A 144,179-nucleotide genomic window follows, 5' to 3' on the forward strand; every position below is an offset into this window, starting at 1 on the left:
TGTCAGACCTGCCGGTGTTGCAGACAGTGCGGGACGGATATCTTAGCCTTCGCCTCATTGATCGCTCGCAGGCGTGTTCAGTTGGAGGTCAGCTTCTACACCCAGTGCCTCGGTGGGGAATCTCATGGAGTTTTTGCATATTGAGAAAGTCAAATACATGTTAATGGATGCAACGGGGGGGGGGGGGGGGGTTCTATAAAAGATGGTGGCTTTTATTGTGTTCTTTAAAGAGCTAGTCACCCACAGCTGTTTGGAAGGGGGAGGGGGAAGTGATGCTGCTGTGTTTGGTTGTTTAATTAAAATATTTTTTAAAAAATAAACGCCACATCATCCCAATTTGAAGCATACACATTTACCAATATGATCAACCTACCCACCAATGACCCAGTAACAATCACATACCTGCTACCCAGATCTGCCACGACCTTATCCGTTAAGAAGCAAATCCTCCTGTTAATTAAAATTGCCATTTCCCAGGCTCTACTGTTGAAGCCCGAATGAAATACCTGGCACACCCACTCCTTCCGGAGTTTGGTCCGGTCCATCACCCCAAAATGAGTCTCCTCCAAAAGCATCACATCTTCTCTTAAATTCTTCAGGTGAGAGAAAATTCCCAACCTCGTCACTGGACCCTCTGGCCCCCGCACATTTCCACCTGACCAACCTGATCACCACGCCCACGCCCCCTCCCCACCTCTACCCCACTTGGAGTCAGCCATCTACACCATAAAGAATCATCCTGCACCCACACCAAATATCTATGCCCAAGGCACACCCAAGATGGCTGCCAGCCCCACCCAAAAGGTGAGACAAAGAAAAAAAACCTTGTCACTGTCAGAGGAATAGCCCTCCACCCCTACATGAACCTGATCACCTCCCAGAGAACAATGCTCCCTCCTCTCCAACCCCATTCCCCCACCAAACAAAGCTAGGCTGATTGAATCACGTCTCAACAGGCTGCAGCCCCTCCGTCCACCGCACTCCATTTCGCTAACTATTTTTTTTAAATTAAATATTTTATTGAAAATTTTTGGTCAACCAACACAGTACATTGTGCATCCTTTACACAATATTATAACAACACAAATAACAATGACCTATTTTATAAACAAAAAATGAATAAATAATAAATAACAAAAATAAAAACTAGCCCTAATTGGCAACTGCCTTGTCACAAGTAACACTCTCCAAAAATATAATTTAACAGTCCAATATATAATTATCTGTAGCAATGACCTATACATACTATACAGTATATATTAACAACCGAGAGTCCTTCTGGTTCCTCCTCCTCCCCCCCCCCCACCCCACCCCTCCCCCCTCCGATCCTGGGCTGCTGCTGCTGCCTTCTTTTTCCCATTCCGTCTATCTTTCTGCGAGGTATTCGACGAACGGTTGCCACCGCCTGGTGAACCCTTGAGCCGACCCCCTTAGGACGAACTTAATCCGCTCTAGCTTTATAAACCCCGCCATGTCATTTATCCAGGTCTCCACCCCCGGGGGCTTGGCTTCCTTCCACATTAGCAATATCCTGCGCCGGGCTACTAGGGACGCAAAGGCCAAAGCATCGGCCTCTCTCGCCTCCTGCACTCCCGGCTCTTGTGCAACCCCAAATATAGCCAACCCCCAGCTTGGTTCGACCCGGACTCCTACTACTTTCGAAAGCACCTTTGTCACCCCCATCCAAAACCCCTGTAGTGCCGGGCATGACCAAAACATATGGGTATGATTCGCTGGGCTTCTCGAGCACCTCGCACACCTATCCTTCACCCCAAAAAATTTACTGAGCCGTGCTCCAGTCATATGTGCCCTGTGTAATACCTTAAACTGAATCAGGCTTAGCCTGGCACACGAGGACGACGTGTTTACCCTGCTTAGGGCATCTGCCCACAGCCCCTCCTCGATCTCCTCCCCCAGCTCTTCTTCCCATTTCCCTTTTAGTTCATCTACCATAGTCTCCCCTTCGTCCCTCATTTCCCTATATATATCTGACACCTTACCATCCCCCACCCATGTCTTTGAGATCACTCTGTCCTGCACCTCTTGTGTCGGGAGCTGCGGGAATTCCCTCACCTGTTGCCTCGCAAAAGCCCTCAGTTGCATATACCTGAATGCATTCCCTTGAGGCAACCCATATTTCTCGGTCAGCGCTCCCAGACTCGCGAACTTCCCATCCACAAACAGATCTTTCAGTTGCGTTATTCCTGCTCTTTGCCACATTCCATATCCCCCATCCATTCCCCCCGGGGCAAACCTATGGTTGTTTCTTATCGGGGACCCCCCCAAGGCTCCAGTCTTTCCCCTATGCCGTCTCCACTGTCCCCAAATCTTCAGTGTAGCCACCACCACCGGGCTTGTGGTGTAGTTCCTCGGTGAGAACGGCAATGGGGCTGTCACCATAGCCTGTAGGCTAGTCCCCCTACAGGACGCCCTCTCTAATCTCTTGCACGCCGCTCCCTCCTCCTCTCCCATCCACTTACTCGCCATTGAAATATTAGCGGCCCAATAATACTCACTTAGGCTCGGTAGTGCCAGCCCCCCCCTATCCCTGCTACGCTGTAAGAATCCCTTCCTCACTCTCGGGGTCTTCCCGGCCCACACAAAACCCATGATGCTCTTTTCAATCCTTTTTTTAAAAAAAAGCCTTCGTGATCACCACCGGGAGGCACTGAAACACAAAGAGGAATCTCAGGAGGACCACCATCTTAACCGCCTGCACCCTCCCTGCCATTGACAGGGATACCATATCCCATCTCTTGAAATCCTCCTCCATCTGTTCCACCAACCGCGTTAAATTTAACCTATGCAATGTGCCCCAATTCTTAGCTATCTGGATCCCCAGGTAACGAAAGTCCCTTGTTACCTTCCTCAACGGTAGGTCCTCTATTTCTCTACTCTGCTCCCCTGGATGCACCACAAACAACTCACTTTTCCCCATGTTCAATTTATACCCTGAAAAATCCCCAAACTCCCCAAGTATCCGCATTATTTCTGGCATCCCCTCCGCCAGGTCCGCCACGTATAGTAGCAAATCGTCCGCATACAAAGATACCCGGTGTTCTTCTCCTCCCCTAAGTACTCCCCTCCACTTCTTGGAACCCCTCAACGCTATCGCCAGGGGCTCAATCGCCAGTGCAAACAATAATGGGGACAGAGGGCATCCCTGCCTTGTCCCTCTATGGAGCCGAAAATATGCAGATCCCCGTCCATTCGTGACCACGCTCGCCACTGGGGCCCTATACAACAGCTGCACCCATCTAACATACCCCTCTCCAAAACCAAATCTCCTCAACACCTCCCACAAATAATCCCACTCCACTCTATCAAATGCTTTCTCGGCATCCATCGCCACTACTATCTCCGTTTCTCCCTCTGGTGGGGCCATCATCATTACCCCTAACAACCTCCGTATATTCGTGTTCAGCTGTCTCCCCTTCACAAATCCAGTTTGGTCCTCGTGGACCACCCCCGGGACACATTCCTCTATTCTCATTGCCATTACCTTGGCCAGGACCTTGGCATCTACATTTAGGAGGGAAATAGGTCTATAGGACCCGCATTGTAGCGGGTCCTTTTCCTTCTTTAAGAGAAGCGATATCGTTGCTTCAGACATAGTCGGGGGCAGTTGTCCCCTTTCCTTTGCCTCATTAAAGGTCCTCGTCAGTACCGGGGCGAGCAAGTCCACATATTTTCTATAGAATTCGACTGGGAATCCATCCGGTCCCGGGGCTTTTCCCGCCTGCATGCTCCTAATTCCTTTCACCACTTCTTCTACCTCGATCTGTGCTCCCAGTCCCACCCTTTCCTGCTCTTCCACCTTGGGAAATTCCAGCTGATCCAAGAAGCCCATCATTCTCTCCCTCCCATCCGGGGGTTGAGCTTCATATAATTTTTTATAAAATGTCTTGAACACTCCATTCACTCTCTCCGCTCCCCGCTCCATCTCTCCTTCCTCATCCCTCACTCCCCCTATTTCCCTCGCTGCTCCCCTTTTCCTCAATTGGTGTGCCAGCAACCTGCTCGCCTTCTCCCCATATTCGTACTGTACACCCTGTGCCTTCCTCCATTGTGCCTCTGCAGTGCCTGTAGTCAGCAAGTCAAATTCTACATGTAGCCTTTGCCTTTCCCTGTAAAGTCCCTCCTCCGGTGCTTCCGCATATTGTCTGTCCACCCTCAAAAGTTCTTGCAGCAACCGCTCCCGTTCCTTACTCTCCTGCTTCCCTTTATGTGCCCTTATTGATATCAGCTCCCCTCTAACCACCGCCTTCAACGCCTCCCAGACCACTCCCACCTGGACCTCCCCATTATCATTGAGTTCCAAGTACTTTTCAATGCACCCCCTCACCCTTAGACACACCCCCTCATCTGCCATTAGTCCCATGTCCATTCTCCAGGGTGGGCGCCCTCCTGTTTCCTCCCCTATCTCCAAGTCCACCCAGTGTGGAGCGTGATCCGAAATGGCTATAGCCGTATACTCCGTTCCCCTCACCTTCGGGATCAATGTCCTACCCAGCACAGAAAAGTCTATTCGCGAGTAGACTTTATGGACATAGGAGAAAAACGAGAACTCCTTACTCCTAGGTCTGCTAAATCTCCACGGGTCTACACCTCCCATCTGCTCCATAAAATCTTTAAGTACCTTGGCTGCTGCCGGCCTCCTTCCAGTCCTGGACTTCGACCTATCCAGCCCTGGTTCCAACACCGTATTAAAATCTCCCCCCATTATCAGCTTTCCCATCTCTAGGTCCGGAATGCGTCCTAGCATCCGCCTCATAAAATTGGCATCATCCCAGTTCGGGGCATATACGTTTACCAAAACCACCGTCTCCCCCTGTAGTTTGCCACTCACCATCACGTATCTGCCCCCGTTATCCGCCACTATAGTCTTTGCCTCGAACATTACCCGCTTCCCCACTAATATAGCCACCCCCCTGTTTTTCGCATCTAGCCCCGAATGGAACACCTGCCCCACCCATCCTTTGCGTAGCCTAACCTGGTCTATCAGTTTCAGGTGCGTTTCCTGTAACATAAGAAACTTAAGGCAGATGTGGTTAAGGTGTGCGAGTACCCGTGCCCTCTTTATCGGCCCGTTCAGCCCTCTCACGTTCCACGTGATCAGCCGAGTTGGGGGGCTTCCTACCCCCGCCCCCCCCCCCCCCCTTGTCGATTAGCCATCACCTTTTTCCAGCTCCTCACCCGGTTCCCACGCAGCTGTATCTCCCCCAGGCGGTGCCCCCCCGCCCATCCTCTCCCATACCAGCTCCCCCCTCTCCCCAGCAGCAGCAACCCAGTAATTCCCCCCCCCCCCACCCCCCCCCCCACCCCCGCTAGATCCCCCGCTAGCGTAATTACTCCCCACATGTTGCTCCCAGAAGTCAGCAAACTCTGGCTGACCTCGGCTTCCCCCTGTGACCTCGGCTCGCACCGTGCGACGCCCCCTCCTTCCTGCTTCTCTATTCCCGCCATAATTATCATAGCGCGGGAACCAAGCCCGCGCTTCTCCCTTGGCCCCGCCCCCAATGGCCAACGCCCCAACTCCTCCACCTCCCCCCATCACCACCTGTGGGAGAGAGAAAAGTTACCACATCGCAGGATTAGTACATAAAACCAGTCTTTACCCCCCACATTCGCCCCACCACTTTGTTTGAACGTTCTTTTTAATAACCCGCTCATTCCAGTTTTTCTTCCACAATAGAAGTCCACGCTTCATCCGCCGTCTCAAAGTAGTGGTGCCTCCCTCGATATGTGACCCACAGTCTTGCCGGTTGCAGCATTCCAAATTTTATCTTCTTTTTATGAAGCACCGCCTTGGCCCGATTAAAGCTCGCCCTCCTTCTCGCCACCTCCGCACTCCAGTCTTGATAAACGCGGATCACCGCGTTCTCCCATTTACTGCTCCGAGTTTTCTTCGCCCATCTAAGGACCATTTCTCTATCCTTAAAACGGAGGAATCTCACCACTATGGCTCTGGGAATTTCTCCTGCTCTCAGTCCTCGCGCCATCACTCGGTATGCTCCCTCCACCTCCAACGGACCCGCCGGGGCCTCCGCTCCCATTAACGAGTGCAGCATCGTGCTCACATATGCCCCGACGTCCGCTCCCTCCACACCTTCAGGAAGACCAAGAATCCTCAGGTTGTTCCTCCTTGCGTTGTTTTCCAGTGCCTCCAACCTTTCCACACATCGTTTCTGATGTGCCTCCTGCGTCTCCGTCTTCACCACCAGGCCCTGTATATCGTCCTCATTCTCGGCTGCCTTTGCCTTCACGACCCGAAGCTCCCGCTCCTGGGTCTTTTGTTCCTCCTTTAGCCCTTCGATCGCCTGTAGTATCGGGGCCAACAGCTCTTTCTTCATTTCCTTTTTGATCTCTTCCACACAGCATTTCAAGAACTCTTGTTGTTCAGGGCCCCATGTTAAACTGCCACCTTCCGACGCCATCTTGGTTTTTGCTTGCCTTCCTTGCCGCTGTTCTAAAGGATCCACTGCAATCTGGCCACTCTCTCCTCCTTTTTCCATCCGTATCCAGGGGGGATTCCCTTCTGGTTTACCGCACAGTGTTTTTAGCCGTCAAAATTGCCGTTGGGGCTCCTATCAAGAGCCCAAAAGTCCGTTTCACAGGGAGCTGCCGAAACGTGCGACTCAGCTGGTCATCGCCGCACCCGGAAGTCCCATTTCGCTAACTAAACCTTACTGCTAGTAAAAAAAAATTTTTTTAAATCCAACACCCCTGCAATACTCAAATTCCCACCCGGGACCTTGGGCTGGATTCTCCGCCGGCGGGATGCTCCGTTTTGCCAGCAGCCCGGGGTTTCCTGATGGCGTGGGGCTGCCCCACAATGGGAAACCCTATTGACCAGCCGGCGTAACGGAGCATCCGCCGGCGGGGTGAAACAGAAATGTGGTGCGGTGGGGCGGAGAATACAGCCCCATGTATTTCCAATAGTACTTGCCTTAACCACTACCCCCTACCCACATTCGTCCCCCATCTGCCCCACATAATGTATGCAAACCCTGAATAACAACAAATAGAGGATACAATCTCAAACAAACCCATCCCATCAACAACCGTAACAGTCCCCACAAAACCCCTTTAACTGAGTCCAAGGCTGATTTCTTGAATAATGGCCTCCGTCTCCTCCACCCTATCAAAACAATGATCTTTCGGCCCATAGGTAGCCCGCAACCTCGCTGGGTATACCACCCGAGCCTCACTCCATTTTGGAATAATGTTGCCTTCAGCTTATTAAAGGCCCATTGTGCATTTTCGTAAGGTCACCTCTCATTCTTCTAAACTCTAACAAGTATAGGCCCAACCTACTTATTCTTTCCTCATAAGCTAACCCCTTCATTCCAGATCTCAGTCAAGTAAACCTTCTCTGAACTGTCTCTAATGCAATTATATCCTTAAGAGACCAAAACTGTAAATATGGGCTGGAGCAGGAGGAAATATTTAGATACATGCAGGTTCGAGACTTTGCCAGAAAGGAGATACAGTGCTTCCCAGTAGGGCCGGCTTCCATATTGCTGGAGGAGGTGCTGACGACAGGGGGACTGGAGAAGGGGGTAGTATTGGCGGTTTACGGGGCTATTTTGGAGGAGGAGAAGGCACCACTAGAAGGGATCAAGGCAAAATGGGAGGAAGAGTTGGGAGAGGGTATGGAGGAGAAGTTCTGGTGTGAGGTGCTCCGGAGGGTGAACGCCTCCACCTCGTGTGCGAGGTTGGGTCATATACAGCTGAAGGCGGTGTATAGAGCACGCCTTACAAGACTGAGGCTGAGCCGGCTCTTTGAGGGGGTAGAAGATGTATGTGAGCGTTGCAGGGGGGGGGGCTCCGCAAACCACGTTCATATATTTTGGTCCTGTCCAAAGTTGGAGGATTACTGGAAGGAGGTGTTTAGAGTAATCTCCAAAGTGGTGCACGTGAAACTGGACCCGGGCCCTCGGGAGGCCATATTCGGGGTGTCGGACCAGCCGAGGTTGGAAACGGGCGTGGAGGCAGATGTTGTAGCCTTCACCTCGTTGATTGCCCGAAGGCGGATCCTGGTAGGGTGTAGATCAACCTCTCCACCCTGTGCACTGGCGTGGCAGGGGGACCTGCTGGAATTCTTGAAGCTTAAAAAGGTCAAATTTGAACTGAGGGGAAGGATGGAGGGATTCTACAATTCATGGGTGTTATTCATTATGCACATTTGAGAATTTGATCACATCGAACATTAGGGGGGTTGGGGGCTGGGAGGGTTGAGGGGAGGGGGGACTGTATGTGTTAATGGTGGCTATGGGTGATTCCTGATTCCCCTTTGTCATTTGTTTATGTTAACATGCGGGCATGATGTTTGGGGATTTGGTGGGAGGATGGATCATTGTTATTGATATGGGGATTGACATTGCATTCGTTACTGATTGTTGGTTATTGTTGGGTGTAAATTTGGGAGAAAATGTGAAAAAAGAGAATTAAAAGAATATTGAAAAAAAAGAGACCAAAACTGTACAAACTACTCCTAATTCCCCTTGCACCAACAAATGCCAACATTTCATTTGTCTTCCCAATCACTCGTTGCAACTGCGCACTAGTTTTTCGTGATTCATGTACCAGGACATCCAGATTCCTCTGGACTATAGAGTTCTGCAGTCTCTCTCCATTCAAATAATATATTACTTTTCCAATCTTCCTGCCAGTGGACAGTGCACATTTTCCCACATTATACTCCCATCAGCCAATTTCTTTGCCCATTTTCTTAACCTATCTAGTCCTTTTATAGACTCTTTACTTCCTCTTGACAACTTCCTTTCCTATCTTGGTGTCATCAACAAATTTAGTTACCATACCAAATCACTGATATGGATTGAACTGTAAATAGTTGAGGCCCCAACATTGATCCTATTGCAAACCTGTCCAATATTTTCAGTTTATGCTTAGTGGGCAAAGCCAATTAAAACCTGGCTAAGATTTTTTTTTTTTAAATGGAGATTTTTGTTAATAAATACAGAATACCCAATTATTTATTTCATTGAGTGTGGCCAATCCGTCTACCCTGCATTGTGGGGGTGAGACCCACGCACACACGAGGAGAATGTGCAAACTGCACACGACAGTGACCCGGGGGGATCGAAGCCGGGTCCTCAGCACATTAAGCAGCAGTGCTAATCACTGTGTCACCGTGCCGCCCTAAAACCTGGCTTTGATGACCAAATATTAGAAGAGTCAAACATCTGGCTCAATAATGTTTACATGTCGGTTATAAACAGAATTACTTGTCCCGGGGGTGGTGCACGAAGACCAGACAGGGTTCGTAAAAGGGAGACAACTGAATGTTAACGTGCGACGACTATTAGGGTTGATAATGATGCCCCCAGTGGAGGGGGAGGCAGAGATAGTGGCGGCAATGGACGCAGAGAAGGCATTTGATAGGGTGGAGTGGGAGTATTTATGGGAAGTGTTAAGGAGGTTTGGGTTTGGGAACGGGTTTATTCGCTGGGTTAGACTTCTTTATGGGGCACCAACGGCAAGCGTAGTTACAGGTCGACATAGATCGGAGTATTTCCGATTATATAGGGGAACAAGACAGGGATGCCCGCTGTCTCCATTGTCGTTCGCGTTGGCAATTGAACCTCTGGCCATGGCGTTGAGAGACTCCAGGAAATGGAGAGGGGTGATTAGAGGGGGAGAAGAACATCGAGTCTCGTTATACGCGGATGACCTATTGTTATACGTGTCGGACCCAGCGGGGGGGATGATCGAGGTTATGAGAATTTTGAGGAGGTTCGGGGAATTCTCGGGGTATAGGCTAAACATGGGGAAGAGTGAATTATTTGTGATACATCCAGGGGACCAGAGTAGAGAGATAGAAGGCTTACCGCTAAGGAAAGTGGAAAGAAACTTCCGATACCTGGGGATTCAGATCGCTAGGAGCTGGGGAACCTTGCACAGACTTAATTTGACACGGCTGGTAGAACAAATGGAGGAGAACTTCAAGAGGTGGGACATGCAGCCTTTATCGCTGGCGGACAGGGTGCAAGCAATTAAGATGATGGTCCTCCCGAGGTTCTTATTTGTATTTCAATGTCTCCCTATATTAATCACCAGGACCTTTTTTAATAAAATACATAGGAGCATCACGAGCTTTGTGTGGGCAGGGAAAGTTCCGAGAGTAAGGAGGGGGTTCCTTCAGCATAGTAGGGATAGAGGAGGACTGGCACTACCGAACTTGGGAGATTATTATTGGGCCGCCAATGTGGCAATGATATGTAGATGGATGATGGAGGGTGAGGGAGCGGCGTGGAAAAGACTGGAGAGAAAGTCCTGTAAAGGGACGTGTTTAGAGGCGCTGTTGACGGCACCGCTACCGCTCTCACCTAAAAAGTATACCACGAACCCGGTGGTGGCGGCAACACTGAGCATATGGGGACAGTGGAGGCGACAGAGAGGGGTGCGGGGAGCCCTGGTGGGGTCCCCAATCAGGAACAACCATAGGTTCGCCCCAGGAAGAATGGATGGAGGATTTCAGAGCTGGTACCAGTTGGGAATTAGGAAGGTAGGAGATTTATTTATAGATGGGACTTTTGCGAGCTTGGGAGCATTGGAGGAAAAGTATAAGTTACTCCGGGGAAATTTCTTGAGATATATGCAGGTGAGAGCGTTTACTAGACAACAGGTGAGGGAATTTCCGTTGCTCCCGACACAGGGGATACAGGACAGGGTGCTTTCAGGGGTGTGGGTCGGAGAGGGCAAGGTGTCAGAGATTTACAGAGAGATGAGGGAAGAGGGGGAGGAGTCGGTGGGAGAACTAAAGGGAAAGTGGGAAGAAGAATTAGGGGAGGAGATAGAAGAGGGTATGTGGGCTGATGCCCTAAGTAGGGTAAACTCCTCTTCCTCATGCGCCAGGCTTAGCCTGATTCAATTTAAGGTGCTACATAGAGCACACATAACGGGGGCAAGATTGAGCAGGTTCTTTGGAGTGGAGAACAGATGTGGGAGGTGTGGTGGGAGCCCGGCAAACCACGCACATATGTTTTGGGCGTGCCCGGCACTGGAAGGATATTGGAAGGGAGTGACGGGAGTGATCTCGCAGGTGGTGAATGCCCGGGTCAAACCAAGCTGGGGGTTAGCTCTATTTGGAGTTGCGGAAGAGCTGGGAGTGCAGGAGGCGAAAGAGGCCGATGTCGTGGCCTTTGCGTCCCTAGTAGCCCGGCGCAGGATCCTACTCATGTGGAAGGAGGCGAAACCCCCCGGACTGGAGGCCTGGGTAAATTATATGGCGGGGTTTATTAAACTGGAGCAGATAAAGTTTGCCCTGAGAGGATCGGCTCAAGGGTTCACCAGGCGGTGGCAGCCATTTCTCGACTACCTAAGGGAACGTTAGAGGGAAGACAGATGACCAGCAGCAGCAACCCAGGGGGAAGGGGGAGGGGGGGGGGGGGGGGGGGTTAGTTTAGTATAGGTCAATAGATAATGGGGTTTCGTTACTTGTGTATTGTTAAAAATTTCTATTTTGTTATCGTTCTTTTTGTTTTGTAAGAGGGAAAAATGTTGTTTAGAAAAATTTTTCAATAAAATATATATTTTTTTAAAATAAACAGAATTACTACTTCATGAAAATTCAAATAGCTCACAAACTAAGTTTAATCACAGTGATTGCACATTTCCAGCAAAACCCACGTGTTATGTTAATAAATGAACCATATGAAATGAATCTAATTAGTACACACTGCATCAAATGACTATGTTCAAGATTCACAAGGACCACGGGGAAACCTTCATTGATCTCTCCGTCGGACTGGTGGAGTACAAGCTCCCCAGGTAGGGGGTACGTTATGAGCAAAGATTAAAAGCAGGCCCAGATAAGGGCCTGGTGAGATAAGTCCTTCCAGTTAGGATTGCACTGAGACTGAGATACTGCATTATGTTGACCATTATAAATACTTGTAAATAAATCTATCTTATGTTTACGATCAATCTTGCTGCGTCATTATAGCAGATATCAGTCACATATAGAAAGTGGTATCATTAGCAATTTTTAATTTCAATCACCGAGTCAATTCTGCAAATCACATTCATGTTATCTTATGTTACCAAGCAGTTACTTACACCTTCTTTGTAGAGATGAAATGACAGGAAGGGTAATGGGAATATGTTCTATTTCTAGTCCATTTCTCGTTATATGATGTACTCTCCCTCGAAGTTGAACACTTTTTTCAATAAATCTATCAGGTATCTCTGCAGCACTAGTAAATTTGGTAAACTATAAAAAGAAAAATGGTCACAAGAATTTTTGTTTTTGATCCAACTATTATTTCATACTCAAGAAGTTACCCTGTGGAAACTTAAAACCATAACTTTACTTTGTATATACAAGGAAATTAATTGCAAAACCATAATAAGCAAGTGTAATTTTGTAAACTTATTAGATCTTCCATGATTTTGTTTAACATTACATCATACAGTGGAGTGCAATCATCTGATTTCAAATGTTTAAATGTGCAGCATTTTAGGGTCATGAAGGTCTAACCTGCATTAAGTAAAACAGATCCTGAGGTCACTCGAATCAATGCTTCTTTGGTGAGGAAACTTTGCAGATGAAATGCATTCATTGGTTAGGGATTAGGCTATAGATCAGAAAATGTCAAAACTTCAAGACTGTTTTACAGCTAGAGCAAAGTTATGTGTTGACTATGATAGCTGTTTGCTCCCCTTGTATTATTTTTTTAATGGATTAATAGTGCTTCACCTAGGGCAGCATGGTGGTGCAGTGGTTAGCACTGATGCCACACAGCGCCAAGGACCCGGGTTCAATCTTGGTCCCAGGTCACTGTCCATGTGGAGTTTGCGCATTCTCCCTGTGTCTGCGTGGGTCTCACCCCCACAACCCAAAAAGATGTGCAGGATAGGTGGATTGGCACCGCTAAATTGCCCCTTGATTGGAAAACAACATTTGGGTACTCTAAATTATAAAGAAAAATAGTGGTTCACCTATAATTTTGCTCCCATCAATTCAATTGATGTTGTTGATGGCAAAATTTTGGTACAGTTTAAGGCACAATGAATTAGTTAAGAGCTGCATTCAAGCAGACTTGTCATTTCAATGCTATAAATAAACATCAATTCTCTCAAACTGTAATTTATTTGTTCTTTGTTGATTGGAATGTGATCAGTTTCACAAAACAGCTAGCATGCTGCAAGTATTTTTTTGTTAAGGTGTAGATGAAAGTCACTGGAGTGACATATATGGACATACTGACAACATTTCTTTGCTGTATTAATAAAAAGTTTCTGTGATGCTGCTCAAAGGAATTGCTCTTTCAGAAGGGCAGGAACATAATGATGCAATGCACAATATATTAGGCTGAGTCTAGGCCCCCATATCTGAAAGCCACATATGGAATTGGTTTACAATTTGGAGTTCAGATTATAGATTAGAACACGGTTTTGTTTTTGATAAGGTTAATTAAAAATCTGCATTTTGATTCCAGTATAAATCATACAACAATCTCGGTCTGCTTTCATGAGGTTTCTCACTTTCTGGCATGATATTGGTTCCAGAAATGTATTTTATGTAATGAAAATGAAGTATTCAGTGTGGCACAGTGATGCAGTGGTTAGCACTGCTGCCATGGTAAATTGCCTCTTAATGGAAAAAAATGGGATACTCTAAATGTATTAAAAAAAGAAAAGGAAGGATTCATAAACATTGTCGATTTTCCTTTTACTCTCTTCTCCCAAGGGCTCATTGTTCGTGTTCGTCCTACAGAAACTCACTGGGGTGGCAATCATTTAGGAGTGCCAAGTTATACAATTACAGAAGATCATGACCCTGTCCTCACCCGTCACAGAAGGTACCAATCGGAAACACCTGGCTGGTCTCCCATATTCTATGCTCTAAACTGGTCATCAAAAACTCTGCATGCCTGTGTCTTAACTCGTTTCAAGCCCCATTCACCTTTCAACCTTGTGCTCATTGACCTACATTGGCTCTCAGCCAAGAATACCCCAATTGTAAAATTCTCAATATTCTAATCAAAGCCATTCATGACTATGTCTCTTCCTGTATCTATTGCCTCCTCCAGCCCTACAATCCTCCAAGATCTCTTTGCTCTTTCAATTCTGGTGTCTTGCAAATTCCTGATTTTAATTGTTCTGCTATTGGCAGCTGTGCTTTAACTGCTTGGACCATGAGCTCTGGAATTCCCTACCAAAACGTAAAATCATAGAATTGCTACAGTGCGTCGAACCTGCACCAACCCTCTGAAAGAGCACCCTACCTAGGCCCAAACCCCACATTATCCCCGTAACCCAACCTAGGGCCAATTTAGCATAGCCAATCCACTTAACCTGCACATCTTTAGACTGTTTGTGGAAACTGGAGCACCTGGAGGAATCCCACGCAGACACAGGGAGAAAGTACAAACTCCACACAGCCACACAAGGTTGGAATCGAACCCGGGTCTCTAGCGCTGTGAGGCAGCAGTGCCCCTGTGCCACGGTGCTTGGTAAAACCAATCCTGTAAATTAATAAAAACCCCAGCCTCAACAATTTATATTGTGCATTTATATTGTTTCTTTAAGATAATAAAATGTCTCCTAGTGCTTCATGGGAAAGTTAACAAAGAAAATTTAGCATTGAGACATGCAGGGAGATATTATTACAAATTGTCCAGATAAACGTACTATATAATTTGTTGAGGCTTTGGTTTTTATTCATTTACAGGATGTAGGTGTCGCTGATTAGGCCAACATTTATTGCCCATCCCTAGTTGCCCATCAGGTGGTGAGTTGCCTTCTTGAACCACTGCAGTCCTTGAGGTGTAGATACACCCACTGTGCTGTTAGGGAGGGAGTTCCAGCGTGTTGCCCCAGCGACAGTGAAGGGACGGCGATATATTCCAGGCCGGGTGGTGAGTGACTAGGAGAGGATCCTCCAGGTGATGGGGTTCCCAAATATCTGCTGCTCTTGTCCTCCTAGATGGTAGTGGTCGTGGGTTTGGGGAACCTTGGTGAGTTACAGCAGTGCATCTTGTAGATGGTACCACACGGCTGCCAATGTTTGTCAGTGGTGGAGGGTTGAAATGTTTGTAGAAGGAGGAGCAATCAAGCGGACTGATTTTCCTGGATGGCGTCAAGCTTATTGGAGCTGCACTCACCCAGGCAAGTAGTGAGTATTCCATTAAACTCCTGACTTGTGCCTTATGGAGGGTGGAAAGGCTTTGGGGGTTCAGGAGGTGAGTTACTCGCCGTAGGATTCCTAACCTTTGACCTGCTTTGGTAGCCACAGTATTAATATGGCTAGTCCAGATCTGTTTTTGATAAATGGTAACCCCCGGATGTTGATTGTGGGGGATTCAGCGATGGTAATAACATTGAATGTCAAGGGGCGGTGGTTAGATCCTCTCTTGTAGGAGATGATCATTGTCTGGCACTTGTCTGGTGCGAATGTAACTTGCCACTTGCTGCATTTGGACATGGTCTTGCTGCATTTGGACACAGACCGCTTCATTATTTGAGGAGTCGTAAATGGTGCTAAACATTGTGCAGTCATCCGCAAACATTGCCATTTCTGACCTTATGATGGAACGGAGGTCATTGATGAAGCAGCTGAAGATGGGCCTAGGACACTATGCTGAGGAACTCCTTCAGTGCCTGGAGCGGAGATGATTGACCTCCAACAACCATAACCATCCTCCTTTATGCCAGGAATGACTCCAACCAGCGGAGAGGTCCCCCCCCCCCCCCGCCCTCGATTCCCATTGATTCCAGTTTTGCGAGGGCTTCTTGATGCCATACTCGGTCAAATGCTGCCTTGATGTCAAAGGCAGTCACTCTCCTCTCACCTCTGGCATTCAGCTCTTTTGTCCACGTTTGTAATGAGGTCAGGAGCTCAGTGACCCTGGCAGATCCCAAAATGAGCGTCAGTGAGCAGATTATTGCTGAGTAAGTGCCACTTGATAGCACTGTTGATGACTCTTTCCATCACTTTTCTGATGATGGAGAGTAGACTGATATGGTGGTAACTGGTTGGGTTGGATTTAGAACATAGAACGATACAGCGCAGTACAGGCCCTTCGGCCCACGATGTTGCACCGACATGGGAAGTCAAAAAACAAAAGCCATCTAACTATATACACTATGCCATTATCATCCATATGCTTATCCAATAAACTTTTAAATGCCCTCAATGTTGGCGAGTTCACTACTGTTGCAGGTAGGGCATTCCACGGCCTCACCATTCTTTGCGTAAAGAACCTACCTCTGACCTCTGTCCTATATCTATTACCCCTCAGTTTAAGGCTACGTCCCCTCGTGCTAGCCATTTCCATCCGCGGGAGACAACTCTCACTGTCCACCCTATCTAACCCTCTGATCATTTTGTATGCCTCTATTAAGTCTCCTCTTAACCTTCTTCTCTCTAACGAAAACAACCTCAAGTCCATCAGCCTTTCCTCATAAGAGTTTCCCTCCATACCAGGCAACATCCTGGTAAATCTCCTCTGCACCCGTTCCAAAGCTTCCACGTCCTTCCTATAATGAGGTGACCAGAACTGTACGCAATACTCCAAATGCGGCTGTACCAGAGTTTTGTACAGCTGCAACATGACCTCATGACTCCGGAACTCAATCTCTCTACCAAAAAGGCCAACACACCATAGGCCTTCTTCACAACCCTATCAACCAGGGTGGCAACTTTCAGGGATCTATGTACATGGACACCGAGATCCCTCTGCTCATCCACACTTCCAAGAATTTTACCATTAGCCAAATATTCCGCATTCCTGTTATTCGTCCTGTTCTTGTGTACAGGACACAGCTGGGCAATTTTCCACATAGCCGGGTAGATGCCAGTGTTGTAGCTGTACTGGAACAGCTTGGAGGCAATTTCTGGAGCACAGGTCTTCAGTACTATTGCCGGGATATCAGGGCCCATTGCGTTTGCAATATCCAGTGCTTTCAGCCGTTTCTTTATATCACGTGGAGTGAATCGTATTGACTGAAGACTGCCATCCATGATGCTGGGGACCTCCTGAGGAGTCGGAAATAGATCATTCACTCGGCATTTCTGGCTGGAGATTGTTGCGAATGCCTCAGTCTTGTCTTTTGCATATATGTGCTGGCCTGCTCCATCTTTGAGAATGGGGATATTTGTGGAGCCTCCTACTCCAGTGAGTTGTTTAATTGTCCACCACCATTCGCGACTGGATGTGGCAGGACTAAAGAGTTTAGCTCTGATACGTTCATTGTGCAATCGCTTAGCTCTGTCTATAACTTGCTGCTTATGCTGTTTGGCACACATGTAGTCCGGTGTTGTAACTTCACCACATTGACATCTCATTTTCCGGTATAAGAACATAAGAACTCGGAGCAGGAGTAGGACATCTGGCCCTTCGAACCTGCTCCACCATTCAATGAGATCATGGCTGATCTTTTGTGGACTCAGCTCCACATTCCCGCCTGAACACTATGATGGGTATGCCTGATGTTGCTCCTGACATGCTCTCCTGCACTCTTCATTGAACCAGGGTTCATCCCCTGGCTTGGTTTTAATGGTAGAGTGGGGATATGCTGATCCATGAGGTTTCAGATTGTGGTTGAATACAATTCTGTTGCTGATGGCTCACAGCACCTCATGGATGCTCAGTCTTGAGTTGCTAGATCTGTTCAAAGTCTATCCCATTTAGCTCAGTGGTAGTGCCACACAACACATTGGAGGGTATCTTCAATGTGTCTCCACAAGGAGTGTTCAGTGGTCACTTCTACCGATACTGCCATGGACAGATGCATCTGCAGCAGGCAGATTGGTGAGGATGGGGTCAAGTATGTTTTTCTCTCTGGTTGGTTCCCTCACCACCTGCTGCAGTCCCAGTCTAGCAGCTACGTCCTTTAGGACCCGGCCAGCTAGGTCTGTGGTGGTACTACCAAGCCACTCTTGGTGATGGACATTGAAGTCCCCCACCCAGAGCATATTCTGCACCCTTGCCACCCTCAGTGCTCCCTCCAAGTGGTGTTCAACATGAAGGAGTACTGATTCATCAGCTGATGATGGCCGGTACGTGGTAATCAAAAGGTATCCTTGCCCATGTTTAACCTGACACCATGAGATTTCATGGGGTCCAGAGTTGATGTTCAGGACTCCCGGGACAACTCCCTCCCAACTGTATACCACTGTGCCGCCCCCTCTGCTGGCAGGAATGGTGATAGTAGTGTCTGGGACATTGTCTGTAAGGTATGATTCTGTGAGTATGACAATGTCAGGTTGTTGCTTAACTAATCTGTGAGAGTGGGCAGCATGTGGCGCAGTGGATAGCACCGGGACTGCGGCACGGAGGGCCCAGGTTCGAATCCCAGCCCTGGGTCACCGTCCGTGTGGAGTTTGCACATTCTCCCCATGTCTGCGTGGGTTTCACCCCCACAACCCAAAGATGTGCAGGTCAGGTGGATTGGCCATGCTAAATTGTCCCTTAATTGGAAAAAAAAATAATTGAACAAAGAACAAATTACAGCACAGGAACAGGCCCTTCGGCCCTCCCAGCCTGCGCCAATCCAGATCCTTTATCTAAACCTGTCTTCTATTTTCCAAGGATCTACTTCCCTCTGTTCCCCGCCCGTTCATATATTGGTCTAGATGCATCTTAAATGATGCTATCGTGCCCGCCTCTACCACCTCCGCTGGCAAGGCGTTCCAGGCATCCACCACCCTCTGCATAAGAAACCTTCCACGCACATCTCCCTTAAACTTTCCCCCTCTCACCTTGAAATCGTGACCCCTTGTAATTGACACCCCCACTCTTGGAAAAAGCTTGTTGCTATCCACCCTGTCCATACCTCTCATAATTTTGTAGACCTCAATCAGGTCCCCCCTCAACCTCTGTCTTTCCAACGAAAACAATCCTAATCTACTCAACCTTTCTTCATAGCTAGCATCCTCCATACCAGGCAACATCCTGGTGAACCTCCTCTGCACCTTCTCTAAAGTATCCACATCCTTCTGGTAATGTGGTGACCAGAACTGCCCGCAGTATTCCAAATGTGGCCTAACCAAAGTCCTATACAACTGTAACATGACCTGCCGACTCTTGTACTCAATACCCCGTCCGATGAAGGCAAGCATGCTGTATGCCTTCTTGACCACTATCGACCTGCGTTGCCACCTTCAGGGTACAATGGACCTGAACTCCCAGATCTCTCTGCACACCAATTTTCCCCAGGACTCTTCCATTGACCGTTAGTCCGCTCTTGAATTAGATCTTCCAAAATGCTTGGATTGAACTCCACCTGCCATTTCTCTGCCCAACTCTCCAATCTATCTATATTTTGCTGTATTCTCGGACAGTCATCCTCGCTATCTGCAACTCCACCAATCTTAGTATCATCTGCAAACTTGCTAATCAGACCACCTATACCTTAGTCCAGATCATTTATGTATATCACAAACAAGTGGTCCGAGCACAGATCCCTGTGGAACACCACTAGTCACCTTTCTCCATTTTGAGACACTCCCTTCCACCACTACTCTATGTCTCCTGTTGCCCAACCAGTTCTTTATCCATCTAGCTAGTACACCCTGAACCCCATACGACTTCACTTTTTCCATCAACCTGCCATGGGAAACTTTATCAAGAGCCTTACTGACGTCCATGTATATGACATCTACAGCCCTGCCCTCATCAATTAACTTTGTCACAATTGGGTACTCTAAATATATTTTAAAAAACTAATCTGTGAGACAGCTCTCCCAACTTTGGCACAAGCCCCCAGATGTTAATAAGGAGGACTTTGCAGGGTCGGGAGGGCTCAGTTTAGCGTTTTAGTTTCCAGTGCCTGGTTCGATTCTTTTTGTTTTTTTGTAGCGGTTGAATACAACTGAGTGGCTTGCTAGGCCAGTTAAGAGGGCATTTAAGAGTCAACCACATTGCTGTGGATTTGGAGTCACATGTAGGGTCAAGCCAGGTAAGGATGACAGATTTCCTTCCCTAAAAGACATTAATGAACCAGATGGGGTTTTACAACAATCAAGAATCGTTTCATGGTCATCATTAGACTTTTAATTGCCGATATTTTATTGAGGTTAAATTCCATAACCTGCCATGGTGGGATTCGAACCCGGGTTCCCAGATTATTATCCCGAGTCTCTGGATTACTAGTCCAGCAACAATACCGCTATGCCACCACCTCCCTTGCTGCATTTGGACATGGACTGCTTCATTATCTGTGGAGTTGCGAATGGTGAACAATTGTGCAGTCATCCACAAACATTCCCCACTTCTGACCTTATGATAGAAGGGAGGTCATTGATGAAGCAGCTGAAGCTTGGGCTTTGGACACTACCCTGAGCAACTCCTGCAGTGATGTCCTTGAGCTGAAATTACTTACTTCCAACCATCTTCCATTGTGCCAGGTATGACTATAACCAGCGGAGTTTTCCCCGATTCCGATTGACTCGTTTAGCTAGGGCTCTTTGATGCCATACTCGCACAAATGCTGCCTTGATGTCAAGGGCAGTCACTCTCACCTCACCTCTGGCATTCAGCTCTTTTGTCCATGTTTGAACCTAAGCTGTAATGAGGTTAGGATGTGAGAGACCCTGACGGAACCCAAAACTGAGCGTCCGTGAGCAGGTTATTGCTGAGTAAGTGCCGCTTGATAGCACTGTTGATGACTCCTTCCATCACTTTGCTGATGATGGAGAGTAGGACGGTAATTGGCTCAGTTGGATTTGTACTATTCTTGTGTATAGGATACAGCTGGGCAATTTTCCACATTGCAGTGTAGATGCCGGTAGTGTAGGTGTACTGGAACAGCTTAGCTAGGGGTGTGGCAAGTACTGCAGCACAAATCTTCCGTACTCTTGCCAGGATATTGTCAGGGGCTATAGCCTTTGCCGTAACCAATGCCTTCAGCTGTTTCTTAATATCACGTGGAGTGAATTATATTGGCCGAAGACTGACATTTGTGATGCTGGAGACCTCCGAATGAGACAGAGATGGATCATCCACTCGGCACTTCTGGCTGAAGCTTGCTGCAAAAGCCTCAGCCTTGTCTTTTGCACATATATGTTGGGCTCCTCTATCATTGAGGATGGGGATGTTTGTGGAGCCTCCTCCCCCAGTGAGTTGTTTAATTATCCACCACCATTCACAGCTGAAATGTGGCAGGACTACGGAGCTTAGATCTGATGTATTCATTGTGAAATTGCTTAGCTCTGTCTATAACTTGCTTCTTATGCTCTTTGGCACACAAGTAGTCCTGTGTTGTAGCTTCACCAGGTTGACACCTCATTTTTAGGTATGCCTGATGTTGCACCCGACATGTTCTCCTGCACTCTTCATTGACCTAGGGTTGATCCCCTGGCTTGGTGTTAACGGTAGAGTGGGGTTATGCCAGGTCATGAGGTTGCAGATTGTTGTTGAATACAATTCTGCTTCTGCTGATGGCCCACATGGATGCCCTGTCTAGAGTTGCTAGATCTGTTGGAAGTCTATCCCATTTAGCCTAGTGGTAGTGCCACACACTATGGAGGGTATCCTCAATTTGAAGACGAAGAAAGTATATAACATTTAGCAAGTCAGGAATGTTTGTTTCAGTCAGGGACTTGAAATATTAGAAGTTGATTTCTTAACGAGCTGTTGTAGCTGAACAATTACTAATCATAGGTGGAGAAATGTATGTATGTCTTCGCAGGTCCCAACTCACTCACGTCTGAATTCCGAATGGCTAACTGGGTAAGCAAAAAAGACACTTTGCCCGGTTTCATGGTGCAGGAGGGAAGTTGAGCGAGAGAGAAAAGATCCCTTGGAGAAATCGACGGCCACATCAAACTCAAGGGTCACTTACTAGTCTGATGCTTCTGGCAAACATCACAACGCCGACAACTGCCAGGCCCGTGCTGAGGTTCTGCAAAAAAAACAAACAAACGGTGCTCACTATGTTGTTTTATTGAACCGCGGCGTCTTCCCTTCAAAGCCCAAATGTCACCAGCCACCACGGCCGACAGTTCGGCCATTTTTCTCCTGTTAAAACATTGGAGCAGCGGGACTCCCTGACTGGAAAGTGAGAGAACCGCAACGGCCCCGTACCTGCACCGCGCGAATGTGTTCATCCGCAAACTGCCCCAGCTGGCTGAGGTACCCGCCCAGCACATTGCTGCCCTGCTCCGGCATCAGCGCAGCAAGGGATTCATAACATAACCGAAACCCCGCCCCGCCCGGCAACATTGGTGCATCAGTTAAAACATCCCCCACCTTGCTGTGCGCGCAGGGCCGGGGGCGCCTCTTACACATTGTTCACACACTTGGCTGCCCACATGAGGGATTACTCTGAAAAACAAACAAGGAAGTCAGCAGGAATACCATACCCATGGGAGATGTATGTCTTCTTCATTTTCTGGGCGTGGGCATAACTGGCATTGAGCTGTCCTCCAACCGGTGTTGACTCTGACAAAGAATCATCCAGACTCGAAACGTTTGCTCCGTTCTCTCTCCACAGACGCTGTCAGAACTGCTGAGACTGTCCATTATTTACTGTTTTTGTTTCAGATTCCAGCATCGGCAGTAATTTGCTTTTATCTTGAGTCTCTTGTCTTGAACCTACTCTAGTGAAGATAACTCCTCAATGCCATTAGGTAGGGAGTTTCGGGAGTTTTGACCCAGGCACAATGAAGAGATCATGATATGTGCCCAAGTCAGGAACAAATAGAATGGTTTTGTTCCATGACATGTTTGTCATTTAATCTCTCTCACCCTCTTCCTTTTCTCATGCCTTTTTTGTTCTCCCCCTCTCCCAACAGCATGTAACCCATCACATTTTTACCCTTTTAGTTCAGAAGAAGCCATATTTGACCTTCCTGTTGCTTGCCATTTCAACTCACCACCCTGCTCTCACGTCCACATGTCCATCCTTGGCCAGTGCAATGTTCCAGTGAAGCCCAGTGCAAATTGAGGGAACAGCACCTCATCTTGCGATTAGGCACGTTACAGTACAGCCTCCTGGACTTAAAATTGAGTTCAATAATCTTCAGACTGTAAACTCTCTCCTCCACTTTCACCCCATTTTTATTTCCATCCATTTATTTTCATTTCTTCCATTGATCTGTTTCCCTCACCATTGTTCAATCCGGTTGCCACACTACCAGAAAGATGTGGATGCTTTGGAGAGGGTACAGAAGAGGTTTACCAGGATGCTGCCTGGTCTGGCGGTATTAGCTATGAGGAGTGGTTGGATAAACTTGGTTTGTTTTCACTGGACCGATGGAGGTTGTGGGGCAACCTGATAGAGGTTTACAACATTAAGTGGATAATCAGATGCTTTTTCCCAGGGTGAAAAAGTCAATTACCATGGGACATAGGTTTGAGGTGCTAGGGGGAAAGTTTAGAGGAGATGTGCGAGGCACATATTTTACACAGAAGAGTGGTGAGTGCCTGGAACACTCTGCCGGTGAGGTAATGGAAGGAGATCTGATAGCGGCATTTAAGAGGCATCTTGAAAAATACATGAATAGGATGGGAATAGAGAGCTACGGACCACGGAAGTGGAGAAGGGTTTAGTTTAGACCGGCATCATGACGACTCAGACTTGGAGGGCTGAAGGGCTAGTTCCTGTGCAGTACTGTTCTTTGTTTTAAAAAAAAAAAATTTTAGAGTGCCCAATTCTTTTTTTCCAATTAAAGGGTAATTTAGCGTGGTTATTCCACCTAGCCTGCACATCTTGGGGTTGTGGGGGTGAGACCCATGCAAACACGGGGAGAATGTGCAAACTTCACACTGACAGTGACCCGGGGCCGGGATCAAACCAGGGTCCTCAGTGCCGTGAGGTAGCAGTGCTAACCACTGCACCACCATGCCACCCTCTGTTCTTTGTTCTTAATGAACAAAATATTGTCTGCATCCTCAACTACCTTTTCTTGCCATGCTATCTATTGAATAAGGTAACACCCTAATTTCTGACTAATTATTGGTGTTTCATAAATAATTGTAGGTATTGTGGTTATTGGGTCTCAGCGCCATGAGGTAGCAGTGCTAACTACTGCACCACCGTGCCACCTTGAAAGAAAGGACATTAACAGAAAAGCAGAATTCATTGTTCTTTCTGAGGGAATGCAGGCCTAAAGTGGACCTGACATGTCCTTACCTCAGTGCGAGGATGAGGGATTTACCTGCAGAATCTGCTTCTCCCAGTGAGCTGGTGGTGCACTTGTCCTCTCCACATCCTATTGCAATGGCGGTTGCCCCTTGAACACTTCCAATAGCCAACTACATCACAATGCCAGGGCCACCTTCAAGGGAATGCTGTCAGTATTGGCCCATTGTTGAAGGAGCCTGGATACAAATGGGTCACGCCACTCACACAATCACTCTCTCACTCCCACATAATTAGCGTGTTCCTACTGGGGAGTGGGGAGATTAAGGAAGGGAGTTGGGGAGGCGGGATGAGGTAGAGGGGGTTAGATGCTTGTATCCTGGTTCCCGCCGCCGATGGCTGGACTTTACAGTGTGCACCGCAAATTCCAGTCCTGCCCACATGATAGCTGTTCCTGCTCCCATGCTCTTGGATTTGAATGCCCAAACCTGATTGCCAACTGCCACTATGCTGCAACCGCCACTGTGCTCCCATCAGAACAATGGAAAGGGTCCCCCCGATTCTATTCTGAAGCTCCTCACTATGCAGAAGCCTGACCACATGCAGCATGGGTAATTTAATTGTGAACGTGCTAATGTCTCCATACTGTCTGTGCAGAACCAAGAACTGCAATGGATCAGAAAAGTCCTGCCCCCTCACTATCGTTGGGAATAGTGATTGATTGTTTAGTTGTGGGCGGGTTTGCAATATATTGCTGTACGTGATTGGCAGTGAGTGACATGAATCAGAGTATCTGCATTTTGGGGCCCACCTGCTTGGGCATGGTATGTTTCATTGTAAATCCACCATAGCAACAGTTTCTTCGTATCCAGTCTGTTTGGACCCCCCATGATCTTGAACACATCTGTCAAACCCCCTCTCAACCTTCTGCAAGGAGAATAGTTCCAGCTTTACCAGTTTATCCACATAATTGTAGTCTCTCATCCCTGGAACCATTCTTGCAAATATTTTCTGTGCCTTTCCAATGCCTCCACAGCCTTCCTAAAGTGTGATGCTAAATCAGCATGGTAACTTGGGGTGAGAATGCTGCCATGCACTTGTCTCTCATGTCTTACCCTATTCTGGAGCTCACTAACTTGCTACAGTGCATTGAGCTGACTGTATTTCTCAGGATGGTCTTGAGAGGCGTTGTAGCTGCCCCCCCATGTTAGTAGAGAATATTCAATTATATTACACACTTGCCACTTTGAGGTGCTGGAGATGCTTTGGGGAATCATAATAAGTGATTTACCGCAGAATATTTAGTTATTGGCCAGTTCTAATAACCATAGCATATATGTGACTAATTCAGTTAACTTTCTGGTCAATGTTGACTCCCCACCACAAGGATGGTGATGGAGAGGGATTTGGGAATGATAATGCCATGGAATGGCATCCAAGAGAAGTGTCTAGGGGGAACTTCCTGCAGCGTAATGCAGGGAGAAGACGCGCACAAGGTGGCTCCCACTAGAGTACTACCTTTATTGCCCCTATCTCTCAGTATAGGGTGTCTTTTCTTTTGAAAACCAACATAATTAATGGAATCCTGTATGATTGAAATGCCCAGAAAAGTCAGGGGAAGAATGTGGAAAGCAGAAGTTCATCGACAGAGTCGGAGGCTTCTCAGAGTTCGTTGGCAGATAAAATGGCGGAGGTAGCTTCTGTTGCTCCAGCCACGCCACCAACTGCCGAGGTGCTTTCTCGTACCTTGGCGAAGGAATTTGATAAACACTGGCGATTGTGTCAGAGGACCTCCAAAAATCAACGGAAGAGGCTTTCACTGTGGGCAGCCCTTAAGGTTGTCCTCAGGGGGGAAAGTATGCCCTATAAAGCGCACTTGGTGATAATCGCGAGGGCAGAGCAGCAGAGGCGGGTGGACTCCACTTTTGAGGTGGGCCACCAGTACTCACTTGCCCCTACCCTGGAGTTGTTGACAAGGAAAAAGCTGCAAACACAATTTGTGCTATTATCGACAGGCAGAGCCAGTTGCGAAGCTCGAGGGGCATGTTTGAGAATACGGCGAGAAGGCCAGTTGCTTTTTGGCTAGCCAGGTTAAGCAGTAGGCGGCTTCCAGTGGAATCATCCAAGTATGCAAATCGAGCATTAACCTGGTTTCTGCCCCTCCTCAGGTTAATGGGGCCTTTGAATCGCTCTATCAGGGTCTTTATAGATTGGAGCCTCTGGCAGAGGGATCGGGCATGACTGACTTTTTGGACAGTTTATCCAGCGGTGGAGGTGGAGAGGAGCGATGAGTTGGAATCCCCATCGAATCCAGACAAAATTACAAAATGCATTGGTTTGATTCAGACTGGCAAAGCCCTTGGCCCAGATGGCTTTCCCATTGAATTCTGTGAGAAGTTCACGGAGCCAGTTGATACCTTTAATTCTGGATTTGTTTAAGGATTCCTTATCCTGGGGTTCGTTATCCTCTACTCTCACACAGGCCTCTATCTCCTTGATTCTTAAGAAAGACAAAGACCCAACAGAGTGTGTGTTGTATTGACCTATCTCACTCTTGAACGCAGATGTTAAATTACTTGCCAATTACTGGCGCTGTGGCTGGAGCCCTTACTCCCAGAGGTAATCTTGGAGGATCAGACAGGCTTCGATAAGGGACCTCCTCGGTGCCAGAACCGGAGGTGATTGTTTCCCTGGATGCTGAAAAAGCATTTGATAGAGTGGAATGGGAGAATCTGTTTGAGATACTTGGGAGGTTTGGATTTGGACACAAATTTATTTCCTGGATTTAGAACATAAGAACTAGGAGCAGGAGTAGGCCATCTGGCCCCTCGAGCCTGCTCCACCATTCAGTGAGATCATGGCTGATCTTTTGTGGACTCAGCTCCACTTTCCGGCCCGAACACCATAACCCTTAATCCCTTTATTCTTCAAAAAACTATCTATCTTTATCTTAAAAACATTTAATGAAGGAGCCTCTACTGCTTCACTGGGCAAGGAATTTGACTATTGTGTAAGGCTCCCAGTGCTAGTATTCATATGAATGCCCTGAACTCTGCTTATTTCCCATTGAGTAGGGGCACATGACAGGAGTGTCCACTGTCTCCACTGCTGCTTGCTTTGGCAATAGAACTGCTCACTATAGCGCTGAGGTCCTCTATTAAGTGGAATGGGATAAATCGGGGAGGGATTGAGCATTGGGTGTCCCTTTACGCAGATAACCTACTTCTCTGTATTACGGACCTAGTACCCTCCATGGACGAGATAATGAAGCTGCTTAATATGTTTGGCTCCTTTTCTGATTAAAACTTGAACTTGGACAAGCGATAGTGTTTTCTGGTCAACCCTCCGGGGAGGAGAGCCCAACTGCGGACATTACCCTTTCGGTTATCTGGGGGTCCGAGTGGCCCACAATTGGGCCTTGTTTCATCAAGTAAATTACACTAATCTGGTTGACAGTTTCAATTCAGACTTGCAGAGGTGGGATGACCTCACCCTATCCTTGGCGGGTAGGGCTCAGACTATTAAAATTAATGTGCTCCTTAGATTTTTATATATTTTTCAATGTCTCCCCATTTTTCTCCCCAAGTCCTTTTTTGTTCAGTGAACAAATTAATGTCTTCCCTTATTTGGGTGGTTAAGACTCCAAATGTCTGTGGAGCTTTGCTCCAAAGAGACAGACGATCAGGGGGCTTGGCCCTATCCAATTTATTGTTTTACCATTGGGCAGCCAACATTCAGAAGATATTATTGTGGTTCAGCGATCCTGCTTCCATATCAGGACAAATGGAAGTGAGCTCCTGCACTGTTTCTAGCCCTCGTGCAATTGTTATGGCATTGTTGTCTTTCTCTCTGTTGATGTTTTTCCTGAATCAAGTGGTGGTCTCCATCCTGAGAATTTGGAAGCAGTTTAGGCAGCATTTCAAGTTCTATTCCCTGTCTTCGCTAGCCCCCATCTGCAACAACCATCTTTTTCTGTCTGATAGCGGACACCCTTGCCTCGTTCCCCTATGCAACCCGAAACTCCGTGAACTCATGATATTGGTCCGTACACTCGCCACCAGAGCCATGTTCAGCAGACGCACCCATGCCATAAACTTCGACCCAAACCTTCCCAGCACCTCAAACAGGCACCGCACTCCACCCGATCAAATGCCTTCTTCGCGTCAATTGACACCACTACCTCGGGTGCCCGTTCTCTCGACGGGGTTATGTTCGCATTCAATAATTGCCTTATATTAGTCGAATGTTGCTTGCTCTTCATGAAGCCCGTTTGGTCCTCTACCACCCCCAGACCACATCCTTCCATCGTTCCCGTCACTCACGTAGCCAATACATTCACGTCTGACGTCAACAGTAATATGGGCCTGTAGGACCTGCACTCTAGCAGGTCCTTCCCTTTCTTTGGAATCAGCGTAATCGTCACCTGTGTCAGTATCTCCGGCAGCTCCCCCTTCTCCAGCACCTCGCTAAATGCCCCCAGTAGATGTGGTGCCAGCTCTGCCGCAAACTCCTTATAAAAGTTCACTGGATAACCGTCCGGCCCCAAGTCCCTCCCTGACTTTAACCCTCTCATGCTTTCCATTACCTCTCTCAACCTTAAAGGTTACTCTAGTGCCTCCTCTCCTCTTCCAGCCGTGGGTATTATAACCCATCCAAAAACCGCCCCATATCCCCTTCCTCACCCCCGTGGATCACCCTGTCCAATTCCTCAAAATACCCCCTAAACACCTCATTTATCATCCCCCGCCCCGACACTACCTCCCCCTTCCCTGTCCATACACCCAGGATTTGTCTGGATGCGGCCTGTCCCCGTAGTTGATAGGCTAGCATGTGGCTCGCCTTCTCTCTATATTCATACTGCACCCCTCTCGCCCTCCGAAGCTGCCCCACAACTCTTTCCATTGTCAGCCTATCAAACTGCCCCTGTAACTTCTTTCTCTTCGCCAATACCTCTGTGGTGGGGATCCTTGAATAATCCCTGTCCACCTCGACTATCTCACCCAATAATCGATCATACTCCTGTCTCCTTTTCCTATCTCCGTGTGCCTTGAATGAGATAATCTCGCTCTGAACCACCGCCTTCAATGCCTCTCAGAATGTGGCCACCGACACCTCCCCATTTTGGTTCAACTCCAAGTAATCCTTAATCACCGGCCGCATCTTATCGCAGAACCCTCTGTCCTCTAACAGCCCCGAGTCCAGCCTCCATCCCGGCCTCTGCTCCCGCCCCAATGCTAAGTCGAACCTCCAGCCAGCGCGATGCGTGGTCCGAGATTACAATTCCCACGTACTCCGCTCCCACCAACACCTCACGGCTCACCACAAAAAAATCGATCCTGGAGTATACCTTGTACACGTGCAAGAAGAAGGAGTACTCCACGGGTCCACCATACCTCTCCTTTCCATTAACCCTCCCAGCTCCTTTGCCATCCACAGCCTTCCCATTGACCTGGGGCTCGATCTGTCCAACCTCGGCTCCAGCACACAGTTAAAGTCCCCTCCCACAATCAACTGATGTGTGGCCAAGTCCAGAATCGCTCCCAGCTGCCCCTTCATGAACCACGCATCATCCCAGTTCAGTGCACATACATTCACCAGCACCACCTGCTTCCCCTCCAACACCCCGCTCACTAACACGCATCTCCCACCCAGGTCCCACACTTCCTTGTCTCTTACAAACCCTGTCCTTTTATCAACAGAATGGGCACTCCTTGTCACTTTGAGTCAAACCCCGAGTGAAAGACCTGACCCACCCATACCTTTCTCAGCCTGACTTGATCCCTCACCTGGAGGTGCGTCTCTTGCAGAAGGACCACCCCCACCTTCAAGCTTCTCAGGTGCACAAAGACCGAGATCGCTTCACCAGCCCGTTCAGCCCCCACACGTTCCATGTTATGAGCCTTACCGGAGGCTTGTGCCTCCACTCCCCTCTACTATCACCCATCTTCCCCGACCGATTCTATTCCCTTTAGTTTCACCCTAAACCGGGCCCATTCAAGATGGGCCCTTCTCCGCCCAACTCTTGCGGCCATCTCCCCCACCTCACTTCCGTTCGCCAGCATTACGTGCCAGTTCCCGCCCGAAGGCTCCTCCTATCTACTCCCCCCCACCCTTTCCTCTTTGATCTGTGCAAGCGGATCCCTGTGGACCTCCCCTCCCCCACCCAAACAATGACACATCCAAAACCACAGGTTTCCTCGTCCAAAAAATAACCGCCAGGCCAGGCTGCAGGAGGAGTGGGGGGGGGGGGGGGGGGGGGCAGTTGCCCCCTTACAAACTTATTGCCCCTTAACAAATAGTCATCACAAAGAAATCCCCCACCCGAGAAGAATGAAAAATTCCCCCACCCTCTCCGCCACACTATCCGCATCTTCCGAAGTCCACTGTGGCAGCTCTTCCGTCTCCCATCAAAGTTCAGTTCTCCCCCAGTTAATGTTCTTTAATAGAGTCATTGGTCACCTCTGGGGTTTCAAAATAATACTCCCGGCCTTCAAAGGTCACCCACAGTTTCACCGGGTACCGCATCCCAAATCTGATTTGCCATTGATTGAGAGCCGCTATGGCCCTGTCAAACCCAGCACGCATTTTCGCCAGCTCCACTCCAATGTCTTGATATATTCGGACCTTGTTCCCTTCCCATTCACAGTTCCATTTCTCCCTGGCCCACCGCAGCATGTTTTCCTTCTCCACAAACTTGTGAAACCTTACAATCACCACCCGCGGCGGCTCCCCTGCTCTTGGCTTCTGCTTTAGAGACCTGTGCGATCAGTCCACCACAGGGGCCTTATCCAGAACCCCTCTGCCACCAGGTCCACCAGCATCCTCGAGTCGTATCCCGTATCACTCGTGCCTTCCACACCTTCAGGCAGGCTGACAATGCGTGGGTTCTGCCTTCTAGATCTGTTCTCCTGCTCCTCTTCCGTTGCTCTTAACAACTTGCAAATGTGACTTCCGGTTGCGGCTATGCGGAGCTAAGCCGCACGATTCGGCAGCTCCCGCTATCACGGACTTTCGGGCTCGTTAGAGGAGCCACAACGGAAATTTTTTCGAGACAACCCGTGGGGAAGGGAAGAGATAGGTCCCCCTTCAACTTTTATGGACCGGACCAGAAGTGAAACGGCCAAAAAAGCGGCATTGGAGCAGCGGGAGAAGCGAGGGAAGAAAAGCAAAATGGCGGCGGCCGGGGACAAAGCGGAGTGCGGGCCGGAGCTGCAGGAGTTCATAAAGCACTGCTTCGAGGAGCTGCGGAAGGAGATGCTGGCTCCTATGTTGTCGGCAATTGAAGGACTAGGGATGACCCAGATGGCCCACGAGGTAAAGATCCAGGAGGTACAGAAAAGAGTCAGTCAGAATGAGGACGAGCTCTTGGGCCTGGCGGTGAGAGTGGAGGAGCACGAAGGGCTACACAAGAGGTGGGCGGGAAGATTCAAAGACCTGGAGAACAGGTCGAGGAGAAAGAACCTGCGGATCCTGGGTCTCCCTGAAGGAGTGGAGGGGGCCGATGCCGGGGCATACGCGAGCACGATGCTCGGGGCGATGATGGGCGCGGAGGCCCCTTCGAGGCCGCTGGAGCTGGATGGGGCACACCGGGTGCTGGCGAGGAGGCCCAAGGCAAACGAGCCGCCAAGGGCGATGGTGGTGAGATTTCACCGGTTCACGGACAGAGAGAGGGCCCTGAAATGGGCCAAGAAGGAGCGGAGCAGCAAGTGGAACAATGCAGACATCCGAATATACCCGGACTGGAGCACGGAGGTTGCAAAGAGGAGAGCGGGTTTCAACCGGGCCAAGGCGGTGTTACACCGGAAAGGAGTGAGATTCAGAATGCTGCAGCCAGCGCGACTGCGGGTCACACACAAGGATCAACACTATTATTTCGAAACGCCTGAAGAGGCATGGACACAGAAGAGGTGGTCGGGGCGGGGGTCTCCCGGCTGGGGGACTGGAGGGTGAGGGCAGTGCGGACACGGGACTGGCCTAGAAAAGGAGATGGCTAGTCGGCGGGGGGGGGGGGGGGGGGGGGGGGTGTGAGAGCCCCTCCAATCCGGCTGATAACGTGGAACGTGAGGGGCCTGAACGGGCCGGTGAAGAGGGCCCGAGTGTTCGCGCACTGAAAGGGACTGAAGGCAGACGTGGTCATGCTCCAAGAGACACATCGGAAGGTGGCAGACCAGGTCAGGTTAAGAAAGGGATGGGTAGGACAGGTATTCCACTCGGGACTGGACGCGAAGAATAGAGGGGTGGCAATATTGGTGGGGAAGCGGGTGTCATTTGAGGCCAAGACTATCGTAGTGGATAATGGAGGGCGATATGTGATGGTGAGCGGTAAGTTGCAGTGGACGTGGGTGTTGTTGGTAAATGTATACGCCCCGAACTGAGATGATGCTGGATTCATGAAGCGCATGTTGGGGCGCATTCCGGACCTGGAGGTAGGAGGCCTGATAATGGGAGGGGACTTCAGTATGGTGTTGGACCCAGCACTGGACCGCTCCAGATCAAGGACTGGAAAGAGGCCGGCGGCGGCCAGGGTGCTTAGGGGGTTTATGGATCAGGTGGGGGGAGTGGACCCGTGGAGGTTTGCTAGGCCGCAGGCCAGGGAATTTTCTTTTTTCTCCCACGTGCACAAAGCCTACTCCTGGATAGATTTCTTTGTCCTGGGCAGGGCGCTCATCCCGAGGGTGGAGGGAACGGAGTATTTGGCCATAGCCGTTTCGGATCACGCCCCGCACTGGGTGGAACTGGAGCTGGGAGAGGAGAGGGACCAACGCCCGTTGTGGCGGCTGGATGTGGGACTGCTGGCAGATGAGGTGGTGTGTGGGAAGGTGAGGGGGTGGATCGAAAGGTACTTGGAGGCCAACGACAACGGGGAGGTGCGGGTGGGGGTGGTATGGGAGGCGTTGAAGGCGGTGATCAGGGGAGAGCTAATCTCCATCAGGGCTCATAGGGAGAAGACAGAAGGCATGGAAAGGGAGAGGTTAGTGGGGGAGATTTTAAGAGTGGACAGGAGATACGCAGAGGCCCCAGAGGAGAGATTACTTGGGGAAACACGACGTCTCCAGACGGAGTTTGATCTGTTGACCACAGGGAAGGCAGAGGCATAGTGGAAGAAGGCGCAGGGGCGACCTACGAGTATGGGGAAAAGGCGAGTCGGATGCTGGCACACCAGCTCCGTAAGAGGATGGCAGCGATGGAAATAGGGGGAGTCAAGGATGGAAGGGGAGCCACAGTGCGGAGTGCAACGAAAATAAACAAGGTATTCAAGGCCTTCTATGAGGAGCTGTACAGATCCCAGCCCCCAGCGGGGGAAGAGGGGATGAGACGATTCCTAGACCAACTGAGATTCCAGAGGGTGGAGGAGCAAGAGGTGGCTGGTTTGGGGGCACCAATTGGGTTGGAGGAGCTGAGCAAGGGTTTGGGGAGCATGCAGGCGGGGAAGGCCCCGGGACCGGACGGGTTCCCGGTGGAATTCTACAGGAAGTACGTAGACCTGTTGGCCCCGCTACTAGTGAGGACCTTTAATGAGGCAAGAGAGGAGGGGACCCTACCCCCGACAATGTCGGAGGCGACGCTTTCTTTGATCCTAAAGCGGGACAAGGACCCACTGCAATGTGGATCGTACAGGCCGATCTCGCTCCTCAATGTGGATGCTAAGTTGCTGGCAAAAGTGCTGGCTTCGAGGATCGAGGACTGTGTCCCGGGGGTGATCCACGAGGACCAGACGGGATTTGTAAAGGGCAGGAAACTAAACACCAATGTGCGGCGGCTCTTAAACGTGATAATGATGCCATCGGAGGAGGGAGAGGCGGAGATAGTGGCAGCTATGGACGCGGAGAAGGCCTTTGACCGAGTAGAGTGGGAGTACCTCTGGGAAGTGCTGCGTAGGTTTGGTTTCGGGGGAGGGTTTATCAGTTGGGTTAAGCTCCTTTACAGAGCCCCGGTGGCGAGTGTAGTGACGAACCGGCGGAGGTCGGAGTACTTTCGGCTGTACCGAGGGACGAGGCAGGGGTGCCCCCTGTCCCCCCTGTTGTTTGCATTGGCGATTGAACCCTTGGCCATGTCATTGAGGGAGTCTAGGAAATGGAGGGGGGTGGTCCGAAGAGCATCAGGTGTCGCTTTATGCGGATGACCTGTTGCTGTATGTGGCGGATCCAATGGAAGGGATGGTGGAGGTCATGCAGACTCTAAGGGAGTTTGGGGAGATTTCGGGCTATAAGCTCAATGTAGGGAAGAGTGAGCTTTTTGTAGTACAGGCAGGGGACCAAGAAAGGGGGATAGGGGATCTACCGCTGAGGAGGGCGGAGGGGAGCTTTCGGTACCTGGGGATCCAGATAGCCAGGAGTTGGGGGGCCCTACATAAACTGAATCTAACGAGGTTGGTGGAGCAAATGGAGGAGGACTTCAAAAGATGGGACATGTTACCGCTCTCGCTAGCGGGTAGAGTGCAGTCGGTCAAAATGGTGGTCCTTCCGAGGTTTCTTTTTGTGTTTCAGTGCCTTCCCATCGTGATCACCAAGGCCTTTTTTAAGAGAGTAGGTAGGAGTATTATGGGGTTTGTGTGGGCGAATAGAACCCCGAGGGTAAGGAGAGGGTTTCTGGAACGCAGTAGGGACCGAGGAGGGTTGGCGCTGCCAAACCTAGGGAGCTACTACTGGGCAGCAAATGTGGCGATGATCCGCAAGTGGGTGATGGAGGGAGAGGGGGCCGCATGGAAGAGGGTGTAGATGGCGTCCTGTAAAGGAACGAGCCTGGGGGCGTTGGTGACGGCACCGCTGACGCTCTCGCCGTCAAAGTATACCACGAGCCCGGTGGTGGCGGCAACACTAAGGATCTGGGCCAGTGGAGACGGCACAGGGGGGCAATGGGAGCCTCGGTGTGGTCCCCGATCAGGGGTAACCATCGGTTTGTCCCGGGGAGGATGGACAGGGGGTTTCAGAGCTGGCATCGGGCGGGGATTAGAAGAATGGGGGACCTGTTCATTGACGGGACAGAGCCTAGGGGCACTGGAGGAGAAGTTTGAGATACCCCCGGGAAATGCTTTTAGATATATGCAGGTGAGGGTGTTTGTGAGGCGACAGGTGAGGGAATTCCCGTTGCTCCCGGCACAAGAAATTCAAGACAGGGTGATCGCGGGTGTATGGGTCGGGGAGGGCAAGGTGTCGGCAATAGACCAGGAGATGAAAGAAGAGGGGGAAGCACTGGTAGAAGAGTTGAAGGGTAAATGGGAGGAGGAGCTGGGGGAGGAGATCGAGGAAGGTTTGTGGACTGATGCCCTAGGTAGGGTTAATTCCTCCTCCTCGTGTGCCAGGCTCAGCCGGATACAATTTAAGGTGGTTCACAGAGCGCACTTGACGGGGGTGAGGTTGAGTAGGTTGTTTGGGGTAGAGGACAGATGTGGAAGGTGCTCAGGGAGCCCGGCGAACCATGTCCATATGTTTTGGTCATGCCTGGCACTGGAGGGGTTCTGGAGAGGAGTGGCGGGAGCAATATCTCAGGTGGTGAAAGTCCGGGTCAAGCCAAGCTGGGGGCTGGCAATATTTGGAGTAGTGGACGAGCCGGGAGTGCAGGAGGTGAAAGAGGCCGGCATTCTGGCCTTTGCGTCCCTAGTAGCCCGGCGAAGGATCTTGCTAATGTGGAAGGAGGTGAAGCCCCCCCCCCGGCGTGGAGGCCTGGATAAACGACATGGCTGGGTTCATAAAGCTGGAGAGGATTAAGTTTGCCTTGAGAGGGTCTGCGTAGGGGTTTTACAGGTGGTGGCAACCGTTCCTAGACTATCTCGCGGAGCGTTAGAGGAACGTCGGTCAGCAGCAGCAGCAACCCGGGGGGGGGCAACGTCATGTGAGGGGGTGGGGAGGGGGGGAATGGGGGCTTGCCTGGGGGGGTGGATGAGCAAGAGAAAACATGAAGGATTTGGGACACTGGCACGTGCGGGAGAGAGCCAGTGTACAAAGCTATGTAACATATTGTTTTACCATGTATATATCTTGTTTTGTGCGATTTCTTGTTATTTTGTTACGAGGTGGGTGGGGGGTTATTGTTTGTAAGGATGAAAAATTGTGTTAAAAAACTTTAATAAATATATATTTTTTAAAAACTTGCAAATGTGTCCCAGGAGCCCCATCTCCACCCCCAATGCCACCACCCGACCACTGTTGTCCGACATCAACCTCTCCATCTCCGGATCTACCACCCCTGTGCTTCCAAGCACTTCTCATCTCGCTCCATTGAGCCTTTCAGGAGTACAACCGTTCCTTCGCTGGCCTTCGATCGGTCTTCCTGCATCTCCCTTCTTTGTTGGCGGAACTGCTCTTTGATAAACACCATCAGCTGCTCCATCTGGGTTTTTCCAACATGCGATGACCCTTCCCCTGCCGCCACCTTTCCAATTGCTACTGTGCCACAGGTCTCGTCCAATTCCTTGACCAGGTCTTTAACCTTCTTCTGCCGGTTACATGCCACTCCTGGGGGAACCTCTCCTCCACACCTTCAACTACACTTTGCGTCAAAGTTCTCCCATTTTCAGATAAAAAGAGCTCAAATCCATGCCTTCGAGCCAGAGCTGCCTTGTGTGTGACCACTCACTCCATGGCCGCCACCGGAAGTCCCCTTTAATGTAGAAACATGGCAGCCAATTTGCAAACAGTTATGTTACAATGACTAGATGATCTGTTTTTGTAACTTTCATTAAGGGATAAATATTAGCCAGGATACAGGAGATAATTCTGCTGCTCTAGTTCAAAATAGCAACATGGAGTCTTTATGGGTGACACAGTGGTTAGCACTGCTGCCTCACAGCGCCAGGGACCGTGGTTGAATTCTGGCCTTGGGTCACTGTCTGTGTGAAGTTTGCACATTCTCCCCGTGTCTGCATAGATTTCCTCCCAGTCCAAAGATGGGCAGGTTAGGTGGCTATGCTAAATTGCCCCTTAGTGCCCAAAAGATAAGATGGGGTTTTGAGGGATAGGGCATGGACCTGGGTAGGGTGCTCTTTCGGAGGGTCGGTGCAAACCCGATGGGCTGAATGGCCTCCTTCTGCACTGTAAGGACTATTTTTTTTTAAATATAATTTTTATTAAGGTTTTTATAGAATATCAATAACAAAATGAAAAAGGAACCCAACAGGGTTAAGTACAAAACACCAGTCTAGAAAAGCAACCCACCATACCCCCCTCCCCCCTGAACATAAATAATAAATTAACATTAACACCCTGACTTAACACAACAGGTATATACACCCCCTCAGACCCTCCAGTGTGAATTACAGAAACAAAAATAAAGTAACCCCCCCCCCCCGCCCCGAGTTGCTGCTGCCATTGACCAATGTCTACCGTTCTGCCAGAAAGTCTAAGAACGGTTGCCACTGCCTAAAGGACCCTTGAACCGACCCTCTCAAGGCGAATTTCACCCTCTCCAACTTAATAAACCCTGCCATATCATTGATCCAGGATTCCACGCTTGGGGGCCTCGCATCCTTCCACTGAAGAAGAATCCTTCGCCGGGTTACCAGGGACGCAAAGGCCAGAATACCTGCCTCTTTCGCCTCCTGCACTCCCGGCTCCTCTGCCACCCCATATATTGCGAGCCCCCAGCCTGGTTTGACCCTGGATCCTACCACCCGCGACACCGTCCTCGCTACGCCCTTCCAAAATTCCTCCAGCGCTGTGCACGTCCAGAACATATGGGTGTGATTTGCTGGGCTCCCTGAGCACCTAACACACCTGTCCTCACCCCCAAAGAACCGTCTCATCCTTGTCCCGGTCTTGTGTGCCCTGTGCAGTACCTTAAACTGTATGAGGCTGAGCCTCGCACACAAAGAGGAAGAGTTCACCCTCCGTAGGACATCTGCCCACATCCCTTCCTCAATCTCCTCTCCCAACTCCTCCTCCCACTTACCTTTCACCTCCACCACCGAGGCCTCCTCCTCCTCCTGCATCACCTGGTAAGTTTCCGAGATCTTCCCCACTCCCACTCACACCCCCGAGAGCACCCTGTCCTGTACTGTGTGTGGCAGCAGCCACGGGAATTCCACCACCTGCCGCCTGGCAAACGCCCTCACCTGTAAGTACCTGAAGGTGTTCCCCGGGGGGGAGCCCATACTTCTCCTCCAGCTCACCCAGGCTCGCGAACCTCCCGTCCACAAACAGGTCCCCCAATCTTCGTATCCCTGTATTGTGCCACCCCAAAAACCCTCCATCTGTTCTCCCTGGGACGAACCAGTGGTTCCCCCGTATTGGGATCCACACCGAGGCCTCAACTTCCCCCCTGTGCCGCCTCCACTGCCCCCAGATTTTGAGGGCAGCCGCCACCACCGGGCTCGTGGTATACCTCCTTGGAGGGAACAGCAGCGGCGCCATTGCCAGTGCCCCCAGCCTTGTACCCACACAAGACGCCATCACCAGCCTTCTTCCATGCAGCCCCCTCCCCCTCCATCACCCACTTGCACACCATCGTCGCATTGGCGGCCCAGTAGTACCCACAGAGGTTGGGCAGCGCCAGCCCCCCTATCTCTACTCCGCTCCAGGAACACCCTTCTCACCCTCGGACTCCCTCGCGCCCACACAAACCCCATTATACTCCTGTTGACCCGCCTAAAAAAGGCCTTCGGGATAAACACGGGGAGGCACTGGAACAGGAACAAAAACCTCGGGAGCACCGTCATTTTGACTGACTGCACCCTGCCCGCCAAGGACAGCGGCAACGTGTCCCACCTCTTGAACTCCTCCTCCATTTGCTCCACCAGCCTTGTGAAATTAAGCCTATGCAGGGCCCCCCAGTTCCTGGCCACCTGGACCCCCAAATACTTGAAGCTCCTCTCCGCCCTTTTTAGTGGGAGCTCGCCAATCCCCCTGTCCTGGTCCCCTGGGTGAACTACGAACAGCTCGCTCTTCCCCATATTGAGCTTGTACCCCGAAAAGTCCCCGAATTTCCTAAGGATCCTCATTACTTCCAGCATTCCCCCCACCGGGTCCGCCATATATAGCAGCAAGTCGTCCGCATAAAGCCACACCCTATGCTCCTCCCCACCCCGCACCAACCCCCTCCAGTTCCTTGACTCCCTCAGTGCCATAGTCAGGGGTTCAATCGTCAGTGCGAAGAGCAGGGGGGACAGGGAACACCCCTGCCTCGTCCCTCGGTGCAACCAAAGGTACTCGGACCTCCTCCTGTTTATGGCCACACTAGCCATCGGGACCTCATATAACAGCCTAACCCATCTGACAAACCCTTCCCCAAACCCAAACCTCTTCAGACCTCCCACAGGTACCCCCACTCTACCCTATCGAAGACTTTCTCAGCGTCCATCGCCACCACTATCTCCGCCTCCCCCTCCCTCGCCGGCATCATAATAACGTTCAGGAGCCTCCGCACATTCGCGTTCAACTGCCTCCTCTTGACGAACCCCGTTTGGTCTTCGTAGATGATCTGCGGCACACAATCCTCAATCCTCATGGCTAAGACCTTCGCCAGCACCTTGGCATCTACATTTAGCAACAAAATCGGACTGTAAGACCCACACTGCAGGGGATCCTTGTCCCGCTTCAGGATCAAGGAGATCAGTGCCCGGGACATCGTCGGGGGCAAGGCCCCCCCTCCCTTGCCTCATTAAAGGTCCTAGATATCTTTTGTAGAATTCGACTGGGAAACCGTCCGGCCCCAGTGCCTTCCCCGCCTGCATGCTCCCTATCCCTTTGGTCAGCTCCTCCAGCCCAATCGGGGCCCCCAGTCCCTCCTCCACCTTCGGAAGCCTCAATTGGTCCAGGAAGCGGCCCATCCCTCCCTCCTCCCATGGGGGCTCGGATCGGTACAATTCCTTGTAAAAATCCCTGAAGACTCCATTGATGCCAACCCCACTCCGCACCACACTCCCTCCCCTGTCCTTAACTCCCCCGATCCCCCGAGCTGCGTCCGGCTTCCGAAGCTGATGCGCCAGCATCCGGCTTGCCTTTTCCCCATACTCGTAAATTGCCCCCTGGGCCTTCCTCCACTGCACCGCCGCCTTCCTGGTAGTCACCAAGTCGAATTTGGCCTGGAGGCTGCGCCTCTTCCTCAACAATCCTTCCTCGGGCACCTCCGCATACCTCCTGTACACCCTCACCATCTCCCCCACCAGCCTCTCCCTCTCCCCCCCGCTCCCTCCTCTCCTTGTGGGCCCTAATGGAGATCAGCTCTCCCCTAACCACCGCCTTCAGCGCCTCCCATACCATCCCCACTCGGACCTCCCCGTTATCGTTGGCCTCCAGGTACCTCTCTATACTTCCTCGGACCCGCTCGCTCACCTCCTCGTCCGCCAACAGCCCCACCTCCAAGCGCCACAATGGGCGCTGGTCCCTCTCCTCCCCCAGCTCTAAGTCCACCCAATGCGGGACGTGGTCCGAAATGGCTATCGCCAAATACTTGGTATCCTCTACTCTCGCTATCAGCGCCCTGCTCAAAATAAAAAAGTCGATTCGGGAATAAACTTTATGGTCATGTGAGAAGAATGAAAATTCCCTAGCCCCCGGCCTTGCAAATCTCCAAGGGTCCACCCCTCCCATCTGGTCCATAAACCCCCTCAGCACTCTAGCCACCGCCGGCTTCCTACCCGTCCTAGACCTTGAGCGATCCAGTGCCGGATCCAGCACCGTGTTAAAGTCTCCCCCCATTATCAGGCCCCCCACTTCCAAGTCTGGGATCCGACCCAACATACGTTGCATAAAACCCGCATCGTCCCAGTTCGGAGCATACACATTGACCAGTACCACCCTCTCTCCCTGCAACTTACCACTTACCATTGCGTACCTACCGCCATTGTCTGCCACAATGCTCGACGCCTCGAATGACACCTTCTTTCCCACCAAGATCGCCACCCCTCGATTTTTGGCATCCAGCCCCGAATGAAACACCTGACTTACCCACCCTTTCCTCAATCTTACCTGGTCTGCCACCTTCAGGTGAGTCTCCTGGAGCATAACCACATCCGCCTTCAGCCCCTTCAGGTGCGCGAACACGCGGGCCCGCTTAACCGGCCCATTCAGTCCCCTTACATTCCAGGTTATCAGCCGGATCAGGGGGCTACCCGCCCCCCTCCCCTGCCAACTAGCCATAACCTCTCCTCGGCCAGCCACGCACCCGCATCCCACGCCCGGCCCGTTCCCCATGACCATAGCAGCAGCAAATCAATTCCCCCCCCACCCCCACCCCCCCCCCCCACCTCCCCGGCTAGGACCCATCCTAGCTGATTTACTCCCCCCCATTGCACTTCCGCAAGTCAGCTGACTCCTGCTGACCCCGGCCACTCCCGCCTCTCCTTCGACTCCTCCCATTGTGTGACACACCCTCCTCTTTCGTTCCCCATCCACAGGCTCGCCCCCTCCCATCCTAAGTGCGGGAAACAACTCTCGCTTCCCCGCCCCGGCCCCGCCCCCTCCAGTTTTCAGCACGGGAAAAAGCCCGCGCTTTCCACCTACCCGGCCCCGCCACCTCTGACGCAGCTCCTTTTACAGGCCCAGTCCCCTCACCCCTGACTTGGGCCTCCCCCTCCCCCGCGGGGCCCCATCTCACCGTCGGCCATCCACCCCTGTTCCATTTGCTTACCCCCTTCCAAGAGCCCCCCGACCAACCCAACCAGAACAGTGCCCAACCCCCCCTAACCACCCTCACCGACCAGAAAGAGAAAAACACAAAGAAAAAGAAACCAAGAGCAAAGGCCCCCCCCCCCCCCCTTTAAAAGTAACATGTCAACCACAGTCCCCAATCGCCCATCCTGACCCTCTGTGTCCAATCTGTGTCCAACTTCTCGGCCTGAACAAAGGCCCACGCCTCCTCCGGAGACTCAAAATAATGGTGCTGGTCCTTGTAGGTGACCCACAGTCGCACCAGCTGCAACATGCCAAAACTTCACCCCCTTCCTGTGCACCCCCTTCGCTCGATTATACCCGGCCCTCCTCTTCGCCACCTCCGCACTCCAGTCCTGGTCTCTTCAAACCTCCTCGTTCTCCTACCTGCTGCTCCTCTCCTTTTTGGCCCACCTGAGCACACACTTCCGATCAGCGAACCGATGAAACCGCACCAGCACCGCCTACGGAGGCTCGTAGCCTTGGGCCTCCTCGCCAGCACTCTATGGGCCCTTCCAGCTCCTGGGGCCCCTGGAAGGACCCCGCTCCCATCAGCGAGTTCAACATGGTGACCACTAGGCCCCCACGTCCGGCCCCTCCAGCCCCTCCGGGAGGCCCAGAATCCGCAGATCCTTCCGCCTCGACCGATTCTCCATCTCCTCGAACCGCTCCTGCCATTTCTTGTGGAGCGCCTCGTGCGCTTCCACCTTTACCGCCAGGCCTAAGATCTCATCCTCGTTGTCAGAGATCTTCTGTCGGGCCTCGCGGATCGCCACCCCCTGGGCCGTCTGTATCTCCAGCAGCTTATCAATAGAAGCCTTGATCGGCTCTAGCAGGTCTGCTTTAATCTCTCTGAAGCAGCGCTGGATACCCTCCTGCTGCTCCTGCGCCCACGCTGCCTGGTCTCCGCCCGCTGCCATTTTGTTCTTCTTCCCTCGCACCTTCTTTGGGTCCACCACCACCTTTTTAGTCGCCCCGCTCCTAGTAGAAGCCATATACTATCGGGGAATTGTTATAATCTCCTTCCCACACCGGGAAACGTCGAAAAAGTGCTGTTGGGGGCCCTGAAAAGAGCCCAAAAGTCCGTTTTTGCGGGAGCCGCCGAATGTGCGACTTAGCTCCGCATAGCCGCAACCGGAAGTCACACTGTAAGGACTATGATACTATGACAACCACCTGTGAGGGCAGACAGAACCTTGGTTGAATATCTGATTAATAAGATGGCGCCACCGGTCCTCTGGTGGTGATATGTCAGGGGAGGATATTCATGAGGTGGCTCCTGCTAGGATACTGTACGTTTAACCCTTTTCACCCAATATTTTGGGGTATTTTTGTTGAAAAACCCACTTGATCAATGGAGTAAGGTGCCCACATAGGGGAAATGCCCAAAAGGACCGGGGAAGAAACTCGAAAACAGTTCATTGACTGAATCGGAGGCTACTCGGGGCTCGTCAGTGGAGTCAGTGAATGATTTGGACAAAGAGGGGAAAGACTATTTTTTCGATGCATCAGAGGAAGCAGATTCTTTTGTTAAAAAAAGCGTGGGCTAGGTGCAAATTTTGTGGATGTTGGAGGTGGGGATGAGGATTTGTGAAGTTATTGGGGTGCCTTATTTATGTTTACGTTTCATTGTTCCTGTGTGGGTTGAGTGTTTCAAACGTTGGACTTGGATGCGGCATTTTATGTTATGGGGGTTTTGTTCTACTTGCTATAACTGTTATGAAAATACCTAGCTCCCTCTTGGAGTCCTATGTTTTAAGGGTTTTTTGTGTTTATTCACTCTGGATGGGAGCCGCCCTGCGAGCCAAAGAGTTAGCTAATGGGAGCGGACTGATGGGGGTGATTGTAGATCATTATATTAGTTTTATTTTAGATAATGAGCTTAGTGTTTTTGTTCTGTTAGGGGCTACGTTTATTAGAAGTAGGTTTCAGTGTTTTTTGTTCGCCTTACTGTCTTGCGTATGGATATTTGGATGTGGGATTGTTTGGGGGCGATGGGCAGGGATAGTTTGCTGACAATGACTGCAGATTTTAGTTTTGTCTTGCCAATAGGATTGGTGGCCATCTTGGCCTGGCGGCTGTACTTTCTATTGGCTAATTCCTCTGGTTGGAAATGGCTGATTTGGTGTTGGTCCACAATTCATTTGGTCACCTGGAATATAAGGGAGTTGAATGGCCCAGTGAAAAGATCGCGAGCATGTGCTCACCGTAAAAGTTTGAACATTGATGTGGTGTTTCTGCAGGAGACTCATTTGCAGGTCAGGGACCAGACAAGTGTGCGGAAGGGGTGGATGGGACAAGTTTTTCATTTGGACTTTCATGGTAGGGCCTGGGGTGCTGCAATTTTGATCAATAAAAGGGTTACGTTTTCTGCCGCTAACATCTTGGCGTACTCTAATGATAGGTATGTGATTGTAAGTGGTGGACCTGGGTAATGTTTATGCTCCAAATTGGATGATAAGAGTTTTATTAACAAGCTGCTGGCCTTCGTTCCTGTTTTGGACTCGCATGAGCTAATCTTGGGAGGGTGACTTTTGTGTCCTGGATCGCAGGATGGATCGATCAAGAACCAAATCTCTATCAGGAGTGGTAACAGCGTTGTTGGCTTTCACAGAGCAGATGACGGGGGTGGGGGGACAGCAGATCCGGAGCATTTTTCCACCCGAGGAATTAAATGTTTTCGTTTTGCTCCCATGTCCACCATATATACTCACATATTGACTTTTTAGTGGTGGGACTCTCCTCCCTTTGATGGAGAGTGCGGGGTATTCGACCATTGTGATTTCAGACCATGCCGCACATTTTGAGGATTTGGTACAAGAGTCTGGTCCATCCCAATGTCCACCATGGAGATTGGGCATGGTATTGTTAGCGGGCAAAAGATTTTGTGAACGCATGTCCACTGCCATTGGGGAATATATTAACTTTAATAAGAGTGAGATTATCTCACCTTCTACATTAAGGAAGCCCTTAAGGTGGTTCTCAGGGCAGATATAATTTCCAACAAAGCACATATGGAAAGGACTGCGCGGGTGGAACGGTAGATGCTGGTGGACTACATACTTGTGAGGGACCATCAGTATTCCCTTGCCCCAATCCCGGAGGCCAGCTACAACATTTGAGGGTGGTATTTTATGAACATGGGAAGAAGGCCTTTTTGCTCATTAACTGAAGAGGCAGGCAGCTTCCTGGGAAATTATGCAGATAAGGGACTTGAGTGGCACTTTGGTTTCCACCCCACCTAAGATCAATGCAGCTTTTAAAACATTTTATCAGGGTCTCTATAGATTGGAGACCCCGGTCAGATTGCTTCGATGTGTTACCCATCCGCGGTGAAGAGGGAGAGGTGGGACGAGTTCGAATCCATGTTGGGCTCTGAGGAAATTATAAAATGCATTGGGTTGATGCAGACGAGTAAAGCTCCTGGCCCTGATGGATTCCCCATTTAACTTTATGAATCTTCAAAATATTTAATGACTCCTTGCCCTGGAGTTTGTTGCCCATTACACATGCGAAGACCTATATTTCCCTGATCCTTAAGAAGGACAAGGTAGCATGTGGGTCGTTTCAACCTATTTCACTTTTGAATGCGAACACTAAATTACTCTCAAACGTGCTGTCAATGTGGTTGAAGTCCTGCCTCTCAAAGGTGATCTCGGATGACCAGACAGGCTTTGTCAAGGGTCAGCAATTGTCAGTCAATATACGTTGACTATTAAATATTGCCCTTTCCCCCCTCTCCTGTGCCTGAACCGGAGGTGATTGTTTCCCTGGATCCTGAAAAAGCATTTGATCGGCTGAAGTGGGATATCGCTTCGAGATTCATGGGAGGTTTGGTTTTGGGCAAAAGTTCATATCCTGGATTAGTTTACTGCATAGGGCCCCCACTGCTAGTATTTGCACCGCCTTTGGGCTATTTTCTGCTGAATAGGGCGACAAGGAGTCTCTGCTCCTGTCTGATTTAGCAATAGAACCACTGGCCATAGCATTAAGATCTTCCAATAAGTGGAGGGGGATAAAATAGAGTATCGTATATGCAGATTATCTGCTTTATATTACTCATCCCATATCCACAATGGATGAGATAATGAAGTTACCTCGACCCAGAGAAGGAGCCAAAACTCCTACGTTGAATTTGGATAAGGGTGAATACTTTCCGTTTAACACCCCTGGGAAGGGAGCTCATCTGGAGATGTTACTTTTCACCTTGCCAGATCTAGCTTTTGTTATCTGGGTGCCCACAATTGGGCCTTGCTTCGTAAATTAAATTATGCTAGTCTGGTTAATGGGGCCAAATCTGACTTGGAGAAGTGGGATAACCTGCCCCTGTCCTTGGCAGGCAGGGTTCTGACTATTAAGATGAATTGCCCTCCCAAGGTTTCTTTTTTCAGTGTCTCCCCAAGTCCTTCTTTGTCAGAGTTAACAAATTAGTGTCCTCTTTTATTTGGGTGAGAAAGATCCCAAGGATCCGTAGAATGTTTCTCCAGAGTGCTAGACATCTGGTGGTCTACCTTTACCCATTTTGTGATTTAATTATTGGACAGTAATATTGAGAAAGTACTGGGGTGATTTAGTTCTTTTTTCTGAGGTGGACAAGTGTGAGCGCTTGAGCGCTGTTCTCAGGGGCCAGCAAACAACTCTCATGTGTTTTGGTCTTATCCCAAGTTAGTAAGCTTTTGGGTCTCTTTCTTCAAACCCATGTCAGACGATCTGGAGCTATGTCTGATGGTGACCATTTTCAGGGTATCAGACTGGCTGGTGCTGCAGAAGTGGTGGTTGGGGTGGGGGTGAAGGCAGATGCCCTCACCTTTGCCTCATTAATAGCCCAGAGACGAGTTCTGGTTGGGTGGAGGTCTCCTACTGTGTGCCTTGGTTGGGTGACCTCATATCGTTCCTACATTTGGAGGTCAACTATACCATTAGAGGATCAGTACAAGGGTTCTACCTATGATGGCAACTATTCATTACCTTTTCAAAGAATTAGTCACCGTCAATTGTTCAGGGGGTTTAGTTTAACGTTCAGGGTTAAGTTTAGTTGTTCTTGATTGTTGATCACATTCTTTTTGCATTGTAATTTGAACCAACTGTTTTATATTATTCTGTTTATAATGAAAAGATTTTCAATGAAAATATATTTTTTTAAATGATGGCACCTCAAACCGAATGGAAATCCCTCAATACTGGATTATCAGCCTTGAGTTTTGTGCTCAGGTCCTGGAGTGGGACTTGAACCCCAAAACATCTGACTTGAGAGGAGTCTGCTACCAACTGAGCCACAATTAATAGAGCAGACACCAGAAAATTATGAAACAGCAGGCATCAGTGACACAAATTTAATGGAGAAATGTGTACCAATGAATTAAGAAATTCAGAAGAGCAGTAGTGGAATTGATAAATTATGTAATAGGTAATGAATAGAATAGCAGACACACTACCAAATAAATGAATATAGCAGCTGGCACCAGTAAATTAGTTAATTCCAGTTATAACTAGTAAACTAATACATTTATACAGCCACATATCTGCAGTGCATTAATAAATAAAGAGCAGCAAATCAATAATTTAATATAGAAGAGCCTCACATCAGTGAAAGAAGCAATGGAGCTGTGGGCAACCGCAAACTGATAAGGTTTGTTGAAAAGTACCAGTGAATTAATAACTGAATAAGTAAAATATTAAATGTATGTAAAGCTGAATATACTCTGGCTGCTGCATATGTACAAAGTGCCCATGTTGAGGCATTTGATCAGTTACCATGACTCGTGACACAAAAGTGTACAGCGGGGCACGATAGCAGAGTGGTTAGCACTGCTGCTTCACAGCGCCAGGTTCGATTCCCGGCTTGGCTCCCTGTCTGTGCAGAATCTGCAAGTTCTCCCCGTGTCTGCGTGGGTTTCCTCCGGATGCTCCAGTTTCCTCCCACAAATCCCGAAAGACGTGCTGTTAGGTAATTTGGACATTCTGAATTTTCCCTGTGTACCTGGACAGGCGTCGGAATGTGGCGACTCGGGGCTTTTCACAGTAACTTCATTGCAGTGTTAATGCAAGCCTACTTGTGACAATAAAGATTATTATTATTTGTACATGCATGCAGAAGCCTGACCCTTTTCACTATTCTTCCAGCCCCCCATGAAAATAATTAATCTAAAAATGAAATTTAAAAAAACCATTTCCTTGCCAGTAGCTGCACAGAAATAGGGATAGATATATGGATAAAGTAAATAATTCATAAATACTAAAAGGCCATGTTCCCACAAAATAAATATTTCATTTAAAAGCTGTTAGTTTACAAAACTGCAACACCTTAAAATGTGTTTTAAACATCTCAAAAACAGAAGCTTGGGAAATTGCTGTGTGGAGATGGATAAATTAAAGTATTTCAAATTAGATCTGTGAATTATTTATTTCAGATCAAAAATAATGTACTCTACATAAGGCTATGTTGTGACATGCTATGTCTTGAAGTCGATAGAGCTGGGTGGCAATCAAAACAGGCGAGCACCACGGGTCAAGTCACAGGGTTGCGGCATGGTAGCACAGTAGTTAGCACTGTTGCTTCACAGCACCAAGTTCCCAGGTCGGATTCCCAGTTGGGTTACTCTTGTGCGGAGTCTGCATGTTCTCCCATGTCTGCGTGGGTTTCCTCCAGGTGCTCTGGTTTCCTCCCACAAGTCCAAAAGGCTTGTGAATTGGACAATCTGAATTCTCCCTCTGTGTACCCGAACAGGCGCTGGAGTGTGACGACTAGGGGATTTTTACTGTAACTTCATTGCAGTGTTAATGTAAGCCTTCTTGTGACAATAATAAAGATTATTAACCCAAGTTGTGCCCCGAGCTAATGCAGAAAACCCTTTGCTGCATTGGAGGGGAGTCTTGATTCGATGCCTTACTGGCAAAGGAATCAGCTAAGAGTTTGGCAAACTAGGGTAGGGACCCTGAATTTGTCATTACTGCAATGGAGTTGTGGAGATTTGACAGCAATGTTTGGGGGGGGGGGGGGGAAGACTCTTTTTATCTGACATCATTGTGGAAGCATGAACCTAGCAGTTGGCACAAGGTGTGTAGGATTTGCCTCAGTGTTTTCCTGCAATCTATCAGCAATGAAGGGGAGAGGGGGAAGAGTATAGGCTTGAAAAGAGTGTTTTGGGCAAATCCCATGTCTGCTACAATTGGTTTGTGCTTTCCAAGAGATCTCTGAAAGTTGAATTTTGTTTTTCTGATTTCTTCCTCATTGTTAATTTGTGCCACACATTAATTCAAAACATACTAATTTCTGTCCACATCAACAAACACAAAGAACCTTTCTAGTTAAAAAGGTAACTAAACTTAACCTGAAAATGCTTTTAAAATTCATCCTCTGTTTTTCTTCAACTAATTTTTAAAAATTATAACAAAAATTGAAGAAAAATATTTCAGCAATTCAGAAGACCAAATAGTATCACAATACTTCAACAGCAATTAGGTATATTGAATTGGTTCATAGCTCAATATACAATTAGCTCTGGACTAATAATTGACCAAACAAAGAACTCTGGGAAAGGCTACGGCCTTCGTGGAATAACTTTAGGGATGGCATTAAAAGACACAAAGACAATGCAATCATTGTGAACTACATTTAAAGAGTATTTAAAATCTAATTTTAAATATTAGCAATGTTAACAACTTTAGCACAGAGTATTTTCATCATCAGTTTAAGTGACTTAAAAAGGAAAGTACACCACATAGCTAACAGTCACACATTCATGTGATTAAACACAAATTCCAATTAGACTGCCGGATATTGCTACAGGAAAATGTTACAGGTAAATGATGATCATTCAATTTCAGAAATCCAATAGGAAATGTTTTGTGAGGCATTTAAATGGGAGCATGTACGGTGGCACGGTAGCGCAGTGGTTAGCACACCAGGGTCCCTGGTTCGATTCCCAGCTTGGCTCTCTGTGCGGAGTCTGCACATTCTCCGTGTCTGCGTGGGTTTCCTCTGGGTAGTCTGGTTTCCTCCCACAAGTCCCGAAAGACGCGCTGTTGGGTATGTTGGACATTCTGAATTTTCCCCGTGTACTCGAACAGGCGCTGGAATGTGGTGCCTTGGAGCTTTTCACAGAGACTTAATTGTAGTGTCAATGTAAGTCTACTTGCGACACTAAAGATTATCAAATTATACAAGAATGGAGAAATATGAACAAAATGTGCATTAGCATTAATTAGGATACTGCAGTTAAATTGGACAAATAAATAGAATAATTCAATCAAGCAATTTTAAAGTTTTGTCTTTATGATTTAGAACAAACAAATCTAAATAAACTGAAATATAAAAATATAAAAAGCAACATAAATTGTGTAAGCAAGATCATTAAGTACAGGTAGGAATCTGTCAATATTAAATAAAGTTCACAAGCAACTTTGATGATCAAATATTTGTGGCTTTATGCTTGCAAAGTTTCCAAAAATAATGCCCCATCACAATAGAATGCCACAAAGAAGTTCAGTCAATAAAATATTTTTCCATTCTTATGTAGCCAAATGTAGCAGCTAATTTGCACATAGCATTATCCAACAAACAGCTAATAAGTTGAATAACCAGTTCAGCTATTCTTGGTAGTTTTGGATGACGGAGGAATTTGGTTGGAACACTGGAATACTCCCCACTCTTCTTCAGATCATGCTATAGTATTTTCCACAGCCACCGGAACAGTGTCTCTGTTCAGCATTTTATTCAAAAGCTGGCATCTCCATTGCTGCACCATAATTTTAGGCTAGAAATTTGTACTCCCAAGGGCTTGAACCCACCACATTTTAACTTCAATCTATTAAAACTGAATGATGTCCCTCTGATATAATTAAATCAATACTGACATCTCCCGGCTGCAACATAGCCTTCATTTTAATTCTTTAACATGTAACAGTATTAAAAGAATTTGATTTACAATAAGGATTACAGACAGATCAGATTATTTTAAATGGAACCCTTGTTGTGCAGATTGCAAACTTTAGTTCGGCTACTTAATCAAGTGCAGTTCTTCTGATTTTATGCAAGTCTCATTTGATACAACTTTCCCCACCATATTGTACATAATAGAATTCAAATAGGGCGGCATGGTGGTGCATGGTTAGCACTGCTGCCTCACGGCGCCGAGGACCTGGGTTCGATCAGAGAGGAATTTGCATTCTCCCAGTGTCTGCGTGGGTCTCACCCCCACAACCCAAAGATGTGCAGGGTAGGTGAATTGGCCACACTAAATTTCCAATTAGAAATAAATTAATTAGGTCATCTAAATAAAAAATAAATTGAAAACAAAAAGTAATAGAATTAAATTGATTTTGGAAAATATGTTCATTGAAATATTTGTAGCATTACCTTAACTCACTAAATTAACTTTTTCCAAATAGGAAGAGAGAGAATTCAAGAATGCATGAATGCTACGAGCAGGGTATCAAAATTTAACCTTTGAGACACCAGAAGTATATAATTAATGACTGCAGTTGATTGTACTATTAAACAATTGGCTCAGGTATTACGGAACCAAAACACTGGGCATAATTTTCACCGTCACCATTTAGGGTGTAAACTGGCAGAGCACATCCAATTTCTATAGCAGGCCAGCAATCTGCCATTATTCACCCAAGCAATGAAATTGAAAATTACCGCCAATGTTTCTGATTTGAAAATTATTGAAAGCTCCATGGTCATTTCCCCTGATGTGCCTGGAGGAGCCATTAATTGGCAAATATAATAGTACCTATCAATGAAGCTTACTCACATACAAACGTTATCAAGTGTACAGTAAAATATATCAGAATGCACAATTGCTTTTTGGCCCAGCCTATTCTCATTTCGGCTTTAAGGATGTATTGCATTAATAAGGAATGTCGCCCTTTGAAGTACACAATGGATTAAGTGAGACACTTGTGAAACACTGATATTCAGCAAACCAATGGTTGAAATCTCTTAGCTAGGTATGATAAAATACCATCTACTGGTACTCAAAAACACTGCACAACATCATTTCAGTTATGTTTTGAGATGGCCTAATCCTGTTGTGTAACTTCCAGGACAGAAATCTGATGACACCATTTTTAAAAAAAATTGGTCAAATGTTTCGCATACAGAATATCAAAGCACCACAGACAAGGATCTATAGCTCTACTATGCAGAAAGCAAAGGCCATTTAAAATACAATATAAAATTGTAGATTAAATTCTTCAGTAAAAAGTGTTGTTAAAGAGTTACTATATATCTTATAGCTGTTACAAATGATCTGTTGGTTACATAAACCAAATGAAAAATAGGTATGAGCTTTCTGCATCTCACAGAAAAGTAAGAAAATATATTGTGATTTGTTTTATATGGCACCTGAAACAATGCAAATTGATCTCTACCTATGTAGTGAGTGCTATTGCATAGGCAGTTTTTACTCTAACCAAAGCAAAAAGCCTGATCAAAATCAGTACGATACATACAATCATCACTTGTAATAACTATAGTCAAAATAGCATGTATAAAACTGAATAAAATCCCTTATTGTGTATTATTCCTTCAAAACTGGTCAAGAGATCTCAAATTTAATTAAACACCAGAAGTTCGTTCATGGGGACTTCAAATTATTCCTCTTGAACTGCCACGTGGATGGGTGCTCATCTTGCAGATTTCTGAATTTGTTTCCACAGCAGAGCCACCATGCGAGTCCAATAAAAATGCATAATGCAGATTCCACATAGTAGCCATCAGTTGTGATTGAACAAAAACCACCAGATTTTGCACAAAGCTGTGTGGGGCAAAAGAAGTTGGAGAATGAATGTTTCAAGTTTACTATCAGAAAACTGATTTGTTGTAAATTTGGTTGCATAGGAAAGGACACCACACAAACCATGCTATAGATCAACCATTTTAAGTTTTAGAAAATGAAAACTCACTTCAGAATCAATTGCAGATCTACAACTTTGTTCAGGTGCACCTATGCACTTCTTGATTGTAAGTGGGTCCACCATCCAAAGAGCTAATGTGGCGGGCCAGTTTCCAGCAAGATTAGAAATAGTATTCAATAAAGTCATGTATGTTCCTCCAATCGAAGGATCACTAATTTTAGCATTAAATGCCATGATTGCAACATATATGCTATAGACAGTCACCTAAAGGAAGTGATTCAAAAATCTCAGTAACATATTAGACAAATAGTGCAATGTAATTCCAAATAAATTGCCTTTTAAAAATCTATAATGAACTTCACAATGATCAGCAAAAAGCTAGATTTTAATTTTAACTGGAACCTTCACTATATTTCTTTCCACAGCTTTATTTGGACGTCTATATTGGAATCAAAATTGTTTCTAATTTTCACGAATGCCGTAAATTCACAAACTCATACATATGTAAAACATGAGGGGACAGAATAATGAAAATAGGCTGGTAATTATGGAATAACATGAATAAATTGAGTAGGCCTAATAATGGCAGATACAATGGAAAGTGTAAAGTATTGCACATAGGAAGAAAAAGTGGAATATCTATGAATGGCACTAAAGGTATAAAGGATAATGAACATCATGGAAAAAAATAATCCAGATTACTCTTCAAAATATAAGTGGGAGAAGCAGAGGTCCACAGTAGTAAAAGGAAGTCAGGGGTCAATATCAGGAAATTCGTCACAGAGTAACCAACACGTGGAATGGATTGCCACAAAGAATGGTGGAGGGGAAAAATCTTGGAATCATTTAATTAAAATTAGATACAGAAATAGGGGAAATGCAAGGTTATATTCAGTGAATAAGACACACCAAATTATAATTTCATAACAATTGATCAAGCTGTTGAATATAATCCCTCTAGTCCTTCAGTTCAGGTAAGGGTGCCTCAAATATCTCTTCAACAGTGCAGAATAAAAGTTTGAAACATGTACAATCTATGTAAAAATGATTAGAATAAGCCTGAAACAATTCTACTGATGTTACTTTGCTCTCCAGCTATTTTTTATTTTTATTTTTTAAAAACAATTTTGAAATTCTTCCTAACTGAACTAATTTCTCTGCATCTCAAGGTAAGCATGCAGTAACTAACTTCAAGTTTAACGCAACTCTAACTGGATGACATGAGATGCACAAGTAGGACAATGATTGTCAATTTTTCCTCTTCCTTCGAAGGTCAAGACATTCCCATAGATTTCACCAGTCCGATTCAGAACAGATCAAGTCGTAACATGGTGGCACAGTAGCCCAGTGGTTAGCAGGGCGGCAGGGTAGCACAGTGGTTAGCACAGTTGCTTCACCGCTCCAGGGTCTCAGGTCGATTCCCGGCTTGGGTGACTTGTCTGCGAGGTCTGCACATTCTCCTAGTGTGCGCGTGGGTTTCCTCCAGGTGCTCTGGTTTCCTCCCACAGTCCAAAGATGTGCAGGTTAGGTAGATTGGCCATGCTAAATTGCCCTTAGGTTAGGTGGGGTTGCTGGGTTACGGGATAGGGTGGACGTGTGGGCTTAAGTAGGGTGCTCTTTCCAAGAGCCGGTGCAGACTCGATGGGCCGTATGTCCTCCTTCTGCACTGTAAATTCTATGATTCTATCAACATTCACCAGACCGACTTCCGGGTGCGGCGATGACCAGCTGAGTCGCATGTTTCGGCAGCTCCCGGTGAAACGGACTTTTGGGCTCTTGATAGGAGCCCCAACGGCAATTTTGACGGCTAAAAACACTGTGCGGTAAACCAGAAGGGAATCCCCCCTGGATACGGATGAAAAAAGGAGAAAGTGGCCGGATTCCAGTGGATCCTTTAGAACAGCGGCAAGGAAGGCAAGCAAAAACCAAGATGGCGTCGGAAGGTGGCAGTTTAACATGGGGCCCTGAACAACAAGAGTTCTTGAAATGCTGTGTGGAAGAGCTCAAAAAGGAAATGAAGAAAGAGCTGTTGGCCCCGATACTACAGGCGATCGAAGGGCTAAAGGAGGAACAAAACACCCAGGAGCGGGAGCTTCGGGTCGTGAAGGCAAAGGCAGCCGAGAATGAGGACGACATACAGGGCCTGGTGGTGAAGACGGAGACGCATGAGGCACATCAGAAACGATGTGTGGAAAGGTTGGAGGCACTGGAGAACAACGCAAGGAGGAACAACCTGAGGATTCTTGGTCTTCCTGAAGGTGTGGAGGGAGCGGACGTCGGGGCATATGTGAGCACGATGCTGCACTCGTTAATGGGAGCGGAGGCCCCGGCGGGTCCGTTGGAGGTGGAGGGAGCATACCGAGTGATGGCGCGAGGGCCGAGATCAGGAGAAATTCCCAGAGCCATAGTGGTGAGATTCCTCCGTTTTAAGGATAGAGAAATGGTCCTTAGATGGGCAAAGAAAACTCGGAGCAGTAAATGGGAGAACGCAGTGATCCGCGTTTATCAAGACTGGAGTGCGGAGGTGGCGAGAAGGAGGGCGAGCTTTAATCGGGCCAAGGCGGTGCTTCATAAAAAGAAGATAAAATTTGGAATGCTGCAACCGGCAAGACTGTGGGTCACATATCGAGGGAGGCACCACTACTTTGAGACGGCGGATGAAGCGTGGACTTTTATTGTGGAAGAAAAACTGGAATGAGCGGGTTATTAAAAAGAACGTTTGAACAAAGTGGTGGGGCGAATGTGGGGGGCAAAGAGGGGGGGTTAAAAAGGGGGCAAAGAGGAGTTTTATGTACTAATCCTGCGATGTGGTAACTTTTCTCTCTTCCACAGGTGGTGATGGGGGGAGGAGGGGAGGTGGAGGAGATGGGGCGTTGGCCATTGGGAGCGGGGCCAAGGGAGAAGCGCGGGCTTGGTTCCTGCGCTATGATAATCATGGCGGGAATAGAGAAGCAGGAAGGAGGGGGCGTCGCACGGTGCGAGCCGAGGTCACGGGGGGAAGCCGAGGTCGGCCAGAGTTTGCTGACTTCTGGGAGCAACATGGGGGGAGTAATTACGCTAGCGGGGGATCTAGCGGGGGGGGGGGTTGGGAGGTGGAATTACTGGGTTGCTGCTGCTGGGGAGGGGGGGGAGCTGGTATGGGAGGGGATGGGCGGGGGGCACCGCCTGGGGGAGATACAGCTGCATGGGAACCGGGTGAGGAGCTGGAAAAGGTTGATGGCTAATCGACGGGGGTAAGGAAGCCCCCCAACCCGGCTGATCACGTGGAACGTGAGAGGGCTGAACGGGCCGATAAAGAGGGCACGGGTACTCGCACACCTTAAGAAACTTAAGGCAGATGTGGTTATGTTACAGGAAACGCACCTGAAACTGATAGACCAGGTTAGGCTACGCAAAGGATGGGTGGGGCAGGTGTTCCATTCGGGGCTAGATGCGAAAAACAGGGGGGTGGCTATATTAGTGGGGAAGCGGGTAATGTTCGAGGCAAAGACTATAGTGGCGGATAACGGGGGCAGATACGTGATGGTGAGTGGCAAACTACAGGGGGAGACGGTGGTTTTGGTAAACGTATATGCCCCGAACTGGGATGATGCCAATTTTATGAGGCGGATGCTAGGACGCATTCCGGACCTAGAGATGGGAAAGCTGATAATGGGGGGAGATTTTAATACGGTGTTGGAACCAGGGCTGGATAGGTCGAAGTCCAGGACTGGAAGGAGGCCGGCAGCAGCCAAGGTACTTAAAGATTTTATGGAGCAGATGGGAGGTGTAGACCCGTGGAGATTTAGCAGACCTAGGAGTAAGGAGTTCTCGTTTTTCTCCTATGTCCATAAAGTCTACTCGCGAATAGACTTTTTTGTGCTGGGAAGGGCGTTGATCCCGAAGGTGAGGGGAACGGAGTATACGGCTATAGCCATTTCGGATCACGCTCCACACTGGGTAGACTTGGAGATAGGGGAGGAAACAGGAGGGCGCCCACCCTGGAGAATGGACATGGGACTAATGGCAGATGAGGGGGTGTGTCTAAGGGTGAGGGGGTGCATTGAAAAGTACTTGGAACTCAATGATAATGGGGAGGTCCAGGTGGGAGTGGTCTGGGAGGCGTTGAAGGCGGTGGTTAGAGGGGAGCTGATATCAATAAGGGCACATAAAGGGAAGCAGGAGAGTAAGGAACGGGAGCGGTTGATGCAAGAACTTTTGAGGGTGGACAGACAATATGCGGAAGCACCGGAGGAGGGACTGTACAGGGAAAGGCAAAGGCTACATGTAGAATTTGACTTGCTGACTACGGGCACTGCAGAGGCACAATGGAGGAAGGCACAGGGTGTACAGTACGAATATGGGGAGAAGGCGAGCAGGTTGCTGGCACACCAATTGAGGAAAAGGGGAGCAGCGAGGGAAATAGGGGGAGTGAGGGATGAGGAAGGAGAGATGGAGCGGGGAGCGGAGAGAGTGAATGGAGTGTTCAAGACATTTTATAAAAAATTATATGAAGCTCAACCCCCGGATGGGAGGGAGAGAATGATGGGCTTCTTGGATCGGCTGGAATTTCCCAAGGTGGAAGAGCAGGAAAGGGTGGGACTGGGAGCACAGATCGAGGTAGAAGAAGTGGTGAAAGGAATTAGGAGCATGCAGGCGGGAAAGGCCCCGGGACCGGATGGATTCCCAGTTGAATTCTATAGAAAATATGTGGACTTGCTCGCCCCGGTATTGACGAGGACCTTTAATGAGGCAAAGGAAAGGGGACAACTGCCCCCAACTATGTCTGAAGCAACGATATCGCTTCTCTTAAAGAAGGAAAAGGACCCACTACAATGCGGGTCCAATAGACCTATTTCCCTCCTAAATGTAGATGCCAAGATCCTGGCCAAGGTAATGGCAATGAGAATAGAGGAATGTGTCCCGGGGGTGGTCCACGAGGACCAAACTGGGTTTGTGAAGGGGAGACTGCTGAACACGAATATACGGAGGCTGTTAGGGGTAATGATGATGGCCCCACCAGAGGGGGGAACGGAGATAGTAGTGGCGATGGATGCCGAGAAAGCATTTGATAGAGTGGAGTGGGATTATTTGTGGGAGGTGATGAGGAGATTTGGTTTTGGAGAGGGGTATGTTAGATGGGTGCAGCTGTTGTATAGGGCCCCGATGGTGAGCGTGGTCACGAATGGACGGGGATCTGCATATTTTCGGCTCCATAGAGGGACAAGGCAGGGATGCCCTCTGTCCCCATTATTGTTTGCACTGGCGATTGAGCCCCTGGCGATAGCGTTGAGGGGTTCCAAGAAGTGGAGGGGAGTACTTAGAGGAGGAGAAGAACACCGGGTATCTTTGTATGTGGACGATTTGCTACTATACGTGGCAGACCCGGCGGAGGGGATGCCAGAAATAATGCGGATACTTGGGGAGTTTGGGGATTTTTCAGGGTATAAATTGAACATGGGGAAAAGTGAGTTGTTTATGGTGCATCCAGGGGAGCAGAGTAGAGAAATAGAGGCCCTACCGTTGAGGAAGGTAACAGGGGACTTTCGTTACCTGGGGATCCAGATAGCCAAGAATTGGGGCACATTGCATAGGTTAAATTTAACGCGGTTGGTGGAACAAATGGAGGAGGATTTTAAGAGATGGGATATGGTATCCCTGTCACTGGCAGGGAGGGTGCAGGCGGTTAAGATGGTGGTCCTCCCGAGATTCCTCTTTGTGTTTCAGTGCCTCCCGGTGGTGATCACAAAGGCTTTATTAAAAAGGATTGAAAAGAGCATCATGGGTTTTGTGGGGGCCGGGAAGACCCCGAGAGTGAGGAAGGGATTCTTACAGCGTAGCAGGGATAGGGGGGGGCTGGCACTACCGAGCCTAAGTGAGTATTATTGGGCCGCTAATATTTCAATGGTGAGTAAGTGGATGGGAGAGGAGGAGGGAGCGGCGTGGAAGAGATTAGAGAGGGCGTCCTGTAGGGGGACTAGCCTACAGGCTATGGTGACAGCCCCATTGCCGTTCTCACCGAGGAACTACACCACAAGCCCGGTGGTCGTGGCTACACTGAAGATTTGGGGACAGTGGAGACGGCATAGGGGAAAGACTGGAGCCTTGGGGGGGTCCCCGATAAGAAACAACCATAGGTTTGCCCCGGGGGGAATGGATGGGGGATATGGAATGTGGCAAAGAGCAGGAATAACGCAACTGAAAGATCTGTTTATGGATGGGAAGTTCGCGAGTCTGGGAGCGCTGACCGAGAAATATGGGTTGCCCCAAGGGAATGCATTCAGGTATATGCAACTGAGGGCTTTTGCGAGGCAACAGGTGAGGGAATTCCCGCAGCTCCCGACACAAGAGGTGCAGGACAGAGTGATCTCAAAGACATGGGTGGGGGATGGTAAGGTGTCAGATATATATAGGGAAATGAGGGACGAAGGGGAGACTATGGTAGATGAACTAAAAGGGAAATGGGAAGAAGAGCTGGGGGAGGAGATCGAGGAGGGACTGTGGGCAGATGCCCGAAGCAGGGTAAACTCGTCGTCCTCGTGTGCCAGGCTAAGCCTGATTCAGTTTAAGGTATTACACAGGGCGCATATGACTGGAGCACGGCTCAGTAAATTTTTTGGGGTGGAGGATAGGTGTGCGAGGTGCTCGAGAAGCCCAGCGAATCATACCCATATGTTTTGGTCATGCCCCGCACTACAGGGGTTTTGGATGGGGGTGACAAAGGTGCTTTCAAAAGTAGTGGGGGTCCGGGTCGAACCAAGCTGGGGGTTGGCTATATTTGGGGTTGCACAAGAGCCGGGAGTGCAGGAGGCGAGAGAGGCCGATGTTTTGGCCTTTGCGTCCCTAGTAGCCCGGCGCAGGATATTGTTAATGTGGAAAGAAGCCAAGCCCCCGGGGGTGGAGACCTGGATAAATGACATGGCAGGGTTTATAAAGCTAGAGCGGATTAAGTTCGTTCTAAGGGGGTCGGCTCAAGGGTTCACCAGGCGGTGGCAACCGTTCGTCGAATACCTCGCAGAAAGATAGATGGAATGGAAAAAAGAAGGCAGCAGCAGCAAACCCAGGATCGGGGGGGGGGGGGGGGGGGTAGGAGGAACCAGAAGGACTCTCAGGGTTGTTAATATATACTGTATAATATGTATAGGTCGTTGCGACAGATAATTATATATTGGACTGTTAAATTATATTTTTGGAGAGTGTTACTTGTGATAAGGCAGTTGCCAATTAGGGTTAGTTTTCATTTTTGTTATTTATTATTTATTCATTTTTTGTTTATAAAATAGGTCATTGTTATTTGTGTTGTTATAATATTGTGTAAAGGATGCACAATGTACTGTGTTGGTTGACCAAAAATTTTCAATAAAATATTTATTAATTTAAAAAAAAACATTCACCAGACCTATATTGATTTTGATTGTTTAATCAGTGAGCATTAATCTATGTCTAGTTGCAAGGCACCTTTACCAGAATTGAAATGTGAGCTTGATCAATTGTTTATGAAATTACAATTCATTGTAAACTTGGACATACTTTGAACTAGGAATCACCAAATAGCCCATTAAGCCAAAATTATAGAAGAACAGACCCACAGATACATTATGCTACATTATCAGTATCAGTTGGTGGCAAAAGAAAACACACTGTAAAAAAGGAAAACAGATCTTAAATGTTAGGGCAGCAAGGTGGTGCAGTTGTTAGCACTGCTGCCTCATGGCACCGAGGACCCGGGTTTGATCCTGGCTCTGGGTCATTATTCGTGTGGAGTTTGCACATTCGCCCCATATCGTCGTGGGTCTCGCCCCCACAACCCAAAGATGTGTAGGGTAGGTGAATTGGTCACGCTAAATTGCAATGAATTGGAAAAAAAGATTTGGGTACTCTAAATTTTTTTTTTTTTTTTTAATCTTTAATGTTGAGCAACAAGACCATACTGGAACAATAATCTCCAGTTCTTATTTTCTATTCCAACCCAGTTCTTTTTTAAAAAAATGTTCACAAGATGTTAGCAACTCCTTTGAATATGAACACCAGGGACTGCTCCTAGGTTCAGATACCTGTAGTCATAATGAATACACTTACTCACCTGATGTAAGGCATAACTGAACAGCAGTACTCCATAATAATAAACAGGAAACTCTGTGCCCTGTTTCACCATAGGAGTCCAAAAAACCACCAAAGCAAATATAATGCCCATAAATAACCTGCAGGAGAGATGCAATTAAATACCATTTTACTTAAGATCATAAAATATCAATGTAGTCTGCAGCGAGTACAAAATCATTAACAAAATTAATACTGTAATCGGTTCACAAATTAGTCAAGTTAACATTCAATTTACATTCCATTTCAAAATGCAAAATAGAATTACAGTCAAAGTGAATATTTTGAGCTGAAATTAATCATGATCTTTGTCGTCAAAAGTAGGCTGACATTGCAATGAAGTTACTGTGAAAAGCCCCGAGTCGCCACATTCCGGCGCCTGTTCGGATACACAGGGGAGAATTCAGAATGTCCAAATTACCTAACAGCACATCTTTCGGGACGAGTGGGAGGAAACCGGAGCAGACACAGGGAGAACAAGCCGCACAGATAGTGACCCAGCCAGGAATCGAACCTGGGACCCTGGTGCTGTGAAGCCACAGTGCTAACCACTGTGCTACCGTGCTGCCCTATAACATAAGCTTCAATTCATGCAGACATAAGATATTCATTTTTATACAGTGAGGCATTCATTTATTTATTAAAATATATAATGGCTCGTTTACAGAAAGATTCTGTAACCTATCTGACACGCAGAACTAAAATGGACTATGGGGTATAATTTCCACGGGGATTCACCCTATTTCCTACTGTAACTTTCATGGAACAAAGTTAGATACCCTAGCAATATGGCACCAACATCCATTTGTACCATTTCTGCTGATACTATTGAAGGAAATCAGGCAAATCCCTGCAGGAAATTCCAGATAAATACGCCCATTATCAGTTTTGAGACACATATCCACACAAATGCACAAGATAATGCTACAAGATCTATTTACTGGCTTGTTTTATTCATTTTATGTTAAGAGCTGTTACTGTTGGGCAACAATACAATTGCTCCAATAACCATCAGGTGAAGTAAACCTCAGTCCACCCAAAGTGTGCGAAATATATTAATTTAAAAAAAATACATTTAACAGTACCTAATTTATTTTCAATTAAGGGGCAATTTGCGTGGCCAATCCACCTACCCTGCACATCTTGGGTTGTGGGGGTGACACAGGGAGAAGAAATATATTAATTTTCTTCGCAGGAAATGGCACTCCCTTCAATGGAATAAAAATGTTTGTTTTTACTAGCAGTTCTGCCACATCCAGCTGTGATTGGTGGTTGGGCAATTACACAATTCACTGGAGGCTACAGCTCGACAAACATTCCCATCCTCAATAATGGGGGAGCCGACCGCCGGTGACGGCCATGGACTGAGTGGTCGCATATTTGGCAGCTCCCGCTGTCCTTTTCCCCATGTCCTGGGCGGATGTTTATGTGGAAAAATGTGTAGAGGTGCTGGAGGAAAGTTATACTCCACTGGTAGAGTCAGTGGATGGATTCGTGGACCAGAAATGTCAAGAAAGGAGCTGCTAGAGCAAGAAACTCTTCATGGGACACAGTGAAAGATGGCAGAGGGTAAAGGGTTGGCCCTACCAGCCCAATGGTCGACAGAGCAGTTGGTGGACTTCCTGAATGAGAAGTTTAGCCAGCAGAGAAGGGAGGCTCAGGAGGACCTCGCGACGGTGGTGGACGTGCTAAAAGCAGGGACCGATCGGATGGAGCAGAGGCTGGAGACCTAGAGCCAAGCGAACCAGAAAGTGGAGGCAGCGGTGGGGGGAGCATGAGCAGCTTACCTCATTGGCGGCCGAGATCAGGATGATGAGGGAGACCCAGAAGTGGATAAAGGAGAAGGTGGAGGATCTGGAGAAACACTCCCGGAGACAAAATTTAAGAATTGTTGGGATGCCAGAGGGCATCGAGGGAGCGGACATTAGCTCATATGTAGCCAAAATGCTGGAGCAGTTGATGGGGGAGGAGGCCTTCGATCAGCCCTTGGAGGTTGACCGGGCGCATAGGGCGCTGATGAGGAAGCTGCAGACGAACAAGTCACCGAGGAGATGGTGGTAAGGCTCCATCGGTTCCTAGATAAAGAGAAGATCTTGTGGTGATCAAGCAGATGAGGTGGTGTACCTGGGAAGGTAATAAGCTCTGATTATATCAAGACCTGGGTGCGGAACTGGCCAAGACGAGAGCCGAGTTCAACCGAGTCAAGGCTGCCCTCTTGATGAAGGGGGTGAAGTTCGGGATGCTGTACCTGGCCCACCTTTGGGTGGCTTACAACGGCTGTGAGCATTATTTTGGGACACCAGAGGAGGCAACGGAGTTTTTGAGAGACAATGAACTGGCAGAAGGGGGGAGGACATTAAACTCTGGAGGAAATGTGAGTTGTTGGTTGTCTCTGTCTTTTTGTTCTATTGTTTTTGAGGTGATGGTTTGGGGAGAACCTCTCTTCTTGAGATGTTTTTTGTGGGGCTCTGGAGGAACATGGACCTTTTTCTTACGCTATTGTTGTTTGCACTATGGAAGTGTGCGAGTGGTGGTTGCTGGGGGGGGGGAAAAGAGTTTGGCGGGGGGGGGGTGAGTTTGGCACCATGGGCGGGGCCGCCAGGCTAGCTTGGCAGGTTACTTAATGGGAGCGCAGTGGGGGGTGAGCAGTTGGTTAGTGTGTTTGAGGGGGATGAAATTGCTGTTTTGTTTAGAGGAGGGGGAGGGCTGCTGACAAAGGTGAGGCTGTTGTGGCGTAGTGGAGAAGGTGATGGTGGACACCCGAGGGCGGTCTGGCCCAAGAAGCGATATGGTCAACTTGCAGCGGGGGCGGGGATTAGGGGGATGGGGTGCCCCCTGACCAGGCTGGTCACATGTATTGTGAGAGGGCTGAATGGGCCAGTCATAAGGTCACGCATCGGGAGGAGCTTGAAGGCAGACGTGGCATTTGTGCAAGAAATGCATTTGAAGATGGGGGACCAGTTTCGACTAAAGGGTGGGTATGGCAAGTCTTACATTCAGGATTAGATATGAAGACACGGAGGGTGGCGGTGCTGGTAAATACCGCGGGTAGTATTTGAGGTGAGGAATAAAGTGGCAGATCCGGGGGGTGGAAGGTTTGTGATGGCGAGCAGGAAATTGGAGGGGATGCCAGTGGTCTTGGTGAACATTTACGCCCCAAATTGGGACAGTGTTGAATTCATGATTCATGACTCGGGTGTGGGCGAAGATCCCGGACTGGACTCACGCTGGATGATTATTGGGGGGGGGGGGGGGGGGGGGGGGGGTGGCAAGAGACTTTAATACGATCAATGAGCCAGGGTTGGACCGGTCGAGACACGGTCGGGGAGGGTGTCGAAGGAGCTGAAGGGGTTTATGGAGTGCATGGGGGGGTAGACCCATGGAGGCCATGGGCGAAGGAATTTTCGTATTCTCCCAGGTGCACAGGGTAGTACTCGTGGATCTATTACTTTGTGGTGAATAAGACTCTGCTGGCGGGGGTGGTTGACTCGGGAGTACTTGCCCATTACACGCTGAATGGACTTGCAAGTAGACCCCGGGGGGGGGGGGGGGGGGGGGGTGCATTGCCCGCAGTGGAGATTGGATGTGGGGTTACTAGCAGATGAGGTGGTGTGCGAGTGGGTGACGTTCAGAGGCATGTGATGCTGAATGACACGGGTGAGGTTTCAGCCGACACACTATGGGAGGCACTTAAGGCAGTGGTCAAAGAGGTGTTTATATCGATACGGATGCATAGGGACAAGACAGAGCGGGCAGAAATGGCTAGGCTGGTGGATGAGATTCTGCGGGTTGATATGAGGACCCGGAGGCAAGGTTGTTGAAGGAGCAGCAGAAGCTCCAGATGGAGTTCGGGCGGGTGCCAACAGGGAAGGTGCCAGTGGGGCCGTTGCGGAGGGCCAGGGGGCCACTATACGAGTATGGGCAGAAGGCGAACAGGATGCTGGCTCATCAATTTAGGAAGCAGGGGGTGGCAAGGGAGATTGGAAAGATGAAAGATGGGGGGGAAAGAGTGGCTCGAGATCCTGTGGGGGTGAATGGGGTTTGGGGAATTTTACGTGGTTCTATGAATAAGAGCCACCAGCTTTGGGGGGGGGGGGGGTGAGAGGAGAGAAAGAGACGTGACGAATACTAGATGGGTTGGAGTTCCCCAAGGTACAGGAGAATATCACAGCTGTCAAACTGCTGGTAAAGGTCTTGGCCTTGCAAATTGTGGACTGTGTGCCGAAGTGATAGGGGAGGACCAGACGGGGTTTGTAAAGGGAAGGTATCTGTCGGCTAATGTTAGGCAGTTATTAAACGTAATAAAGATGCCCCTGTAAGGACAGGATGTGGAGGTGGCAGTCGCTATGGAGGCGGAGAAGGCATTTGATCGGGTGGAAAGGGAGTGTCAGTGGGAAGTACTGAGACGGTTCGGGCAGAGGTTTGTGGACTGGATCCGGTTGCTCTATAGGGCGTTGGTAGAGAGTGTAAGGACGAATCAGGTGAGTACAGGGTATTTGGGACTATGGCGCAGGAATGCCCACTCTCCCCGTTGCTTTTTGCCTTGGCGATTAGCACCGCCACTGGCAATGGCGCTTAGGAGTGTCAAGAAGTTGGAGGGGGAATATTGTGGGGTGGAGCATAGGGTCTCGCTATATGAGAACAATCTGCTGCTTTACATATCGGATCCACTGGGAGGTATTGGGAGAATTATGAATATTTTCGAGGAATTCGGCTAGTTTTCCGGATGCAAGTTAAACATGGGGTAGAGCAACGTCTTCCCAATCCAGGCAAGGGGCAGGAGAGGAGGTTGGGCGAGCTGCGATTTTAAGTGATGGGGTTGAGCTTTAGGTGTCTGGGCATCCAGGTGGCACGTGGCTGGGAACAACTACACAAATTGAATTTGCCGCAGTTGGTGGAACAGATGAGGGGAGATTTTAAGAAGTGGGACGTGCTCCCGTTGTCGCTGTCGGGGCAGGTGCAGACAGTGAAGATAACGGTACTCCCGAGGCTTTTAATTATTTTCCAGAACCTCCCGATCTTCATCCCAAAGTCTTTCTTCAGGAAAATGAACATTCTGATGAGCAAATTTCCACAGGTAAAGAAGGTGCTGTTGCGAGCAGGGACGCAGGGGGTGGGTGGGGAAGAAAGAGAGAGAGAAGGCGTGCTGGCCTTGCCAAATATAAATTATCACTGGGCAGCTAATAGAGCCATGGTTAGGAAGTAGGTGGTGGGGGAGTGGTCAGCATGAGAGTGGATGGAGGCAGTCTCTTGTAAGGGCACAAGCTTAGGGGCTTGTTCCCTTGTTGACAGCACCTCTGCCATTCTCGCAGGCCAAGTACTCCACGAGCCCTGTGGCAGTGGCAGCCCTGTGGATGTGGGGACAGTGGCGGAAGCATCAGAGGTTGGAGGGTGCCTTGGTGTTGGCACCGATCTGCGGGAATCATGGATTTGCACCAGGGGGCTTGGACACAGGGTTTAAAGATTTAGAGACCTTTTTGTGGGGGGGCAGCTTTTCAATTTTAGAGGAATTGGAAGAGTAGCTGCCCAGTGGGAATGGGTTCCAGTACTTACAGGTACGCAATTATGTGAGGAAGCAGGTGCCGTCCTTTCCCGACTTGCCGCCCCCAGGGCTACAGGGTAAGGTGGTATTGAAAGCAGGAGTGGGTGAGGGTAAGGTATCTGAGATTTAAAAGGAGTTAATGGACTGGGAGGGAGTCCCGATAGGAGAAGCTATACGGATGTGGGAGGAGGAGTTGGGAGTGGAAATGGAGACTGGGTTGTGGGAGGAGGCCTTGGGGAGGGTGAATGCATCTTCCTTGTGTGCTACGCTTAGCCTTATTCAATTCAAGGTAGTGCATAGGGTGCATAAGACCAGGATAAGCAGGCCCATCGAGTCTGCACCAGCCATTGGAAAGTGCACCTTACTTAGGCCCACACCTCCACCCTATCCCCATAACCCCCACCGAACCTTTTTGGACACGAAGGGTAATTTAGAATGGGCAATCCACCTAACCTACACATCTTTGGACTGTGGGAGGAAACAGGAGCACCCGGAGGAAACCCACGCAGACACGGGGAGAACAATAGGTGTGGACAGTGTCATAATATACACCAGTATATCATGGTGCAGACACACACTGATGGACACAGTGGGACCAATCAACATACACAACACCGCAGCCAATCACCAGTGAGAGCACGCGCACTATAAAGACAGGGGACATCAGAGTTCCCGCTCATTTGAGTAGCAGCTCGCTAGGAGCACAGAGCTCACAGCCTGCAACACAGACATTCACCATGTGCTGAGTGCATCAACTGGTTAGGACAAGGCAAAGGTCTTTAGTTAAAGCTGATATCGTATTTACCCACAGTTCAAGTAATGTTTAAATAGTTAACCTTTTAATAAAATAGTGTTGCACTACTTCAAGTGTTGGTGACCAGTATGTGATCCAGAACACCCAACACATCAGACGGTGCACGGGGCGGCTTGCGAACCATGCTCACATGTTTTGCGCATGTCCGAAGCTGAAGGGGTTCTGGCAGGGGTTCGCAGAGGTGCTGAAGGTGAAGGTGGCCCCGAGTCCAGAAGTGGTGATATTCGGAGTGTCGGAAGACCCGGGAGTCCAGGAGGCGAGGGGGACCGATGTCTTGGCCGTGCCTCAGAGGTAGCCCGCAGACTGATTTTGTTGGGGTGGAGAGACTCGGGGGACTCCGAAGCCGGGGTTTCGGTGAGCGACCTTGCTGAGTTCCTTCGGCTGTAAAAATTAAGTTTGCCGTGATAGGTTCAGTGGATGGGTTTTCCCGGAGGTGGAAGCCGTTAATGACTTCTTCAAGGACAGTTAAGATGTCAGCGGGAGGGAGGGGAGGGCGGGTTGGGTGTTATTTATTTGTTATGAGGTTTCCGGTTTGTTCTTATTCTGGTCTTGGTTGTATTTAATGTATCTGAAAAATGCCTTAATAAAAATATTTTAACAAAAATAATGAGGGAGCCCAGCACATCAGTGCTTAAGATAAGGCTGAGTCATTTGCTACAATCTTCAGCCAGAAGTGTCACGTGCTTGATCAGTCACGGCATCCTCCGGAGGTCCCCAGTATCACAGATGCCAGTCTCCAGCCAATTCAATTCACTCCATGTGAATACTGCAAAGGCTATGGGACTTGACAATATTCTGTCAGTTGTACTGAAGACTGACATTAGTACATGCAGTCGACAACAAAATTAAAATGTCTATCCGAATCCTCACTTTTTGTGCCCACCGCCTTTCAAATGAAAGAGAAGGATACATTACCTAAATGGCATTGCCCAGTAAAAGACGTCTAGAGGTTTTCGACCTGCTGTGTATTTGCTTATCACAAATGGAAATAATATTTGCAGAGGAACCATAGGCACTGCAAGGATAGCCAACTGCTCTTTAGGCACACCAAATTCAACCAACTTCAGTCCAGTTACTTCATCAGCAGCTGAGAATCCAATCTGTAAATGTAGTCATTGAAAACTTAACAACTTACATAGTCTATAAAAATATTTCTTCAGATTTAAAAACATATCTTATCTTGCATTACATTCTAACAAAAAATGAACTTTCCTAAATGAAGCAGTAAATATTTGGCTCAAATTTCTGTGACTCTCAACACGCAGACCAGTCATTATGCAAATGCAAGCATGTATTTCAACATTGTTCTCATGTTCTGCCTAGCTTTTAATTTCAATTTTGATGGTTGTCTTGTCATATTTGAGTAAATTCCCAATGGGAGATCACTAGTTAGAGTGGAATTTGGGTGACCAATAGTAAAATTATTTTCAACTGTCAAGAGATCATTGATTACACATAGATTGCATGAAATGTTCTTTGTCACAACAACATAGTTTTTAAAAAATTATTTCATGAGTTGTGGCACCATTTGGAAAGCCAGCATTTTTATTGCCCATCCCTGATATTGATATAATAACTTTTGTATATACATTACAAAAATATTTGTAGTTTCAGTACTCAAAGGAAAGAGGTGAATAAAAGTCTAGGAAAGGTGTTTCTAAGTTGATTTTTCTCACTAATCTTTTTGGAAGAAAATACTCAAACTTAAGAGTATTGACTTTGAAACTTCTTTTCAATATGAAAGGCAAAAAGTTGCATGGATCCTGGAAACTGGGGAGGCTGCAAAGAACAGAAAAAGGTGATGAAACAGATTGCAAGAGCTACAAAGTTGGAGTATGAAAACAAGTCTGCAGGGGACATCAATATAATTTTTAAATTATATTAGAAGAGGGTGGTCAGGGGCATCATGGACCACTTGAGAACTGATAACTGTAATGTTCAGAGTGAAAATTTATTTCAACAGAAATGGAGTATAACAATAGGGAAGTCTTGCTAGTACTACAGGAGGCACTGGTTAGACTACAGCTGGAATACTGTGAATAGTTTTGGTCCGCTTCTCCAAGGAAAGATTTACTGGCATTGGGAGGCAGTCCAGAGAAGGTTTGTTAGGTTGATCCTGGGGATGGAGGGACTTTCTTATGAGGAGAGGTTAAGTAGGTTGAGCCTGTACTCATTAGAGTTTAGAAGAATGAGGTATGACCTTATTGAGACATATAGGATTCTCAGGGGGGCTTGACAGGGTAGATGCTGAGAGGTTGTTTCCCTTGTGGAGGAATCTAGGACCAGCGGGCATAATCCCATTTAAGATAGAGATGAGGAGGAATTTCTTCTGTCAAGAGTAGCGAACTTGTGGAATTCTTTACCAGAGAGCTATAGAGGCTGGGTGGTTAAATGTGTTCAAGGCTGAGATAGACAGATGTTTAATTAGTTAGGGAATCAAGGGCTATGGGGATAAGGTGGGAAAGTGGAGTTGAGGATTGTCATATCAGATCAATCATAATTTTTTGAATTGTGGAGCAGACATGATGGGCCGAATGGCTTATAGTCTTAAAATGGAAGTAGTTCAGAACATTGTTAATTCCCCAAATACAAACTCCCAAAGTACTCTTAATTCAGGAATCGTTCCTTTGATTGGCAAGTTGCTCATGGCACTCTATTTAAGAAAGGCGACAGAGGGAAAATAGGGAATTAGAGACAGGTTGGCATAACAGCTTTGTTGGGAAATTGTTAGAGTCTATAATTAAGGAGAGGGCATTCAATCACCTTGAAAATTCTCAGCTGAATAGAGAATCGGCATAGATTTGTGGGTAGGTTATGCCTGGTAAACCTTTTTTATAAATATTTTTATTCTTCTCCTTTTTTCACATTTTCACCCAAATTTACACCCAACAATAACCATTAATCAGTAACGAATGCAATGTCAATCCCCATATCAATAACAACAATCCCATCCTCCCACCAAACCCCTAAACATGAGCCCGCATGTCAACATAAACAAATAACAAAAAGGAATCAGGAATCACCCGTAGTCCCCAACAACAGTCTCCCTCCCCCAACTCTCCCAACCCCACCTTCCCCCTAATGAGTCTGCAGCAAAGCTGATCCAGAATGCAGTTCCGACATGGAAGTGCACAGGCGGAGAACAAACTTGATTTCAAAACTTCTCAGTTTCTATTTGCCACTGAGATAACAATCAAGCCTCAGATATCAAGAATATGGAAAATGGTTCATTACGGTGAATTTCAGAATTTTAGAAAGTTGCACTCGGAATAGTAATAAATAGAATTACAGCACAGAAACAAGTCACTGTTAAATGCCCTTTCAGTGCTATAAACACCATTTGCCTTCCCAATTACTTGCTATATCTGCATACTAATGTTTTGTGATTCATGTACCAAGACATCCAGATATCTCTGGACCACTTGAGTTCTGCAATCTCTCTCTATTTAAATAGTCGTACTGCTTTTCTATTCTTCCTGCCAAAGTGGACAAGTTCACAGTTTCCCACTTTATACTGCCAATTGCCAAATTTCTGTCTACTCGCTTAACCCATCCAAGTCCCTTTGCAGACTCCCTGCCTTCTAGTGACAACTTATTTTCCGACCTATCTTGGTGTCATCGGCAAATTTAGCTAGCATACATACAGTCTCTCTATCCAGGTCATTGATAAAGATTGTAAATAGCCCTCAAACTGATCCTGTGGCACTCTACTAGTTACCGCTTGCCAACCTGAAAATGACTTATTTTATCCTTACTCTTTACCCCCTGTTAGCTAGCCAATCCCTTATCCATGCTAATATGTGACACCTTGCACCATGTGTATTAACATTTGATGTGGCACCTTATCAGATGCCTTTTGGAAATCGAAGTATACCTCATGTGCAGGTTCTCCTTTATCCACCATGCATTCTACTTATAAAACCATATTGACTCTGTTTGATTGTATTACGATTTTCTAAGTATCCTGCTAGAAGCACCTTAATATTAGATTCTGGTAATTTCCCAATTACAGATGTTAGGCTAATTGGCCTGACTGTCTCCCATCTCTTTTGAAAAAAACGTGTTACATTTTCTATTTTCAGAATCTAAAGAATTTTGAAAGATAATAACCAATGCATCAACTATCTCTGCAGCCAACTCTTTTAACACCCTATCCTGTCCTGGGGACTTGTCAGCTTTTAGGTCAAATTATTTTCCCCAATACTTCTCCCTAGAAATGGTGATTGGTTTAAATTCCTCACTCTCTTTCACCTCCTCATTTTCAAATATTTTTGGAAAGTTGTCAAAGTTTTCTCCAGTGAAAACAAATACCTGTTCAACAACTCCATCATTTCCTTGTTTTTCATTATCAATTCCCCAGACTCACCTTCTAGGAGGTCCCAATTTCCTTGTTTTTCATTATCAATTCCCCAGACTCACCTTCTAGAGGATCAATACAAGCTTTAGTATGAAAAAGAGAAAGTGCTGGAAAAATTCAGCAGATCAGACAACAATGGTGGAAAGAAAAAAGCTATGTTGCAATATAGCTCTTCTTTAGAACATGAACTGCTGCGGTTTTCCAGCACTTTGTTTTTGTTGCAGATCTCCAGTATTTTGCATTTATTCTAGAGTTAGTTCCTCTATTCCTATTTAAATATGGGTAGAAACTCTTGCTATACGTTTCTGTATTACAAGCTAGCTTTCTTTCATACTTTACTTTCTCCCTCCATTTTAAAAAATAAAGTCATTCTTTGCTGGTTCTTAAAATCTGACCAATCTTCTGACCTACCTAATCTTTGCAGATTTCTGCAGTACTTTTTTCAACTTGATAACAATCCTTAAACTCCTATTTTTAACCACGGATTATGCATCTTTTTCAAATAATCTTTCTTTCTCACTGGGAGAAGTCTTTGCTGATGCCATTAAATATCCCCTTAAAATTCTGCCACTATATCGCGACTGTATCAGTCAACTCTATCCTCACGTCCTTACAGTTACCTTTATTTAGGTTTAAATGCTAATCTTAGATCCACATTTTTCCCCTTCAAAATTAACATGAGGTTTGATCATGCTATGATCACCTACAAACACTTTTACCATGAGGTTATTGATTAATCTTGTCTCGTTGCACATTACCAGGTCTAGAGTAGCCTGCCCCCTGGTTGGCTCTAGAACATACTGCTCTAAGAAATTGTCTTGGATACACGCAAACTCATTTTCCAAGGTCCTTTACCTATTTAATTCACCCATAAAGTCATCCATGATTTGTGTGGTACATTTCTTATGTGTCCCATATATTTCTTCCTGTAGACTCCATCCTATAGTGTAACTGCTGTTCGAGAATCGAGAAACCCCTTCCACAAGTGACCTCTTGCCTTTCCCATTTCTTAACCCAAACTGATTCTAAAATCTTGCTCTTTCAAGCTAAGCTCTCACTACTGTACTCATGACATCCTTACCCAATAGAGCTACTCCAGCACCTGTTCCTAGCTTGGACTTTTCAAAATGTCAAATACCTTTCCGTATTCAGCTCCCAGCCATGTGTCTGTAATGCCTATCAGGTCATGCTGTTATTTCTATTTGTGCTATCATGGAATGCAGGTCAAAAAATTTTTTTTTTTTTTTTTTTTTTTATAAATAAAATAAATTTTAAAAAGAGGCTCACCACTACCTGCTCAATTAGGGATGGGCAATAAATGTTGGCCCAGCCAGCAATGCCCACATCCTGTGAAATAAAAAATTGCTCCCCTACTCTATTACCTCACTGTTTCCCTTTGATTTATCACACCTCCTCTCAAATGATCCCTTTCCCCTATTATTTAGTTTAAAGTTCACCCTACTTATACACTAGTCCCAGCATCGTTAACTTCCTCGGGTCACCAGTGATCACAAGTTTAACTGGGCCAGCCACATAAATAGATGGTATTAAAAATTAGTCAATGGCAATCAGGAAAAAAATAAAATTCAGAGTTCTGAAACATTCAGCTTTAAAGTACTAATTTTCATGCCTCAGAAATTAAAAAATATTTACTTAAAGCTCAACTCAGTTTTGTTGACACTGCATGTTCAGTTGACTGCTCTTTTACTGTACAGCCTGAAATATGTACTTGATTGTCTTGGGGCATATGTGCCACATAAAATAAACAAATTCAACACTTGCATAATTAATTTTTGGATTGTATGAAAGTCATCAACAATCAACTCTAATTACATATGAAAATGTTATAAATTTCACAAATCTAACATATACTTTTGTTTCTAAGTTAACAACCGACTAAGACACCCCTCCACGTTAACCATTACGACAGTTTTTATGAAAACGAGATCATTGGGTTATTTACTTGAAAATCAAGATGGACCCAGGTGGATTAAATGTGAGCAATGTGGTATCCAGAAATAAAAGGAACTTGCACAATTGGTCAGAAGCAATTAAGAAATTTACTGCTGAATTTCACATTCCCCTTGTTATCTGTGGCCATTTGTAACACCACTAAAATAGTACTCCAGAAATTTCATCCAGAGGGCTTTTATGATCGAGCATTGTAGTTTTACACCAGATATATCATGTAAACTGTATGTCTGAAGTTACAAAGGACGACCAAGAGAACCCTTGTAAATTCCCTGCAGTAATATTTGAAATTACTCTCAATGAAAGATCTTATTTTATATGCACAGACACAAAAATGTTTATAGTGTGTTTTAGAAGTGCACACTCATTTACCAAAGAAAATACCATCCAAAACAAGAAATACTGACATTGTATAAAACCGTTACATTGTCATAAAAACCCTTCCGGCTCACTCATGTCCTTTAAGGAAGGAAATCTGCCGTCTTTACCTGGTCTAGCCTACATGTGACTCCAGATCCACAGAAATGTGGTTGACTCAAATGCCTTCTGAAATGAAGGGCAGTTAGGGATAAGCAATACATGCTGGTCCAGCCAGTGATGCTCACATCCCATAAATGAATTTAAAAAATAAACATTGGCACAGAGTTTCTGCTCAGTTGCACTATTTTTTTGTGGTGCAATTCATTGAATCAGCAAAACTTGGTAAATTTTAAATGAAAATTACATTCAGCTGAATTTGGGTTTCTACATTGTTTGAACTAGTTTAAAATACATCAGCTAGAAGCTGGCCTGCCTAGAAAACTGCCCCCACCACCCCAAATTGAATTAATTGATTTTCCAAGTTTCTGATAATTGCATCCATTTGCAGGCTTCATGGAGACATTTTATATTAAGCTGGTTCATTTGATAGCAAAGGAACTAATGGCATGTTTTAAAGGCTTTCAAATGTTTTATTTATTAAAAGGTTAACTGCTGTTTACTAATTAAATGGTTATTTTGTATATTTAAAAAAAAGTTAATATCAGTTTATATACAGACGTGTTAAAACTGTAAATTTGTGATATCTCCATTTACAGCTGCAGTCTCTGGGAGATCACTTCTCAAAACTAGTGCAATTTGATGTACTTCACATCCAGATCGCCAATTGTGCCTCACAGATATTCTACCCTAACATTTCTTTTAGAAAAAAATCTTGGCCAATGAAAGCAAAAACTAATCTAGCTCAAACACTTTTTTTTTCCTTTTTATAAATTTGAAATGAAATGAAAATGAAATGAAAATCGCTTATTGTCACAAGTAGACTTCCAATGAAATTTGAAATGAAATGAAAATGAAATAAAAATTGCTTATTGTCACAAGTAGACTTCCAATGAAGTTACTGTGAAAAACCCCTAGTCGCCACATTCCGGCGCCTGTTCGGGGAGGCTGTTACGGGCCTGCGTTGGTCTGCTTTCAAAGCCAACGATTTAGCCCCGTGCTAAACAGCTAGAGCACCCAATTAAACTTTTTTCCAATTAAGGGGCAATTTAGCGTCGCCAATCCACCTAGCCTACACATCCTTGGGTTGTGGGGGCGAATCCCACACAAACACGGGGAAAATGTGCAAACTCCACACAGACAGTGACCCAGAGCCGGGATCGAACCTGGGACCTCGGTGCCGTTAGGCAGCAATGCTAACCACTCCACCACCGTGCTGCCCCCTAGCTCAAACACTTTTGAACATTGCTATTTTAATTTATTTTTTAGCATTAACAAGCTAAAAGTGAGGGCAGCACGGTGGCGCAGTTGGTTAGCCCTGATGCCTCACAACGCCGAGGTCCCAGGTTCGATCCCGGCTCTGTCCGTGTGGAGTTTGCATTCTCCCCGTGTTTGCGTGGGTTACGCCCCCACAACCCAAAGATGTGCAGGCTAGGTAGATTGGCCACGCTAAATTGCCCCTTAATTGGAAAAAATGAATTGGGTACGCTAAATTTATTTAAAAAACAAGCTAAAAGCAAACCTAATCCATAGACAAAACAGGAAAAGATTCCATAAAATGTTAATTGATAATGGTACACCAATATAGTAAATGATTTGGTGTAGTGTTAAAGTTATATTCAGTTATTTCAAATCAGTTTCTTCACAAATGGAGTCACTGATTAAAAATGCTTATTTTTGTGATTAACAAGCTGAAAATTAACTTATCAAACTGCAAGTTACCACTCAAACATCACACAAAATATTTGCAATAAGGTTTTCAAGATTTTTCTAAACCATTTAAGTTAAATCAGCTTACTTTTGCTGTCAGCAACATGATGCAAAAATTTAAGACAGCAGGTAACTTTACTATACAGATGAGCGACTTGTAGGTTTCCTTGATTCCTTGCTGAGAAACATGTAGCGATGTTTGTCCCAAGTTCTCCTTTTTAAATATCATAACCAAGGTTGTTGACACCATGAAAACTATTCCCCAGAAAACGAGAAAACCTAAAAGTAGGGAAGTTTAAAAAAAGGTGCATGAAAAAACTAGAACTTCTCTGCACAAAATGCTGAGATGACATGGAAAACCGAACAAGTATAAACTGATAAATCAGGTCCTATTTTTTTCCTGTGTCATGCCCAAGGTGCACAAGAAAACCTACCCCATTACTTGCATGCACTAGTTAAGGAAAAACTATCCTACTGCGGCAAAGGTGCCACAGAAAACTCAAAAGCTTTTGGACGAGCTCAATACCAATTCATGTCCTGTGGCAAAGAAGCCCCTGTATTTAAAATTGGCTATTGGATGGGGGTGATATTGCAATATAAGAATTGATATTCATTCTTGTACGCAATGTCTTGAATCAGAATTGAGCAGCTGAGAAGGAGGCCATTGGCAAGAGCAATCCAGTTAATCCCACATAATTACTATTTCCCAATATCCCTGCAATTTTTCTCCAAGTATTTATCCAGTTTCTTTTTGAAGATCACTATTGAATCTGTAACCACCAACTGGTCAGAGTGCAATCCAAATCCTAGTAAATTGCAGAACAAAGTTTTCCATCATGTCTCCAGTTCTTTTGCCAATCAGCTTAAATCTGTGCTCTCTGGGTATTGACCCACCATCCACTGGAAATTGTTTTTTTTTTTATTTTTTAAAAACTTACTGTTCTATTCAAACCCAACGTATAATAAATCTTCTATTAACCTTTGCTTTAAGGAGAACAACCCAGCTTATCCACTTCATCTTATTGTTCATCCTTCAAGGCAAATGTGATCATTTATATCATCTGGGTTGTTTGGTAGGGTTCCTGTGCATATGTAGATGATTACCAAGGCTGATCTGGGCCTAGAAGGCTCTGCTGCAAATAGAACAGGATATTGCAGATAATTGAGTTCCGAGTGAGTTGCTTGCTTGGGATTTCCTTTCCTTGTGTTTTCTCTCTGCCTCTATTTTGCATTTGCTATTGAAGGAGGTCGGACCATCTTTTTTGTTTGTGCCAGGTGCAATGACTCTGGGAGAACTTCTCCCAGGACTTGGTATCAAAACTAAGTGAAGTTTTCAAAGTGTCCTTGTAATACGTCCTTTGACCACCATGTGTCTGCGCCCTAGACTCAGCTGTCTATAGAACATTTGCTTTGGTTAGCACTGCTGCCTCAAGAGTGCCAGAGACCCAGGTTCAATTCCAACCTTGGGTGACTGTGTTAAGTAATGGGTTAAGAGTTAAGTAATGTATTAAGAGACATTGCAATTAGTTGTCTCATTTATGTTAAGTATCCAATGAGTGACACTGATATGTAAAGGGACTTCAGGTGGCCCTTGGGTCAGGTGGTGAGTTGTTAAGAGTTTTGTGCAGAGGCTGTGGAAGTGAACAAAATGGTGTTTGGTGAAAAGGAATAGGACTTTTGATTCTTCATACAATGGTAACTAAAACGTATAACAATGGTAGCAGAGAATGGTTGCTGGGCAAATGTGAAGGTTTGAAAGATACAACTTTTCCTGATCAAACCAAGGAGTGAGTGAGAAGGAAAAAAAAAAAGATACATGGCTGAACCCGGGATAAAGATGGCTGGATATGACTATCCCCCCTTATTTTCTGAAAGGGAATCGTACGACCAATGGTGAAGTGCAGTGGAAAGAGAAAACAAGGTATGGCATTGGCTCTCTCTACCTTATGACAGTAAAATCCGAAACAAAGTGCTTTCTGAGCTGGAATTGGAAGAGTTAGACTCAGAAGAAGGTCTGGAGACTTTATTACATTATATGGATAAGATTTACAAGAAAGATGCCTTATTAAGTGCGTTTGAAGCACGGTCGGAATTTGATAAGTTCCGGAAAATAGAGGAATTCTCCATGGAAGACTATATTATGGAATTTGGAAGACTATATAAAAGGCTGCAGAAACTCAACCTGGAATTTCCAGTCTGTGTTGGCCTTTAAATTACTTGACTGTGCTAGAGTGAGCAACATGGATAGGCTCCTGGTTTTGACAGGAGTTCAGTTTACTGATAAGGATACCTTATTCGAACAGATGACAAAAGCTTTACAAAAGTTTCTGGGGAAACATTAGATTCCGATGGCTCTGATGACTCAAATAGGTCAGCCTGCTACAAAGCAGAATATGGAAGATACACTACGAACAGGATGGCGAACTTGTACGTCTACGAACAGGGCTCAAGACTATAGAAGGAGATTGAGACAAGGAAATTATGAAGACAGAAACCCAGTTAGAACTTACAATAGGAAGATGAACCACAGAAATGCACGGGGCATGATAAATCGATGTGACTCTCAATACCATTATGCTTTCAACTGTCCAAAACGTTATGATAGAGTGTTTGAAGCGACACATGACACGGAAGAGTCAGAAGAGGAAAAATATAGTGTTCAGAGAGAAGACATTGTCCTATTAACAAGCAGTTTTATGCCGGTAATGAGGGTGTTGGTTGCAGAATCCTTCAACTGTGCTGTATTGGACAGTGGCTGCACATCTACTGTGTGTGGAAATGACTGGTTAAAATGTTACCTGGACTCCTTGAATGCTAAAGGTCATAACAAGGTAAAGGAATTTGAAAGTTCCACAAGTTTCAGGTTTGGGGATGATAATACGCTGAAGTCGCTGAAAAGAGTGGTGATCGTTTGCAATATTGCCGGATTGAATCATTTCATTAGCACGGATGTAGTATCAAGTGAGATACCTTTGCTTCTGAGCAGACCGTCGACGAAGAAAGCACACATGAAACTGGATAAGGCAACAGTTTTTGGAAAGACGGTGGACTTACAATTTACACAGTCGGGACACTATTGTATTCCATTACTGAAAAATAATATTTCAAGTAGAGTGGTTAAGGATGTTTTAATGACAGTTGAAAATGGGACTTTCGCTGATAAAATGTTTGTTGTATTAAAACTGCACAGGCAATTTGCACATCCGTCTCCTCGGAAGGCTGAAAAATTTATTAAAGGATGCAGGGGTATGGGATGAAGATTATTCTAAACTGATAGAACAGGTTAGTGATTGCTGTGAAGTTTGTAGGAAGTACAGAAGGACACCAGCACGACCGATAGTAACCCAACCTTTGGCCAGGGATTTTAACGACATTGTGACTGTGGACCTTAAGATGGGATAAGGCCATTTTTCCGAAAGGACAACTACCAAATGTTGGTACAAAGGTGACATACTTGCCTGAAGGGTCTAGTCAATGGAAGGATGCAACTGTTATTAGAGCAGGGAAGGCCACTGGAAAGTATAAACATTGGTTGAATGTACAGCATTCAGGGGAGGGAGTTAAGACAATGGATTGGGAACACGAAGTTCAAAAATGGAGGTCACAGAAACACAGTGCCAGTTCAGATAGTACATCCCACAGCAGAAGGGAACGATCAAGCAGTAGCAGTACAGAACGAGATACCAGGAGGGAGAGGGGACGTAGTTTATCAAGGTCTCGGAACATTAGTAAGGCTACGAATACTAATAGGAGTAGAAGCCCACATGCACGTGAGATTTTGCTGGCTTCCAATAAAATTATATGAAGTTATCAAAGATGCTAAACAGCAAGAATTGCATAGTTGGAGTGAATTTGGGGTATACACAGAAGTACCGGATAGGGGACAAAGAGCTCTATCCCACAGATGGATTTGCACGGAAAAGGTTATTCCGGATGGAACTTATAAGGCAAAGGCCAGGCTTGTGGCAAGGGGATTTGAAGAAAGCTTAGATCAGGATTTAAGGGTAGATTCACCTACAGCAGGAAAGGTTAATTTTAAAGATCTTCTTTTAGCCACAAAGGCATGGGAATGAAAATCTATAGATATGAAAGCTGCCTTCTTGCAGGTGCATCAGCTCCAGAGAGACATTTTTCTCCGTCCTCCTAAAGAAGCAGCTAACACAGAAGGGGTATTCTGGAAGTTGAACAAATGTGTATGTGGTTTAAATGTTGCATCTAGAGTCTGGTATTTTTCGGTAAGGTGAGTTTTGTTAAAGTTAGGCTGTTACCAGTTGAAAGTAGATCCGGCAATGTTTTACTGGCACTATAAAGGGAACCTTTCTGGCATCTTTATGATGTATGTCAAATAATTTTTGTGGGGTGGGACTAGTGATTTTGAAGCTTTTGTAATCTCTGGTTTGAGGAAAGAATTCAGGGTCGGAAGTCAGGCTTCCGGTGCATTTAAATATATTGGACTGGAAATTGGACAGACTAAGTTAGGGGCAACTTTACGTCAGCAATCTTATTTGGAAAGCATCAGCCCAATAGCAATTACTTGTGGCCGGGTTTTCACAAAAAGATGCAAGGTTTCAAAGATGGAAAAGAGCAACTGCAAAGTATAATTGGGCAACTGAATTGGTTAGGTAGACAGACTAGACCGGACGTGAGTTTCGATGTCTTAAAGAGTGGAGTACAAAAATGAATGATGCCAAAGTGGAAGACATAATAAGAGCAAATAAAGCGTTTGGCCAAACTAAAAATGCAGAAGTGTGTTTTGAGGTTCCCGGTTTTAGGTGACCTTAGGCACTTGAACTTCATAGTTTATAGTGATGCGTCCTATGCAAATCAAGCACAGGAGGTTTTATAATGTTCCTCTTGGGGAACAATGGTAAATGTTGTCCTCTTGTGTGGGAAACAAAGAAAATAAGGAAAGTGGTCGAAAGCACTTTGGCTGCTGAGACGTTAAGCTTTGTAGAGGCGGTGGATATGGCCTTTTATATATCTTAGATATTGACAGAAATTTAACTTTTGGACATTGTTACACACCTGTTTGTGTGACTTTTTTTTCCAAAAAAAAAAATTGGAAAAAAAGAAGGGGGGAAATTGCATGTGTTTTTGAGTTTCTTTAAATTTTGTTTTCACCTAATTATTTTTTTCTCCAAGGAAGGGGAGACTGTTAAGTAATGGGTTAAGAGTTAAGTAATGCATTAAGAGACATGGCAATTAGTTGTCTCATTTATGTTAAGTATCCAATGATTGACACTGATATGTAAAGGGACTTCAGGTGGCCCTTGGGTCAGGTGGGGAGTTGTTAAGAGTTTTGTGCAGAGGCTGTGGAAGTGAAATAAATGGTGTTCGGTGAAAAGGAATAGGACTTTTGATTCTTCATACAACGGTAACTAAAATGTATAACAACTGTGTGGAGTTTGCACTTCGCCCCAAGTCTGCTTGGGGTTCCTCCAGGCATGGGGTTTGCCTGGGTGCTCCGGTTTCCTCCCACAGTCCAAACGTGACAGGTTAGGTGGATTTGCCATGCTAAGTTGCCTCTTCCTGTCCAAAGGTTAGGTGAAGTTACGGGGTTAGAGGGATAGGGTGGGGGAATTGGGCCTCGGTAGCATGATATTTTTGGAGGGTCTGTGCAGACTCAATGGGCCGAATGGCCTCCTTCTGCACTGTAGGAATTCTATGACGGATTCTATGATGAAGCAGTGTCATGCATTCTGGTTACATGACCATCCCAATTCAGTTGCGCACCTTGGTGCCTGGTATTTTGTCTCGCTATCTGATCTTCCAAAGCTTCCAAATGCAGCTCCAATAAACGTGGTTGAGTTTCTTGGAAGTGATGCTTGTTCACAGTCCCAAGTTTCATATGCGTACAGCAGGGTGGGTGGGACGATAATAATAATCTTTATTGTCACAAGTAGGCTTACATTAACGCTGCAATTAAGTTACTGTGAAAAGCCCCAGACCCACATTCCAGCGCCTGTTCAGATATACGGAGGGAGAATTCAGAATTTCCAAATTACCTAATAGCACCTCGTTCGGGACCTGAGGGAGGAAACTGGAGCACCTTGTGGAAACCCACGCAGACAGACACAGGGAGAACATGAGACCTCCGCACAGACAGTGACCCAAGCTGGGAATCGAAAGTGGGACCCTGACACTGTGAACGCTCTATAGCTTTTTAGTTTGGTCGGCAGATTTGCTCCTCTTTGTACCCTGACTGATGATTGAAGTCTGCCAAATGTCAACTTGGTTTGACAATTCTTACACATATCTCGTCATCAACAGAAACAGTTCAAAAGTGCCACTGCAGAGATAAGTGAACTTATCTAATGCTGGCAGGTTCTGGTCATGGATTGAAACCTTTGGCTCGAGATAGGTCTTTCCTCGAGTAGGTTGGTACATCAATTTTCTTCATTCTGATTGTACGGTGACAGTTATTGAATACAATTTAGTACAGGCTTGTTCTCCAACCCATGTCTCGTTCCGCATGTTGGAACCGACAGTTCGTGCAGTTGCTGGTAGACAGGAATCGCGAAGATCTTTGCCTGGAGTCTCAGATTGTGCAGCTTCCTGTCCATGCGATATTCAATATCAATGCCAGGAATACCATCATGGATGGCATTGGGGAACATGGTGGAGAAAGACATGCTGAAGAGGTTTGGTACTAGCATACAGCCCTCCATTAGTGACTGGGAATGGGTCAGACGACTCACCATAATCCAGGGCACCCATGAGGATGCAATCAGGAATCTGTTGAACCATTCTGATGATTTTCTCAGGGAAACTGAATTTCTCCATTACCAATGATGCAAAGTTCTCCTTTAGTTCCGCTGACATGCTTGCTGTTGCCTCCAATCGATCTTCATTTCGATCCCTACTTAGATCAAGGACCTTGATCAGTCTTTTAAATGTTATGTCTCTAGATGATCTTTGGATTCTTTTTTGAGTTAGCTGTCAATCTATTCTTGCACTGTCTTGTTCCGCATGTTAATTCAGTTATCTCCTCTGTACATAAATTCAGCCTAATTCTCCCTTGGGATATCAAGCTGACATCTTTCATACACTCCTTTTCTGAACCATCCTATTCTTCAACTCCTTTGTCATCCAGAGAGCCCTGGTTCTGGATGTCCTTTCTTTTCCCATTATTGGAACGTACCCAGACTGTACCCGAATCAGCTGCTGTTTAAAGGCTACCCATTTCTCCTTTGTTACCGGCCAGTCTGACTCCGGAACAGACCCCTGTACAGCTTGGTAAAATTAGTCCACTTCCAGTTAAATTTTTTAAATTCTAGATTGTTCCTTTTCCTTCACAATAACTGATCTAAACCTTCCCAAGATGCTTCTCAATTATCACATTCTCCATTGAAACAACTTCACCCCAAGGATTCAATGTAGAGGTTTCTCCGTCCTCGTTGGGGAGGAAACATACTGATCAAAATTCTCCCGAACATACTACAGAAGTCTCTTCCCTCCTCAGCCCTCAATCGCAATAACTGTCCCATTCAATACTGGAATAGTTAAAATTCCCCATTATCACTGTATAGTTCTTGCACCATACTAATTTATTTTAAAATCTGCTTATCTAACTTCTCCTCACTATCTGATGACTTAGAGAATGCACCAACTAATCTAATAGTTTATTGTTTTTTAACTCCCAAAGAGATTCTTTGATCTCTCAAGGACATTCTCTTTTGTGAATAATAAACATCCTCTGTAGATCTAGCACAGAGAGCTGCAGCTCAAACTTCCTACTTTGTCTTAAGAGACACACTCACATTATTGCAGCTGAACATTTCTAATCATCATTCTTATACACTCAGAAATGCAAGACTACAATTTTAGGCAGTTTATACTGTGGACTCAGCACAAAGTGAATTGAGATGTCCCACCTTTTTGTTACTTAGGATCCTTAACTGTCCTTGAATAACATTTCCTCTGTTTCAACTAAGCCTTCTGCCTCAAATCCAAGCGTAAACAGTGAGTCATTTGTCAAAGAAGAAAGAGGACATGAGATAGTGAAAGATAACAACACTGCTACAGAAAAGACAATGGATAGAAAAAAATGAAAATAAGAAACAGGAAGAAAATGCAGCAACAAAAGTAAACAAGTGGGATGTGACAGAGGAGCTACAAAAGAAGACAGTTTAGATTGGGATAGGACTAAGCACTTAAAACATGTAGGTTTGAACATTTTCAGATGACAGTTGGGGAGAGAAGTGGGTGGTGTGGCAGTTACTGAAGGAATCTCAGCACACTGGAGTGAGGATGCTGTTAGGTGTTGCAACAAAATCCATACAGATGCAATTAAGAAATATAAATGGAAATGGAAAAATTTTCAGTGTGAACTAGAGGTTAACAATGAAAAAGTGATCACAACATTGTCCTTTTCTATTACTATATTGAACTGATCAATGCAAAACTTAAAGAGGAGTGTAAAAGTAAAATACTGCAGATGTTGGAAATCTGAAATAAAAACAGAACGTGCTGGAAAAACACAGCAGGTCTGGCAGCATCTGTGGCAAAACAGTTAACATTTTGAGTCCAATAGGACTCTCCTTTGGAATTCTTCAGTTCACGGTCCACATCCTAGGGGTTAATAGTGACCAAAAACTGAACCGGGCGAACCATATATTGTGGCTAGAGGAGTAGGTCAAAGGCTAGGAATTCTGTGAGTAACTCACCTCCTGACTCCCCAAAGCCTCACCCACCATCTACAAGGCACATGTCAGGAGTGCGATGGAATATTCTCCACTTGGCTGAAAGAGTGCAGCTTCAACAACACTGGAGACGCTTGACACCATCCACATTCACTCCCTCCACCACCAATGCACAGTTGCAGCAGTGTGTACCATCTACAAGGCGCACTTCAGGAATTCACCAAGGTTCCTTTGACAGCACCTTCCAAACCCACGACCACTACCATCTCGAAGAACAAGGGAAACAGACACATGGGAACACCCATCACCTGGAGGTTCTCCTCCAAGCTACTCACCATCTGACTTAGAAATGTATCGCAGTTCCTTCACTGTTGCTGGGTCAAAATCCTGGAACTCTCTCCCAAAGGCACTGTGGGTGTACCTACACCACATAGGCTGCAGCGGTTCAAGAAAGCAGCTCACCACCACCTTCGCAATGTGTAATAAATGCTGGCCTAGCCAGCACGCCCACACCCATGAATGAATAAAAACAAACTAAGCAACAAAATTAGCTAACAGGTCACAGTGGGGAATCTGAAAATTGGAGACCGGTAAAAAGTGAAAGGGGATTCAATGTACAGAGTTTAATGGATAAACTTCATTTCAATAATGCCAAATTCAGGGTCCCCACTCTAGTTTGCCAAACTATTGGCTGATTCCTTTGCTACTAAAGCATCAAATCAAGACTCCCCTCCGATGCAGCAAAGGATTTTCTGCATTAGCTCTGAACACAACTTAAATTAATAATAATCATCTTTATTATTGTCACACTTAGGCTGACGTTAACACTGCAATGAAGTTACTGTGAAAATCCCCTAGTCGCCACATTCAGGCACCTGTTTGGGTACACAGAGGGAGAATTCAGAATGTCCAACAAGCACGTCTTTAAGGACTTGTGGGAGGAAACCGGAGCACCCGGAGGAAAGCCACGCAGACACGGGAAGAAAGTGCAGACTTTGCACAGACAGTGACCCAAGCGGGAATGAAACCTGGGACCCTGGTGCTATGAAGCAACAGTGCAGAAAGGGGAATATGAAATATAGCTAGCAGATGGCATGAAAGCAAATAGAGCATACAGAAGTATAGAAAATTAACAGTTGAGCTGCTCGGAGATGAAGAAGCGAGTCTAATTGTGGAATGTAAAGATAATACAGGAAATACATTAATTATTTTGCATCAGTTTTTACAAACGGATTGTGGAAATGAGAATATAGGTGTATTAAAAGATGACATTGAACAATTGTGCAGATTGCCCTAACATATGGTCATTGAAAGTTGTATCGGAGAAATTTAATACAATTTTAGTCAGTGATGGGATCATTAATTTAAAATCAACAATGAACACGGAGATATTTTTTCACAGTTGGTGGATCAAGGAATGTTATCTTTTAAGGGAAAATTGGAACACGATTTGAAGCAGTGGAAGATATTGGACAACAGGAAAACCACAGAGCAGTGGGATTGGTTTCAGATTATGCTTGTAATAAAATGGCCAAATGACTTATTCTAAATTTTAAACTCCTTTGCTTCTATGATTCAAATCCCAGGTTCCAGGATGGAAGCACAAATATGAGAGAAGTTTATTGTAACAAAAACAAAATGTTGTTGGTTCTGTTTAAAATGTTTTTTTAAGTAATCATACATTTAGTTAAAATTACAATCTGCTCACTTAGACAAAGGTGGCTGGAGATCCTTTGTGAAAGCAACATAAAGGGGTGGCATGTGGCACAGTGGTTAGCACTGGGACTGCGGCGCTGAGGACCCAGGTTCGAATCCCGGCCCTGGGTCACTGTCCTTGTGGTGTTTGCACATTTTCCCCATGTTTCACCCCCACAACCCAAAGATGTGCAGGTTAGATGGATTGGCCATGCTAATTTGCTCAATTGGAAAAAATAAAGAAATAAAATAATTGGGTACTCTAAATTTGAAAGAAAAAGTGAAAGCAACATAAAATACTAATATATTAATAACTGGTTCCAAAATTATTAGAACTGATACCTAGCAGGACAATTCTTGTTAAATATTCAAATACAGATATAAGCAGATAATATAGATTGGAGCACAAGCAGACGAGAAAGGGATGCAGGAAACTGCTCGGTGTGAGGGAAATGGTCAAGCCCATGTTAATCACTGGAACATTCTCAGTGGGGTTGGGGCAGGAAGGAGCAATATACTGTTGAGCCTGCACATACCACACAACACCCAAGAAGAGAGACTGTCCAGAATAGGAGGCAATCACTGTCCATGCTGCGATGACAGTGGCAGACGACAAAATGGTGTGAAATTCATGACAAGAAATCATGTACAAGTTATGGTGCAAAGCGTCAAGTCACTGCAGTGCGAGGGGTTGGAAAATTGTAGCACTTTTTAAATGGTGAAATGCCAATACCTCTGCGCCACTTCAAATGGGTGGAATTGTAAAGTGCCAGTTACAGCTCACAATAAAACCAATATTCTTTGATTCGAGAGGCTCAGGATCATTGGAGATTGAACTTTTACTCTTGCACTGAGATTTCAGCAACTAAATATTATATTCAAGCATAATCTCATTTACTATACAGTTTAATGCACATATAAAAACTGCGAAAGTGGGAGGGGCAGAGAGAAAAAGACAGCTACTGTGAAGATACAAATGCAATCGACTCCTGCTCCATGCAGTATCCAGTCAAATTGAAAGAGGGTTTTGAATAAAGTCATATTCTCCATGAATCCAGATAATGTTAGTAATTATTATGCATTAAATAAAAATTGTTGACCAAGCAAAATTATATCCTAGTCCTCCATTAATGAAAAATTGACAGTAAGAAGTCTTACAACACCAGGTTAAAGTCCAACAGGTTTGTTTCGATGTCACTAGCTTTCGGAGCGCTGCTCCTTCTTCAGGTGAATTTAATCATCTGAAGGAGCAGCGCTCCGAAAGCTAGTGACATCGAAACAAACCTGTTGGACTTTAACCTGGTGTTGTAAGACTTCTTACTGTGCTCACCCCAGTCCAACGCCGGCATCTCCACATCATGAAAAATTGACTGGAGAGGTCACAACAACCTTGCTTGAACAAACAAGCATAGAAGTGCACAAACATATACACAGAAATAAGAGATTCTTTTAATAACAAAAAGAGCATGCTGTATTTGCAATTAAGGACTACACTTTCCTCCAGAATTATTCTGTGAAGCAAATCCACACATTAAAGGGAATCGGTGAGCAGCAATGCAATGGACAGGGCACAGAGAATGTTGATAAAAGAAGCTTTTAAAATTCACTTGAAACTAAGTGAAGCATGTTTTTCTGGATTCAGATTTTGAAGCCACTTTTATATTGTGCTGGTGCTGCCAACTCCCAACATGCAGATCCTCTATGGCTGGAGGCATTATCAGACCATAAAAACAGTTTAAACATACCTTGTGTGAATAATGCCTATAGCTCTACCTTAGTATCCCTCATAAACCAAGTTTCCTCCCAATATTAACAGAGAGGAAGCTGAAATCTAATTATGGGAACATTAAATGAGAATAATGACTGAAGTCATAGATACTTTATTCAATAAAAAGCAAACTAGGGCTGGACCAGCTAGAATATTACAAGAAGAAGAAGAAATGGTGACACAAAGGAGGGCACTCAAGCACTTAGTCCACCTGGAAATTTGCTTCAACATTAACCAGAGAGCCCACTCCAAGAACAAGTACCTGCTGGCCCTCTACATCTGAGACAAGAACTCCACCATGGTTACCAACTGCGAGATTGAGCTGGAGAGCTGGTACCAGGTGGTGATGCATAACAGGGGCAAGGTGCCCAAGGAGCTGGGGGTGGGGGGAAAGAGAGGACATCAAAGTTCCCACTTCAGAAACCACGATCAATGGTTAAGTAAGACAAGTTGAAAGACTCCTAGGAGAAGCTGGAGTTGCGATTGGAGGAGCAGCTAGTGCAGGAGAGACACAGCTGCCGTCCAATCAGAGATTATTTCTCTCCCTCGCTTACTTTTCCAGCTCCTCCAATCATGGATTCTCTTTCTCCCTCCCTTGGCTGCTCCTCAAATCAAAGCTTATGTAACTGGAGGAGCAGCAAAAGTGGGACAGGGAGAATTTGTGATTGGATGAACTAGAACAGCAAGCATGGGAGAGACAGAATCTATGATTGGAGGACCAGCTCTGTCTCTCCTTGTTCCTCCTCCAATCCAAACTCTGCAATCAGTTCCTGCTATTACTGAATGACAGAGCTGGTATTTTTTTCTCATCCCTGGTCAGTGTCAGCAGACCAGTAGCGACATTCTCTGAAGATGTGACATGTCAGCTTAGAAATACGGAGAAAGTCTACAAACATTGAGAGAGAAGTTGGTGTTCATGGGTTAACAGCTGAAGCAAATGAAAAGTATAAAATAAACTGGGGATGTAATACTCAATAAGTAGAGGGGTGAAGGATTTGATGGCTATTCATTCAAATAGGCTGTGGGATTGGAAATGGACTGAAACTTGGTTAGTAGCAGAATTTTAAATGTGGAGCTTTGCAGAAGCACAGAAGAAATTTTGTAAAGCTGACTTGACAGATGCGTACAATTGATTAATATTCAGCCAAAAGGAATACTAACTTTAGCAAGGCAGAGTTACACTCTACTTTTCTCTTCCAAAATACATATCAATAAAACACTAACAAACCTTTTGTCCTCATATTGTGATCCTGTAATAACTGCTGCCACCCTAAGTTTTTACATTGAAACCACATACAGATTCTGCGTTATTGAGATGCATCAAATTGGACAAGAATTTTAAAACTGTAAAGGCCACTAACAGTGCCCCCTAAAACCAAAACTGGCACTGCAGGTAAATCTGTTTTTTGTAAATGAAACTTGTTAAAAACAAAACCGGACATAGTTTTCAATGCATTTTAAACTGAAATATTGCAACATTCTTTGCCTTTAGCTCAAGTCTGTTGCAAAGAAATTCAAGAATGAAAGCTGAACAATTTTAAAATAACATCTTTTGTACTTTACCTGATAGAGTGATGATTCCAGTTGGTTGAGCTTGAGAACGTAGATAAGTGTTGCAGAACTCTGCTGATTCCAATGCCAAGAAGAGCACATTACCAAGAAAATACCCTGCTGTCTGTCCAACTGAATTACAAGTAGAAGCAAGTCCTACATTTTCTTTGGATAACATAGTTAATGCCCAGCCATCCACTGCTATATCCTGGGTAGCAGCCAGAAACCCAAATATAAAAAACACAACTGTGAGTTTAACAATATTGGGGCTAGTGTGTTCATCGCTTTTCAGTAGTGCATCCACTTCAAATGATAGACAAAGCATAAAAATCCCCAAGAAATACTGAGTTGGCACCAACCAAGATTTTCTCCGCCCGAAGTTGGGAAAATATGCAGCATCCACTAAGGGTGCCCACAGCAGTTTTAGACTGAAAGGCCAAAACACAAAGCTGTAAATAGCTTGGTCTGAATAACTAACATTTTTGCTTTGCAGTATAAGTGGGATACTCCCAGCCAAACCAAGTGGAATCCCCTGCAATATGTAGAGGAATAACAGCAATAAACTGTTATTAAAATCATTTTTAAGGACTATTTTATGTTCAGATTCTGATAATCCATTGTTATAGTCTTCTAATAGGTTTTTGCTTTCATCTATTTCCAAATTGGTCTCGTGGTTCCATACATCATTTTGCATGCGCCAAGCTTCAATGGGATTTTGAATACGTTGTCTGCTACGTTCTTTGGGTATGTCTGATGACGGCATGTCAGATCTGAAGACCAGGGCTCAGTTCTTCAATCAACACGTCACATTGGGAACCTGAAACCAAAAATAGTGAAACAAAATTACATTTTAAATACTTTCAGACAAAAACTTTACTGTAACGAGCAGGCAGGTGCTTCTAGAAACACTTTATATAGATCAAAAATAATTTACACATGTTAAATAGCAATTTCCATTTTAGTTAACAATTTGCAAAATGATGTGCAGGATATAGCGTAATTGCCGTTTTTCTCGATAGGACTCTTAACAGACTTCTAACCATAGGAAAGCACTTTAGCTGCACCGGTGTAGCATTTTAATTACCATATGTTATCTGAATGAAAGCTCTATTCAGAAACTGTAAGTGCTGAATTTCAGGCCATTTGTTTGAAATTGAAATGCACAGGAAACCACTAATTTTCAGAACTTATTTTACTTAGAATTCTCAATAACCAGGAGGAATCAACTATCAACACTACTGAACCCATTTCCATTGGAACTGCTTTTGAACCCATGTTTCAAGAAGAGTAAAGAGAACAAAGTTATAGAACACTGGTACTTATTTAAATTCATTCACACATATTGTTGTCTATCAGGACTTGCTCAGACAGACAAGTGTGGGCAGTAGTATCTGATCATGATTTCTTTGTTGATGGTTAGAAGAAATTGTATAAATGTTATTTATTTGTACAACTTCAACAAGACATCCCAACTCCTGTACTAAGTATTCTGACCAATAAAACCTAGCATGTTGAATGCCTTCTTCACCACCCTGTCCACCTGCAACTCCACCTTCAAGCAGCTATGAATCTGTATTCCTAGATCTCTTTGTTCTGCAACTCTCCCCAACTCCCTACCATTAACTGAATAGGTCCTGCCCTGATTTGATCTACCAAAATGCATCATCTCACATTTATCCAAATTAAACTCCATCGACCCATGGCCCAATTGGTCAAGATCCTATTGCAATCTTATATAATTTCTTCACTGTCTGTTATGCCACCAATCTTGGTGTGATCTGCAAACTTACAAACCATGCCTCCTACATTCCCATCCAAATCATTTATATATATCACAAATAGCAATGGACCCAGCACCTATCCCTGAGGCACACCGCTGGTCACAGGCCTCCAGTTTTAAAAACAACCCTCAACAGCCACCCTTTCTTTGGCTTCGGTCACGAAGACAGTTTTGTATCCAATTGGCTACCTTGCCCTGGACTCCGTGAGATTTAAGCTTTTGCAACAACCTACCATGTGGTACCTTGTCAAAGGCCTTGCTAAAATCCATGTACACAACGTCGACCGCACTGCCCTCGTCTACCTTCTTGGTTACCCCTTCAAAAAACTCTCAGGCAGGGACTCCGACCTATGGAGATCCTGGTAAAATGTTTCAAAAACCACCATGACCGAGTGGAACGGAAACCAGACTGCCACGAGAGTCCCTTATCTGCACAATCTTGTTGTCCTTACCTGGTCTGTCCTACATGTGACTCAAGATCGACCCACAGCAATGTGGTTGACTCTGAAATGCCCTCAAGGATGGGCAATAAATGCTGACCCAGTCAACGAGGCCCACAATCCATGCATTATTTTATTTTATTTTTTAAATGTGGGGCATGGTCTGAAATTACGCCAAGAAACCTGCCTTCTCCACCGAAGGGAGGACACATCCATCTACCACAAAAAGTCAATACGCGAGTATACCTGGTAGACATCGGAGAAAAAAGAAAAATATTTATCACGGGGTGCAAAAATGCCAGGATCTGTCCCATCCCATCTGCTCTATCAAATCAAAAAATGCCTTACTCACCCCTGATAAGAGTTAGGGATTTGGATATGGATTGATCCATCCTGGGATCCAAAAAAGTTTAAAGCACCCTCTAAGATTAGCTGCTGCGAATTGAAATCAGGGATGGAGGCGTAGATATTAACCAGGACCACCGAAGTGGCTGCCAAAGACTCACAAACAATAACATGTCTACCACTGGGGTCAGCCAAGATCTTAGCATCAGAAAATGTACCCTTTTGTTGATTAGAATTGACGCGTCATAGGCCCTACCATCAAAGCCCAAATGAAAAACCGGTCTCATTACCCCTTCCGCAACCTTGTCTGGTCTCTGGCCCACAAATGAGTCTCATGCAGAAACACCAAATCAGCATTCAAACTTGACCTTTTCACTGGTCAAATCAGCATTCAAACTTGACCTTGGTCCATTCAACCCCTGACATTCCAGGTACCAAATGGATTGGGGGCCTCCCACCCCCATCCCCCCTCTCCGATCCAGGGTCACCCATTTCCACCAAGAGGGATTATCTAACAGTTGCATAGAAAGAACAACTAGGCCCACCCAAGACGGCCACCAAACCTACTAGCAAGACTAAACAAAGAAAAATCTGCAGCCGCAATCAGCAAGCTACCCCTGTCCCCCACCACCCTTCTCAAATACCACACACACACGAGAAACAGTAAGGCAAACAAAAAACACTAAAACCTACTAATAAACCTAACCCCAAACAGAACATTATCCAAAACAAAAATAATGAGCTGCAGTCATTCGCTCCCCCCCCCGTTAGCTAGCTATTCGGCTAGCAGGGCGGCTCCCGCAGAGTGAAGAAAAATGCTAACAGAAAAAGGACACAAAGTACAAAAAACCCTTAAAATATAATACTCCAACAGGCAGCTATATATTTTCACAACAGTTATAACAAATAGAGCAAATAATAAATCCCTCACCCAAGTCCAACTTGCGAAATATTCAACCCAAACAAGAACAAAGAAATGCAAACATGAACAAGGAACCCCAACAACTCCCCATATCCACATGCCCACTCTCAAAAAAGCCTCAAAGTCCTCCATAAACTCATAACCTACACCCAGCCGAAGCATTTTATTGAAGAATCCACCTCCTCCGGGCACATCAAAAAGTAGTCTTTCCCCTCAAAAGGTCACTCTTAGTGGCGCAGGTACACCACCCCAAATCAGACTCCACTTTTATACAAGCTGGCTTTGGCCTTCAACACCCGCTTCTTTGCCAGCTACGCTTCCACATCCTGTTACAGCCTGATGGTGTGGCCTTCCCATTTCCATTTGTAGTCGCGATGCCTATCTCAGAACCCGCTTTTTTTCTTGAAAGCTGTAAAACTTGGCAATTATTATTCTCGGTGGTTTATTGGGATGGGGGTGCTATCGGAGTGTCCGGTGGGCCCAATCCAGCTCAGGAAGGGATGAGAGATCACCCTCCCCCACCATCTTCACAAAATACTCTGTGGGAGTTGGGCTTTCCATCTTGTATGGCACCTCCACAATACAGACATTTTGCCTCCTTGAACAATTCACCAAATCTTTCACTTTGGCCTTCAGCGTTTATTTTCATCAGCCATCCGAGACATCCCCGTCTCCAGAGCGACAATCTGGCCGCTCTGCCTCGAAAAAGACACTGCTATGCCTTGTATCACTGCGCCAAGTGCTTTTACCATTTTATTGGTCTTCTCCAACGCCAACCGAATGGGAACCAGGGCATCTTCCATAGCCTTGTGGAGGACCTCCCCCTCCCCCCACCCATCATTGCTTCTCAAATTCCGCCGCCAAGGTGCCATTAAGCATCTTGGCCGTTAATAGAGTCACAGAAGCCACCTACGCCATTTTCTCCACCGATGAGCCCAGAGAAGCCTCCAGTTCAGTAGATGGGACTTCTGCTTTCAGGCTTTCCCCTGGTCTTCCTGGATATTTCTGCTGTGTAGGCACATCCGTTAAAAAGGTGGGGTTTTAAACAAAAATACCCTTCTGGGCAGAAAGGGCTAAAAGAATGGTACCCAAGCGGGAGCCACCTTGTGCATGTCTTGCCCCTACATAATGCCACCGAAGTCCAGTGAATTCTTTTTCGGATTGTAAGGAAGTGTGCAATCATGTTCCTCAGGGGTCACTGTTGGGAACACTGCCCTTTTTGATGTGTTAATGATCCAAATTTAGATACAGAGAGCATAATTCCAAGGTTTGAGGACACAAACTCAAACATAACAAATATGAAGAAAATAGTAGATTTCAGGAGACCATGGGCAGACTGGTGAAACAGCAGATGCACGGCAGACAAACGTTAATGCAGAGAAGCGTGAAGTATTTTGTTTGGAATAAAATTTTAAAAAGATGCCCAGAAGCAGAGAGACAGGGGTGGGGTGTGGGTTATGTACACAGGGTTTTGAAAGTGGAAGTTGTAACGGTGGTTAAAGTAGCTCCTTGGCTATAGAGTGCAAAACCAGGAAGGTTATGCCTATAGTTTACCAGTTGAGTCCCAGCTAGCATACTGCAGTGTCACCAGAGAAGAAAATACCAGCTACAACTTTTTTTTGTTTTTGAAAAATATTTTTATTCTCCATTTTCACATTTTCTTCAGAATTTACCCCCCACCAACAAACAGTAAACGGTAATGAATACAATGTCAATCCCCCTACTAACAACAACAATCCCATCCTCCAACCACCACCCAAATAACAGCCCACCTGGCCATATAAGCATGAAATGAAACTAAATCACCCGAGGAAAAGAGAAAAAGGAATCAGGAATCGCCCCTGGTCACCATTGACACATAGTCCAACCCCCCCCCCCCAATACTCAATGCCATCCAATCCCCAAAAGAGTACTGTGAATGGCACCCACAAATTGTTGACACCTCCCCCCCAGACTCCTCCCCTCCACTTCCTCTTGTAAACGCCTCCCCCCAACCTCAGTTCCTTCCCCCAACGTTTCACCCCGGCTAGACTCACCGAAACCTGTTCTACCAGGCTCCGATGGCCCCAGCCCCTCCCCCCATCTCACTCCCTTCACTGGCTGGCTTAAACCGGCCAGCGTGGAGGCCCCCGCCCGGGTCTCCTTCCCCCTTGCCCGGTCCCAGGAAAACCAAGAAATCCCCTTCAGCACACAACCCCAGCATACACACCCAAGCCTCAAAGAACCATCATTGCAAATGAAAGTCCCAACTCTTCCCTTGTCCAAATATACAGCGTCGACTCATTTAGTACATACACCAACACGCAGTGAAAAAAATAAAGTTACATGAGGCGACATCGGTACACGACCCGCTCTCAGTCCCATTTCCCAATTCTGCCACAGTCCTTCTGCCGCCGCCCCAAAATAAAAGTCCTTGGATATGTAGGTCACCCTCAATTTACCTGGATATACTATGCCGCACTGCACCGTGCTAATGTCCAGTGGCTTCTTCACCCGGCTGAAGGCAGCCTGCCTCCTCGCCAGCTCCACCGTAAAGTCCTGGCATATGCATATACCAGCTCCAGCCCACTGCACCACACGCTTCTGCTTTGCCCAGCACAGGACCTTCTCCTTCACGCTGTACCTACGGAAACAGAGTTATTACTCTTGGCTCACTCACCTTTGGTATAGGCCTCCACGACCGATGAGCCCGATCTAGTTCGTATCGAGAGGGATTGTCCCCCTCCCCCAATAGCTCCACCAACATCGTGGCAAAATACTCCGTCGGCCTCGGGCCTGCCACCCCTTCGGGCAGACCCACGATCCTCAAATTCTGCCGCCTGGATCTGTTTTCCAGGTCTTCCATTTTGGCTCACAGACCCTTGTTGGTCTGTGTCACCTTCCGCAACTCCTTCCCCATCAAGGTGAGTTGATCACTGTGCTGCGATAATACCTCTTCCACGTCCTTCAGTGTCTCACCTTGCTCCCGCACCTCCGCCGCTGCGCTTGATACCGCCGCCCTCACCGGGGCAATCGCCTCCTCCACCAGCACTTCAATACCGCCCCCATCTCCTTCATCGCTTCCATGTGCTTTGTGAACTGTTTTTCAAGTTCCACGACCATCACTTTGGTCATTTCTTCTGCTGTGAGCGACACGGCCTCCCCTGGTGCTCCAGTGTCTGCTTTCCTTACAGTTCCTGCGCTGACCTTTCCACTCACCGGCAGACTTTCATTAACCCCCTTTTTCACAGCTGTTTTTTTCCCCCAAGCTTGGACATTTCTCCTCCCTGTGCCTTCTTACAGCTTTTTCAGCCTCCGTTGCCCCTGCAACCGGGTGTTAAAACCCTGAAATTTCTACTCCCAAGCAGGAGCCCTCCAGCCACAACTTTAAACTGCTTCAGTGCTGAAAGCAAGGCCCTTGGTTTCTGCAGCCAAACCAGCCAAACTACAAACCTGAAACTTGGTTTATATATTTTTTTAAAAACTAATTTGCCAAACGTTTCCTCTTCCACTCTGTAATATTGTGTAATTTATGTTTGCCTTATTGTGTATTTTCTTTTCATGTACGGAATGATCAGTTGGAACACGTGACAGTAAACCAATCCAATGTATTTGCATGTGTAAACTGAGTGCATCCAATGTATTTGCATGTGTAATCTGAGTGCATGTGCGTGTTTGAGGAAGTCAGGATGTACTTTCAATATTTTTACCTGGATGATTTTAGTCGAATAAAATTAGCCCCTTACTTTGTTCAACTCTAGAAAATCTGTCCTACTGGTTCTTTATAATCACAGCAAATAAAACCGTTAAATACAGGCTGAATTGACAAATGTAATCCCTACAAAAAATCTGTTTGGGGAGGCCTTCCCACTCCTCTCATGATCGTTAACAGAGGTAAACTCAATGCAACTCAAGGGTCTCAAGGGTCAGACTCTCTAACCCATGTGATTCGAACATTTAAACGTCTAAAATCAAGGATTAAGTTACAGAGCTGTTATTCATGGCCACTTTGCAGCAAGTGGGTTTTAACAATGAGTTACAGAAGTGCAGTGACTAAGGGAAATACCATATAACAGGCCACTCCCTGACCATGTCTGTAACCCTTTCCTGATGCAAGGTTAAACAATTTCTTAATGTACAACCGCAAAGGTTTAAAATAACGTAAATAATTTCATAGAATTTACAGTGCAGAAGGAGGCCATTCAGCCCATCGAGTCTGCACCGGCTCTTGGAAAGAGCACCCTACCCAAGCCCACACCACCCTATCCCCATAACCCAGTAACCCCACTCAACCAACACTAAGGGCAATTTTGGACACTAAGGGCAATTTAGCATGGCCAATCCACCTAACCTACACATCTTTGGACTGTGGGAGGAAACCGGAGCACCCGGAGGAAACCCACTCAGACACGGGGAGGATGTGCAGACTCCGCACAGACAGTGACCCAAGCCGGGAATCGAACCTGGGACCCTGGAGCTGTGAAGCAATTGCGCTATCCACAAGGCTACCGTGCTGCCCTATATTATCCTTCCTGGCGATAGATACTCGATTCAATGTCCAGGCTTCACTTTTTGATGGAATAAAGCAGCGCAGCCTGAGCTGCCTCCCGAGAAAGAGCCTGCCTCCGGCGGCGGTTTAACTGCCGGGGATATCTTCCCGTTTCATACAAGGAGTGGACTTGACCGTTAGCCCCCCCCCCGGCGGGTGTAAGGCCAAAGCCAGGCCTGAGCACCAAAGAATGTTCCTCAGTCGGCAGAAACCGCTCGCACGGCGGCCGCGGCCCTGCATCTCCACCCCGCCAGACTAGGCCGAGCACTCGACCATCAATCACTCCAAGGCCCCGGCTAACCGGCATCTCCAAACACACTCCCCGCCGCTCACCTGCCGCCGCTGCTCGTCCTTGACGCCGGTTTTCTGATCGCAGCTGCTGGCTCCTCCCTCCCTTGGCCGACCAGTGACGTGTCTGCTTCGGATGGGTTTACATTCCCAGTGCCTAATCTCCTCTCCTCATCTAACCTGCTGGGGGCAGCAGCGCTTCAATCTCCTCATCTAACCTGCTGGAGGCAGCAGCACCTCAATCTCCTCTCCTCATCTAACCTGCTGGAGGCAGCAGCACTTCAATCTCCTCACCTCATCTAAACTGCTGGAGGCAGCAGCGCCTCAATCTCCTCATCTAAACTGCTGGAGGCAGCAGCACCTCAATCTCCTCTCCTCATCTAAACTGCTGGAGGCAGCAGCGCCTCAATCTCCTCTCCTCATCTAACCTGCTGGAGGCAGCAGCACTTCAATCTCCTCACCTCATCTAAACTGCTGGAGGCAGCAGCGCCTCAATCTCCTCTCCTCATCTAACCTGCTGGAGGCAGCAGCATCTCAATCTCCTCTCCTCATCTAACCTGCTGGAGGCAGCAGCATCTCAATCTCCTCTCCTCATCTAACTTGCTGGAGGCAGCAGCACCTCAATCTCCTCACCTCATCTAACCTGCTGGAGGCTGGTTAGATGTGCAAAACAGTGGCAAATAGAATTTAACCTTGAAAGTGTGAGATACTGCATTTTGGAAGGACTAATAAGGCAAGGGAATATAAAAAGAATGGTAGGACCCCAGTAAGAACAGAGGATCAGAGAGACCTGAGGGCAGGCAGATAAAGTGGTGTATGGTATACTTGCTTTTATTAGTTAAGGCATAGAATATAAGAGCAGAGAGATTATGATGGAGAAATGCTGCTTAGGCCACTGCTGGGGTACTGTGTGCAGTTCTAGGTGCTACACTATAAGAAAGAAGTGATTGCACTCGAGAGGGGGTTCGCCGGGATGTTGCCTGGACTGGAGCGTTTCAGCTATCAAGAGAGACTGGATATGCTGGATTGTTTTCCTTGGAGCAGGGAAGGCTGATGGGAGATCTGATTGAGACGTATAAGATTATGAGGGGTATAGATAGGGTGGATAGGAAGGAACTTTTCCCCTTAGCAGGGGAGCATATATTTAAGGTAAGATGCAGGATGTTGAGAGTGGTTGGAATCTGGAACTCACTACCTGAAAGGGTGGTAGGGGCAGGAACCCTCAGAACATTTAAGATTTAGATGAACACTTGAAATGCCATAGTATATACAAGGCTACGGACCAAGTGCTAGAAAATGGGATTAGAGAAGATAGGTGCTTGATGTCTGGCACAGACACGATAGGACTAAGGGCCTCTCTCCATGCTGTAAAAACTTTATGATGTTATGACTATGCTGGAGGCAGGGACACCCTGCCCCACTCAAAACCTGTTGCTCCTCCCTGCCCAACTTGCTGAAGACAGTCCAAAGATATGCAGGTTAGTTGGGGTAATGGGGATAGGGCAGGGGAGTGGGCCTGGCTGGGGTGCTCTTTCAAAGGGTCGATGCGGACCCGATGAGCTGAAAGGCCTTCTGCACTGTAGGAATTCTCTGGTTCTATGACAGGGGCATCTCACCTCACTCCAAACCTGCTGAAGACAGGGGCATCTCACCTCTCCAGCAACCTGCTGAAGACAGGGGGACCTCACTCCTGGGCCCTCACTGACATTCTTCTGACGGCAGGGGGACTCCACCCACAGCCTGCTGGTACAGGTGAAAACGTTTGCAACTGATTTATGCTCTCTGGCTTTATCCTGTGTAACTTATATTCACTTTGGTTGCAAAGAGCTTTTAACCAATCAAGACAAGTGCAGAGATTGGACAGTAAATTTTCAAAGAAAATTGTTTCTAAATGGAAAAAGGTATGCTTACCAACATGCAATGTACTTTTAAAACTTCAATTGGCTGATAAATCTAGGTCGATGTGTAAATTGATTTCAGGTCCTCTTGCTAATGTGATGTATTTTTTATATATTATGCCTGTTGCAGTAATGTTATTAAAGTAACTTAGGTTAAGGTGTACAGATTATGGGCACGATTCTCCATTTCTGAAACAAAGTGTCAAGCCAAAACTGAATTGGTGGACTTCTACGCCAGCAAGTATGGCACTGCTCCCGGAGTAATTCATAAACTGTTAATGGGCTAGCACCGGCGCCACGTGGAACACAACCGATTCCAATGAAAAACGGTGTCAGATTCGTCAGGGCCAGGATTGATATTGGAGGGGCTGACAAGGTGCATATTAGCACTCCGCTCCCCACACACACCATGACAGCACAGAGAGCGGCACCCAGGTTTGAGGATGCGGAGCTGGAGACCATGCTGGACGCCGTGGAGGAGAGGAAGGCCACTCTGTACCCCAGGGTGGGAAGGAGGTTCCCACCCACTGCCATTCACCAGGCCTGGCTGCAGATGCTGTGGGCCCCACTGCCAGGACCGGACAGCAGTGCCGCAAAAAAAACTGCACAACCGCCTCAGGGTGGCCAGGATGGTTTGCCAGCACGGTGCCCATGGCACCAAACCCCATCCCACACACCACAACCCTGCCCCCCACCCAGAGGACGACCGGACCCCAACCGCCTGCAGTGTGCATGCACCCCCATCCTGCACCACATGCCAGCATCCATACCATTGCCATGGAGGGGTGCCCTGGCCACGGAAGCCATCAGCTACCCACCCCCTGTGCTGCATGCGCCCGACTGCCTAACACTGTGCGCTTTCTGTCTCCTCCCAGGATAAGCCGATCTACAACCGCCAGGGGAGGGAAAAGACTGGAGGGTGGAGGGGGGGCAGTCATTCCTGGACCTAGTTGGTAGGCCTGGAGAAAGGGCAGTCGGTGAGGCGGAGGTCGGCATCAGGCAAGCAAGTGAGACCCCGCTAAATTGCAGTTGTCCATGGCACGTGTGTCACCACCCTACCCCGCCCCCCCCACCCCGACACCACCCCCAAACCCTTCCCACAGCCCCTCCACAACCTCCACCCTCTCACACCTCCCTTCCACCACCCCACACACCACCCCTGCTTACACAACCACTCACGACCCCAACCCGTGATCCAATAATGCGTCGTGTTTTGTGTTGGCCACTTTAACGAAGAGGCTCTTGGGGCACTATCTGGTGCATATCACACACATGCTGCGGTAGGTGGAGGTAGGAACCCTGACCCAGATAATTAGCTGGAACCGCAGCAAGCCACCTCCACTCTTGATGTACCACTTGGGGATACATCGCATAAAGCCAGAAAGGTAGATAATTTGACATGTGTGCTGTATAGCGATAGAGGCTGCAGCACAGACCACTGTTTCACAATAAACACTTTTCACAACCTTTTAACCTGCCTCGGTGCTCTATCAGAAGGTTGTGAGGGATGACCTGGGCTGGGCTGACAGCAGAGTGGGCGCTAGGGGCCTTGGGTTGTCATCATCCTCCATCCCATGGACCAGACTCACTGTTACTGCCAACCCAGAGCCCGCACCCCATAGTGAGGCAGGTAGGACCCACGGAGGGGATTGTTAAGTAATGGGTTAAGAGACATTGCAATTAGATGTCTCACTTATGTTAAGTATCCATTAATTGACACTGATCTGTAAAGGAGCTTCAGGTGGTCTCTGTCAGGTGATGTATAGCTAGAGCAAAGGCTGTTGGAATGAAATAAATGTGTGTTTCTGAAAAAGGAACGGAACTTTAGACTCTTCATATCACAGCAACTAAAATGTCTAACAATTGGGAGCAGAGAATGGTTGCTGTGTAAATGTGAAGGGTTGAAAGATACAACTTTTCCAGATCAAACCAAGGAGTGAGTGAGAAAAGAAAAAAAAAAAAGGGATATATGGCTGAACCGAGGATAAAGATGGCTATATATGACTATCCTCCCTTATTTTCTGAAAGGGAATGGTACGACCATTGGAGAAGTCAGTAGTTATGTGGACTAAGGTAACTGCTTTGGGAAAGAGAAAACAAGGAATGGCATTGGCTCTTTCTCTACCTTATGACAGTAAAATCCGAAACAAAGTGCTTTCTGAGCTGGAATTGGAAGAGTTAGACTCAGAAAAAGGTCTGGAGACTTTATTACATTCTATGGATAAGATTTATAAGAAAGATGACTTGTTAAGTGCGTATGAAGCATGGTCGGATTTTGATAAGTTCCAGAAAATGGAGGATATCTCCATGGAAGACTATATAATGGAATTTGGCAGACTATATAAAAGGCTGCAGAAACACAACCTGGAATTTCCACAGTCTGTGTTGGCCTTTAAATTACTTGACTGTGCTAGAGTGAGCAACATGGATAGGCTCCTGGTTTTGACAGGAGTTCAGTTTACTGATAAGGATACCTTATTCGAACAGATGACAAAAGCTTTACAAAAGTTTCTGGGGAAACATTTGATTCTGATGGCTCTGATGACCCAAATAGGTCAGCCTGCAATAAGGCAGAATATGGAAGATACACTGCTGACAAGATGGCGAAATCGTATGGTTACGAACAGGGCTCAAGACTATAGAAGGAGACCGAGACAAGGAAATTATGAAGACAGAAACCCAGTTAGAACCTACAACAGGAAGATGAACCCCAGAAATGCACGGGGCATGATACATCAATGTTTTCGATGTGACTCTCAATACCATTATGCTTTCAACTGTCCAAAACGTTATGATAGAGTGTTTGAAGCAACACATGACACGGAAGAGTCAGAAGAGGAAAAAGATAGTGAACAGAAAGAAGGCATTGTCCTACTGACAAGCAGTTTTACGCTGGTAATGAGGGTGTTGGTTGCAGAATCCCTCAACTGTGCTGTATTGGACAGTGGCTGCACATCTACTGTGTGTGGAATTGACTGGTTAAAATGTTACCTGGACTCTTTGAATGCTGAAAATCGTAACACGGTTAAGGAATTTGAAAGTTCCACAAGTTTCAGGTTTGGGGATGATAATACTCTGAAGTTGCTGAAAAGAGTGGTGATCATTTGCAATATTGCCGGAATGAATCATTTCATTAGCACGGATGTTGTGTCAAGTGAGATACCTTTGCTCTGAGCAGACCGTTGATGAAGAAAGCACACATGAAACTGGATATGGAACAGGATAAGGCAACAGTTTTTGGAAAGACGGTGGACTTACAATTTACACAGTCGGGACACTATTGTATTCCATTACTGACAAATAATATTTCAAGTAGAGTGGTTAAGGATGTGTTAATGGCAGTGGGAAATGTGACTAGCTGATAAAAAGCTTGTGGTATTAAAACTGCATAGGCAATTTGCACATCTGTCTCCTCGGAGGCTGAAAAATGTATTAAAGGATGCAGGGGTAAGGGATGACGACTATACTAAACTGATAGAACAGGTTAGTGACTGCTGTGAAGTTTGTAGGAAGTACAGAAAGACACCAGCACAACCGATAGTAACCCTACCTTTGGCCAGGGATTTTAACGACATTGTGGCCATGGACCTTACGAACTGGGATAAAGCAAATAATATATTTATTTTGTAGATTTAGCAACCAGATTTAGTCAATCAACGGTTGTACGAAGTAAAGAAAAGAGAGTAATTCTGGATCAAATCGTGGAAAAATGGATAGGGACAGGAATGGGTCCACCGGCAAAATTCCTTACGGACAATGGGGGAGAATTTGCTAATGATGAGTTTAGGGATATGTGTGAAAATATGAATATCAGAGCTATGAATACGGCTGCAGAAAGCCCATTTAGTAATGGTGTCTGTGAAAGAAATCATGCTGTCATCGATTACATGCTTCGGAAAATTTTGGCAGTTCGGCCAAATTGCAGGCTAAATTCAGCTTTAGCATGTGCAGTACATGCAAAGAATTCATTGCAGGTGGTTGGGGGCTATAGTCCTTATCAATTAGTGTTTGGTAGAAATCCTAAAATTCCGTCCATTTTGGATGACCAGCATCCAGCTTGGGAGGGGACAACAATTAGCTCTGGTTTTGCTGAACATTTAAATGCATTACATAGCAGGAGAAAAGCTTTTTTGGAAGCAGAAGTCTCTGAAAGAATTCGCAGTACTTTAAGACATAACGTACAGCCATCAGATGCTGTTTTTCAGCAAGGAGGCATGGTATACTATAAGAGAGACAAGTCTAATGAATGGAAAGTCCCAGGGAAGATCATAGGCATAGATGGCAAAACAATTATTTTGCAACATGGTAATCAAACTGTTAGGGTACATTCATCAAGGATAATGGGTACAGATTACAAATTTTCAAATTTAGACCGAGCAGACAGACATGACGAGGAACCAGAGTCATCTGGTACGCATGTGAAACAGAACTATGAGGACCAATTAACTGATATAGACAGGGTTTCTGTGGAGGAAAACAACACTTCTGATGAATTAGAACAGGCCATTTTTCTGAATGGGCAACTGCCAAAAGTTGGTACAAAAGTGACATACTTGCCTGAATGGTCTAGTCAATGGAAGGATGCAACTGTTATTAGTAGAGCAGGGAAGGCCACTGGAAAGTATAAACATTGGTTGAATGTACAGCATTTAGGAGAAGGATCAAGACAATGGATTGGGAAAACGAAGTTCAAAAATGGAGGGCACAGAAACGCAGTGCCAGTTCAGATAGTACATCGGATAGTGAACAGGTCCGCAGGAAAAGGTCGAGAACTATTGAAAGGACAGCCCACAGCAGAAGGGAAAGATCAAGCAGTAGCAGTACAGAACGAGATACCAGGCGGGAGAGGGGACGTAGTTTATCAAGATCTCGGAACATGAGTAAGACTACGAATACTAATAGGATACTACGATACTACGAATACTAATGTGCACGTGAGATTTTGGTGGCTTCAAATAAATTAGATGAAAAAGTTATCAAAGAAGCTAAACAGGATAAGAAAGGTGGGGGGGGGGAGTGAGAGACCCCCAGTAAGGATAGTCACGTGGAACGTGAGAGGGCTAGGAGGTCCGGTCAAGAGGTCAAGGGTGCTTGCACATCTTAAAAGTTTGAAAGCCGATGTAGCAATGCTGCAGGACCAGATGAGACTTAAAAAGGGCTGGGTTAGCCAAGTGTTTCACTCTGGATTTAATGGAAGGGCTCGAGGGGTAGCGGTGTTGGTCAGCAAAAGGGTAAGCTTCCAGATGGAGAAGGTGGTGGCAGATCAGGGGGGTAGATATGTCATTGTGGCAGGGGCGCTGGAGGGGAGATTAGTGGTGCTGTTAACTGTATACGGTCCCAATTGGGACGATGTGGGATTTGCGAGGAAGGTGTTTGGGGCTATTCCCGACTTGGACACGCATGAGCTGATTGTGGTGGGGGGGGACTGGAACTTGGTGCAGGAGCCAAGGTTGGACAGATCACGGCTGCGCACGCTGGTCCCATCAGGGGGGGCGAAGGCGCTGGCTGGGCTAATGGTGGAAATGGGAGGGGTGGACCCTTGGAGGTTCCTGCACCCAAGGGAACGGGAGTACTCGTTTTTCTCAGCGGATCGACTTTTTTGTGGTGGGGAAGGCTTTGCTGGCTGGAATCAAGGGGTCGGAATACTCTGCAATTGCAATGTCAGATCACGCTCCACATTGGGTGGTATGGTACTGGAGAAGGAGGTAGCGTAGAGACCGGGGTGGAAACTGGATGTGGGGCTTTTGGTGAACCAAGTATTCTGTGAGAAAATTGAAAAGGTAATTAAGGAATATGTAGGTTTCAATTGTACGGGTGAGGTGTCGAAGGCAGTCGTCTGGGAGGCTCTAAAGGCGGTGGTGAGGGGTGAGGTAATTTTGTTTAAGGCCAGGGTGGATAAAGAGGAGAGGTTGGAGCGGCAGAGGGTAATAGATGAGTTGGAGATAGATAGGAGGTATGCAGAGGATGGGGACCCGGCGAAGCTGGAACAGAGGAAGGAACTACAGGTGAGCTTCGACCGACTATCTACCAGGAAGGCAGTGCGTCAACTGAGACGAGCAAGGCGTGCAGTTTATGAACATGGAGATAAGGCATGTTAGCAGGTCAGCTCCAGAGGGAGACAGCGGCAAGGGAAATTCTTCAGGTGAATGATAGGGCAGGGAAGTTGGTGGTGGCTCCAGTGCTGATTAACAAGGTTTTTGAGGAGTTTTATGAGAGGCTGTACAAGTCAGAGCCACTCGGGGGAGACCGTGAGATGCAGGAATTTCTAGATGGGTTAGAGTACCCGAGGCTAGGGGAGGGGGACAGGGCTACATTAGAAGGAGCAATAGTGGAGCAAGAGATAAAGGATGCGATTGGGATGATGTCAGGGTTGGAAGTCAGGCTTCCGGTGCATTTAAATATATTGGACTGGAAATTGGACAGACTAAGTTAGGGGCAACTTTACGTCAGCAATCTTATTTGGAAAGCATCTGCCCAATAGTAATTAGTCGTGGCCGAGTTTCACAAAAAGACGCAATGGTTTCAAAGATAGAAAAAGTGCAACTGCAAAGTTTAATTGGGCAACTGAACTGGTTAGGTAGACAGACTAGACCGGACGTGAGTTTTGATGTCTTAGAGTTGAGTACAAAAATGAATGATCCCAAAGTGAAAGACATAAAAAGAGCAAATAAAGCGTTGCCCAAACTAAAAATGCAGGCGTGTGTTTTGAAGTTCCCGGTTTTAGGTGACCTAAGGCACTTGAAACTCATAGTTTATAGTGATGCATCCTACGCAAATTTATGTGATGGGGTTTCAAGCGCAGGAGGTTTTATAATTTTCCTTTTGGGGAACAATGGTAAATGTTGCCTGCTTGTGTGGGAAACAAAGAAAATAAGGAGAGTGATAAAAAGCACTTTGGCTGCTGAGACGTTAAGCCTTGTAGAGGCGGTGGATATGGCCTTTTATATAAGTATGATATTGACAGAAAGTTTGGGATTAGGGGATTTGGGTAATATACCTATTGACTGTCACATTGACAATAAATCCCTGCGGGAAACTGTGCACTCGACAAAAAGTGTCAATGAAAAGAGGTTACGGATAGACATCGCAAGTTTGAAGCAGATGTTGGACAGAGGGGAAATAACAAAAATTAAATGGGTCAACAGGAGCTATCAACTATCAGACTGTTTTACGAAAAGAGGGGCGAGTTCACAGAAACGTTTGGATATTGTTAATGAAGGACGCTTGTTTCTGTGACCGTTTTTTTCTCTTTCTTGTCCAAACAGAAAAAAGCGGGGAAATCGTGTGTGTTTTTGAGTTTCTTGAAATTTTGTTTTCACCTAATTATTATTTTTCTCCAAGGAAGGGGAGACTGTTAAGTAATGGGTTAAGAGACATTGCAATTAGTTGTCTCATTTATGTTAAGTATCCATTAATTGACACATATGAAAAGGGGCTTCAGGTGGCCTCTGTCAGGTGATGTATAGTTAGAGTTTTGTGCTAAGGCTGTTGAATGAAATAAATTTGTGTTTCTGAAAAAGGAACAGAACTTTAAACTCTTCATATCACAGCAACTAAAACGACTAACAGGGGTTGCAAGGAGGGGGTGGTCGGCCGGAGGGGGTTTGGGGTTGGGATGGGATGTCCATGCCACTGGTCAGGATGGTGAACCTGGAAGCGATTAAAGCACCGTGGGAGCCTCTGACCCTGGCACCCATCCATGCTGCCAGGGGTACCGTTGGATGGCGCTACCCATGCCAGCGATATGCTCTGTGACCCCTGTCCACCGCCCTCCGGTAGGGGCTACTGTGGGCGATGCCTTTGGGTGGGCCCCTACTGCCCCATCGGTGGGTGGTGACTGGTTGTGGGGGGAGGGGGGAGTTAGTGGGGTGGAGGTGGTGGGTGGTGGATGGAGGGTGCGGACTGGGGTGCAGGGCTGGTGGGATTGAGGATAAAGAATGGGGGGTGATGGGGTGGGTGCACTCATACGGCTGATATCACTCTGCACACCCACGGGCTACGGTGAGCGGTCAGTGGAGTGCGCAGAAAGATAGCTTACTTGCAGGCTGCAGCAATGGCGGTCTGTGTCTGGATACCCCTGTCCTTTGGGGGCTCACCCCGACCCCACGGACCGCTCATCACCTGCATCCGCCGCCGACCAGCCGCGTCTCGTCTCCGTCACGATAGACCAGTCCCAACTGTACAACCTCGCGACCGCGTTGACACGCATGAGATATCCTGCCTTCTGGACTCCGGGAGCACTGAGAGCTTCATCCACCCCGATACGGTAAGGCGCTGCTCCCTCGCCGTACACCCCATTAACCAAAGAATCTCCCTGGCCTCCGGATCCCACTCCTTGGCGATCCGGGGGTACTGCATCACCACCCTCACCATCCAGGGCGTAGAGTTCAGCGGCTTCCGGCTCTACGTCCTCCTCAACCTCTGCGCTGCCTTGCTACTCGGCCTGGACTTCCAGTGCAACCTCCAGAGCCTAGCCCTGAGATTTGGCGGGCCCCTACCACCCCTTACTCTATGCGGCCTCACGACCCTTAAGGTCAACCCGCCTTCTCTGTTTGAAAACCTCACCCCGGATTGCAAACCCATCGCCACCAGGAGCAGACGGTACAGCGCCCAGAACAGGACCTTCATCAGGTCTGAGGTCCAGCGGCTGCTGCGGGAAGGTATCATCGAGGCCAGCAACAGCCCCTGGAGAGCCCAAGTGGTAGTGGTGAAAACGGGGGAGAAAAACAGGATGGTCGTTGACTACAGTAAGACCATCAATCGGTACACGCAGCTCGACGCATACCCCCTCCCACGCATATCTGATATGGTCAATCAGATTGTACAGTACCGGGTCTTCTCGACAGTGGACCTGAAATCTGCCTACCACCAGCTCCCCATTCGCAAGGCGGACCGCCCGTACACCGCGGACGGCTGCCTTTACCATTTCCTTAGGGTTCCCTTTGGCGTCACTAACGGGGTCTCGGTCTTCCAACGGGAGATGGACCGAATGGTTGACCGGTACGGACTGCGGGCCACTTTCCCGTTCTTGGATAACGTCACCATCTGTGCCAACGACCAGCAGGACCACGACCATAACCTTTCCAAATTTCTCCACAGCGCCAAACTCCTGAACCTAACCTACAACAAGGAGAAGTGTGTGTTCAGCACAAACCGATTAGCCATCCTCGACTATGTGGTTCAGAACGGAGTTCTAGGGCCCGACCCCGATCGCATGTGCCCTCTCATGGATCTTCCCCTTCCCCACTGCCCCAAGGTCCTCAAACGATGCCTGGGGTTCTTTTTCTACTACGCCAAGTGGGTCCCTAACTATGCGGACAAGGCCCGCCTACTCATCCACTCCACCGGTTTCCCACTGATGGCCGAGGCTCACCAGGCCTTCAACCGTATCAAGGCCAACATCGCCAAGGCCACAATGCACGCGGTCGACGAGAAGCTTCCCTTCCAAGTCGAGAGCGATGCATTTGACGGCGCTCTGGCCGCCAACCTCAACCAGGCAGGCAGGCCCATGGCATTCTTTTCCCGCACCCTCCATGCCTCCGAAATTCGTCACACCTCCGTCGAAAAGGAGGCCCAAGCTATCGTTGAAGCTGTGCGGCACTGGAGGCATTACCTGGCCAGCAGGAGATTTACTCTCCTCACAGACCAACGGTCGATTGCCTTCATGTTTAACAACACACAGCGGGGTAAGATCAAAAATGATAAGATCTTGCGGTGGAGGATCGAGCTCTCCACCTTTAATTATGATTTTGTATTGCCTCGGTAAGCTCAATGAGCCCCCCGATGCCCTGTCCTGAGGTACATGTGCTAGCGCGCAAGTGGACCGACTCCGGATCCTGCACGACGATCTCTGTCACCCAGGGGTCACCCGCTTTTATCACTTCATTAAGGCCCGCAATCTGCCCTACTCCATCGAGGAAGTCAGGGCTGTCGCCAGAGACTGCCAGGTCTGCGCGGAGTGTAAACCGCACTTCTACCGGCCAGACCGTGCGCGTCTGGTGAAGGCCTCCCGCCCCTTTGAACACCTCAGCGTGGACCTCAAAGGGCCCCTCCCCTCCACCGACCGCAACACATATTTTCTCAATGTGGCCGACGAATATTCCAGATTCCCCTTCGCCATCCCATGCCCCGACATGACGTTTGTCACTGTCATCAAAGCCCTCAACACCATCTTCGCTCTGTTCGATTTCCCGCCTACGTCCACAGCGACCAGTGATCCTCATTTATGAGCGATGAGTTGCGCCAGTACCTGCTTAACAGGGGCATTGCCTCGAGCAGGACGACCAGCTACAACCCCCGGGGGAAACGGACAGGTGGAGTGGGAGAATGGGACGGTCTGGAAGGCCGTCCAGCTGGCCCTACGGTCCAGAAATCTCCCAGCCTCCCGCTGGCAGGAGGTCCTCCCCGACACACTTCACTCCATTCGGTCGCTCCTGTGCACGGCGACTAACGAGACCCCCATGAAAGCCTCTTTGCCTTCCCCAGGAAGTCCACCTCCGGGGTTTCGCTCCCAACGTGGCTGGCAGCTCCAGGACCCGTTCTCCTCCGCAAGCACGTACGCCTCCACAAGGCGGACCCGTTGGTTGAGAGGGTACAGCTACTCCACGCAAACCCGCCTACGTAGCGTACCCCGACGGCCGACAAGACACAGTCTCCCTCAGGGACCTGGCACCAGCTGGGTCCCCACACACCCCCCCCTCTGCCCCGGCGCCACCTTCCCTTCCCCCAGCGCACCCCACCACAGCTCCCGCTCCAGGACAATCCGTACTCCCCTTGGTCCCACCCATAGATGAAGTGGATGTCGACACGTTCCCGAAGTCACCGACGACCGAGCCGATGCCTGACTCGCCACCAGCACTGCGGCGCTCTCAACGACAGATCAAGGCGCCCGACCGTCTAAATTTGTAACCTTCTCTGAAATTTTAATGACAACCTGTATGTAAATAGTTTTCCACCACCCCCGCTGGACTCATTTTTAACAGGGGGTGAATGTGGTAGTCACCACTGTTGTATTATATTGTATATACTGCACTGCATACGAGGGTATTACGGTAAGGCCCCTGTACTATAGGTACAGGGGTAAATCCCTGCCTGCTGGCTCCGCCCAATAGGTGGAGTATAAATGTGTGTGCTCTCTGAACTGCAGCCATTTCGGCAGCAAGTGTAGGAGGCCACACATCTCTGTAATAAATCCTCGATTACTCTCTACTCTCGTCTCGTCGTAACTGATAGTGCATCACACAAGTCACAAAAGACGTGCTATTAGGTAATTTTGACATTCTGAATTCTGTCTCTGTGTACCCGAACAGGCGTCGGAATGTGGCGACTACGAGCTTTTCACAGTAACTTGACTGCAGTGTTAATGTAAGCCTACTTGTGACAATAAAAATATTTTAAATAAAACACCTCACAGAATCCCAGGAGTCACATGATATTTATATGACTGCTCCTTATCTCCATCTGGTGGTGAGAAGGATTATCAAATTGTTAACCCTTTGTATTCCTTACAATATACATATTGATACATCCCCTTTGAAGATGTTTGTCCATCATTGCAAACATAAATGCATAGTAAGCAATGTATGCTCTGTGCATGTAAATGAATATTGTTATGTGTTAACAATTTTAAATTTTTTTTACAATTCATAGATTGAGTCTGTCCAGCTTTCCTTTGATTCAAGTCGACCTTCTCAATCTCAGTTGTTCAGCAGCAGCTGTTTCTGTCTTTTCCGTTGTGACTTCATCTCGCGTTCGTGATGTTGAAGTTGTAGCAGTTGATTTGAGTAATTCTGTGTTAAACTAATTATTTGAAAGATCGGCTGAGTTGACTTCACTTTTAGAAGTGCTCTCCTGTTTCTTCTCAGAATAGAACCTCCATTTGTCATCACGACATGTGAGTGCGGAGCTGCCTGGCGAATCGTACATGCCATGCAGGACCATCCTCCAGAAGGAATCTGTACTCTGACTTGATCATTGTGTTCTACCTTTGCTAGATATTTAGCTGTCCTGCATTGCATTACTGTTGTTGCATTTGCTTGTTCTTCTTCATCTTGATCACAACATCTTCGGTATCAGGATCTGCTATTTCTAAGTATGGGAACATTGTATGTAGCTGTCGATTCATCAGCAGTTGAGCTGGTGACAAACCTATAGCTCTATCTGAGTAGGGCTAAAAATGGATCACTTCCTGAATCCAATGATTTCTTCAGGCGTTTTTTCTCAATGTGAACACCTTTCTCCGCTTTTCCGTCCGATTGCAGATATAATGTACTCGCCGTAATATGATTAAAATTATATTGCTGTGAAAACTCCATCCAATCGCAGCTGCTCAAGCATGGACCGTTGTCTGTCATGACTGTGAGCGGGATCCCATGTCGAGCAAACACTTCTTTGGTGGCTTTGATTACTGCTTGAGAACTAGAGTTGGGTAATCTTATTACCTCACAGTAATTCGAACAGTAATCGATGATTAGTAAATAATCTTTACCATGAAAGTAGAATAGTTCGATGCCAAACTTTGACCATGGAGTCTTTACAAGATCATGCATCGTCAATTCTTTTTGTTGCTGTGATTGGTTGTGTTGACATGTTTTACATTCTGACACAAGGTTAGTGATGTCTGCATTAATGCCTGGCCAGTAGACTGACTGTCCAGCTCCTTTTTTGCACTTTTCGATTCCTAAGTGTCCTTGGTGAACCTTGCTTAGGATCATTTGCCTTAGCGTAGTTGGAAACACTGTGTGGTCTTGCCTAATAAGGAATCCATTGATGCTGCTTCAATCAGCACGAATGTTCCTATAACTTGGCAACCTTTAGGCCAACCATCTCTCATATTAAGCACCACACGCTGTAATGTGTCATCTTTGGTGGTTTCTTCTTTTATCAACTTAAATTTTTCATCCAATACAGGTAGATTTTCTTCGAAGAAATTAGCTTGAGCTTCTACTACCTGGACTATGTCATTCATCGCAGTATCTTCTTCAGTTGCATGCGACAGTGCATCAGCTACCACGAGATTCTTACCGGGTGTGTATACAAGCTTGAAATCATAACGGCGAAGTTTCATTCTGATTCTTTGTAGCCTCTGTGACATATCATTTAAGTTATTTTTGATGATTGTTACAAGTGGACGATGATCAGTCTTTACATTAAAGGTCGCTAATCCGCATACATAGTCATGGAATTTCTGAATTCCAGTGAGAAGACCTAGACATTCCTTTTCTATCTGCACGTAGTGCTGTTCAGTCGGAGTCATCGCTCTTGACACGTATGCTATTGGTCGCCATTGCGCATCAGAAGTTTTCTGAAGTTGCACAGCTCCTATGCCGTCCTTATTTGCATCGGTTGATATCTTTGTTTCAGTCATTGGGTCGAAGAATGACAGTACTGATTTGGAGATCTCTTCATTAAGGAGGCTTTCCCGAGCTTGGAGGAGCGAGAGGAGGAGTTTGAGTCACCGGGTGGGAACGGATTTTGGTTCCTACAGGTACGGGACTTTGTCCGGAGGCAGGTTCCAAGCTTCCCTCACCTCCCTCTAAGGGGACTACAGGATAAGGTGATGTTAAAAACAGGGGTAGTGGAGGGGAGGTTCTTGGAAATATATAAGGGATTAATGGAGTGGGAATTGCTTCCCAATCGGGGAGGTGAAGAGTAAGTGGGAAGACGAGTCGGGGGGGGGGGGGGGGGGGGGGGGAGGTGGGGGGGGGGGGGGGGGGAAGGAGTTGGAAGTCGTTCTATGGGAGAAGGCTCTGAGGAGAGTCACTGCATCCTCATAATGTGCCAGGCTTAGCCCGATCCAGTTCAAAGTGGTCCACAGGCCTCATATGTCTGTGGCCCGGGTGAGTAGGTTTTTTGAAGAGGTGGAGCTCAGGTGTGGGAGGTGTAGGGGAAGTCCGGCGAATCATGTACATACGTTTTGGGTGTCTCCGATGCTGTGGGGATTTTGGCAGGGATTCGTAGATGTCATGTCAGAGGTCCTGGAAGGAAGGGTGACTCCGAGTTCAGAGGTGGCAATATTTGGAGTGTCGGAAGATCCGGGAGCCCAGGAGGGGAGAGTGGCCGATGTTTTGGCCTTTGCCTCCCTGGTGGCCCAGAGATGGATTTTTCTGGGATGGAGGGACTTGGAGACTTCAAAGTCGGGGATGTGGGTCAGTGACATCGCAGGGCTTCTCAGGTTAGAGAAGATTAAGTTCGCCTTCAGGGGTTCAATATAGTGGTTTGTTCGGAGGTGGCAGCTGTTCCTCAACATCTTTAAGGAACACTGACCGTCAACAGAAGGGAAGGGAAGGGGGGGCGAAAGGGGAGGCATGGAAATGGAGAATAAAGGCAGGGAATCTAATATATGGGTAGCTAGGAGTTAGGGCGGGGGGAAGTTGGGTATGTTACTGTGTGGTTTTCGCATGTGTCGGATTGTTCTGTTATTTAGAATGTTAATTTGTTAAAATGTTAAAAGTACAAATGCCTCAATAAAATGTTTCCTAAAAAAAAACTCTGATTGGGGTCTTTCGGATCAATACAGATTCTTAAATCTCCATTTGGTTTTTTGATGCATACCATTGAACTAACCCAGTCAGTGGGTTCTATCGCTTTCATGATGATTCCCAGCTGCTGCGTGTGGTCGAGTTCCTGTTCCAGGCGTTCTCTCAATGGAGCAGGTATCCTCCTTGGTGGGTGAATTAACTGGCTTGGCCTTCTCCTTTAGCTGTATTTTGTACTTGAATGGTAACGTACCCATTCCTTGAAACACGTTTGGAAATTTTTCAATTGTGGCATCTATTTGATCTTGTGCATGGACTGAGATTTTGTCTGTGCTGTGAATTCTCTTCACCAGCAGCAGTAGCTCACATGCCTGCACTCCTCGTAGTGCCGAATGCTTTAGTCCCACTATCTCAAATTTTAAATGCATCTTCATGTCTTTAACTTGTACTGTGAGATAACATGTTCCCAATGTATTGATGACATTGCCACGATAGTCTCGCAGTTGATAATCATTGTCATGTATTGGAGGCTGTTGATTTAATTTGGCTAAGTCCAATTTATTAATTAAATTTGCATGAGCACCTGTATCCAATTGAATTAGAATGTCTGTTCCATTAATGTTCAATGGATTTGTCCAGTCATCTTTGGTATTGACAACTGGTATTGGCTTTAAGTTTTGTTTTGTAGAAATAACCTTTAGAATAGTATAAATTTTTTCTACGATACCAACAAAGAAAGTGTCTTCCAAGTCACACATATGTGAGACAGTATTGGGTTTGGTCACTTTCATTGCTGATATATTTGCATTAATGGTTTATAGAGTTCTGTCTTTGTTAACTGAACTTCTCTTAGACTGTGGCGATCTACTTCCTATTCAACGCAGCAAAATGATTCTGTCTGTGACACTTCGCGCATAATTTCCCGAAGGCTGGGCATTGTTTCACTGCGTGGGCGTGGCCACAACGTTTGCACGTCATGACGCTGGTTGCGTCATGTGCAAAATGGCCACTAGCTGTAGTGCGCTGTTTTCTCAAGTGTCCCGCAGCATTAATGGCGTCAGGCACATTGTTCGTTTTCGCGAATCAACATTTCATAGTAAGTTCACTCACACGACACACACTGATAGCTTCTTCTGGCATTAATTTTTGTTGCCTGAGCAATCTTTCATGCAGCTTTTCATTTTTTATACCGAATACAATCTGATCACGCAGAAGGGAGTCTGATAATAGCGAAAAATTACAGTTCTGCGCTTTGAGCCTGAGATCTGTCACAAAATAGTCAATTGTTTAACCTGCCCTTTGGACTCTTTTGGAATATATAATGCTCAAATGTTTCATTAATCTGCAATTCAGTGTCTGTCGAACTTTTCTATGACCATATTTCTTTTCATTAATTTCATTCTTGAAGCAGAATGAATTATAGAATTCTAACATTTGTGGTCCAGCCATGGTTAAGAACAGCGCAGTCTTTCGCTGATCACTGGCCGCTTCGAGATCTGAGGCTGAGAGGTACAATTCAAACTGTTGTTTGAAGTTCCTCCAGTTCACATCTACTTTGCCCAATGTCCTGAACTGATTTGGAGTCTGCAAACCCTTCATGAAGCTTCGACTAGGCTCTGCTGTTCGATGCGACTGGCTTCCACGATGTTGTTGCAATCGGAGTCTGGATGAGATATTTTTTTTGATCTTCACAAGTTTAATTTCCTTGAGATTTTTTTCCTTTCTCTCTCTAAATCTAACTATGATGTGGAGATGCTGGCGTTGGACTGGGGTGAGCACAGCAGGAAGTCTTACAACACTGTAAGACTTCGTACTAAATCTAACTATACTACCTTGGCAACCACTCCTTGTACCATGTGATGTTCTCTGTTTTGTAAATCAGGATGTCTTGAGAACGTAGTGTTGAATAAAGAATATCAAAATAAGTAAATGAACAAAGTTGATTTATTTACACTACTTAAATAAGATTTGTACAAGTTACAAGGTTAAACATTATTAAATTAAACTATATGATATCTCTAACTGCAGATAATCTGTCTCACGCCTAAACACCTTCTCCCAGAATCCCAGAAGTCACATGATATTTATATGATTGCTCCTTATCTCCATCTGGTGGTGGGAAATATTAACATCAAATTGTTAACCCTTTGTATTCCTTACAATATACATATTGTTACACCTAGTTGTCAGCGGAATCGCTCCTGGACTGAAGTATCCTTTCCTCACAGTTTACAAATTAAAAAATTGTTGCAGTTTCTCTCCTGGTTTCCTAAAATATCATAGAACATAGATCATAGAATTTACAGTGCAGAAGGAGGCCATTCGGCCCATCGAGTCTGCACCGGCTCTTGGAAAGAGCACCCTACCCAAGGTCAACACCTCCACCCTCTCCCCATTACCCAGTAACCCCACCCAACACTAAAGGCAATTTTGGACACTATGGGCAATTTATCATGGCCAATCCACCTAACCTGCACACCTTTGGACTGCGGGAGGAAACCGGAGCACCCGGAGGAAACCCACGGACACACGGGGAGGATGTGCAGACTCCGCACAGACAGTGACCCAAGCCGGGAATCAAACCTGGGGCCCTGGAGCTGTGAAGCAATTGTGCTAACCACTGTGCCACCGTGCTGCCCAATATATATTGGCATCTGGCCAGGGTACTGTAACATTAACATCAATTTTCCCCAAAATCCTTCCCAAAGGAGGCTGAGCAAAAGCTCTTGGCTACAGACCAGCCCTCAACCACACCCTGCTGGAGACAGGCTGACCTTCACTTATATCCTGTTGGGAGATTAGCAGGTCCTCATTCATTGTCACCAACAGGAATGTTATAAAACATTGTTTGACATCAAGCCACATAAAGAAATGTTAGGTCAACTGTCCAAAAGCTTGGTCAAAGTGGTAGGTTTTAGCGAGGGAACATCTTTTAGGAGGATGAAAAGATGGAGAGGCAGGGATGTTTTGGGAGGCAATTCCAGATCTCAGCAGGCCATTGAGGTTTGTGGGATTGGAGGATGATACACACACTGGGAGGTAAGGCCATTTAGGAATGTGCAAACAAGAATGAGAATTTTAAGATCAATTGTTTGACAAAATCAGCAAATATAAGAGTGATGGATGAATGTGATTCAGTACAAGTTAAGATATGAGCAGCAGATCAGTAGATTACTTTAAGTTTATGGAGGATAGACTGTGTGAGGCCAGCTTTGAGTGCATTGGAAAATACAGTCTAGAGATAAAAAAGGCACAAAAGCGGGTTTTATCAGCAAATGCGTGCAGCTGGGATGAAGTCAGGTGAAATTTCAGAGGTGGCAATTGGCTCAAGTATTGGTGTGGATGTGAGGTCAGAAGCTCATCCAGGGGTCAGAGATGGAACAGAGATTACAAATAGTTCCGCCTCAGACAATTGTCAGGGAGAGGATGGAATGGGTAGGCAACGGAGTTAATGATGGGGATCAAAGACAATGCTTCCTGTCTTCCTAATATTAAGTTGTGAGAAACGTCTGCCCATCCGGGATGGATTCAGAGAAGCAATCTGACAATGGAAAGGTTAAAAGAGGTGGTTGCGGGTGGAACTGGATGTCATCAGTACCTATGTGAAAACTGTGTTTTCAGACAATGTCACTGAGGGATTGCATGTAATGAAAAAAAGGAGGATTCATGGCTAGATCCTTGGGGAGTGAGGAGCTCATGGTATTTTTAATCTCAAGATTAAGTCCACTCAGTTGGTTTTCACCCTTCTCTCTTCCTTCAGAGACAAAAAACACTGCTTTTCTTTCCTCAAAAACAATTCGAGAAATAATGGGGAACTCTGGCCTTAATGAGAAGGAGGAACCTTCAGATACGATAAAATGTTATGATCTCAGTTCAGACCAGTAACTTTTTTTAAAGGAAGAAAACCAAACTCCCAGTTCTTTACTGATAGAATGAGGGCACGAGATTCCAGGATTTTAAAAAAAAAATTTGGAGAACCTGATTAATTTTTTCCAATTAAGAGGCGATTTATCATAGTTTATCATAGAATTTACAGTGCAGAAGGAGGCCATTCGGCCCATCGAGTCTGCACCGGCTCTTGGAAAGAGCACCCTACCCAAGGTCCACACCTCCACCCTATCCCCATAACCCAGTAACCCCACCCTACACTAAGGGCTAATTTAGCGTGGCCAATCCACCTACCCTGCACATCTTTTGGATTGTGGGGGCGAAACCCACGCAGACATGGGGAGAATGTGCAAACTCCACATGGACAGTGACCCAGAGCCGGGTTCAAATCTGGGACCTCTGTGCCATGAGGCAGCAGTGCTCGCCATCGTGATGCCCCGAGATTCCAAGATTTAAAATGAAATCATTTTTATTATGTTAGAGTCAAATAAAGCAAACATGAAATACTATCTTGGGTAATCATCGTACTCTCAGATCCACAATCAAAGGAAGTTAAACACGGGACATCCGGTGGCGGCATGTAGGCGCACATAAGGTAGATCCTGCCAGAGACCTTGATTGTTGGTCTTTTTTTGCCCGGTTCCTGGAGAAAATTGGTTGACAAACCTGACCTATCTAATTATGTTTGATGAAAGGATGGTGAAAGCCGCGAGAAAGATGGTTGGAAAGAAGGACGCGAGTAGTAATCCTTCAATGGAACCAGAGAGAGTGAGAAGCTCACTGGGAGGAAAGATGGCGGAGGTGACCTCGACGGGTGGGGTCGCTTCTATCACAGTGGAAACGCTGACTAGGGTAATGGCAGTAAATTTGGCAAATACTTCGGCAAATACTTTGAAAGGCAACAAAGGGAGATGTTGGAGACCCTCAAAAAGTCCATTGACGACACGCTAGGCCTGATAAAAGAGAAGTTGGGAAGGACGTTGGAGGCCGTGAAAGAGCGTGAAGAGCTACTGAAGTGGGTGGAGGAGATTCTCTCATGGCATCGCGAACAAATAGTCTCGCTGGAAGCCGAGGTGCTGGTGGTGGAGGACAGGTATAAGTCCCTGAGGGCTAAGGTCGAGGACCTGGAGAACAAGTCGAGGAGGCATAACGTCAGGATCGTGGAGTTGTCGGAAGGGTGGAAAGCCCAAGGCCAACCGAGTACTTTGCTCAGATGTTTGCAAAGTTGTTGGGGGAGTGGGGGATGACCAGATATCCCCTCCTGAGCTGGATAGGGTCCACCGTTCACTGAGGCAGAGGCCTTGAGTGAATGAGCCACCACGGGCGGTGATAGTTTGTTTCCACAGCTATCAGAAGAAGGAGCGAGTCCTGAAATAGGCCAAAGAGACTGGGATGTGAGGTGGGAAGGAAGCAGCATCCAAATTTATCAAGATGTTGGGGCAGAGCTCGCAAAGAGGCGTGCAGCCTTTATTAGAATTAAGTTGGCACTATTTAAAAGTGCGTTTTGGTATGGTGTAAGTGGAAAGGCTGAGTTTTTTTTTAGAAATATTTTTATTCCAATTTTTACATATTTTCAACAAATCCCCCCTTACAGAAAAAAGAAAAACAAACAACACATAAATAAACATCTTACAACTACATCACGAATTCCCCCAATATACAAACCCCCCATTAAGCAATAATAAACATAGTAGAAAACACAAAGTACACCCCCCCTCCTCCGCCCCCCCCGGGTTGGTGCTGCTGCTGACCACCTCCTAACGCCCCGCTAGAAAGACTAGGAACAGTTGCCACCGCCTGAAGAACCCTTGCACAGACCCTCTCAAGGCAAATTTTACCCTCCAATTTAATGAATCCTGCCATGTCACTGATCCAGGCTTCCACGCTCGGGGGCCTCTCATCCTTCCACTGTAGCAGAATCCTCCACCGGGCTACCAGGGATGCAAAGGCCAGAATACCGGCCTCTTTCGCCTCCTGCACTCCCGGCTCATCCGATACCCCAAATAGTGCTGACCCCCAGCTCGGCTTCACCTGGATGTTCACCACCTTAGATATTGTCCTCGCAATACCCCTCCAGAACCCATCCAGCGCCGGGCACGCCCAGAACATATGGGTATGATTTGCTGGGCTCCCCGAGCACCTCCCACACCTGTCTTCCACCCCAAAGAACCTGCTCAGCCTCGCCCCTGTCATATGCGCTCTGTGAAGAACCTTAAATTGTATCAGGCTAAGCCTGGCGCAAGAGGAGGAAGAATTAACCCTACCCAGGGCGTCCACCCACGTACCCTCGTCTATCTCCTCTCCAAGCTCCTCCTCCCATTTACCCTTTAGCTCCTCCACTGAGGTCTCCTCCTCCTCCTGCATCTCCTGGTGGATTGCCGAGACCCTGCCCTCTCCAACCCACACCCCGAGAGCACCGTATCCTGGATCCTGAGTGCTCTAAGCAGCGGGAACTCCCTCACCTGCTGTCTTACAAACACCCTTACCTGCATGTACTTGAAGGCATTTCCGGGGGGAAGCCTGAAATTTTCCTCCAGCGCCCCAAGGCTCGCAAACGTCCCATCTAAAAACAGGTCCCCCATACTTCTAATTCCTGCCCTGTGCCAGCTCAGGAACCCTCCATCCATTCTCCCCGGGACGAACCGATGGTTCTCCCAGATCGGGGACCAAACCAAAGCCTCTACCTCACCCCTGTGGCGCCTCCACTGCCCCCAAATTTTCAAAGTCGCCGCCACCACCGGACCCGTGGTGTACCTAGTCGGCAGGAGCGGCAGTGGTGCTGTCACCAGTGCTCCCAGACTCGTGCCCACACAGGACACCATCTCCAGCCTCTTCCACGCCGCCCCCTCCCCCTCCATTACCCACTTGCATATCATCGCCACATTGGCAACCCAGTAATACCTACACAGATTAGGTAACGCCAACCCTCCTCTGTCCCTACTCCGCTCCAGAAACACCCTTCTCACCCTCGGGGTCTTTTTCGCCCACATGAATCCCATGATGCTCCTACTGACCCTCTTAAAAAAGGCCTTAGGGATCAGGATGGGGAGGCACTGGAATATAAAAAGCAACCTCGGGAGCACCGTAATCTTCACCAACTGTACCCTACCCGCCAAGGAGAGTGGCAGCATATCCCACCTTTTAAACTCCTCCTCCATCTGCTCCACCAGCCTCGTCAAGTTGAGCTTGTGTAGGGCCCCCCAGCTCCTGGCCACCTGGATCCACAGATACTGAAAACTCCTTTCCGCCCTCTTCAGTGGAAGCTCGTCTATCCCGCTTCCCTGGTCCCCTGGGTGTACCACGAAGAGCTCGCTCTTCCCCATGTTGAGCTTATACCCGGAAAAGTCCCCAAACTCCCTGAGGATCTACATCACCTCCAGCATCCCTCCCACTGGGTCCACCATATTCAGTAATAGGTCATCGGCATACAACGAAACCCGGTGTTCCACCCCCCCCCCCCCCCCCCCCGCCCCCCCCCCCCCCCCCCCCCCGCCCCCCCCCTGTTCCTGGACTCCCTTAGAGCCATAGCCAAAGGCTCAATTGCTAATGCAAATAGCAAGGGGGATAGGGGGCACCCCTGCCTCGTCCCCCGGTACAGCCGAAAGTATTCCGACCTCCTCCGATTCGTGGCCAGACTCGCCACCGGGGCTTCGTAAAGTAGCCTAACCCAACTAATGAACCCCTCCCCGAACCTCCTCAACACTTCCCAGAGGTACCCCCACTCCACCCTATTGAAGGCCTTCTCCGCGTCCATCGCCGCCACTATCTCCGCCTCCCCCTCCACTGTAGGCAACATGATTACGTTAAGGAGCCTCCGCACATTGGTATTCAGCTGCCTTCCCTTAACAAAACCCGTCTGGTCCTCGTGAATCACCCCCGGGACACAGTCCTCAATTCTGGTAGCCAACACCTTCGCTAACAGCTTTGCGTCCACGTTGAGGAGAGAGATTGGCCTATACGACTCACACTGAAATGGGTCCTTGTCCCGCTTCAAGATCAGCGAGATCAGCACCCTGGACATCGTCGGGGATAGGGCCCCCCCCCTCCCTCGCCTCATTGAAAGTCCTCACTAATAGAGGACCCAGCAGGTCCATGTACTTCCGGTAAAATTCCACCGGGAACCCATCTGGCCCCGGTGCCTTCCCCGCCTGCATACTCCCCAGCCCCTTAGTCAGCTCCCCCAGCCCTTCCGGTGCCCCAAGCCCAGCCACCTGCTCCTCCTCCACCCTCGGGAACCTCAGTCGATCCAAAAATCGACGCATCCCCCCCTCCTCCGTCAGGGGCTCAGACCTATACAGCCCCTCATAAAAGTCTTTAAATACCCCATTTATTCCCACCGCACTCCGCACTGTGTTCCCCCCTTTATCCCTAACTCCCCCAATCTCCCTCGCTGCCCCCCGCTTCCGAAGCTGGTGTGCCCATACTCATACATCGCCCCTTGCGCTTTCCTCCACTGCACCTCTGCCTTCCTGGTGGTCAACAGGTCGAACCCGGCCTGGAGGCTTCATTGCTCCTTGAGTAGACCCTCCTCGGGGACCTCTGCATACCTCCGATCCACCCTTAAAATCTCCCCCACCAATCTCTCCCTCTCTCTCCTCTCCTTCTTCTCCTTGTGGGCCCTAGTGGAGATTAGCTCTCCCCTAATCACCGCCTTCAGTGCCTCCCAGACCACCCCCACCTGCACCTCCCCATTATCGTTAGCCTCTAGATAGCTTTCAATACACGCCTGGATCAGCCCACTCACCTTCTCATCCGCCATCAAGCCCACATCCAGGCGTCACAGCGGGCGCTGGTCCCTTTCCTCCCCTAGCTCCAGCTCCACCCAATGGGGGCATGGTCTGAGATGGCTATGTCCGAATAATCTGTGCCCTCCACCCTCGGAATTAGTGCCCTGCTCATAACGAAGAAGTCTATCCGGGAGTAGGGTTTATGGACGTGGGAAAAAAAAGAAAATTCCCTGGGCCCCGGCCTGACAAACCTCCATGGGTCCACTCCTCCCATCTGGTCCATAAACTCCCTCAGCACATTGGCCGCCACCGGCCTCTTACCCGTACTGGACCTGGAGCGGTCCAATGCTGGATCCAATACCATATTAAAGTCCCCCCCCCGCCCCCCCCCCCCCATTATCAAGCTCCCTGTCTCCAGGTCCGGAATCCGTCCCAACATGCGCCGCATAAATCCGGCATCGTCCCAATTCGGGGCATATACATTCACTAATGCCACCCGCACCCCCTGCAGCTTACCACTCACCATCACATACCTACCTCCATTGTCTACCACGATGTTCAGCGCCTCAAACGACACCCGCTTCCCCACCAAAATCGCCACCCCTCGATTCTTTTCGTCCAACCCCAAGTGGAAAACCTGCCCTACCCACCCCTTTCTCAGCCTAAACTGATCTGCCACCCTCATGCGTCTCCTGGAGCATAACCACATCTGCCTTCAGTCCCTTCAGGTGAGCGAACACACGGGCCCTCTTGACCGGCCCGTTCAGGCCTCTCACATTCCAAGTTATCAGGCGGATCAGGGGGCTTCCCCCGCCCCCCCCCGCCGCCGATGAGCCATCTCCCTTTCTAGGCCAGCCACGTGCCCGAGCCTCCTGCACTCTCCATTCCCCCCAGCAGCAGACCCCCACCCCGACTCTCTCTCCGAGCTCCGGCTCCCCTTTGGCCAATGCAGCAACAACCCAGTTCCCCCCTCCCCTTCCCCAGCTCGGTTCCCCCCCTAGCTGCGTTGCTCCCCCCATAGCACTCCCGTAAGCCAGCTGATTCCTGCTGACCCCGGCCACTCCCGCCACTCCATCGACCCCCTAGTATGGTAGTCTCACCCCCCCCCCCTCCTGTCCATCAGCGGGCGCTCCTCTCCAACACCGCCCTTCCCCCCCGGCCCTGCCCCCTTCCTTCCCTAGCACGGGAAAAAGCCCGCGCTTTCCATCAGATCAACCCCGCCCGCTCTGGCGCATCTCCCTTTTGCGGCCTAATCCCAGCTCCCCCACCTCAGGCCTTCCATCTCCCCTCCCCCCAACGGAGCCCCGTCTTTCCAACCACTGACGCCCACACTCTCACAAAACCCCCCCATCGAACCAATTCACCATACCCCACCCAGCAACCAAGGAAACAACACAGAACAGAACAGAATATCCCTCACAACCGACCCTCAGTCCGTGTCCAACTTTTCGGCCTGAATAAAGGTCCACGCATCCTCCGGCGTCTCAAAGTAATGGTGCCGGTCCTTAAACGTGACCCACAGTCGCGCTGGCTGCAGCATCCCGAATTTCACTCCTTCCGATGCAGAACAGCCTTAGCCCGATTATACCCGGCCCTCTTCTTGGCCACCTCCGCGCTCCAGTCCTGGTATATACGGACCTCTGCATTCTCCCACCTGCTGCTCCGCTCCTTTTTTGCCCATCTTAGGACACACTCCCTGTCCACCAAGCGGTGGAACCACACCAATACCGCCCGCGGCGGCTCGTTAGACTTGGGCCTCCTCGCCAGGACTCGGGCCCCATCCAGCTCCAGGGGCCTCGGGAAGGCACCCACGCCCATCAACGTGTTCAGCATCGTGACCATATATGCTCCAGCATCCGACCCCTCCACTCCCACCGGGAGACCCAGAATCCGCAGATTCTTCCTCCTCGACCGATTCTCCATGTCCTCAAACTTCTTCTGCCATTTCTTATGCAGCGCCTCGTGCGCCTCCACCTTCACTGCCAGGCCCAATATCTCGTCCTCATTCTCCGAGGCCTTCTGCCGCACCTCCCGGATCGCCGCCCCTTGGGCCTTCTGGGTCTCGGCCAGCTTGTCGATCGAAGCCTTCATCGGCTCCAGCAGCTCTGCTTTCAATTCCGTGAAGCAGCGCTTGAGAAACTCCTGCTGCTTTTGCGCCCACTGCACCCACGCTGCCTGGTCTCCACGCGCCGCCATCTTGGCTTTCCTCCCTCGCACTTTTCGCTGCACCAGAATTACTTTTTTCACCGCTCCACTCCTGGTCCAATCCATTAAGTGCCGGGGAAATCGTACTGTCACCTTCCCACACTGGGAACCGTCGAACAAATGCCGCTGGGGCCCCTCAAAAGAGCCCAAAAGCCCATTTCTGGCGGGAGCTGCCGAACGTGCAACTTAGCTCAGCATAGCCGCAACCGGAAGTCCTCGGAAAGGCTGAGAGTTATGCATAACTCAAAAGATCATTTTTTCGAGATGGTGGAGGAGGCGGAGGCTTAGGCAAGGAAGAAGAACTTCCACTGAATTGGTTTGAATGGGACCTTAATGGCCGTTGATAGGATGGGATTGTTTGGGGATGTTTCCATTGATGTACATATGTTTGGTTAACTGGGGTTTATTGTTCTATAATGGAGTATATATGTTGTTGGGGGAAGTGATTGGGGGGCCAAAGTAGTTTGGTAATGGTTAAGGCAGCAATATGGGCAATACATGGTCCAAGATGGGGCGTTGAGAATTGAAAAAGCTTTGCAGTGAGGGTGGGCATGGGAGTTTCTGGTTCTTTTCTATGTTCTTCAGGTGTGGGCCCTGGCTGGGGGGCGACCTTGCTAGCAGGTCGAGTTAGCGAGTGAATGGGAGTGAGGTGGGGGGGAGGGGCAGCGCCATGTTGGACCTGGGGTTTTGATCTGCTTAGCGTATTGGTTTGGTGGGGGGAGGGGGTGTAGCACAATCGCAGACACTCCGGCATGATTCGGAGCTCCATGTCCTTAAAAGTTTGCGTAATAAATTGTAGCACTATCAATCACTCACGAGACGAGATGAGAAGGAGTCGAACGATGGCTTTATTACGCAGATTTGTTCCCCAGCAGCACAGTTACAGAATGCGGCTGCTGGGAGAACCCGGGCTCTTATACTCCGCCTTACTGGGTGGAGCCAGCAGACGGCTGATCCAATCGGGATCCAGTGTCTATCCACCAATAGCCTCTCGGATTCACAGGGTACCTTAATACCCCTAATACATACCACCACATTCACCCCTTGTTAAAAAGGAACCCGGCGGGGCAATGGGCCGTATGGTGGTAGGGGTTTCCAGAGTCGGTACCTAGGATGCCGCTAACACGGCGGCTATGCTCCGATATTAACTACTTACAGTGCCGCATTTACTGTGCGTGGCTCCAGAGGGGGTCACTGGTGTTGGGGGGGTATGTGGGGCTCCGGCGGGTGCCAGGTCCCACAAGGAGACCGTGTCCTATCAGCGTGGAGGAGATGAACCCTCTCGACCAACGGGTCCGATTTGTGCGTCCGCACATGCTTTCGGAGCAGGATGGTCCCGGGGCTGCCAGCCAGGTCGGAAGTGACGTTCCGGAGGAGGACTTTCTAGGGAAGACAAGGAGGCGTTCGTGAGGTGTTTGATTCGTTGTTGTACACAGCAGCGACCGGATGGAGTGGAGGGCGTCTGGGAGGACTTCCTGCCAGCGGGAAACTGGGAGACGTCTGGACCGCAGGGCCAGTAGGACGGTCTTCCAGACCGTTCCGTTCTCCCTCTCTACCTGACCGTTCCCCCGGGGGTTGTAACTGGTCGTCCTGCTCGAGGCGATGCCCTTGCTGAGCAGGAATTGACGCAGTTCGTCACTCATGAAGCAGGACCCCCTATCGCTATGTATGTAGGCGGGGAAACCGAACAGTGTAAAGATGGTGCCGAGGGCTCTAATGACCGTGGCCGTGGTCATGTCGGGACAGGCGAATGGGAACCGGGAGTATTCGTCAATCACGTTGAGGAAGTACGTGTTGCGATCGGTGGAGGGGAGGGGGCCTTTGAAGTCCAGACTGAGGCGTTCAAAGGGACGGGAAGCCTTTATCATAGAACATAGAACATAGAACAATACAGCGCAGTACAGGCCCTTCGGCCCACGATGTTGCACCGAAACAAAAGCCATCTAACCTACACTATACCATTATCATCCATATGTTTATCCAATAAACTTTTAAATGCCCTTAATGTTGGCGAGTTCACTACTGTAGCAGGTAGGGCATTCCACGGCCTCACTACTCTTTGCGTAAAGAACCTACCCCTGACCTCTGTCCTATATCTATTACCCCTCAGTTTAAGGCTATGTCCCCTCGTGCTAGCCATTTCCATCCGCGGGAGAAGGCTCTCACTGTCCACCCTATCTAACCCTCTGATCATTTTGTATGCCTCTATTAAGTCTCCTCTTAACCTTCTTCTCTCTAACGAAAACAACCTCAAGTCCATCAGCCTTTCCTCATAAGATTTTCCCTCCATACCAGGCAACATCCTGGTAAATCTCCTCTGCACCCGTTCCAAAGCCTCCACGTCCTTCCTATAATGCGGTGACCAGAACTGTACGCAATACTCCAAATGCGGCCGTACCAGAGTTCTGTACAGCTGCAACATGACCTCCTGACTCCGGAACTCAATCCCTCTACCAATAAAGGCCAACACTCCATAGGCCTTCTTCACCACCCTATCAACCTGGGTGGCAACTTTCAGGGATCTATGTACATGGACACCTAGATCCCTCTGCTCATCCACACTTTCAAGAACTTTTCCATTAGCCACATATTCCACATTCCTGTTTTTCCTTCCAAAGTGAATCACCTCACACTTCTCTACATTAAACTCCATTTGCCACCTCTCAGCCCAGCTCTGCAGCTTATCTATATCCCTCTGTAACCTGCTACTTCCTTCCTCACTATCGACAACACCACCGACTTTAGTATCGTCTGCAAATTTACTCACCCACCCTTCTGCGCCTTCCTCTAGGTCATTGATAAAAATGACAAACAGCAACGGCCCCAGAACAGATCCTTGTGGTACTCCACTTGTGACAGAACTCCATTCTGAACATTTCCCATCAACCACCACCCTCTGTCTTCTTTCAGCTAGCCAATTTCTGATCCACATCTCTAAATCACCCTCAATCCCCAGCCTCCGTATTTTCTGCAATAGCCTACCGTGGGGAACCTTATCAAACGCTTTGCTGAAATCCATATACACCACATCAACTGCTCTACCCTCGTCTACCTGTTCAGTCACCTTCTCAAAGAACTCGATAAGGTTTGTGAGGCATGACCTACCCTTCACAAAGCCATGCTGACTATCCCTGATCATATTATTCCTATCTAGATGATTATAAATCTTGTCTCTTATAATGCCCTCCAAGACTTTACCCACTACAGACGTGAGGCTCACCGGTCTATAGTTGCCGGGGTTGTCTCTGCTCCCCTTTTTGAACAAAGGGACCACATTTGCTATCCTCCAGTCCTCTGGCACTATTCCTGTATCCAATGATGACATAAAAATCAAAGCCAATGGTCCAGCAATCTCTTCCCTGGCCTCCCAGAGAATCCTAGGATAAATCCCATCAGGCCCCGGGGACTTATCTATTTTCAGCCTGTCCAGAATTGCCAACACCTCTTCCCTACTTACCTCAATGCCATCTAATCTATTTACCTGGAGCTCAGCATTCTCCTCCACAACATTATCTTTTTCCTGAGTGAATACTGACGAAAAATATTCATTTAGTATCTCGCCTATCTCTTCAGACTCTACACACAACTTCCCATCCCTGTCCTTGACTGGTCCTACTCTGTCCCTAGTCATTCGCTTATTCCTGACATACTTATAGAAAGCTTTTGGGTTTTCCTTGATCCTTCCTGCCAAATACTTCTCATGTCCCCTCCTTGCTCGTCTTAGCTCTCTCTTTAGATCCTTCCTCGCTACCTTGTAACTATCCATCGCCCCAACTGAAACTTCACACCTCATCTTCACATAGGCCTCCTTCTTCCTCTTAACAAGAGATTCCACTTCTTTGGTAAACCACGGTTCCCTCGCTCGGCACCTTCCTCCCTGCCTGACCGGTACATACTTATCAAGAACACGCAATAGCTGATCCTTGAACAAGCTCCACTTATCCAGTGTGTCCAAAACTTGCAGCCTACTTCTCCACCTTATCCCCCCCAAGTCACGTCTAATGGCATCATAATTTCCCTTCCCCCAGCTATAACTCTTGCCCTGCGGTGTATACTTATCCCTTTCCATCCTTAACGTAAACGTCACCGAATTGTGGTCACTGTCCCCAAAGTGCTCACCTACCTCCAAATCCAACACCTGGCCTGGTTCATTACCCAAAACCAAATCCAATGTGGCCTCACCTCTTGTTGGCCTGTCAACAAACTGTGTCAGGAAACCCTCCTGCACACACTGAACAAAAAACGACCCATCTAATGTACTCGAACTATATCTTTTCCAGTCAATATTTGGAAAGTTAAAGTCTCCCATAATAACTACCCTGTTACTTTCGCTCATATCCAGGATCATCTTCGCCATCCTTTCCTCTACATCCCTAGAACTATTTGGAGGCCTATAGAAGACTCCCAACAGGGTGACCTCTCCTTTCCTGTTTCTAACCTCAGCCCATACTACCTCGGAAGATGAGTCCCCATCTAGCATCCTCTCCGCCACCGTAATACTGCTCTTGACTAGCAGCGCCACACCTCCCCCTCTTTTGCCTCCTTCCCTGAGCTTACTAAAACACCTAAACCCCGGAACCTGCAACATCCATTCCTGTCCCTGCTCTATCCACGTCTCCGAAATGGCCACAACATCGAAGTCCCAGGTACCAACCCATGCTGCCAGTTCCCCTACCTTATTTCGTATACTCCTGGCATTGAAGTAGACACACTTCAAACCACCTACCTGAACACTGGCCCCCTCCTCCGACGTCAAATCTGAGCTCCTGACCTCTATACTCTCATTCTCCCTTACCCTAAAACTACAATCCAGGTTCCCATGCCCCTGCTGCATTAGTTTAAACCCCCCCAAAGAGCACTAACAAATCTCCCCCCCAGGATATTTGTGCCCCGCAGGTTCAGATGTAGACCATCCTGTCTGTAGAGGTCCCACCTTCCCCAGAAAGCGCCCCAGTTATCCAGAAATCTGAATCCCTCCCGCCTGCACCATCCCTGTAGCCACGTGTTTAATTGCTCTCTCTCCCTATTCCTCATCTCACTATCACGTGGCACGGGCAACAACCCAGAGATAACAACTCTGTTTGTTCTAGTTCTGAGCTTCCATCCTAGCTCCCTGAAAGCCTGCCTGACATCCTTATCCCCTTTCCTACCTATGTCGTTAGTGCCAATGTGGACCACGACTTGGGGCTGCTCCCCCTCCCCCTTAAGGACCCGGAAAACACGATCCGAGACATCACGTACCCTTGCACCTGGGAGGCAACATACCAAACGTGAGTCTCTCACGCTCCCACAAAATCTCCTATCTGTGCCCCTGACTATAGAGTCCCCAATTACTAATGCTCTGCTCCTCTCCCCCCTTCCCTTCTGAGCAACAGGGACAGACTCTGTGCCAGAGGTCTGTACCCCATGGCTTACCCCTGGTAAGTCGTCCCCCGCACAAGTATCCAAAGCGGTATACTTGTTTCTCAGGGGAACGACCGCAGGGGATCCCTGCACTGACTGTTTTTTCCCCGTCCCTCTTACAGTTACCCATCTATCTCCAATCTTTGGTGTAACTAATTCCCTGAAGCTGCTATCTATGACCCCCTCTGCCTCCCGAATGATCCGAAGTTCTTCCAACTCCAGCTCCAGTTCCCTAACTCGGTCTTGGAGGAGCTGGAGATGGCAGCACTTCCTGCAGGTAAAATCAGCAGGGACACTAACGGCATCCCTCACCTCAAACATCCTGCAGGAGGAACATTGCACTCCCTTCCCTGCCATTCCTCTAACTTTCTACCAAGATCTGGCTAACAACTAAATTTTAAAAAAAATTTTATATATATAAAAAAAAAAATAAAGAATAAAAATTATTAATAACAATAATAAAATATGGTACTTACCTCACACCAAAGGGTTTTATTATTAGGTTAGAGGAGGAGGGCGGGTGGGAGACACTACACGTGTAGTGTCTCGGGTTTCCTCTCCACCAGAATTTATTGGTGAGGGTCGTCCCAGACGTCCGCGGGTCGACTTCCTGTTCCCACCTTAAACACTAGAATTTTTTTTAAAAAATTTATTTAAAGGAGAAACTTACCTCCCAGAAATCACTTCCGCACTGCCCCCGCAGAAATGGACTAACCTGCTCCGCTCCTGCTGAAATCGACTTGGCCTCACCACAGACAGCAACCTTTTAAATGGTCCCCTCTGTCTCGCAGCCCCCGCGCTTTTCAAAATTCCCGCGCTGATTCTAAGGTCCCAGCTCTCACTCCCGAACTCAACAGCTGACCTCACCACAGACAGCAACCTTTTAAATGGTCCCCTCTGTCTCGCAGCCCCCGCGCTTTTCAAAATTCCCGCGCTGATTCTAAGGTCCCAGCTCTCACTCCCGAACTCAACAGCTGACCTGCAAGGCAAGTAAGTTAATCAGGTGCACTTTATCTGGCCGGTAGAAGTGCGGCTTGCAGTCTGCGCTGATCTGGCAGTTCCTGGTGGCGGTCCTGACCTCCTCGATGGAGTAGGGCAGGTTGCGGGTCTTTACGAAGTGATAGAACCGGGTGACCCCCGGGTGGCAGAGGTCCTCGTGGAGGCTTCGGAGATGGTCCACTTGTGCGTTGGCACATGTGCCGTGGGATAGGGCATCGGAAGGCTCGTTCAGCTTTCCGGGACGATACAAGATCTCATAGTTATAGGTGGAGAGTTCAATCCTCCACCGCAAGATCTTGTCGTTCTTGATCTTGCCCCGCTGTGCATTATCGAACATGAAGGCCACCAACCGTTGGTCAGTGAGGAGAGTGAATCTCCTACCGGCCAGGTGATGCCTCCAATGCCGTACAGCTTCTACTATGGCCTGGGCCACCTTTTCCACTGAGGAATGGCGGATTTCTGAAGCGTGGAGGGTGCGTGAAAAGAAGGCCACAGGTCTGCCCACTTGGTTGAGGGTGGCCGCCAGAGCTACGTCAGACGCGTCGCTCTCGACTTGGAAGGGGAGGGACTCGTATATCGCGAGCATCATGGCCTTTGCGATATCCGCTTTGATGCGGCTGAAGGCCTGGCGGGCCTCTGTCGACAGGGGGAAAACCGTGGACTGGATTAGCAGACGGGCCTTGTCCGCGTAGTTGGGAACCCACTGGGCGTAATAAGAGAAGAAGCCCAGGCAGCATTTCAGGGCCTTGGAGCAGTGGGGGAGGGGGAACTCCATTAGGGTGCGCATGCGTTCGGGGTCGGGGCCTATCACTCCATTTCGCACTACGTAGCCGAGGATGGCTAGACGGTCGGTGCTAAACATGCATTTTTCCCTGTTGTATGTGAGATTCAGGGCATTAACGGTCTGGAGGAATCTGCGGAGGTTGGCGTCATGGTCCTGCTGGTCGTGGCCGCAGATGGTGACGTTGTCGAGATATGGGAACATGGCCCGTAAACCGTACCGATCAACCATTCGGTCCATCTTCCGTTGGAAGACCGAGACCCCGTTAGTGACGCCGAATGGAACCCTTAAAAAATGATAGAGCCACCCATCTGCTTCAAAAGCAGTGTATTTTCGGTCGCTCGGGCGGATGGGGAGCTGGTGGTAGGCGGACTTAAGGTCCACCGTGGAAAAAACCTTGTACTGTGCAATCCGGTTGACCATGTCGGATATGCGGGGGAGAGGGTACGCATCCAGCTGCGTGTACCTATTGATGGTTTGACTATCGTCTACGACCATCCTCTGCTTCTCCCCGGTCAACTACCACCTGGGCTCTCCAGGGACTATTGCTGGCCTGAATTATGCCTTCCCTCAGCAGCCTCTGGACTTCTGACCGGATAAAAGATCGGTCCTGGGTGCTGTACCGCCTGCTCCTAGTGGCGACTGGTTTGCAATCTGGGGTGAGGTTCGCGAACAGGGAAGGCGGATCGACCTTGAGGGTCGCGAGGCTGCAGATAGTGAGTGGGGGTATAGGGCCGCCAAATTTAAACGTTAAACTCTGGAGGTTACACTGAAAATCCAACCCCAGGAGTGTGGCAGCGCAGAGGTGGGGAAGGACATAAAGCCGGTAGATTTTGAACTCCCTCCCCTGCACCGTGAGGTTCGCGATGCAGAACAAAGAACAACAAAGAACAAAGAAATGTACAGCACAGGAACAGGCCCTTCGGCCCTCCAAGCCCGTGCCGACCATGCTGCCCGACTAAACTACAATCTTCTACACTTCCTGGGTCCGTATCCCTCTATTCCCATCCTATTCATGTATTTGTCAAGATGCCCCTTAAATGTCACTATCGTCCCTGCTTCCACCACCTCCTCCGGTAGCGAGTTCCAGGCACCCACTACCCTCTGTGTAAAGAATTTGCCTCGTACATCTACTCTAAACCTTGCCCCTCTCACCTTAAACCTATGCCCCCTAGTAATTGACCCCTCTACCCTGGGGAAAAGCCTCTGACTATCCACTCTGTCTATGCCCCTCATAATTTTGTATACCTCTATCAGGTCTCCCCTCAACCTCCTTTGTTCCAGTGAGAACAAACCGAGTTTATTCAACCGCTCCTCATAGCTAATGCCCTCCATACCAGGCAACATTCTGGTAAATCTCTTCTGCACCCTCTCTAAAGCCTCCACATCCTTCTGGTAGTGTGGCGACCAGAATTGAACACTATACTCCAAGTGTGGCCTAACTAAGGTTCTGTACAGCTGCAACATGACTTGCCAATTCTTATACTCAATGCCCCGGCCAATGAAGGCAAGCATGCCGTATGCCTTCTTGACTACCTTCTCCACCTGTGTTGCCCCTTTCAATGACCTGTGGACCTGTACTCCTAGATCTCTTTGACTTTCAATACTCTTGAGGGTTCTACCATTCACTGTATATTCCCTACCTGCATTAGACCTTCCAAAATGCATTACCTCACATTTGTCCGGATTAAACTCCATCTGCCATCTCTCCGCCCAAGTCTCCAAACAATCTAAATCCTGCTGTATCCTCCGACAGTCCTCATCGCTATCCGCAATTCCACCAACCTTTGTGTCGTCTGCAAACTTACTAATCAGACCAGTTACATTTTCCTCCAAATCATTTATATACACTACAAAGAGCAAAGGCCCAGCACTGATCCCTGTGGAACACCACTGGTCACAGCCCTCCAATTAGAAAAGCATCCTTCCATTGCTACTCACTGCCTTCTATGGCCTAGCCAGTTCTGTATCCACCTTGCCAGCTCACCCCTGATCCCGTGTGACTTCACCTTTTGTACTAGTCTACCATGAGGGACCTTGTCAAAGGCATTACTGAAGTCCATATAGACAACATCCACTGCCCTACCTGCATCAATCATCTTAGTGACCTCCTCGAAAAACTCTATCAAGTTAGTGAGACACGACCTTCCCTTCACAAAACCGTGCTGCCTCTCACTAATACGTCCATTTGCTTCCAAATGGGAGTAGATCCTGTCTCGAAGAATTCTCTCCAGTAATTTCCCTACCACTGAAGTAAGGCTCACCTGCCTGTAGTTCCCGGGATTATCCTTGCTACCCTTCTTAAACAGAGGAACAACATTGGCTATTCTCCAGTCCTCCGGGACATCCCCTGAAGACAGCGAGGATCCAAAGATTTCTGTCAAGGCCTCAGCAATTTCCTCTCCAGCCTCCTTCAGTATTCTGGGGTAGATCCCATCAGGCCCTGGGGACTTATCTACCTTAATATTTTTTAAGACACCCAACACCTCGTCTTTTTGGATCTCAATGTTACCCAGGCTATCTACACACCCTTCTCCAGACTCAACATCTACCAATTTCTTCTCTTTGGTGAATACTGATGCAAAGTATTCATTTAGTACCTCGCCCATTTCCTCTGGCTCCACACATAGATTCCCTTGCCTATCCTTCAGTGGGCCAACCCTTTCCCTGGCTACCCTCTTGTTTTTTATGTACGTGTAAAAAGCCTTGGGATTTTCCTTAACCCTATTTGCCAATGACTTTTCGTGACCCCTTCTAGCCCTCCTGACTCCTTGCTTAAGTTCCTTCCTACTTTCCTTATATTCCACGCAGGCTTCGTCTGTTCCCAGCCTTTTAGCCCTGACAAATGCCTCCTTTTTCTTTTTGACGAGGTCTACAATATCTCTCGTCATCCAAGGTTCCCGAAAATTGCCGTATTTATCCATCTTCCTCACAGGAACATGCCGGTCCTGAATTCCTTTCAACTGCCACTTGAAAGCCTCCCACATGTCAGATGTTGATTTGCCCTCAAACATCCGCCCCCAATCTATGTTCTTCAGTTCCCGCCTAATATTGTTATAATTAGTCTTCCCCCAATTTAGCACATTCATCCTAGGACCACTCTTATCCTTGTCCACCAGTACTTTAAAACTTACTGAATTGTGGTCACTGTTACCGAAATGCTCCCCTACTGAAACATCTACCACCTGGCCGGGCTCATTCCCCAATACCAGGTCCAGTACCGCCCCTTCCCTAGTTGGACTGTCTACATATTGTTTTAAGAAGCCCTCCTGGATGCTCCTTACAAACTCCGCCCTGTCTAAGCCCCTGGCACTAAGTGAGTCCCAGTCAATATTGGGGAAGTTGAAGTCTCCCATCACCACAACCCTGTTGTTTTTACTCTTTTCCAAAATCTGTCTACCTATCTGCTCCTCTATCTCCCGCTGGCTGTTGGGAGGCCTGTAGTAAACCCCCAACATTGTGACTGCACCCTTCTTATTCCTGATCTCTACCCATATAGCCTCACTGCCCTCTGAGGTGTCCTCCCGCAGTACAGCTGTGATATTCTCCCGAACCAGTAGCGCAACTCCGCCTCCCCTTTTACATCCCCCTCTATCCCGCCTGAAACATCTAAATCCTGGAACGTTTAGCTGCCAATCCTGCCCTTCCCTCAACCAGGTCTCTGTAATGGCAACAACATCATAGTTCCAAGTACTAATCCAAGCTCTAAGTTCATCTGCCTTACCCGTAATACTTCTTGCATTAAAACATATGCACTTCAGGCCACCAGACCCGCTGTGTTCAGCAACTTCTCCCTGTCTGCTCTGCCTCAGAGCCACACTGTCCCTATTCCCTAGTTCTCCCCCAATGCTCTCACCTTCTGACCTATTGCTCCCGTGCCCACCCCCCTGCCATACTAGTTTAAACCCTCCCGTGTGACACTAGCAAACCTCGCGGCCAGGATATTTATGCCTCTCCGGTTTAGATGCAACCCGTCCTTCTTATACAGGTCACACCTGCCCCGGAAGAGCTCCCAGTGATCCAGATAATGGAAACCCTCCCTCCTACACCAGCTGTTTAGCCACGTGTTTAGCTGCTCTATCTTCCTATTTCTAGCCTCACTGGCACGTGGCACAGGGAGTAATCCCGAGATTACAACCCTCGAGGTCCTGTCTTTTAACTTTCTGCCTAGCTCCCTGAACTCCTGCTGCAGGACCTCATGCCCCTTCCTGCCTATGTCGTTAGTACCAATATGTACAACAACCTCTGCCTGTTTGCCCTCCCCCTTCAGGATGCCCTCTACCCGTTCGGAGACATCCTGGACCCTGGCACCAGGGAGGCAACATACCATCCTGGAGTCTCTTTCACGTCCACAGAAGCGCCTATCTGTGCCCCTGACTATAGAGTCCCCTATTACTATTACTCTTCTGCGCTTTGACCCTCCCTTCTGTACATCAGAGCCAGCCGTGGTGCCACTGCTCTGGCTGCTGCTGTTTTCCCCTGATAGGCTTATAGGCTATCCCCCCCGACAGTATCCAAAGGGGTATACCTGTTCGAGAGGGGGACAACCACAGGGGATTCCTGCACTGACTGCCTGCCCTTTCTGGTGGTCACCCATTTCTCTGCCTGCACCTTGGGTGTGACCACATTTACATAACTGCGATCTATGACGCTTTCCGCCACCTGCATGCTCCTAAGTGCATCCAATTGCTGCTCCAACCGAACCATACGGTCTGTGAGGAGCTCCAGTTGGGTGCACTTTCTGCAGATGAAGCCATCCGGGACGCTGGAAGCCTCCCGGACCTGCCACACCTCACAGTCAGAGCACTGCACCCCTCTAACTGACATTGCGTCAATTAATTAAAATTAAAATTAAAATTTTTTTTTTTTTTTAAATATTTTTTTTTAAATTTCAAAGTTACTGTTAACTATCTGTTTCCTAGCACTAGATTTCTAATAGAAATGCGAAAGCTAAATATAGTACTCTCCGATCTCTGGCTTAGATATCCCTCTAAATTATAATTAAGTAATTATAATTAATTAGTTACCAATGCTTAATTTTTTAAATTTAGTGTAGATTCCCAACCAGCCACTCAGGCCACAGCTTTTCTGTGATGTCACTTCAGTTTCCCCCCGACACACACAATTTGAAAAAGGTATAAAAGTAAAAATGAGTAAAAATCACTTACTTACCTTCTTACCTTCTGAGTGTCTTAGATGTTCTCAGGTTCTCTCCCTGACAGAGACTGCTCCTCCTCCTCCGAACGGCTCCCGAAACTAGGCCGCGATCTTTTAAAATCGCTGTTTTCAGAGTCCCGGCTCACGCAGCTCCCGCGCTGTTTTCACTGTCCCGGCTCACTCACCTCCCGCGCTGTTTTCACTGTCCCCGCTCACTCACCTCCCGCGCTGTTTTCAGAGTCCTGGCTCACTCTCCTCCCGCGCTGTTTTCAGAGTCCCGGCTCACTCAGCTCCCGCGCTGTTTTCAGAGTCCTGGCTCACTCAGCTCCCACGCTGTTTTCAGAGTCCCGGCTCACTCAGCTCCCGCGCTGTTTTCAGAGTCCCGGCTCACTCAGCTCCCGCGCTGTTTTCAGAGTCCCGGCTCACTCAGCTCCCACGCTGTTTTCAGAGTCCTGGCTCCCTCAGCACCCGCGCTGTTTTCAGAGTCCCGGCTCACTCACCTCTCGCGCTGTTTTCAGAATCTCGGCTCACTCACCTCTCGCGCTGTTTTCACTGTCCCGGCTCACTCAGCTCCCGCACTGTTTTCACAGTCCCGGCTCACTCACCTCCCGCGCTGTTTTCAGAGTCCCTGCTCACTCACCTCTCGCGCTGTTTTCACTGTCCCGGCTCACTCAGCTCCCGCACTGTTTTCACTGTCCCGGCTCACTCAGCTCCCGCACTGTTTTCAGAGTCCCGGCTCACTCACCTCCCGCGCTGTTTTCAGAGCCCTGGCTCCCTCAGCTCCTGCGCTGTTTTCAGAGTCCCGGCTCACTCACCTCCCGCGCTGTTTTCAGAGTCCCGGCTCACTCAGCTCCCGCGCTGTTTTCACTGTCCCGGCTCACTCAGCTCCCGCACTGTTTTCACTGTCCCGGCTCACTCAGCTCCCGCACTGTTTTCAGAGTCCCGGCTCACTCACCTGCCGCGCTGTTTTCAGAGTCCTGGCTCCCTCAGCTCCTGCGCTGTTTTCAGAGTCCCGGCTCACTCACCTCTCGCACTGTTTTCTGAGTCCCGGCATACTCAGCTCCCGCGCTGTTTTCACTGTCCCGGCTCACTCACCTCTCGCGCTGTTTTCACTGTCCCGGCTCACTCAGCTCCCACGCTGTTTTCACTGTCCCGGCTCACTCACCTCCCGTGCTGTTTTCAATGTCCCGGCTCACTCAGCTCCCGCGCTGTTTTCACTGTCCCGGCTCACTCTCCTCCCGCGCTGTTTTCAGAGTCCCGGCTCACTCAGCTCCCGCGCTGTTTTCACTGTCCCGGCTCACTCTCGGCCTCTTTCGCCTCCTGCACTCCCGGCTCATCCGCTACCCCAAATATAGCTAACCCCCAGCTTGGCTTGACCCGGACCTTCACCACCTTCGAGGTCACTCCCGCCACTCCCCTCCAATACCCCTCCAGTGCCGGACACGACCAAAACATATGTGTGTGGTTCGCCGGGCTTCCCCCGCACCTCCCGCACTTGTCCTCCACTCCGAAGAACCTGCTCAACCTCGCTCCCGTTATGTGTGCTCTATGTAGCACCTTAAATTGGACCAGGCTAAGCCTGGCACACGCGGAAGAGGAATTTACCTTACTTAGGGCATCAGCCCACAAACCCTCCTCAATCTCCTCCTCGAGCTCTTCTTCCCATTTTCCCTTCAGTTCTTCTACCAGCTCCTCCCCCTCTTCTCTCATCTCCCGGTATATTTCGGACACTTTGCCCTCCCCGACCCACACCCCCGAAAGCACTCTATCCTGGATCCCTTGTGTCGGGAGCAGCGGAAATTCCCTCACCTGTTGTCTCATGAACGCCCTCACCTGCAAATACCTAAACATATTCCCCGGGGGCAGCTCATACTTTTCATCTAGCGCTCCCAAACTCGCAAACGCCCCATCTATAAATAAGTCTCCCACTCTCCTAATTCTTGCCCGGTGCCAGCTCTGGAACCCTCCGTCCAACCTCCCTGGGGCAAACTTATGGTTGTTCCTGATCGGGGACCACACCGAGGCTCCCAGCACACCCCTCTGTCGCCTCCATTGCCCCCAGATACTTAATGTTGCCACCACCACTGGGTTTGTGGTAAACTTTTTCGGGGAGAGCGGTAGTGGCGCTGTCACCAGCGCTTTTAAGCTCGTTCCTTTACAGGACGCCATCTCCAGCCTTTTCCATGCCGCGCCCTCTCCCTCTATCATCCACTTACGGATCATTGCCACGTTGGCAGCCCAGTAGTAGTTGCCCAAATTCGGCAACGCCAGTCCCCCTCTGTCCCTGCTACGTTGCAGGAACCCCCTCCTTACCCTCAGGGCCTTCCCTGCCCACACGAAGCTCATGATGCTCCTATCTATTTTTTTGAAAAAGGCCTTAGTGATCAATATAGGGAGACATTGAAACACAAATAGGAACCGCGGGAGGACCATCATCTTAATCGCCTGCACTCTACCTGCCAGTGTCAGCGGCTGCATATCCCACCTTTTGAAATCCTCTTCCATTTGCTCCACCAGCCGAGTCAGATTGAGTCTGTGTAAGGTTCCCCAGCTCCTGGCTATCTGAATCCCCAGGTATCGGAAGTTTCTTTCCACTCTCCTTAGCGGCAGGCCATCTATCCCTCTACTCTGGTCCCCAGGGTGTATTATGAAAAGCTCACTCTTCCCCATGTTAAGCCTATATCCTGAGAAATCTCCAAACTCCCTCAATATCTGCATAACCTCTACATTCCCCCCCACTGGATCCACTACATATAGCAGTAGGTCATCTGCGTAGAGTGACACTCGGTGTTCCTCTCCCCCTCTAACCACCCCTCTCCATTTCCTGGAGTCTCTCAGCGCTATGGCCAGTGGTTCAATTGCCAGCGCGAACAGTAATGGGGACAGCGGGCATCCCTGTCTTGTTCCCCTATGTAGTCGAAAATACTCCGACCTTTGCCGATTTGTGACTAGACTTGCCATTGGGGCCCCATAGATGAGTTTAACCCAGCTGACAAACCCCTCCCCTCCCCGAACCTCCTCAGCACCTCCCACAGATACTCCCACTCTACCCTATAAAATGCGTTCTCTGCATCCATTGCCACTACTATCTCTGCCTCCCCCTCTGCTGGGGGCATCATTATCACCCCCAATAGCCGTTGCACGTTGACATTCAATTGTCTCCCCTTTACGAACCCTGTCTGATCTTCGTGCACCACCCCCCGGGACACAATCATCTATCCTCATTGTCAGCACTTTTGCCAGCAACTTGGCGTCCACGTTTAGGAGTGAGATAGGCCTATAAGACCCGCATTGCAGCGGGTCTTTATCTCGCTTCAGGATTAGTGATATCGTCGCCTCCAACATTGTCGGGGGTAGGGTCCCCCCTTCTCTGGCCTCGTTAAAGGTTCTTACCAGCAGCGGGGCCAACAAATCCACATATTTCCTATAAAATTCCACCGGGAACCCGTCAGGTCCCGGGGCCTTCCCTGCCTGCATGTTCCCCAGCCCTTTGGTCACCTCGTCCACCCCAATTGGCGCCCCCAGGCCTGCCACCTCCTGCTCCTCCACTCTCGGGAACCTTAGTTGGTCCAGAAACTGCTGCATCCCCTCTTTTCCCTCCGGGGGTTGGGACCTATATAACCTCTCATGAAAGGTCTTGAACACCTCATTTACCTTCCCTGCTCTCCGCACTGTGGTTCCCGTTTCATCCCTAACTCCCCCTATTTCCCTCGCCGCTGTCCTCTTTCGAAGCTGGTGGGCCAACAGGCGACTCGCCCTTTCCCCATATTCATATCTCATCCCCTGTGCCTTCCTCCACTGTGCCTCTGCCCTCCCTGTGGTCAGCAGGTCGAACTCCGTCTGGAGTCGTCGCCTCTCCCTGTATAGTCCTTCATCCGGGGCCTCCGCATATTTTTTATCCACACTCAAAATCTCCCCCAGTAATCTTTCCCTTTCTTTGGCCTCTGTTTTCCCCTTGTGAGCCCTGATGGAGATCAACTCTCCCCTGACCACCGCCTTCAGCGCTTCCCATACTACCCCCACTCGGACCTCTCCATCATCGTTGGCCTCCAGGCACCTTTCGATACATCCCCGCACTCTTCCACAGACTCCTCATCCGCCAATAATCCCACATCCAGTGGCCAGAGTGGACGCTGCTCCCTCTCCTCTCCTAGTTCCAGATCCACCCAATGTGGGGCATGGTCTGAAACAGCTATGGCCGAGTACTCCGTTCCTTCCACCCTCGAAATCGGTGACCTTCCCAAAACGAAGAAATCTATCCGGGAGTATACCTTATGAACATGGGAGAAAAAGGAGAACTCTTTGGCCAGCGGCCTAGCAAATCTCCACGGATCTACCCCCCCATTTGGTCCATAAACCCCCTAAGCACCTTGGCCGCTGCCGGCCTTCTTCCGGTCCTGGATCTAGATCTATCTAACCCTGAGTCTAGCACGGTGTTGAAGTCCCCCCCACATTACCAGGTTTCCTACCTCCAGGTCCGGGATGCGTCCCAGCATCTGCTTCATAAATCCCGCATCATCCCAGTTCGGGGCATGTACGTTGACCAGCACGACCTCCATTCCCTGCAGTCTGCCACTCACCATCACATATCTGCCCCCGCTGTCCGCTACGATGTTCCTAGCCTCGAACGACACCCGTTTCCCCACCTATATGGCCACCCCTCTATTCTTTGCGTCCAGCCCTGAGTGGAACACCTGTCCCACCCATCCTTTCCTTAACCTAACCTGGTCCGCCACCTTCAGATGCGTCTCTTGAAGCATGGCCACGCCTGCCTTCAGTCCTTTTAAGTGCGCGAGCACTCGGGCCCTCTTAATCGGCCCATTTAGGCCTCTCACGTTCTACGTGATCAGCCGGACTGGGGGGCTGCCCGCCCCCTGCCCTGTCGACTAGCCATCGCCCTCTCTGGGCCAGTCCCACGTCCCGGTTCCGCGCACCCACCAGTCCCCCAGGCGGCGCATTCCCACCTCGACCACCTTTTCTCTTACCAGCTCCCTTTCGATCTCCGCAGAGGCAACGCAGTTGTCCCGTCCCCCCCCATCCTGGTGCGTGATCCACAATAGCGCCGGCTGCAACATCCCGAACTTCACTTTCTTCTTATGCAGCACCTCCTTGGCTCGATTGAAACTCGCCCTCCTTCTCGCCACCTCCGCACTCCAATCCTGATACAGTCGTATCACCGCATTCTCCCATCTGCTACTTCGTACCTTCTTGGCCCATCTCAGAACCACCTCTCTGTCATTGAAGCGGTGAAGTCGCACGATCATCGCCCTAGGTGGTTCTCCAGCCTTTGGTCTCCTCGCAGGGACCCGGTGGGCCCCTTCCACTTCCAAGGGACCCGAGGGGGCCTCAGCTCCCATTAGCGAGCGTAGCATCGTGCTCGCGTAAGTCCCGCCATCAGCTCCTTCCACTCCCTCAGGGAGACCCAGGATCCGGAGGTTCTTTCTCCTTGACCTATTTTCCAGGACTTCAATCCTTTCGATGCACTTCTTATGGAGCGCCTCGTGCGTCTGCATTTTGACCGCTAGGCCCAGGATCTTGTCCTCGATGTCCATTGCCTTCTGCTCCACCACACGAAGTTCTATCTCCTGGGCCTTTTGTGTCTCTTTAAGCCCCTCGATTGCCTGTAGCATCGGGGCCAGCACCTCCTTTTTAGGCAGCTCCACACACCGTCTTAAAAATTCGTCTTGGTCCGGTCCCCATGTTGGCTGGGCTCCCTCCGACGCCATCTTATTCCTTTCTTTCTTCTGCCGCTGCCCTCGAGGATTCTCTGAGATCTGGCCGCCGCCGATATTTTTCTTTCTCACTGTGGGGGACTCCCTGTTGCCTCACCCCACACCGGGTTTCGTCAAAAAAGAATTTCCCGTTGGGGCTCTTAAAAGAGCCCAAAGGTCCGTTTAAGCTGGAGCTGCCGAAACGTGCGGTTAGCTGGTCATCGCCGCAACCGGAAGTCCTCACGGAGTATCTTCGTGAGTTGAGGGTACTTGCCCACAGTTGTAACTGCCGGGCGGTCTCTGCATCGGAGCTAATGATTCGGGACACTTATGTGGCTGGAGTCCGGTCCAGCTATGTCTGGCAGCGCCTCCTCGAGAAAGGGGCTCTTGACCTCGAGGCGATAGTGAAGCTGGCGACCTCATTAGAAGTAGCTTTCCAGAGCCTCGAGGCCTTCCCGTCCGACCACGCAGCATCCTCGGGGATGTCAGAGGCGAAGCCATCACCCGACCCAGGCGTACCTCACTCCTGCGCCACGGCTGCCGGCCAGCTCCGTCGGACCTTGCTGTTATTTCTGTGGGCAGGGCCAGCATCCCCGGCAGCGCTGCCCAGCACGCAGCGCTGTGTGTAATGAGTGCGGCAAGAAAGGCCATTTTGCGAAGGTATGTCTGAGCCGCTCTAAAGCCCCAAAATCAAAAGCCTGTCGGCCTGAGGCTCACAGACCCCACAACGTGGCATCGTGCCTTCCGGGACCGCCCCCTTCCGACGCGTCATCCGCCGCGTGCGACCCGTGGAGGACGCTATCTTGGTCGTTGTCGCCGACGCGGCCCGCCATGTGCGACCTGTGGGCGCCGCCATCTTGGCCAACATCGTCGACGCCGCCATGTTGTGATCATGCTGCTGCCACAGATAGTCCTTCGCATTACCTCAGCTCGGTCCAGCTCGACGAGTCCCGTCCTTACCATCTGCGAAATTCGATGATGGCTGTCAAACTCAACGGGCAGGAGGCATCCCGCCTCTTTGACTCTGGGAGCACAGATAGTTTTGTCCACCCGGATATGGTAAGGCGCTGCGCCCTCCAGGTCCTCCCTGTCTCGCAGACTATATCCCTCGCATCCGGTTCGCACGCCGTACAGATCCGGGGGTATTGCGTCGCAAACCTGTCCATACAAGGCGTAGAGTACACTAACTTTAAGCTCTACGCCTTCCCTCATCACTGCGCTCCACTCCTGCTCGGGTTAGATTTCCAGTGCAACCTCAGAAGCCTAACACTAAAATTCGGGGGACCCCTGTCCCCTCGCACGATCAGTAGCCTCAAGACCCTGAAGGTCACCCCTCCCTCGCTCTTCGCGAATCTCACCCCAGAATGTGAGCCCGTCGCCACCCGGAGCAGACGGTACAGTGCTCAGGACAGGGCCTTCATCAGGTCAGAGGTTCAGCGGCTCCTGGAGGAAGGGATCATCGAGGCCAGCAACAGCCCCTGGAGAACGCAAGTGGTGGTCGTCAGGACTACAGTCA

The 144,179-nt window shown here is 47.8% G+C and overlaps 2 protein-coding genes across 2 annotated transcripts in view; both read right to left on the reverse strand.

Moving 5' to 3' along the window:
- The window catches only part of c18h3orf33 (c18h3orf33 homolog (H. sapiens)), a 50,915-nt gene extending 28,739 nt beyond the window's left edge, over window positions 1-22,176 (reverse strand). The window contains exons 1-3 of the mRNA XM_072474404.1: window positions 22,059-22,176; window positions 21,817-21,876; window positions 12,085-12,238 (exon numbers count right to left, since the gene is read on the reverse strand). Of these exons, the coding sequence (XP_072330505.1) occupies window positions 12,085-12,238; window positions 21,817-21,876; window positions 22,059-22,142 (298 nt within the window). The 5' untranslated portion in view covers window positions 22,143-22,176. The remainder of the gene's footprint in view (window positions 1-12,084; window positions 12,239-21,816; window positions 21,877-22,058) is intronic.
- Window positions 22,177-46,960: 24,784 nt separating this feature from the next.
- Window positions 46,961-97,600, reverse strand: slc33a1 (solute carrier family 33 member 1). Its single transcript, XM_072474405.1, has 7 exons — window positions 97,463-97,600; window positions 89,127-89,931; window positions 75,547-75,737; window positions 67,859-68,043; window positions 60,571-60,688; window positions 52,557-52,772; window positions 46,961-52,408 (listed from the first exon to the last, which is right to left on the reverse strand). The coding sequence occupies exons 2-7, from the start codon at window positions 89,875-89,877 to the stop codon at window positions 52,229-52,231; spliced, it is 1,641 nt and encodes a 546-aa protein (XP_072330506.1). The 5' UTR covers window positions 89,878-89,931; window positions 97,463-97,600; the 3' UTR covers window positions 46,961-52,228.
- Between the last annotated feature and the right edge of the window lie 46,579 nt (window positions 97,601-144,179).

Source organism: Scyliorhinus torazame, chromosome 14 (genome assembly GCF_047496885.1).
Source record: "Scyliorhinus torazame isolate Kashiwa2021f chromosome 14, sScyTor2.1, whole genome shotgun sequence".
In the NCBI taxonomy this organism is placed as follows: Eukaryota; Metazoa; Chordata; class Chondrichthyes; order Carcharhiniformes; family Scyliorhinidae; genus Scyliorhinus; species Scyliorhinus torazame.

What these genes read in the sequence shown, in the direction of transcription:
- slc33a1 (XM_072474405.1), bottom strand. Translation starts at nt 89,877, where the DNA reads ATGCCGTCATCAGACATACCCAAAGAACGTAGCAGACAACGTATTCAA. An exon ending in TCATGTTGCTGACAGCAAAA is followed by an intron (nt 68,044 to 75,546) that starts GTAAGCTGATTT and finishes CTACATTTACAG; the next exon opens with ATTGGATTCTCAGCTGCTGA. An exon ending in TACTGGGCAATGCCATTTAG is followed by an intron (nt 60,689 to 67,858) that starts GTAATGTATCCT and finishes TCTCTCCTGCAG; the next exon opens with GTTATTTATGGGCATTATAT.